The sequence below is a fragment of the Lepisma saccharinum genome, chromosome 21 (genome assembly GCF_977018435.1).
Source record: "Lepisma saccharinum chromosome 21, izLepSacc3.1, whole genome shotgun sequence".
Classification (NCBI taxonomy): Eukaryota; Metazoa; Arthropoda; class Insecta; order Zygentoma; family Lepismatidae; genus Lepisma; species Lepisma saccharinum.
Genome location: NC_139249.1, coordinates 52,206,285 through 52,350,463, shown reverse-complemented (window position 1 = coordinate 52,350,463; position 144,179 = coordinate 52,206,285). Strand labels below are relative to the sequence as shown.

Below are 144,179 nucleotides of genomic sequence, written 5' to 3'. Positions count from 1 at the left end.
TTTTTTACCAGAATTTCTATTTTTTTATTTTTTTTATTATGCTTACCTAACCTAACCCAACCTAACCTTGCTGGAAATGGTTAGTGGGGCTATCGTGAATGGTTTTTGGGGCTATTGTGAATGGTTTTTGGGGCTATCGTGAATGGTTTTTGGGGCTATTGTGAATGGTTTTTGGGGCTATCGTGAATGGTTTTTGGGGCTATCCGTCAATGGTTTGTGATGACAATGAACACGAAAGTATGTATTTTTCGGTTAAGAAGGCTGAAACACTGCATACCCACTCCAAATCGACAAAACACAAGCATGACGTGCGATGATCCACAGCTGTGCGCCATATTGTATGTTCCGCAACGGAAGAAAGGACCCAAAAGAATTACTCGTAATGTGAAAAATCTAAGTTATTTCCATGTAAAAAGCATAATGGCACCTTCAACTATGTTCCGCAATACACAATTGGTAAGTACGAACCATTTAAAACTGAAAATATCCGATAGAAATGCGTCTCCGATATAACAGACAATTACAGAGTTTTGTGCTTGAGATTGGATGTTTTGTTCACTTAGAGATATTGTTATAATGCTAAGAACCCTAAACCTGACTGACCCAACCTTACAACGAAAGTATTAGGAATGTTTTATTAATTCTAAGAGCCTTAAATCTAACCTGCTTAACCTGACAACGTAAGACACCAATCAGCTATTTGTATCAAACACAACCAAAACATTAGGTACCAGTTTGATAGATCGGAGACACATTAAAAAAAAAAAAAAAATTGTGTTTTGCATGGTTCGTAGCTACCAATTGTGTATTGCGGAACATAGTTCAAGGTGCCATTATGCTTTTTATGCACGTAATGGTGCGATATCGCTTACTTTGTGAATGATATCACTTCTTTTCTTTTCGAATATCAGTGTTTTCCAACCTTCTTCACCGAAAAATACCTACTATCGTGTTCGTCACGTGTGCAAATTGTACATTGCTGACAGATAGCCCCACGAACTATTCCGATAAGGTTAGGTTTGGTTAGGTTAGGCAAGCATAGTTAAAAAAAATGGGGGGTTGGAAACACTGATATGATTTCCCGGTCAAATAGATACCACAATGAAAGAAAATACTTTGACTAACGTTGGAAACCTTAGAGAAACTCATTTTCGTAAGTAGTTTCTTCTGTAAAAATGAAGAAATGTGTCTCCGATGTATGAAACTGTTACCATGCTTAACCTGACACCAATCAGCTATTTGTATCAAACACAAGCAAAACATTCATTTTAGGAATATGTATCTATACATTTTTGCCCTTAAAATTTCTGAAATATTATTTACCAAGAAAAACCTAACTTAACCTCCAATATGTTGCAATATATATATATATATATATATATATATATATATATATATATATATATATATATATATATATGGTATAATTTAACAATACAGGGAATTTCTCCAATTTGTTTGAATTTTCGGTTACTTACTCAAACAATCATGTAGGTATGTATGGAAGGGAATAATCGTTCTTCACACGAGATGCAGCAAGACATCACTAAAACTATGAAGCATGTGTTAATATAGATAAAAAATCGAGCCGTGTAAAAAATACCTTTACACCATTAATTTTGAATAAACAATCGGAACTTGGACAGAGAAGTTACCACATATTTGAAACACTTCTTTTCATAATAAATTTGAAAGAAACAACCCTCCTTCTCCCTGCTTTCTATGCAGTTCAGTTAAGAAAACTGCCATTACATCTTAAAAAAATATCGGGCTGGCCATTCATAACATTGTACAACTTTTTTTTTTTTTTAAGTATGGTAGCGTCGTCGCCTTGTAATCAAGGGGTCCCGGGTTCGACACCCGGTGGCGGCACAAGTGGTTCGGATCCCACTTTAAACTGTAGGTCCAGTCCCGATTAGCCTTACTGTGCATAAAGTGGACTTAAAACAACAAATCAATTAATCAATCTTTTTTTAAGTCTTGACGTTATTAGCTAATTTCGCAAATGCATAGGTTTGTTTTATTTTTCCTCCGAAAAATCCTCATGCAGTGCCACTCACATACATGAATATTATCTATTCGAATAAACTCACTACTTATTTTTCCGTTCAGTTTTACATTTAAGATCAATTTCGCCATTTGGGCAACTTCATAGACACTTCATAACACAGTAAACAAACCACAATCGATTTTTAGGAAGATCGATCGATTCTTCGCAACTCTCGATTTTAATTCTCGCAATCTGATTGGTTCTTTGGGTGTAGCCTCTACGACAAACTTGTTTTGAGTGCATCACAGACTATATTCTCAGTCGTTAGTGAGAACTCGTATGCCATCGAAGTCGGAACTAGTTTACGATTCATCCAATAAGTTTATTATATGAATAATATAGTACTCGTTACAACCAAGATTACATAATAGTTACTTCTAACATTAGTATCAGTAGCAGTGGCGTGCCCAGGGGTGGGGGTTGGTGGGGGTTAAACCCCCCCCATTGGTTTCGTCATTTAAAAAAATTCAAAGCAGAAATACATTTTATTTCATAAATTGCCAATATTGTAAAATGTTTACATTTGGCAATGAGAAATGTATTGCTTCTTCAATTACTTTTGATAATATTGGAGTTGAGTTACAGCAATGCACAAGCATTCATTCATTCCTTAGTCACTGAAAAGCAAGGAGAATTTCCTTCTCAGTATGGTCAAGAAAAGAGCCGCAACCCTTGGAATGCGAACTGAAGGAATCCCTCCTCCCCTTTCTTTCACCCAGGATGACCCTCTTAGGAGAATGAAGTTCTGTGAGATTTGAATCACTACAATTAGTAGGCAAAGTAAGTCAAAATCTTATTTCGCACCTGGATGCATATTTATTTCAAAATATCAATAATTATAATAATAATAATAATTGTTGCAGGCAGTAGCGAGGCATGGTTTTACGAAGGAGGCAAGCGATGTTTTGTACAATAGCATGCCGGGAGGAAGGGAGAGATGCGTTATATAGCGCAACTGGCCCAGTCAGTTTCATAAACAAAATAAAAGCAATTAATATGCCAAAATATTATACGTTTTACTCTTGTGCTCTTTACAAATTAGATATTTTTTTCGCAACCAATTTCCAGCCTTCAGTTTATTGAATTTCCTTGTAACATGTGTGAAAGATCTCGCTTGAATTTGTGCGTAAATAATTTAGCAGTTGCCAACACTACCGACACTGACACTACTTGTTGCTGTCAACACTGGTGACGTAATTTGAGCTGGACCAAGCTGGATGCATGGTTCAGACATTCGACCGCCCGGTATCTTTGTCCCAAGTCCTGGTGTTCACTGGGGTTGTAGCGAGTTGCAGTCTGCAAGGTAGCAAGTCGAAGTGGTCGTGTTGTGTGTTACGTTTCTGCGTGTGTAATAGATTTTTGACGTGGAACTAAAGATGGATAGAAAAAAGAGGAGAAATACATTATTAGATTATTTCAAAAAGAAACAAAAAATGGAAGTTGAAGCTTCACCTTCCACAAATAGAACGTCAGAAAAGGTCGATTTAAGTTCAGAGGAATTCCATCCGAATTGCGAGAGTGAAACGTGCGAACTTTCAGACTCTTGATATTCAACAAGAAGGCATAACAGAAGATATTGCAAACCTTGTTGCAAAATTATGTCAAGGAACTGTCGAGGTAAGTGACGTTCATTATTTGATAGCAGATATATCCATAGGCGGATTTAGAATTGTTTTTCTGGGAGGGCACAGCATGTGCTGTAAGCATACAATCGTGTGTGTGCAGGGGAGGGGTGTGCCCGCGTGTGTAGGGGAAAGTGGGGCACTTTGCAACATGGGCACGTTGCAACAGTGCTTTTTCTGTTATGTAGGATGGCTCTACTGCGTTGCGCTTACTGTCGTTCCAACACACGTTGGTAGGTGTCTCTGATGAACCGTTCGTTACACCAGTTTTTCAGATGTTGTCAGAGTGGAGGAAGAAAGAAGAATTTTGAGGACGGTGAGTAATTTTTAAGAATCTCTTACAATTTTTAATACGCAATTCCTATAAATGACCACAGCATGCGACATGTGGTCAAATGAAAGCATGTTTATTGAAGGTGTGGAAAGTGATATTGCTTTTTATGTTATGCAATTTTTGTGGAGCCAAGAATAGCTTTCTTAATCAAACATGTCGGTGAGGCAAGTTGCAACAGATGTTGCAACTAACCCCACAATGTTGCAAACTGCCCCATGACAGACCAGCGCTTTAATAAGATGTTGAATGTAATTGTTCACTGTCCCGAATGTGATAAATCGAAATACGGTTTATTGTTTACTAATTTTACAATCTTTTCAAGTAAAAGAAAAATGTGATCGCATATATTTAGTTATATATTCAGTAACCAACACACATTTTGAATTTTCACTTATTTATTGTTATACAAAATTACACGCACGTCAGTACGGCAAGAGAACACTATATTTCACTTAGTAGTGCTAGATATATACGTAAATTGTGAATAAATTTTTGTTTATAATCATGTGCATGTAATTTCTAGTAGCAGCATGGAACATTAATATTGTTATGCTTTCTGAAATGGTCTCTTTCGTCTTGCAGATTTATTTCTAAAAAATTGTTCCTTCTTATGTTTCCACCGAAACTATTGTTGTCGAATTGCTGTATAATTGTTGCCGTATTATTATTATTATTATTATTTCTATTGTTTCAGGTAGTCTGCAAAATGAGGAACTACAAGAGGAAGACCCAAAAGGGGACTACACCGCCTGATGTGATGGATAGAGCAGCAAATTTAGTCCTGGAACACGAAGATGACAAAAATGTCAGCTTAAGACAAGTGGCTGCAGAGTTCGACATTCATTATTCAACCCTCTCAAGATACATACAAAAGAAGAAATTACAAGAAAGTGGTCCTCATGAGGGACAGAACATAAGTTGTGGTTATGCGAAACCGTGAAAAGTGTTTTCAGAGGAAGAAGAGAATATCTTCAAAATGTACTTGCAGCGTTCCAGTGAGATTATGTTTGGATTAACACCACAGGAAGTGCGAAAATTGGCTCATCTCTATGCAGTTAAGTTTGATATAAGTGCTCCTTCATCGTGGTCTGTAAACGGAATGGCTGGTATTGAATGGTTCAGGGGATTCCTACAGAGAAACAAAGATATTTCGGTTCGCTTGCCTGAATCAACTTCTTTAGCACGAATGTCCAGTTTCAACAAAGAAAATGTGCGCATGTTTCTTGACAAAGTTTCCGAAGTTCTGTCCAGAAACAATTATTCATCCTCAAGAATTTGGAACATGGATGAAACTGGTGTCACAACTGTCATGAAACAAAATAAGGCATTTCTGAAAACAGTTACCCCTACCAACATAACATCAGGTTTTGTTCAAACAGGAATATTTCCCTTCAATTCTGAGGTATTCCAAGAAAGCGACTTTGCGTCGTGTTTCGTTTCAGATCGACGAAATCCAGCACAACAGATAGATAGTAGGCCTCCCGTATCTCATAGTGATGACATAGTCCTAACTGCCAGGTGCGATGCAGTCAGTGCCAACTAAATCATCTTCAGGTGATGTTCAAAATGAACATTCGCTTTCGCAAATTGAAATGCCGGGTCCAAGTGGCACACAAATGTCTTCAGTAGTGAGTAGACCTAAAGTTTCCTTCTCTCCTGAAAATGTTCGTCCATACCCAAAGGCTGAACCCAGGAAAACGACGAATCGTAAACGTAAACGAAGTGCCATTCTAACAGACACACCTGAAGGCTTTGGAAGATGCAAAGAAGAGTAGAGCAAAGGAAAAGGGCAAGAAGAAAATTACGTGCAAGGAAACATTATTCCAAAGTTCTTGCAAAGAATATCACTGTTTAGTGTGTGGAGAATCCTACAAAGAAGAAGAAGACTGGGTGCAGTGCAAACAATGCAAAATGTGGTCCCATTGGCTGTGCGCGGAGAGAAATCCTTATTATGTGTGCATTGATTGCAAATAGTGTCATTCAGACAACGCATAATCCCTGTTGCAACGTACCACAAACACTGTTGCAACTTACCCCATGCATGGGGCACATAGCAACACTCGGACCTGCTTTAAATTAACAGACTTTTCTCACTTGAGGTTCAAAATTAAAATTTCATATTTGTTTCTTAAGTAGCCAAAAGATGTATCATTTCATAGCATATTTGTAACTTGATCCAACTGTAACAGTTTTTGAATAAAAAAAATTAAACTGAAAAGTGTTGCAAAGTCCCCCACCTTCCCCTATGTCTGGAAGACGTGTGTAGGATGTCACCCTATATCACCAATAAACTTTCGCAGGGCGAGAGAACATTATGATGAACAAGTTTCCTCAATGATTTCAGGGGCCTCACCGATGGTGGTGTAATCAAAGAGGTCCTGGGTTTGATCCCCTGTGAAGGTGCATTGCACAGTGGTACGTATCCCGATTTAAACTTTAAGACCAGTCCCGATTAACGTATCTGAATATAAAATGGACTTTAAAATCATTTCCATTTTGTTTTGTTCACGAACCCTCGAAAAACGATATTACTTATCTTATAGATCCACCAAGGTATTTGAAACCCTGGCGTCGGAGCAGTGGCACTAATATCGCTAGTGTATATGTATGCAACCACATTATAAAATCACGGTTGGCATGGACAGTTTTATTATTTTGTAGGAAAGGGATAAAGTTTGTATTACGACACGGGATAGACTAGATAGGCATCCTATTAACTATAAATATTCCTTACAAATCTTCTGAATATTTCTCTTGTACAAACGCAACAAATACAATAAGTAATATACGTGTGCAGTAATAAATTCATTTTCTGAAAGCATCTTTTCTGGCATCAGTGGTCGAAGTAGGGGATGCTGCCTTCAGTTAAGAAAGTTTCACAAATCATACCCCCAATTAGAATAATTTTCATATTGAGCATCCCCCACCTACTGTATTGTCTCCATGTTGATCCATACAAGGATGTACCCCCTCGTATTTCCAAAATCGATCAAACATCCCCTCCCTTTTCGGCTACGAATTTGCATTTCGAGCACTGTCTGGCAAGATTTTGTCGGGCTCAGTGACAGATCCTGTGGTGCGGTACTGGGCTTCGGAGGGGAAGGGGGGAGTGGCCCCTTCAACAGTTGGTTTCGCAGTTCCATAACGTTAACATTATACAAAATTCCTCTCCATAGACCTAATATGAAAATGAATATGACACATTAATGACACTGTAGTAGAAAATGTTAATTACTGAAGCGGTTCGTATTTGTTTGTCGACTGTCAAACAAATGTTTTGACCAATAATATAATAATACAATGCCAAAAATGTACACAATATTTGGCAAAACCATCTCCACAACAAGTACAATGTTGATTGAATTGATGTTTTAAATCCACTTTATGCACAGTAAGGCTAATCGGGACTGGGCCTAAAGTTTAAAGTGAGATCCGAACCACTATTAGCCTCCACCGGGTATTGAACCCGGGACACCTTGATTACAAGGCGACGACGCTCACACTGAAATGAAACTGTGGTATCGTCATCTTGCAGCAATGCAAAGACGTCTAGTAAATGCTCTTGAAGCAATTGATATATGCAGTGAAGTAATATTTCCCTGGGTAAACACACGTTTGCTCATACTATGTACAATCCCGGTAACAACAACATCAAATGAGAAATCATTCTCAACTTTGAGGCACTTGAAGACCTATCTTCGAAATACCATTTGCGAAGAAAGATTAAATGGGTTAGCTGCTCTGAACATTCACCGGGATATAAAAGTTACTTGTGACGACATACTGTCAGAACTCGCACAGAAACCTCGATGCCTAAATTTCAGAATTTAAATTGTTGAACTGTGGTACCTTATTTATTACTGTCTTTAAGACATCAAGTAGTCTTAATCTCTTTAATGTTGTTACAATGTTGAGTGCAGAGGTGGTCACCCTCCGGAGGGCGACCCTCACGAGGGCAGACCTCACCCTCACCCTCACCCTCCGAAGACTTGTGAGGGTGAGGGTGTGTGAGGGTGAGGGCGAGATCGATCCGTGAGGGCGAGGGCGTGTGAGGGTGAGGGCGAAGCCGAGCCGTGAGGGTGAGGGCGTGTGAGGGTGAGGGCGACTGGTGAGTCGTGAGGGTGAGGGCGTGTGAGGGTGAGGGCGTGTGAGGGTGAGGGCGAAAGGCGAGTCGTGAGGGTGAGGGCGTGTGAGGGTGAGGGCCATGTCAATCCGTGAGGGTGAGGGTGCGTGAGGGTGAGGGCGAAAGGCTAGTCGTGAGGGTGAGGGCGTGTGAGGGTGAGGGCGAAGTCGAGTCGTGAGGATGAGGGCGTGTGAGGGCGACTGGTGAGTCGTGAGGGTGAGGGCGTGTGAAGGTGAGGGCGACTGGTGAGTCGTGAGGGTGAGGGCGTGTGAGGGTGAGGGCGACCTGTGAGCCGTGAGGGTGAGGGCGTGTGAGGGCGAAAGGCGAGTCGTGAGGGTGAGGGCGTGTGAGGGCGAAAGGCGAGTCGTGAGGGTGAGGGCTTGTGAGGGCGAAAGGCGAGTCGTGAGGGTGAGGGCGTGTGAGGGCGAAAGGCGAGTCGTGAGGGTGAGGGCGTGTGAGGGCGAAAGGCGAGTCGTGAGGGTGAGGGCGTGTGAGGATCAGGGCGAGGGCAAGGAAAATCCGTGAGGGTGAGGGCGAGCCGTGAGGGTGAGGGCGAGGCATGAAGGTGAGGGAGATTGAACGAAAACGACCATCTCTTGTTTAAAGTTGGATCCGAACTACAGTGTGCCTCCTCCACCGGGTCTAGTAAGAAATAGGCTTTAATATTTTTAATTCGTTTCATGGTGTTTCTAGTCCAAAAACGCATTTTTATATTGCCTATAAATGCCTATTAGGTGAGTGCCTATTTTGCTTAATTGTCCCTAAAATGCCTATTCTGCAATTTTTGCTTACTTTATCTTTGTTATGCGCCTTTGACTCTCCCTATGTTGAATGTAAGCCTTCGTTGACGTTGAACTGACTGAAAGCCTCAATCGGGGTAAGCAAACTGGACAACCTGTTAGTGACTTATCATATATGTGGACGTAACGACGCCAGCTCTCCCCTTCTTGGTCTAAGTTGGTGTTCTAAGTCCACCTAATCGGGACTGGACCTACAGTTTAAAGTGGGATCCGAACCACTGTGCCATGTGCCTCCACCTGGTATCGAACCCGAGACCCCTTGATTACAAGGCGACGACGCTACCAATGCGCCATCGGGCAGGCCCCTCTCCCCTTCTTTTTTCCCTCTGAAAGATTTGTGGGAATCAATCAGTACTCATTTGCTTTGTTGTGCCTGTGAAAAAATGTGGTTGTATGAGGAGGTATCATGTGTTTCAAAATGACAAGGGATATGGCAGCCAGAAATGTATTAATTAGTGGCGTGCCAAGAGGGGATCGATGGGGGTCATAACCCCTCCCCTTTGCTCCAGTATTATTTTTAAAAAGTGAAAGGCAGTAAATGATAGAAATTACTGCTAAAATCCTGGACACGCCACTGGTATTAATTAACAATTCATCTTCGCAGGGAATTGTGAATTAAAGTAATTCTGATATAAAGAACTTGCACTAACCATTTGGCCAATTTGAACAAATATCCCAATTTCGGATGGTATCCCATTTTGCCTAACCGCCTAAACCGGTCGGAAGGGGGAATGAGGGAAATTTTGATCCAAGAATTCCCAACATGTGCCCATGCCAAATAGTCAGGTGTTGCTCCGAAAAAGGAGCATTGTCACACAATCCAGCAGCCGGGGGTGTTTGTTATATTTTCTATAAGATAAGGGAAAATAGGACTCCATTTCTTGGTCTATCTTTTAGTAGGCAAAAACAATCCTCCACTCGTCCCCCTTCAGTCTCTGACTTCAGTCGGATTAGAAACTAAGCTGCTTCATTGACGCTTAATGTTCTGCTTGTTCTTGTTTTATCTAACGTAACAAGGTGTGCGATATCAAGGATAACTAAGAATGACTTTCATAACTTGCACCGGAGTTCGGGTATTTATTTTGGTTAGAATAGGCAGAAAAAAAACATTTATAATGTGGAAAATAGGCACCAAATTAAAAAAAATAGGCACAATAAACAAAAATAAAGTGGGAAAGTTCCAAATAATTTATCTCTATAATTTCATTTTAAAATCAACATGTAAATAACATAATTACTTTCATTTCTTGCCTTGATTACACACAACCACTATTTTTTTTTTTTGAACATTCATTGCTAGCCGTCTGTCAGAAAGAATGATTTTCATAACGAGAAAATGATCTCATTTGACCTCCCATGAAATAGGCTATTGTAAGAACTGGATTCATATCGTGAATGAAATATTTTTTCTCGTTTAAGAATATCACAAATAGTTTTTACTCATTACACCTTTGCACTTTTCTGAAACTGCTAACTTTTTCTCCTTACACTTCAATTAGTAGCTGCACCGATTCCTCCAAGACTTTAATGGATAAGAGTTTCACCACTTTTTCCTAGCTTTGTAATTGTTTCTGGCAACTGGCAACATCGTAATGTGCTAATAAATAATGTTTTTGAAAGAAAACTAAGTTACGTACATTTTTTAAAAAACACATTCTAAAAATGTCATTGAAAATTAAAAAAAAAACAGGCGCAAAAATTAAAGATATAGGCAGTAGGGTATAAAGTAGGTAAAACGAAAAAGTTTCTAAAACATTATCACCAACATAAAAAATGTACAGGGGATGGACAAAAATATGGAAACACCACGACATCGGAACGGGTGATATCGACACACTTTTTCCACTTGAAATCGGACACGTTGCGACATTATTTTGTCTTGCGCCGTGAGATAGGACCCTGTCGGACTGGTAGGAGTCGACATGTGCACTGTAGATAGCGTGCAGTGCAGTTGATACTGAATCATGTCGGAGCTGACAGTGTTTCAAAGAGAGCAAATTGTTGGTGCCTGCCTTGCAGGGGCCTCTGTTACCAAAGTAGCCATGTCATTTGGCGTAATCAATTTTGGTGCAGTGGCGGCGATTGGATTCTAAAACCGGCAGGGGCAAGGTGCCAAAACTGGGGGCAAAGGCAGTATATTTTCCTTTGTAGATAAGGTTTAGCAAAGTACGAGGGCAAAAGTGGCGAAAAGTTGGGGGGCTATTGCTCCCTCGCCCTCTAATCGCCGCCACTGCCTCGCTGTTGTATTTCCTTTTTCATGACATAGGAGCTCCAATAATTATTTTAAACTTTCCTTTCAGAAGTAACTCAAAGAAAAAAAATGGTTGCTGGAGGGTAATTTAAAGGGAAGTTTTCCCAAGTTCTTTAAATTTTCTTATTGTCAAGAAATTTCGGGGAGGGGTTGTAGCTTCTTATTCCCCCCTCCTCCGCGTACGCCAGTGGGGTAAGCAAATTGTGTCTGCTAGTAGTGGATTCCCGAGATCCTTGGATTTCAAAGCGACAGTGTGGGCTCTACATTATCTGGGAGTTACCAAAGGGAACCCCACGATACAATTAACCATGGAAAATAATTGTAGAAATTGACTGACATATTTAAAATTATAACACAGTACTATTGTACTTGTACTTTGATTGCTGTTCTGTGTCATTAATTTTCTCTTTTCAAAAACTTCCACCCAATACGTCATTATATTTCCATTTCCACTCTGTCTTCAAAACTCTTCATTCACCAAGCTATAGTAAATGCTCCTGTTCCTTCTGTGAGATTACCATCATGGTTTCCAAGAATGAATGTCTTTCTTCAAATCGAATCTGTCCCTCTTACAACAAAGGATGGGGTGGAGGTACGGGCTTTGAACACCTGCGGGGCAAGTCTTCCTTTTCCATGGAATTCCAATAATTGTCACGTAGTGAGATCAAGTTCAACATATTTGTGCAGAGGATGAAGTGATCCCACAACTTAGATGTTTACATATTATCAATAGCTTGCGGATTTTTTGCGGATTTGCCTTTTTCATTCTTTCGTAATAAAACATAGGCTTTAATATTTTTAATTCGTTTCATGGTGTTTCTAGTCCAAAAACGCATTTTTATATTGCCTATAAATGCCTATTAGCTGAGTGCCTATTTTGTTTAATCGTCCCTAAAATGCCTATTCTGCCATTTTTGCTTATTTCAGCTTTGTTATGCGCCTTTGGCTTTCCCTATGTTGAATGTAAGCCTTCGGTGACGTTGAACTGACTGAAAGCCTCAATCGGGGTAAGCAAACTGGAATTATGTGACTCATCAGTCATCACCGTGGACATAACGACACCTACCGCCTAACTACCCTTTCTTTTTTCCACCTGAAATCTTGTAGCAGTCAACCCATACTCATTTGCTTTGTTGTGCGTGTGTGTGAAAGGAAGTAGACAGTTATCTGTGTATCTCCACAGATGTTCATATGTTTAAAAATGCCAAAAGCACAAAACTGCCAGATGTGTATTGATTTAAAAATGGATTTCTGCAAAAGTTTGTTTAACCAGCGACGGAAAATTTGATTTTTGTTATTCAGCATCGCTTTTCTTCCACTTTTGGTTAATCGCGTGGATTCGGATGAGGGGCGACATGATGACATTTATGAAGGAACACTCGCAAAGAACATCCATGCCCAGGCCAGGATTCGAACCTGGAACCCCTGCTGTGCTATCCACTTCCTCACGGAGATCGGCCCCACTGACAGAAAAGTAATTTTCTGTCAAGCTTGTGTTAAATTACTATACAAATTAATATTCTATCCCACATACACGTACGTACCTATATAGTTTTACAAAATATCCTTGTTCAAAACTCAAGTTCTCTGTACGTGATTTTAGGCTCCTCTGAAAATGTTTTTCTACCTATCGCGTTATTAGGAAACAAGAATAAATGGTGAACAATGCACACCGAGATGAACCCTCTTACATTGCCTCAGTTCTGAATAAACAATGCTAAGTTATGTGAAAAACTTAGTGTAGTGCCTTTGTGTTGCATAAGTCAAACGATGCTATTTATTCTAAAATGTAATGCCATACAAATTAACAGCTCACGTATTAGTGTAATGTGCGTAATCAGCGCAATGAGTAACGCAAGTTCATTTCTTCAGATACATTTTATTGGGAACATCCACAATTTATTTTAAGGGTGTAATTTTTTTTCATAACTTCCAAACAATTGGGCATGAAACTGGTGGAATTTACGTAAAAATGGCAAAGGCAATAGTGGCAACGGAAAAAGTGGCAAATTGAAAATGGCAAGCGGATAAAATGGCAACGATACAAATGGTGAGAATAAAAGTGGCAAATACAATTATTATGATTTTACTTGAAAATTGAGAAATTTCTCGCATTTCACAGTTTGAAATTAAAATTTAATATAATGGTATCTTTTTGCAGATATATTTACAAGAAGTATAACTTGCACATGGAGCTCAATATCGGACACACTGGACGGAGCAGAATTAAGCCTGAAATCTTCTTCATTAAGTTTTAGCCTAATGTACGAATTTCCATTGATTGATTTTGTTCATTTTACTTAAATTTTCTTGGATGATCGCGAAGATGAGGATGTGTGATGATTAGGGTGCGGATTTATAGGCACTAAAAACCTCTGAAATACGCAGGCAATAGGCACCAAAATGATGCAAATAGGCACTTAAAAAGGGGCTCTAAAATAGGCAACCAAAATAAAAATACATTAAAATAGGCATTTTTTACTTCCAATGTACATGCATACTGTATTAGCATTCCAGTTTACATATAAAAGTGGGCTAACAATTCACAAATTTCAGAGAATCGTCAGTTCAAGTAATTCTCGCAGAAATAACTTGAACTAACGATTGTTACGTGAATAATTGTTCTGAAGTGATGAAAAAACGATTTGCACCATTTTAACAAAAAAATATTTTAAAGGATGTTCCGATTAAAATTTCTCCGGAGAAATGAATTTCTGTTACCCACTGTACTAATTGCGCACATATGTTTAACAAACTATTGACAATAGTTTGAATGAAATGATCATTTGCAGGGAAGCTAGGATAACACAACCTGGTTAATAAATTTATTTGAATGTATTTTACTTGCACTTTTTGCACGAGTAGATGAGCTGTTCATCTGTGTATGCGCATAACATTTTATAATAAATAATATCGTTTGATTTGGTGTCCGTGCTCGAAGTGAGTCGGCATACGAGCGGATGGCATCCTCGCAACTAGCGCCAAGACACGCTATTAGTGTAATTCTCCATATTCATCACAAAACCACTAAACGAAGTTTGTCACATAACATAGCATTGTTACATTTAGAACTGAGGTAATGTAAGCTGAAGGCTCGTCACAGTGTGCATTGTTCACCATTTATCCTTGTTCCCAAACAACACGAGAGGTAGAAAAACATTTTCTGAGGAGTGGAAATTTATACGTGAGCAGCTCAGTTTTGAACAAGTGCAATACATAAAACTATACATATGTAGTACCTAGGTACATGTGATATTTCCCATGTGAAATAAATTGTTTATTTGGAAGTAATTTAACAGTTGAAGATGTCTGCTTCATACAAGCTTGACAGAAAATTACTTTTCCGTGTGGGAACGACCTCCGTGGCGGAGGTGTTAGTACAACAAAGGCTACAACTCAAGGGTCCCGGGTTGGAATCCCGGCCTGTGCATGGGTGTTCCTTGTGAGCAGTGTCGTACCCAGGATTTTCGAAAGGGAGGAGTTATGTATATTTTTTCTTGGTAGTCAGCCATCATTTTGTCGTATTTTCCTACCTTTGACGTTCTTTTTTTAGGAATACTGGGCGAAAGGGGGGTTATAACCCCCCATCAAGCCCCCCCTTGTGCACGCCACTGCTTCTGAGTGTATCTTCATCAGTTTCATCATATCACTCATCCTCATCGATGCGATTAGCCAAACGTGGAGAAAAGCGGCGCTAAATAACAAAAATCAAGTTTAATACACTTCTGGCTGCCTTGTACTTAGGCATTTTAAACATATGAACACGATATCTCCACACGTAACTGCCTATCTCCTATCACACGCTCAACAAAGCAGATGAGTACTGGTTGACACCAGAGGCTTTCTGGTGGAAAAAAGGAAGTAGTGGGTTCAAATTTGGCGAATACCATATTTCAGTCAGTTCAATGTAACCAATGGCTTACCTTCTTCAATGTAGGGAAAGCCAAAGACGCATAAAACAAGCTGAAGTTATCAAAAAAGGCAGAATAGGCATGTTTAGGCACGATTAAGCAAAATAGACACTAACCCTCAAAATAGGCATTTATACGCACTAAATGCGTTTTCGGACTATAAACACCATGAAACGAACTTTAAACATTAAAGCCTATGTTTTCTGCAAAGGAATAAAGAAGGCAAATAAGCAAAAATCCGCACGCTAGTGATGATACTTTAAAACTGAAGAAGGGACACTCACAAAGAACACCTATCCAGGCCAGGATTCCAACCCGAGACCTGTGCCATCGTAGCGCGCAGTGCTAACTACTCCGCCGCGGAGTAGTTCTCTTAGAAGAAGAAGATGAGAAACGGTTGTAGCAAAAATACCGACCTAGTTTAACTTTAACGTGGTGAAATGATGACAGTGTGGCAGCGGGGGGATGATCTGTGAAAATGTTGCTAACTCGGGGAAACCATGCCCCCTCACTTCGAGCACTGCTTATCCTCTTTTTTTTTAAAAAAAGTGATAGGTAGAAAAACAAACCCTGTCCCGGATACGTTTTCGAGTAGCCGAAAATCACGTAACCAGCTGATAGTTTTAAACAAGGCCATTACATAAAATTACATATTTTTCCCATGTGGGAAATAAATATTAATCTGTCTTTTGATTTTAGGGTGTTTTTTGAAGTGCTTATTTTTCTTTATTTTTGTGCCCATATGTCTGCCTATTTGAGGGCTTTTTAGTGCTTTTAAATCCGCACCCTCATTGTTAAACATTATACACGTACACATTAATATCTACTGTTTTCCGGGCTCGGTTTAAAAACTGAAAAGTGGAGTTTGATCTTTCCAATTTCCCTTCAATTATGTCCATGGAATGATAACTACCAATTTTATTGTATTGTCTTCACACGTGCAAATTTCTCAACATTTATCCCTTAATAATCAAGTAATGTAATTTTATCATAAATCGATTGTGTTTTAAATAAAAATGAGAACTTAGCAATATTCCAGTGGTTTCGAGGCCAAATATGTGACGCATACATAAAACGTAAAAACATTCACTGTCAAACGGGAGTAAAGCAAAGTAACAAGAGGAGAAAAAATAACGGATCCTGGATCCTCCTCAATTAGAGTATCACTTACATTTCTTTGTGTGTGTGTGTGTGTGTGTGTGTGTGTGTGTGTGTGTGTGTGTGTGTGTGTGTGTGTGTGTGTGTGTGTGTGTATTTGCATACATTCTTTTACAACATATTGCCCTCTCACCCCACATCAGTCCTTTTTATTCCTCTTCTTATCTATGTTCCTAGTTTTTTAATTTACTTGTTGTTGCTATCCCCTGATACTACCCAGGTCTTGTGAAATATATGCCGTCAAATATTTCTCAGTGTTAACATTATGTATATATATGTAGACAGAGACAAAGGAATTGAGAATGGGAAAGAAATAATTTAATAATTCCAATTCAGTATCGATGCCTCATATGCAAACAGGTAGGAGCAAGCGAGTACTCGACTGTTTCCCCTATTGACAATGACGTTACTGTAACCACATTCGTAAAAGAACAGCATTCATATCATGACGATCAGATTTCCATTTACCTGGTAGAGGTTAAATCAACAAATTTTCTTGACAGAAAATAAACTAAAGTAAATGTTTGGTAATTGCAACGTTGTGTTCTCTTAAAATCGAGACGAATTACATGTGGTGTAGGCAGCAGTAGCATATGATATTCGTAGTATCTTTGCCATAACCCACTCTGTTAAACGCAGGAAGGAACCATGTGATTATTTATTAATCGAAACACTGACCGTGTATTATGACGGATTTCTTCCGAAAAAAAAATGAAGTGAAATATTTTTGTGGGGAGAGAAAATGAAATGAAAAGTTTCATGTGCCCAGATATGTTTTTTTCTTTGTGTTCCCTCGCCTATTCCTTATTCATGTATCTTTATCGTTGCTATTCTAGAGAAGTATAATTGGAACGTGAAGAAACCAAAATACGATTTGATTGATTGATTGATTTGCTTTATTGTACTCCGCTTTTGTGCCAAATTTGTGAATTGCGAAGATGGGGATGTGTGATGAGATGATATGATGAAATTAATGAATGGTGATTCACAAGCATCCATGCACAAGCCGACAGTCGAACCCGGGACCCCTTGCGTCGTAACGCGATGTGCTAACCACTCCGCATCAGGGGCCGGTTCAAAATAAGAAGAAAAAGAAGCAATGTACATTGCCCATCAACAAGGTAGTAATATTTTATATTCGTTATCAAGGGATGTAGTTTGTTAGACGTAAATTTTATGCTCAAATAAGCTAATATCTACTGCACCTACAATTACAATGGGAGAAGTACTAAATTGTACACCAGCTAGAAGTGGAATCCTTGGATTCCTAAACGCAGAGGGTGCAACAACGAATTTTTGTCGGGGTGGGGCAAGTACAGTGGGATCCACAAGTATTGCTCAGCAAATTGTCCATGACTATTTTCGTTGGTTTTTATCTTAATCTTACGTATTTTTAAGGACTGATTTTTTATGTATACTGGTTCAGAGATTGTAAGCAGATTGCTTGGTGTTTTTTTTGTCAGTTTGTGAAGCTCTCATTGCATAAAACAAAGGGAGTAAATGTTGTGATGGACAATTTGCTTGGTAATACTTATGGATCCCACTGTACCAGGGTAAAAGTACCAATAGTATTAGTAGTAGTAGTAGTAGTAAAAATGACATTATTATTATTATTATTATTTTTATTAGTAGTAGTAGTAGTAGTAGTAGTAGTAGTAGTAGTAGTAGTAGTAGTAGCAGCAGCAGCAGCATCAAAAACGTTATTATCCTCTTAAATTACGCAAAAAAAGGGGTAGAAGTCGGTGCTAAAGCATTTGTTTGGTCAAACGATTTGAAATATTTTTTCAACACTTTTAATTTCACATTAGCTAATAATGGAAAACAAGCACACAAACTGTATTTTTGAATAGCAGAAAATGCACGATAAATGCATTCCGATTATAATTCTTTTCGTACACATGACATGTATAACTTTCATGTACATCATATGTTGTACACATATGCAACATGGAGCGACATAAAATAAGAAAATACATATGCAACATGCTGCCACTAAATTGTGTACAAATTCAAAATTTATTCAATACATATATGTACAACAGATGTATATTGCCTAAATATATTACATTACAGAAAACAATTGTATTGCGAGCAAAGCGTATAAGAAAATATTTAGATCCAATTTTTTCCAAACTGAAAAGAATATTGATTTAATATGGCGCAAATAATTTCACGGGGCGCCATGGCATTCTCTCTTTTATAGCTTTTTTAATTTAGATCGCTCGGCGACCATGGCCGACTCCCGCCGCCCCCTAACTACGGCTCTGAACTTGACGAGATTGAGTAAAGCAAGCGGTCCGAGCGAAGCGAGCAAGAAAATTTTACGAAATGTATTTTATTTGCACAAAATTTGAAATCAAGGGGGGGGGGCAATTGCTCCTATGTACCCCTGGAAATGCCCTTGGCCGTCAACGTTTGCCCCCCTAGAATTTACTTCCGTCGAAGCTTTAGGTGGCAATGCCTCCCTGCTCCCCTGTAGTTACGCCACTGTCAAAATGACAGCGTGGGCACTAGTCTGTTTGACAAAGGAAAGTTTATTTAACCACGACACGATACAATCAGCGATTCACGAATCAATGAAAAATATTTTTTGAAATTGACTGACATATTCAAAATTGTAGCACAGTACTATTGTACTTTGATTGTTCTGTCTTCATAATCACGAAATTTATGCCTCGTCAATATATTTCCCCCTTTTAAAAGCTTGTACGTTCTATTTAGTGAACATATTTCCATTTCCAAGCTGACTTCAAGCTACTCTAAATACTCCTGTTCGCGGTTCAGATTTCCATCACGGATTCCAAGAAGATCAGTGAATGGAATGTTGTTTTCCAAATCCAAACTGTCCTTGCAGACAAGAGGGTGGGGGTAGGGACTTGGAACGCCTGCGGGGCAAGTCTTTCTCATCTATGGAATTCCGGTAATTGTGACGTAGTGAGATCAAGTCCAACATCTCTGGGCAGAGAATGAAGTGATACAACTCAGATGCTTGTATATTATCATTGTTATAGTGTGATAAACAACAAGAAATAAAGACAGAGCAGTTGCATCTTCCAATGATAAGGTGTTTATAAAGTGAACGCTACTGTCAGTGGCCCACCCAAGGGCCCACCCACAATACTGTATACTCGTATGACACGATTTTTGTGACAACGTATAACTCAAATAATCTTAGTCCAAAATGATACTCATTGTTAAACCTTCTTAAATTTATTATTATTATCATTATTATTAACTTCCTTCACATGAATGAGTTAACAATTTCGTGTCATTTCAATGTATGAAATGCACGTGGTAAAGGAACCAGTTATTTCTTCAAACATCGCTAATTCTCTACGGAGGGCAACCCTCATGAGGGCAGACCTCACCCTCACCCTCACCCTCCGAAGACTTGTGAGGGTGAGGGTGTGTGAGGGTGAGATCGATCCGTGAGGGTGAGGGCGTGTGAGGGTGAGGGCGAAAGCAGAGTTGTGAGGGTGAGGGCGTGTGAGGGTGAGGACGAAGCCGAGCCGTGAGGGTGAGGGCGTGTGAGGGCGAGGGCGAGAGGCAAGTCGTGAGGGTGAGGGCGTGTGAGGGTGAGGGCGAAAGGCATATCGTGAGGGTGAGGGCGTGTGAGGGTGAGGGCGACTGTTGAGTCGTGAGGGTGAGGGCGTGTGAGGGTGATGGCGAACTGTGAGTCGTGAGTGTGAGGGCGTGTGAGGGTGAGGGTGAAAGGCAAATCGTGAGGGTGAGGGCGTGTGAGGGTGAGGGCGAAGCCGAGCCGTGAGGGTGAGGGCGTGTGAGGGTGAGGGCGACTGTTGAGTCGTGAGGGTGAGGGCGTGTGAGGGTGAGGGCGAACTGTGAGTCGTGAGGGTGAGGGCGTGTGAGGGTGAGGGCGACTGGTGAGTCGTGAGGGTGAGGGCGTGTGAGGGTGAGGGCGAAGCCGAGCCGTGAGGGTGAGGGCGTGTGAGGGTGAGGGCGAAGCTGAGCCGTGAGGGTGAGGGTGAGGGAGGTTGAACGAAAATGACCACCTCTGGTTGAGTGTACATATTTTTTGTTTAAAAATTATATTTGAGCAATTAAATATAAAATATTATTAATTTGGAAATATTCAAGCAGGTGCTTTTATGATGCAATAAAAACATGAAGCATCCATAGCAAATACATTGATTGCGTTCATTGGGGTAAAATCCAAGTATATTAATTATCTAATTTATTACAAGAAATTTGACCTGTGAACTGGAAAATGTGTTAGATTCATAACCCCCCCCCCCCCTTACGAAAATCCTGGGCACGCGCCTGATCAATAGTAGCAACAGCAGAAAACGCAGTAGTTAAGAAGCTTCGGGACGTGTGAAAGTTACAAATTAACGGAGTTTCCGTGTAGCAAATTATGAAAGTTTCGTACTAAATTCAATATCTCGAGACCATTTTTAAACAATGACGCAAAATGAGGTGAAATAAAGTGCTTCGTTTATAAATTGCCATATATTGAAAAAAGTAGATGGAAATTTCCAGGGGGGTCGACCGACTGGTTCGACCCTCCTGTCGACGCCCATAAATATATATATATATATATATATATATATATATATATATATATATATATATATATATATATATATATATATATATTGTTGTAAGCCCGTTTTACCTGGGCTCTGAGGTCACAGGGAAGTTTCATTTAAACATTTAGGTAGAGCTTAATAATATCTGATGGCTGAACCTGCTCCGTAGGAGGGTAGGGATATGGAAAGTTGGTGTAAAAGGTTATTCACGCTTGTTCATACCTGGTAGATGTGTGTGTTGTCTTGTCCTAATGCTTCTCGCAGACCGAATCGTGACAGTTCCAAGGTTCTATCCAGCGATCCTCAGTTCACCAAGCCAAGCGATCCCTTGCGCCTTGTAGCATGCTAGGCAGCGGTAACTCCGTGTTCCATCGTCGTAGTTAGTAGTGTAAAGTGTTGTAAAGTAATCGGACTAACTATCCATGTAGCGTCGATGAGTGTCAGAATCCAAAAGAGAGCTAGCTCCGGGTAGGAGCTTGCTTTTATCATTCTAGGCCTCGAAAGGTTGTTAAACCTTTCAAACGCGGTAGATCCTGTTTAGATCCACGCGTTTGCCTTTCCTGTTCCTGGTTTTTACGGAAGTTACAAGCTAGCGCATTCTTGGGATCACTCGCTGGTCGGACAAGTTCAGGAAATAAACAAGTGTGAATATTAACATGACGAGGTTTTCTCGGTTTAATGGTCTCCATATCTCTACAATATATATATATATATATATATACTTGCGTGCAAAGAAATAGACCCACCTCACACTTTTGAGATAAAATGTTTTTGAGAAAAAAAATAAGAAGAAAATAAGATTATAAAAGAAGTATGAAGTATGTTGTTTGAAAGGTCATTTAATAACGCTTAAAGTGAACCTATATTTATTAACATTGCTTTATTCTGATAAGTAAAAATTTTCAAAATGTAATGCTTTGGGAGAAAAAAACACCATTTCAGAATGATAGAAAACTGAGCTTTCAAGAACTTCAACAATAACATATGGTAACAATTGTTAATTTCTAATAACGTGTACGGCCTCCCCTTGCTCTAATAGCAGCCCGCATACGATTAGGCATAGCTAGACTGAATCAAATTTAATATTCTTTCCTGTGGGATATTACGCCACTCGTCTTCTTGTGACAGTCAGATTTACCGTCATTATTATTATTATCATTATTATTCATGTATGTAGCGGTAAAAAGACGTGTCGATTCAAAGTGTTGAGTGTTTTAATTTGTAAGATTACATATTTGATTTTTGCCAAGCCGACGGGAGGAACGAGACATTCGCTTGTGTTAAGGGTGAGCACCTGAAGGGTCACGCTATGCGTCTAAAGCTTAGGAAATTCGACCGTAATGACAAACATTTAAATATCTCGGTTTCCAACGGTCAGATTCATGTGAAACTTATACCAGCGCAGCGGCATATCTGCAAGGACAGATGTGTGGAGTTTCGTCACGATCAAGCGACAATTACGGACGCCAGATCAAATCGGTTCTAATTGATCAGTTTGTGGACAGCGATTGCAATTGAGCTATGGGCGACAGCCAGGCGGAAGCTTAATCCGTCTGAGTAAACTTCGGACACGGTCCGTCCTAGTTTGGAGACAATAGAGCGTGGTGGAATAACCTCTGCGGAAGCGTCGCTCCAACGTGCGCCTAGCGTCCTTTTTCAAAATCCAAATAAAACGAAGGACATGGTTTTTCGATACACAGTCTTACCGCGATCCTTGTAGTGAGAGCAGCTCCGTGCTAACTCTCCATATACAGTTTTGCCGCGATTCTTGGAACGAGAGCACCTTCGCGCTGCCTTCGTGTACAGTGGACTTGGTTGTGTTGTGCGAACACCAGTGTGTGTGATAGGCAGTAAGTCTACACGAGTGCGCCTACCTCAACCGCTGGGGGAAGTTGAAGCGAAACCGTGTTTCCGTGATTACCTTACGCCATTTATATAATTTTTGAGAAACGAGGAACACCGGAAACAATGGCGGGCTAGAAGAAGAAAGGAGATGAGGGCGTTACGTCGATTCGCCCGACGTCAGAAGAAACTACGCCGATGATGCCTATCCGCCGCCATGGAGAGAGAGAGAACGTCGAACGCCGCCCTATTGATACGCCGACGACGCCTACCATCCGCCACGTTGACGCCCGACGACGCCTACCATCCGCCACGTTGACGCCCCGACGACGCCTACCATCCGCCACGTTGACGCCCCGACGACGCCGACGACGCCTACCAGCCGCGACAGAGAGACGTAGATAGAGATGTTGACGCCCCGACGATGCCGACGACGCCTACCAGCCGCGTCAGAGAGATGTAGAGAGAGATGTTGACGCCCCGACGACGCCGACGACGCCTACAACGACCGCTCAGATGCGACGTCCGAACCGCGCCATACCACGGAGATCCACCGATCCCGAGAGGAAGAGGAGCCGGAGAACTAGGTGTTTGAACCCTTTTTGCATCTCCATCGTCGCGACCAAGGAAACCTTTCGCGCGGATACTATGTGTTTTTCAATCACCCATAACGACGCCAGGATGCACCTCGGAAGCTGAGAGTTGGTAATGTATTCACCTGTGTGATTGTCAGCACGCGACGGCCCGATTGATTTAGAGAACGCCCTTGAAATTCGTCGACATTTTGAAAACGCCCACTCAACTCGAAATTTTATATCAAACTCCCGTCGCGCTTGTCATTTGTAACCTATTCGTCTCAGGTCAATTTTTCTTATTCCTTGTGATATTTTTTTATGATCTTAAATTCATTGTTGTTTGTGCTCCTTTGTATTTGTTTAAAGTGCGTACTATTAGAGTAAAGCGCCGCCCGCTTAATTGCATAATCTACTTGAGGTTTGTTCATTTTTATGTGTCAATGCTAGCTATGTCAGGCCGCATGTGTGATCATTTAGTAAAAGTATTTGCCTGGTAATGTGAATTGCTCGTCGCGGCGAAGTGTTTAAGTCCCGCCTGCTAGAGAGTATATGTTTGCGTCGCTCAACGGAGGTTATTTGTTATGTATGGAACCACGTGAGGTCTTGTAAAAGGAAAGCGTCCGCCCACGTGAATGTAATTGCCGTTGAGACGCCTTTGTTTATGCTGGTCAAGTAATGTATTGTCACCGCGCCGACTAGTTTCTTTTCTAAAAACAAAAGGTGAACTTAAGTAAGGGCTGGCTAGGATTTAAGTAGCACTGGAGCAAAATCACAAATGACCTGATTAGACAAAAAGTAAGATAAAATTAATTGAGAATGCAATAATTAGGGCTTGTCGTCATAAAACCTGTACATGTCATGTATAATTTCTTGTGTCGATGACCCCATGAGGATTGAATCTGAGAGAGAATGTGAGAGTGCAAGTGTGGGGACCTGTAATAATTCCATTTCTGTTGGTTATGAATAGAATATACTTTTTATTTTCATGTTAATTTTGGGCTATATCATTTTCGTATGCATGTCGCTACCCGTGATTTTCAGGTAGGCAGCTAGCCGCTTCCCGGCTACAGGTAAAGAGGTGGTAATCTGAAAGTACATATGTCTTTGTGTTTATTCGATATGGCTTATCACTATGCACTGTCGGTCACCGGTTCCTACACACGAACTTAACCTGGACCGTAACGCTATTTCGCTTGTCCGAGGGAGATTTTGCCGCCTCTATCTAGGTAGTGGTAGCATTTGTTTTCCCGGGCAAGGGAGGGCGTAGCATACATTTTTGGCGCCGCGAACACAGGGACCGGTATATTTTAAATCGAAAGCACCCTCAGTGCAGGTGCATATGTCATTTTTGTAAGGGCTACGTCAGGCGTATTTTGGTGTCATGTAACTGTGTTTCATTGTGAGATTTTATTGTTTTATTTTGACGTGAGGTGGTAATTGAGGCATTAGGCGTTTATTTTTGTCAAGGTAGTAGGGCAGCTATTTAAGGCGTTAGGCATTTTAAAATTTTTGTTTGGCATATGGCATTAGGCGTTAAGTTGAGTTCTGGCAAAAGGGGAATCGACCGCCCTTATCTTTTTTCGTTTGTGAATTGTTTAAATACATATATTGGTATATATTGTGAGCGCTCACGTTTACGCTTGTCAGCGAGCATTGAGAATCGACCGAGGGTTGAATATTTGATTTCATGAAATTGCGCAACCGCCGCATCGAGAACTTAAACATGAGTGACGTTAGGGTGACTTGCGATATCTGCAGCGAGGAGTTCCCAGAAAGTGAATACGTCGGCACAGCTAGACAGGTTTGTTCCCGGTGCGATCTCCCGTTAGGTCCACGTGAAGGAAGCAGTCTACCGAACAGCGGGGGGGAAGCCAATGAGATCAGCGCGCAATCGGTTTCTCCGGGAGGTGCAGAACGGGTCGACGAAGCAGCTAGCCTCAGTGGTACCAACTCCCAACAGATCATCGAGATGCTACTGCGGATGGGAGCCTCGCTCGAAGCCAAGATGGAGGCTACGCGAAGCGGAATCGAAGCTAAGATGGAAGCCACGCGAAGCGGGATGGAAGCCACCCAAAGAAAGATAGAGGCCATCAGCACCCAGATGCAAGTGACGGAAGACCGCCTCCAGGAGACCATCCGTACTTCCGGTGAGGTGATAACGCAAGAACTCGTCACTCGGGTACAGGAATGCGAATCCCGTGTCGAAGCCAAAATCGCCGACATCAACGTGCGGATCGACCGGCAAGAGAACCAGATGGCAACACTGTCTCAGAGCGTGCGCGACCAAGAGGAAGGTATGCAGCAGATGGCCCGACAATGCGTGCAGCTGGAAGCGACATGTGACCGTGGCATAGACACCCTGGGGCGACAAGTGAGAGAAATTTCAGGTCGAGCTGAAGGAAACTCCGAACGAATTGAGGACCTCGAGATGAAAGTGCGTCAACTGAGCGTGACTAGCAGCGGCACTTCACAATCGTCGCGGGAGCCCAGATTGACGTCACCACCGGCAGCCGACGTCGCCACTTGTTCGAACGGGGGAAGCGACCCGCGAGCTCCAGAAACGCCCCGCCCCCTTCGAAGAGAAGACGCTGCATCACCACGGTTGAGTCCACGCCGCGAGCAGGGGGAGGAAAATTTACACTTTGACCCATCGTCCGCAAGGAGAGCTCTGTTTCCGCCCGAATACCGGAAGCACTTCAAAAAATTTTCGGGTGCTGACAGAATTCTTCCTTCCACGTACCTCGAGGAATTTAATTCTACCGGCCGTGAGTTAGGTCTGACAGACGAGGATAGGCTTCTGATTCTGAAAGGTTTAATGCAGGACCGGGCCAAGAACTGGATGGACAGGAACGAGGGGAACTTCAATTCATATGAGGAGTTCAAGGAAGCGTTTCTCACTTATTTTCAACGTCCCCTGCAGGTCGAGAGGATGCTGATGCAGGTGCGAAACGAACGATACGACAGGGGCGGAGGACTCACGTATGCCCAGTACTTTTGGAAACGTTACAATGAGTTCAAGTCTCTGCAACCCCAAATGACCACGGCGGAGATAATAGCCGCTCTGGTGTACCATTTCCCACACGAGATCCGTCGTCATCTCAATGGAGCATGCGTGTTTGACGCCGACGCGATGTCCCTCACACTGGAAAATCTGTTTCAGTGCGAGGAGGAGAGGCAGAAAACCAGGGGTGAGAAGTTTAGCAAGCGGCGCCGACCGGAAGATGATTCGTCGCACCGGAATAAACACCCGCGCGTTCATCTAGTCCAGCAGGGATGGAGAGGACAGCACCACGCTCCAGGGGCTGAAAGGAACCACCAGCTACAAGATCCACCTTCACCGCGACGAAGACGCCCGTTCAGAGGCAGGAGACGGCGTGGAGGTCCGACTCGTGCGTCGCCAAGGAGGAACGACAGCTTCTTTCAGAACGGCCAAGTCCGGGATGGCTTTTATCAACGCCACGCGGATAGCAGGTCGGTCAGCCCGGAGTCAGATCGGGGAGATGCAGGACGCCGTGGAGCGAGAATGCCATGGAGCCCGGCGAGAGACACGAACAGGCCAAATTCGAGACACGGTTCGCCCAGATACGAAAGAGAGAGCGACGTAAGAATGCAAGCTGACACGTAAACGCTCGCATCTTGTTCTTGTTTTGTGTACATACTCTTCATGTTATGTTTATATTCAGGGTGTTATTATATATGTTATGTATCTGGAAGGTCACAGTGTCCGTGCCGTTCAGAGAGTAAATTTCTATATACAGGGTGTACATGTATTTGCTTGTCAATTTTTATATACAGGGTGTTAATGTATTTGTTGGTCTATTTTATATACAGAGTGTTCAAGGATTTGTAAACAAAAAAAATCTGTCCCTGTGTAGAGCGAATTTTTCACGCTTACGAAATCCTTGGAAGAAGGAGAAGGGCGAGGTTGTGACAGTCAGATTTACCGTCATTATTATTATTATCATTATTATTCATGTATGTAGCGGTAAAAAGACGTGTCGATTCAAAGTGTTGAGTGTTTTAATTTGTAAGATTACATATTTGATTTTTGCCAAGCCGACGGGAGGAACGAGACATTCGCTTGTGTTAAGGGTGAGCACCTGAAGGGTCACGCTATGCGTCTAAAGCTTAGGAAATTCGACCGTAATGACAAACATTTAAATATCTCGGTTTCCAACGGTCAGATTCATGTGAAACTTATACCAGCGCAGCGGCATATCTGCAAGGACAGATGTGTGGAGTTTCGTCACGATCAAGCGACAATTACGGACGCCAGATCAAATCGGTTCTAATTGATCAGTTTGTGGACAGCGATTGCAATTGAGCTATGGGCGACAGCCAGGCGGAAGCTTAATCCGTCTGAGTAAACTTCGGACACGGTCCGTCCTAGTTTGGAGACAATAGAGCGTGGTGGAATAACCTCTGCGGAAGCGTCGCTCCAACGTGCGCCTAGCGTCCTTTTTCAAAATCCAAATAAAACGAAGGACATGGTTTTTCGATACACAGTCTTACCGCGATCCTTGTAGTGAGAGCAGCTCCGTGCTAACTCTCCATATACAGTTTTGCCGCGATTCTTGGAACGAGAGCACCTTCGCGCTGCCTTCGTGTACAGTGGACTTGGTTGTGTTGTGCGAACACCAGTGTGTGTGATAGGCAGTAAGTCTACACGAGTGCGCCTACCTCAACCGCTGGGGGAAGTTGAAGCGAAACCGTGTTTCCGTGATTACCTTACGCCATTTATATAATTTTTGAGAAACGAGGAACACCGGAAACAATGGCGGGCTAGAAGAAGAAAGGAGATGAGGGCGTTACGTCGATTCGCCCGACGTCAGAAGAAACTACGCCGATGATGCCTATCCGCCGCCATGGAGAGAGAGAGAACGTCGAACGCCGCCCTATTGATACGCCGACGACGCCTACCATCCGCCACGTTGACGCCCGACGACGCCTACCATCCGCCACGTTGACGCCCCGACGACGCCTACCATCCGCCACGTTGACGCCCCGACGACGCCGACGACGCCTACCAGCCGCGACAGAGAGACGTAGATAGAGATGTTGACGCCCCGACGATGCCGACGACGCCTACCAGCCGCGTCAGAGAGATGTAGAGAGAGATGTTGACGCCCCGACGACGCCGACGACGCCTACAACGACCGCTCAGATGCGACGTCCGAACCGCGCCATACCACGGAGATCCACCGATCCCGAGAGGAAGAGGAGCCGGAGAACTAGGTGTTTGAACCCTTTTTGCATCTCCATCGTCGCGACCAAGGAAACCTTTCGCGCGGATACTATGTGTTTTTCAATCGCCCATAACGACGCCAGGATGCACCTCGGAAGCTGAGAGTTGGTAATGTATTCACCTGTGTGATTGTCAGCACGCGACGGCCCGATTGATTTAGAGAACGCCCTTGAAATTCGTCGACATTTTGAAAACGCCCACTCAACTCGAAATTTTATATCAAACTCCCGTCGCGCTTGTCATTTGTAACCTATTCGTCTCAGGTCAATTTTTCTTATTCCTTGTGATATTTTTTTATGATCTTAAATTCATTGTTGTTTGTGCTCCTTTGTATTTGTTTAAAGTGCGTACTATTAGAGTAAAGCGCCGCCCGCTTAATTGCATAATCTACTTGAGGTTTGTTCATTTTTATGTGTCAATGCTAGCTATGTCAGGCCGCATGTGTGATCATTTAGTAAAAGTATTTGCCTGGTAATGTGAATTGCTCGTCGCGGCGAAGTGTTTAAGTCCCGCCTGCTAGAGAGTATATGTTTGCGTCGCTCAACGGAGGTTATTTGTTATGTATGGAACCACGTGAGGTCTTGTAAAAGGAAAGCGTCCGCCCACGTGAATGTAATTGCCGTTGAGACGCCTTTGTTTATGCTGGTCAAGTAATGTATTGTCACCGCGCCGACTAGTTTCTTTTCTAAAAACAAAAGGTGAACTTAAGTAAGGGCTGGCTAGGATTTAAGTAGCACTGGAGCAAAATCACAAATGACCTGATTAGACAAAAAGTAAGATAAAATTAATTGAGAATGCAATAATTAGGGCTTGTCGTCATAAAACCTGTACATGTCATGTATAATTTCTTGTGTCGATGACCCCATGAGGATTGAATCTGAGAGAGAATGTGAGAGTGCAAGTGTGGGGACCTGTAATAATTCCATTTCTGTTGGTTATGAATAGAATATACTTTTTATTTTCATGTTAATTTTGGGCTATATCATTTTCGTATGCATGTCGCTACCCGTGATTTTCAGGTAGGCAGCTAGCCGCTTCCCGGCTACAGGTAAAGAGGTGGTAATCTGAAAGTACATATGTCTTTGTGTTTATTCGATATGGCTTATCACTATGCACTGTCGGTCACCGGTTCCTACACACGAACTTTACCTGGACCGTAACGCTATTTCGCTTGTCCGAGGGAGATTTTGCCGCCTCTATCTAGGTAGTGGTAGCATTTGTTTTCCCGGGCAAGGGAGGGCGTAGCATACATTCTACAGCAACACGAAGTTCTGGGATCTAAGTAGGGAATAACTCTAGCGAGAACTTTTCTTTTAGCTCGTCAAAACACGTCATACGTATTTATTACGGAACTAATGCAGAGTTCACTAGAGCCTCCAAACAGTTGGAAGAACAAGTAAACATTTTATGTCAAAAGTGTGTGGTAGAAGCAAAAAAGTCTCAGTAAACATGGGTCTGCAAACTAGCCGTTTTCGAGATAATCGCGAATGTGTGATTACAAGCCGCCACTGACTTCATTGTTTGTAAACGTCGTCCTAGTTGGTAAAATGCTAATAATGTTTGCGAATGTGTGGTTACAAGCCGTCATTGATTGCATTTTGTAAACACCGAGTGCTTTACTCCTTGCGCTTTCAGAATTTGCTCTTTGTTAACAAAACAGAACATTTCCGAGAGGTGGAGTTGCAATCAAACAGAACATTTCCGAGAGGTTGTACGGCTTGTACCCACACATTCGCACACATTATTAACATTTTACCAACTAGGACGACGTTAACAAACAATGAAGTCAGTGGCGGCTTGTAATCACACATTCGCGATTATCTCGAAAACGGCTCGTTTACAAACCCATGTTAACTGAGACTTTTTTGCTTCTATTATCGTGTACTTTCACCTGTGTTAGTTCGCGCTATTACTTTTGAGACACCCTGTATATATATATATATATATATATATATATATATATATATATTATATATATATATATATAAGTGTGTGTGTGTGTGTGTGTCTCACCTGTGACCCACCGCACAGGGCATCGTTTATTAATTCATTTCTTGAAAAATCTATCGTAGAAAACTTTGAAACATGTAATGGTGCATGGGCCCTCCGCTGGGTACGGGCCGTAAGTGACATTTTGGTTATTTCTGACCCTCACCTTGGAGAGAAAAGAGGTGTAAACAGCCCCTCGAGAATGGTCGAAACTCTATAATCTGACCATAAATACACGACACAACTGATACAATCTGACCATTTATACACGGGGGCTTTGGTCTCACCTCTCTTGCACACTTGTCCCAGCCCAACTCTTCATACGGCCAGCTCTTCAGTTTTTAAACATAAAAGCCTGCATTTTCTGCCCAAAGAAGAAAAAAGGCTTTTAGGCCAATTCTCTCAGCCTACTTATGACACAAATTATTGTGTAAAATTACAAATATGTCTCAGTTTTGAGAAAAATGTCACTGGCTGCAGAAGTGTCATGTGTTATTTTAAAATTTAATTTTATTTATGATGTTGAGAATGTTAAATAAAATGTAAACCGAAACTACAAACATGTCGGCTGAATAAACAAGAGAGCACATACGGATGGATAGATAGATCAGGGGTGCTCACAGGGAGGATTCATGACGCGCCTGCGTCATGGGAATTTTGGGGAGGACAAAATTTTATAGTCTATCTTCACACAAAATGGGGGATAGTTTTGTTTGATTGACTTGCTATCGATTTTTAGTTATGGTTATTGGTTTTTCTTCCTACCTGTGGGTGATTCTTATGCCTTTAGAATCGGTTTGAGAGGGGGAGCGTGCATTATTACAAGGTTAGTCAAGCAGACAAACTATTAAGAATAAGGTTGATTCAGTACACTAAGAATGGCAGAGAGCCTGATCAGTTTTACACGTTTTATGATAGGAAACATGAGCCGTGCTTTTAATTTTAGTCTTTTAATTTCAACTGCAATTAAAGGATTCGAATTTCATGAGCCTTTCGGTAGTTCCGAGTCGGCTCGGAACTTCCGACATGCGGACTTCAGTTTTAGTGTTGGATGATTTCAGGCACGTTTTGTTTCGCTTCTTTGTGTTTCTGTGCTACGACTGACTGGATAATTGTAAAATATATATAAAGTAATATATTGTAAAATACATATATATATATATATATAAAAATATAAAAATTGTAAAAGCTTTCGTTGTCTAAAACTTACGTATTTCGAAAATTTAATTTTAAAGAAAATGAAAGCAAATAATCGACAAACAAAAATCAATTACTGCATGTTTATCCTAACTATATTCGTGTGTGTGGGTGTATGTTACGCCCTCCCTTGCCCGGGAAAACAAATGCTACCACTACCTAGATAGAGGCGACATAATCTCCCTCGGACAAGCGAAATAGCGTTACGGTCCAGGTTAAGTTCGTGTGTAGGAACCGGTGACCGACAGTGCATAGTGATAAGCCATATCGAATAAACACAAAGACATATGTACTTTCAGATTACCACCTCTTTACCTGTAGCCGGGAAGCGGCTAGCTGCATACCTGAAAATCACGGGTAGCGACATGCATACGAAAATGATATAGCCCAAAATTAACATGAAAATAAAAAGTATATTCTATTCATAACCAACAAAAATGGAATTATTACAGGTCCCCACACTTGCACACATTGACACATAAAAAATGAACAAACCTCAAGTAGAATATGCAATTAAGCGGGCGGCGCTTTACTCTAATAGTACGCACTTTAAACAAATACAAAGGAGCACAAACAACAATGAATTTAAGATCATAAAAAAATATCACAAGGAATAAGAAAAATTGACCTGAGACGAATAGATTACAAATGACAAGCGCGACGGGAGTTTGGTATGAAGTTCGAGTTGAGTGGGCGATTTCAAAATGTCGACGAATTTCAAGGGCGTTCTCTAAATCAATCGGGCCGTCGCGTGCTGACAATCACACAGGTGAATACATTACCAACTCTCAGCTTCCGAGGTGCATCCTGGCGTCGTTATGGGCGATTGAAAAACACATAGTATCCGCGCGAAAGGTCTCCTTGGTCGCAACGATGGAGATGCAAAAAAGGGTTCAAACACCTAGTTCTCCGGCTCCTCTTCCTCTCGGGATCGGTGGATCTCCGTGGTATGGCGCGGTTCGGACGTCGCATCTGAGCGGTCGTTGTAGGCGTCGTCGGCGTCGTCGGGGCGTCAACATCTCTCTCTACGTCTCTCTGTCGCGGCTGGTAGGCGTCGTCGGCGTCGTCGGGGCGTCAACATCTCTCTCTACGTCTCTCTGTCGCGGCTGGTAGGCGTCGTCGGCGTCGTCGGGGCGTCAACGTGGCGGATGGTAGGCGTCGTCGGCGTCGTCGGGGCGTCAACGTGGCGGATGGTAGACATCATCGGCGTATCAATAGGGCGGCGTTCGACGTTCTCTCTCTCTCCATGGCGGCGGATAGGCATCATCGGCGTAGTTTCTTCTGACATCTGGCGAATCGACGTAACGCCCTCATCTCTCTTCTTCTAGCCCGCCATAGTTTCCGGTGTTCCTCGTTTCTCAAAAATTATAAATGGCGTAAGGTAATCACGGAAACACGGTTTCGCTTCAACTTCCCCCAGCGGTTGAGGTAGGCGCACTCGTGTAGACTTACTGCCTATTACACACACTGGTGTTCGCACAACACAACAAAGTCCACTGTACACGAAAGGTAGCGCGAAGGTGCTCTCACTACAAGGATCGCGGTAAGACTGTATATCGAAAAACCATGTCCTTCGTTTTATTTGGATTTTGAAAAAGGACGCTAGGCGCACGTTGGAGCGACGCTTCAGGAGAGGTTATTCCACCACGCTCTATTGTCTCCAAACTAGGACGGACCGTGTCCGAAGTTTACTCAGACGGATTAAGCTTCCGCCTGGCTGTCGCCCATAGCTCAATTGCAATCGCTGTCCACAAACTGATCAATTAGAACCGATTTGATCTGGCGTCCGTAATTGTCACTTGATCGTGACGAAACTCCACACATCTGTCCTTGCAGATATGCCGCTGCGCTGGTATAAGTTTCACACGAATCTGACCGTTGGAAACCGAGATATTTAAATGTTTGTCATTACGGTCGAATTTCCTAAGCTTTAGACGCATAGCGTGACCCTTCAGGTGCTCACCCTTAACACAAGCGAATGTCTCGTTCCTCCCGTCGGCTTGGCAAAAATCAAATATGTAATCTTACAAATTAAAACACTTAACACTTTGAATCAACACGTCTTTTTACCGCTACATACATGAATAATTATGATAATAATAATAATGACGGTAAATCTGACTGTCACATGGGGGGGGGGGGAGGTTATGATGAACAATTATTTTGGGGGGATTTTGATTAACAATTTTGGCGGGATGCGTCCTAGGCCTTGAAGGGGGGGATGGGCATCCCTGAGATAGACTACAAAATAGTTGAAATGTTTATTTAACCGTTACATTTTTTTTATTAATTCTTGCTTTCTGTTCATAATTATCAATAAGATTTCATATATATATATATATATATATATATATATATGTCAGTCATTCGTGTTTTACCTTTATTTTGTATATGTTTCTATCCAGGAGAGAGGCTTCCCGATGGCGCAGTGGTACCGTCGTCACCTTGTAATCAAGGGGTCCCGGGTTCGATACCCAGTAGAGGCACATATCGGTTCGGATCCCGCTTTAAACTGTAGGCCCAGTCCCGATTAGCCTTACTGTGCATAAAGTTGACTTAATACACCAACTCAATCAACCAACCGTACCCAGGATTTCTTTAAGGGGGAGGGGGTAAATCCGCATATGTGGAACAAAAAGAAGATCAGAAATGCTGTGAGGTTGGTTGAATTATAATATTTTAGGTTGCTTTTCTGCCAAGTTTGTCGAGGATGATGAATCAAATGAACTAAGTTACCCATGTAAATTAATAGACGGAGATGCTGCTATACGATGATATGAGGAAATTGATGAAGGAACGCATTCACAAAGAACACTTATGCCTAGACTGAGATTCGAACCAGGAACCACTTGTGTCATAGCGCGCTTTGCTAAGCCTTCCGCCACGGTGGTAGGAGAAATGCTATTGGAGTATTAGATGTGACCAACAATACTATGACAATGTTACAGCTAGCCCTTAACTTGTGAGGTGCTTATACTGGGACATACTGTGAGGTATGTCTGTCAGACCGCTCTGATTTTTTTCACCTCTGCCTCAACATAAATTACCAATTTAACTTTCTGATATTGAAGAATAATACATTATGGGTATTAGTGACTGATTTGACAGCAATTGGTGCCAGAACGTAAGTTATATAGCTACTATATTCATTAGTTTATCCTTTTGCCGCCCAAGCGTCTCAAACGAGATACCCAAATGTAACCCTCACTGTCCCAAGCGTCTCGATCGAGACGCTGTGTCAAGGTCGTAGTTTTTACGTTATAACTTTTCTATTTTTGGCTAGAATTTCGATTTTATTTTTTTATATTGTCCCTAACACATGTATTTAACAGAAATGTTTTTTTGCATTTCTTTTGTCTTCATGAAAATGGAGGGGAAAAGGCGGGAAAGGTACTTCTCTTTTGCGGCTCTTTTCAACGTCAAATTTTTGCCGACAAAGGAAGACCGGCTTTGTTGTTCTAAAGCAATGCTTTTCACTCCCTCCTGCTAAGTGCATTCGAAGGAAGCTTGTTTATCAGTATTCGATGTCAAAATGAAAGTTTTCCGTGAGGGCGCAAGCAGGGGGGGTGGGGGAGGGGGAGGGGGAAGACTGGTTGTTAAATCTGCGTTGTGAGAATGGAATTTCGAAGCTCGCTGAAGGAAACCTTTGTTTTTTTTAGGACAAGTGTCCACAAGTGGCAACAGGGGTTACCCAGCATTGTCTAAAAATAGAATTTCAAGCAGCTGCAAGAATTGGCGCTCATTTTTCACTACGTTCTAGCTTTTCGTCCTTGAATGTTGTGCGTAGGTGTCGTTTTGTGCCCAAGTGCAAGGACATTTTGGGTGAAGTGACAATTTTTTAAAATAATTTTTGGGGGTTTTCTCCCTACCCCCTCCATATATACGCCAAATTTGCATAAATTTTGCATTTTGACATTTTTCGGGGGGGCGGGGCGAAAAACACCATTTTTTTAAAGAAAAGTATTTTTGAGGGGATTTCCCCCTTTCCCCCTCCATATGTAGTCCGGAAGTGCATAAATTATATATCGTCTGAATCTCTGATTCATTCTGCGTACAATGGTATATCTTTCATATCTCTATGGCATTTAGTTTCTGAGCTATAGTCATTTCAATGTAACTCTGTATTTTGAAGCTTTAATCAGTGGCGTGGCGACCATTCCTTTTGGGGGTACAACTCAAGTTACATTGGTCATATGATAATAATGCAAATATTTTTGTGTTCCTTACATGTCAGCGATAATTTCTATGTGCATTTTGAACTTTTCATATCCTTTTTTTCGGGGGGCGGGGGGGGGGAGAAACCCCATTTTTAAAAAATAAAGTATTTTCAGGGGATTTACCCCCTTTCCCCCTCCATATATACGCCGAATGTGCATAAATTATATATCTTCTGAATCTGTGATTCATTCTTCGTACAACGGTATATCGTTCATATCTCCAGGGCAAATAGTCCCTGAGCTAAAGTCATTTCAAGGTACCGCTGCATTTTGAAGCTTGAATCAGTGGCGTGCCGACCATTCCTTTTGGAGGTACAACTCAATTTACATTGGTCATATGATAATAATGCAAATATTTTTGTGTTCCTTACATGTCAGCGATTATTTCTATGTGCATTTTGAACTTTTCATATCCTTTTTTTCGGGGGCAGGGGGGAGAAACCCCATTTAAAAAAATAATCAGGAGATTTCCCCCCTTTCCCCCTCCATATGTGCGCCGAATGTGCATAAATTATATATCGTCTGAATCTGTGATTCATTCTGCGTACAACGGTATATCGTTCATATCTCCATGGCAAATAGTCTCTGAGCTATAGTCATTTCAAAGTACCGCTGCATTTTGAAGCTTGAATCAGTGGCGTGCCGACAATTCCTTTTGGAGGTATAACTCAAGTTACATTGGTCATATGATAATAATGCAAATATTTTTGTGTTCCTTACATGTTAACGATCATTTCCATGTGCATGTCGACACTGTCATGTACTTTTTGCTTAAGGAGAAGGTGGGGGAACAAATTTTTTCCCCGAAATTTTGGAATTTTGAGAGTTAGCCCCCTCCCCCCCGCCACATATACACCAAATTTGCAAAAAAATCATATAGTCTGAATCTCTGGTTCATTCCGTGTACAACGGTATATCACTCATCTCTCTAGGGTAATTAGCCTCCGATCTACACTCATTTAATTGAAACTCTGCATTTTGCTCAAAATCGGTTCGGGACAGAGAGACTTACATGTGAAATAGGCCTTGGGCAGCAAAAGGTTATTCATCTACAAAAAATATTATAAATGTGAACATATTCATTTCACTTGTTGTACTGTCAAAAATATACACAAAAATAACCTTTTACGATATATTTGGCAACTAGTAAGTGCAATTTAACTGCAGAAAGCAAAAAGTGTTCAAAAATATTTTTAGTTATTCTATAATTCTAATAGAAAACTGCGCGTCACTCGTCATAACGCTCCTTGTGAGGTACGCCAGGCAGACCACACTTGGCAATAAACAAAGCTTCGCTCCTTACACGCGATAAGCTGGCGAGAAACTTATGCTGTGAGGAGGGCCAAGGACACTATTGCGTAAGGTAGACGGAAGGTGGCGACACTAGATTCAACGAAAGGCGGTAATCTGAAACTTCCAGAACCTCAAGCGGTCTGTGAGACACCACACCTCACAAGTTAAGGGCTAGAGATAAACGTACAATATAGTAGAGTTGCAACTTATGGTCCAAAGTAACAGAGTCAACTCAGCGATAACCCCCACCCCTCCTCATCCCAACAATCAGCCACACATTCGCTTACAGACAAATGTGTCACACAGCGTACAGCTTAGTGTTTATTTACATTAAATTCTCCGAAGTATTCAAATAGTTTTGTGTTCCGCAAATTAACAATACTTACAAATTTCCTTTAATGTTCTTTTTTTTCTTCTTCTCATTGAAAAGTCATGATAATTCTATGTTTAGAAAATAATATATTTATAAATTAAATGTTGCATATTAAATTATTATTACAGTAAAGAATATGTGTAAATGTGAGTTAACAAAAAGAGAGAGACATTTTCGCATCGTGACTGCAGTCCGAAAAAAATCGGGAGAGGGATTGAAAGTAATAGCACACTTGTCTGTGGTAGTAGACGTCCCGTCTAAATCGCTAAATCAGGCGTCTGATCGCGTTACATCAATGATTATGATTATAAAACTAAAACTACTCAATATTGCAGACTACAGAGTTCTGCACAACAAACACATTCATTATGCAAGAACAAAATTGAAATTTTCAGAAATTTGCAAAATCGTCGATGTTATTTTCGTAGGTTTTTATGGGATCAGATATAAATATTTCTTGGTTCGAGAGGGAGCATGGCCCCCATGGCCCCTTCCCTGGGTACGGGTCTGCTCCGTTTATCGAGTTTTCACATGGTTTCTGTGGCCTTCGTAAGGTGAATAGCAGCTCCAGTTAATACGATAGGAGTTATTGCGTTGTATATTACATTAAAACCTCGTTAATCCAGAGCCCGATAAACCGGACTTAGCTTAATATGGACAGGCAAAAGGAAAAAAAAGGGGGAAAAAGCAGAATTGAAGGTTTTAAATGTGGCTAGAAGTCAACAAGAGAACTTCCCCTAAGAAAAGACAGTCAACCACTGATGAAATTCTGTTTCCAGCAGACTTTGTATTGTACTGTATAGTGTAATTAGGCCTATGCCCTTTAAATAACCCATAATAAACGTGTTTTGTTGCTATAAACGGAGTTTTAATGCAATTTCTACTGTTCTTTTACGTCATTTAAGTTCATCCGGACTTTCATTAAACCGGTCAACTTATCCCCCCCCATTAGTCCGGATTAACGAGGTTTTGCTGTAATTTGTATCAATATTGCATTATGGTCAGGTTCACTGCTCTGTACACGTACTGACGTACGGTGTATAGCGGAAGGCGATTTTCTGTCGAACGTAGCCAACTGGCCATTGTCTAGTCGCTAAAAGTGGCGGCTTAAAAATAGACAGGCACAATTTTAAGCCTTGCTAAACACGGCAACGCAGGTATCATCCTTTTGACGTCTAAAAAATGGCATCAGTGGTCGAAGTGGATATTCCTAACTCATGACCGTAGGCAGGAAAGATTTGGGGGAGGGTCATTCATAATTGTTCCCATGGGTGTCGCCAGAAATTTGAATACTAGAAATAATAACGATAATTATACAATAATAATTATAATTTGATAATAAAAAAATTTTCAAAAATAATAATAATGATAAGTATTATTATTATTATTGCTGTTGTTATATCCTTGAGAGGGCTTACTCAATACAGCAGATGAGTGAATATCCAGCACAAGTTTTTTTTACTTACGTTTCATACAGAAATGCATAATTTTTATACTTTGTTATTAAATTTTAGATACCTTCAAGAAAAAGCTTTAAAAGTTAGATGGACATTTTAGTCATAAAGGGTTTTGTCGTTTGACCTTAAAACTTAATTTTTGGAATTTTGAAAACTAACCGTGGAACCAGTTATTATTTTTAAAAACAACCTGGTGCATGTATTGTAACCTCAATCGTGAACGTAAAGTGCTACGAAACTGGAGATCGTAGGTTTGAGCTTCTATCAAGGAGGACTTTAAACTTTATCGGAGAGGAAATTTAAAAGATGAAAAGGGAATATTAGGACAATAGTAAGGGAATTTTCAGTTTTACCGAGGAACAACACTGGAAAGATGACAGCAGAAGTGAAAACGGAGGAGTTGCGGGTGGGCTACGATGCCGGGAATAAATCATGTTTCACTCAAGTTTCAGAATTCCAAATGTATGAAAATTCTAGCTCGATTGTTTCAATATTGTCTGCTTGTACGTATTTTTGTGAAGCTTCGAAAAAAAATGTTTGGAAATGAATTACAGATTTTGGTTTCTGAACTTCCATTAATCCAACATGTCAGAAGTTTAGAGGGGGTTGAACCCCCTCTAAATATGGCCATGTCCTAGCTGGTGGGATGCCTGTATGGTTCAACATGGAAACAATGCAGCAGGTGAGGGAATGGCTGTGCAACTTAGCTGATGGGGAGGGGGGTTTAAAGTGCTTAATTTTCTTTCTCACTCCTTTTCAAAACCTATTCTTAACAGAAAAAAATTAAGCAAGTCACGAGTAGTTTCCTTGGCATATTTTCAAAGAACCCTTTAAAAGTTTATTAGTATTTGATGTATTTATGTAACATGTTTCATGTTCTCTGCATTTTCAACATCGCACACCATAAATTTCACTCTGCACCCCTTCAGCATCCCTGGATGATTAATCTTCGCGCCGCCGCTGCTGCTACAATGTTCTTAATATTCTATTTTCATAAACAAGATGTTTCATCTAATGTAATGCGTAAGCCGTAAATCCAGGGGTTTTGCATGATTTACACAAATAAATCCATCACAACCTTTATATATGAACGGGTTAAAGTTACAGTGGTGTAAGTCACTTTCTTTAAAAAAGCAAAGAGTCTGGCTCACAGCACTTTGCTAATCAACACAACAGCTGTTTCCTCTTTAACAAGAACTTCAACTGTCACATGGCGCTAGTTGAATGCATCTATAACTTACGTCACGTTTTCTGTTTACAGATTGACTTAACTAGATCTGGTTTCTGTGTCTAAGTATCTTTTTTCTACAAAGTGACTTACACCACTGTAACTTTAACCCCTCCATATACAGAATGAGAAGCCTGAGTATCAGTGCCGGATTTACAAATCTTGCCCCCCCTCCCCCGCAAAATATTACCAATGGCCCCCCTCTACCTACCTATCTACCTCTACACACACACATACGCATAATGTATATGCATGGGTGTGTAATTATTGACCTCATGTTGACAAAGTCACATATAAGGGCCTAGAGGATGATTCAAAAGTCCCTCAACATCTCTTATAAAAACTAAAGGAGTTAGGCTGGGTACAATTGGTCATGATAGAAACAGGTTAGGCTTGGGAGGAACCGCATTTGTGTGTTCCATGCGGAAGTCCGCCATATTGGTGGCCGCCATAATAAATTCAAGTCAATTTTTTTAAAAGGAAATGTATGATGTGATGTATATGTGACACTTTTTTCTCACACCTGGAAAGTGATACATTTGTTACAATCATGCAAACTTTTTCCTGCACTTCTCGTAAAATTCTAGCCTGACTTGATTCTAGTCTCACTGCCACGCGGGAAATCCGGGGTGGGTGATGAAAGGTCGAAATTTTTCCGACTTTGTCCTCGCATAAAGCGGCTCTAGGGCCCACCCAGCCTCAAATCAAATGGTATCCGGAGGGAGGGATAAAGAAGGCCGCAGCGTGGTGCTGATCACATCACCTCCAAGATGGTCGACATAGAAAATATGTGGGGCCATACCCTAAATGTGCCTCCATGGCAAAGTGCAATGCACAGGATACTTTAACTTTACTTGTATGCAGTGGCGTAGCCGCCGGCCCCGCAACGGGGGGGGGGGGGCAATGACTTCTCTACACTCCTGAAATTTTATATAATATCAGAAATTCAACACATAGTGTCTGTTATTTTTTTAAAAAATACGAAATAGACAAAATGTAGGTCAATACTGACAAAATTTCAACTGAAATTCACTAAATAGAAACTTCCGATCGGTGAACTTAGAATAGGTACGTATAAACAGAGTTACAGTAATTTACGAGTCAGTGGAGACCACAAATAACACGACTGCATCTTTTATATTTATTTATTTTCATGTGGAAGGTGGTCGAGTGGGTTCCCAGTAACATAGGCTATCATAAGACAATGTCTGAGATAATAAGCGGGGGCCTACTGGCTCAATCTAAGGAGGCCCTGGCAACTTAACCTGTGGGGCCTTAGAAATGCCGTAATAATTTATTTGCTAGTAGATCGCCTAAAATAGGAAGAAAAAATAAGTCCCTCATCTCACACCTTTATAGATATACTGTTTGTCGCAATATTTTAGAGTATAAATTGTCTGCAGTTATGAATCTAGTAAGAAAATTCAGTTGCTCGGACAGTGTGTTCTTTATTGAAACACAAACAAGAAAACTTGGTAATTCATGAACTTTTACCACTAATATTAGTTTTATGTGTGGTATTTAAAATGTAACTTTCCTCGAAATATTTTAAGGGGGCCCAAGACTTTTCATATTCACATAAGAACTGAGACAAATTTCCCACATAGTCCACACCTGTTAAGTGCTACAGATTATTTTCGATTTTTAGGTATAGTGTGACGCCATCGCGATATTTTTTTTTACTAAGGGGCCCCCCAATATTTTAGTTGCAGGGGGGCCCAGGGCACTGTGCTACGCTGTATTCGTTTCTGTAACCCTGAGTAACTACATTTATTTTTTACACACGCATATACGAACCCTCTGCTATGTCAATGGCCGAGGGCCCCCTAAAGGCTTACTTGTCTCCGGGGCACACCCGTACTGCGGGGTTTTGCGGGTTGTAGATACGGCACTGCTGAGCATATGTGTTCTTAGCAACGAGCTATATGCCTAAATTGGTTTACACGCGCACAAGCTGTGACCATTTGAAGACGCGGCAGCCACATCCTGAGCAGTGGCGAAGCGTGGTGTCGCTGGAAGCGTAGGTACAGGTGTGTTGTCGGGGATTAAAGGGGTGAGTTCATGTTGTTATGGCTGTGATTTTTTTAAAAGCAGCCCTAGGAGACCCTGAAAACTTTACCCCTGCAAATCCACTAGTAACCCCAGTACACATTCAGCCAGAGTGATACTTTCTATTTGCATATGCCATTCTACGATCAATTCCAAATAAACTTGGAGGAGTAGTAGCACTAGTATTATCTATTATAATTTTATTTATTATACCAATACATCATAAAAGAAATTTTCGTGGATTACAATTTTACCCTTTAAATCAAGTATTATTTTGATTAATATTTGCAACCTTTATTTTATTAACCTGAATTGGAGCCCGGCCAGTAGAGACTCCATATATTACTACTGGGCGGCCAGGGGCGTGGTGCTGATCTCATCACCCCCACTTACGACGGGATCAAGAAAGTGTGGGGCGTTACCCCCACACCCCTATATGCCTTCATGGAGTGGTGCTTAGCACAGGGGAACACTTTACTTTACTTTACTTTTACAGATGCCCTACATTATCATAAAACAAAAAAAATATATATATAATAATGAATAAATAATTAATTTATGTACATATTTCGTATTATTACACGAAGCAATAAGATGAACACCTTGAAGATTAAAATCAAGAATATATGGGATGCCGAGTTTCTAAATTAGTCTCCCTTATCATAATTCTCTTTTCCTTTCTTTTCGTTGAATTTTAAGGCTGAAGGGAATTTACATGGTTTCACATAAAATAATATTTAAACTCTATGAATTCACGAATAGTACATATTGTTTTTGATTGAAATGTTTGGGTCCGATTTTTATGTGGTACTTTGATTAGAATATGGTGTCAGTAATTTTGATATTTTAAAGAATGTAAGAACAAACATTACATTAACATTTATATATTAGCTTTTACATTGTCTGAATTGCAAATATTCCATTGCTTATAGATCGTTGGTTAGTCGGTTCTGTTCTGTATTAATTCTTCCGCGACAATTGTTAAGTTTGCACGCCACCGTGCGGGGAATACGGAACTTCGAGAGAAATCTGGCGGGGGCCGTCCTCCCACTTTACGAGTCGCGAGGGGTAAGAGGCGAGGGAACTGGGAGAATAACACGCGCGGGATCTGTGCATGGGAGGACGGTGGGTTTGTCGTCCGAAACCCACCCCCTAGGCGAAACTGGCTCTCTCTCCGGAGAACGGTAAACATTGAAGAGTTGCCAGAAGCAATGAAGTTAACATAAGAAAGAAAATTACCAAGTGTTGACAAGAAATCATTCTGTATTCCATAATCTTATTCACTTATGACATAAGAGTAGAGCAATAAATAACCCAATTTCCAATGAGGAAAGAAAATATTGGTAACTGAAAATGTACAGACTCTTGCTTATTTTTTGTTATTTACCGTCGCTTTCTGCTACTTTTCGGTAATCACGACGATGAGGATGAGTGATGATATAATGAAATTGATGGAGGGGCACTCACAAAGAACACACATACCCATGCCGGGATTCGAACCCAGGAGCCCTGGCTTTGTAATGCGGTATGCTAGCCACGGAAGTCGGCTACAGATTCTTGTTACACGCAAAATTATCGTATATGAGTTGTATTTTTTCTGAGTTTAGTGAAAAGTACATTTGGATTACAATGATGTGGAGTACATCATGTAGATTTAGTTACATGTTTTGATTAGCACGTTTGAAAAAAATCCTGATAATGTGACAAAGTTGTCCAATTTCTTCTCAAGGCGGATGTTAAATAAATTAGAAAGTCGTCATCTAAACTCACCAAGAGCCGCTACAGGAACCCCGAATCAATAAAACGACCGGATGGGAAGACGATAGTATTGACACTTGTTGTTTCTTCGTTTTCCATGGAAAAGTGAAGCTTTTTCGGTACTTGTGTGCTGTAGTTGTGCATTTGTCGCGATGAACAGTGTGGAGAAATTGTTGGTGCGAAGTTTTTCTACCAGAAGTCTGAAGTCTGGATGAAAAAATAAACATAAAAAACCTAGGCCGAATTTGAATCTAGAACAAGTGTCAAAGAAGGGAGGTCGTGAGTTCACTCGCAAATTTCGCGTTGAAGGACAGAAGGATGAATTTCAGTTACAAGCATGTCTGAAGATTTCTCGTAAATTTGAAGTTTTTACTTTAGAGTTTCTGGCAACGCAGATATCACCTTTCCAGTAAAATATTTATTTTGGTGCCCTATTTCACATATCAATTAGTCATGTTGGACAGGAAACTTTTTCTGTGTAACTTTTTACTAGAAATTTTCACGATCAATGCACGTAAATATTCGTCATTGTGCTTATCAAGTTGTGTAAAAATTAATATCCCTTCATCTGAATTTTCCCCTCTGTTAAACGACTAAATCTGTTAGAATTCTATTTCTTCTTCCATCTTCTTCGCATTACTGTTAAATAATTATTAATTTGTTATAATATTTGCAAACGTGTAAAACATGATATTCGGCTGTTATACGAAATGCATAATTTAAACTCGCATTACTAGTAGAGCAAATTTGTGCCGGCCCCTTGGCGGAGTGGTTAGCACATCGCGCTACGACGCCAAGGGTTCCGGGTTCGAATCCCGGCCTGGGCATGGATGTTTGTGAGTGTGCATTCATCAATTTCATCATATCGCTCATCCCCATCTTTGCACAAGAGGCGAAGTAAAATAAAGCAAATCAATAGAGCAAATTTGTGAGCTATCGCCCCCTCCACTTTGGTTCACCACGAGCCGCCACCGACTTACTAAGAGGAAGTAAACTGTCCTTGTGCCCTCCCCCCTTCCCCATCCCAGTTTTGGCACCCAATCGTCTGTACTGCCTGTGCAGTCCAAAGTGCAAGCTTCAGATCCGTGTTGTCTTGCTCACTTTCTCGTCACTTCGGTCCTTTTGTGGCATTCACGCCTTGCGAAGTAACGTTTCAACATTCATATTTTCACCACTGACTATGTTTCAGTTGAAAGATTAAAAGATAAAGATAAAATAAAACATCTGCTTGTACCTTTTTTTTATGTTTACCAAAATTCACGCATGATTTCCAGAGCCAGTAATTCTCGCATAATTCCCGGAATTCAAAGAATTCCAAGTGAGTTGCCACCCTGATATTGTGCAGTAAATTTTACAAACTAATTCATTTTTCAAGTCAACAAATAACTTTTGCTAACAGAACAAGTATAGTATCGCAATTATTTATGGTTAATTTCGAAAATGATGCATACAAATGAAAAATTGGTTAGAAAATTAATATTTGATTGTTACACATACCTACTAAAATTTCTTACGGTTCTTGAAATTTTTTTAACGATTGATCTAATCAGTACTTATCAGGAATTTTGCATCATTTAAGTTTTTTGGAATCTAGCTCAGATTTTTTCGAGTCTAATTTAACATTTTTAGATTGATTGATTGATTGATTGATTTAGTTTATTTTACTTCGCGTTTTGTGCGAAATGAGTGATCAAATGATGAAATTGATGAATGAACATTCACAAACAACCAAGTCCGAGCGGGATTCGAACTTGGGACCCTTGGCGTCGCAGCGCGATGTGCTAACCAAAACCAAAATGTAAGATTTTTTTCTATCAAAACATTAACAATTAACAAGCTATTAATATAATGTACCATTTTTCTACCTCTTGGGTTAAATGCGATGATGAGATTGAATGATGACACGATGAAATGGCGATGGGACAGACATGATGCAACCATAACTGTCCAAGGTCCGAACCTGAGACCTCTGGTTTCGTAGCGGTTTATGATCACGCAAGGGGTGCGGTTCGAATCCCGGCCTGGACATGGGTATTTGTAAGTGTCCCTTCATCAATTTAACCATTAAACACGGTGAAGCACAAGGACCCTTGCTCATCGACACGGAGACAGGTCAGGTCATAAACATTTTTGGGATCCAATGAACAGATGGTCACACTTTGAGGTATCTCCCTCTCCCCAGCACAAACCGCTCTGTCCGCCAATTGTTTCAGTTGAGCGGCAATAGTGACCGTGTTACGCAATTTTCTTTTAGATAAAATGTCCAGTGATATTGGCAGTGAAGATTAAGATTAGCTTGCCATTATAGTTTCGAATATTTGTGTAATTTCATGTGAATAAACTTTCAAGAAAAAATAAAATATGCAGAATGAAAGTCTTGAAACCCCTTTACTCCTTCTCCTCATTTGCATAAATTCCACACTGCTTCCCAAGATGCCTAAAACTAAAAGTAAATTATCAATTACGAAGCTTAGGAGTAAAATGTGATCGCCCGACTCCGCTCCCCCACCCATTTAAATATAAGCAGCCTCCTATTTCAGAGTCCTGTTATAATCCCACCTATCACATTGTAGAAAGTAAAATTGTTCACGTAAAAATACGTAGCACAATATATTGCATGTGGAACGAGCGAATCGAGTAATAATAGTGGTTGAATGATTTGGTTTATTTTACTTCGTTTTTCTGTCACCTTCGGCTAATCGCGAAGATAAGGACGATTGATGATACGAAATTGATGGAGGGACACTCACAAAAACATTCATGCCCGGATTCGAACCCGGGATCCCTGGCGTTGTGGTGCTCTGCGCTAACCACTCCGCCACGAAGGTTGAAACGAGACATAAAAATGTAACAAATGAAATAATTACTGTAAATAATTCTATTTGGATGGAATAACAATGGGTCTACAAATACATACAGTGTTGCTAATACGAGTAGTATTGGAATTATATTTATTATTAATATTTTTACTCTTAATTTAAATATTTCATGTGGTGTAAGGCTTGATGTGTAAATAAATAAAACTAGTATTCCATCTGAGAATACCACAAATTGATTTAAAAGTTACACATTCTTCTGTGACACATTTGGGTATTATACTAATAAAGCCATTATGGTGGTGATTACGAGAGTAATGTATATTTTCGTGGCGGAGTGGTTAGCACGCGCTACGATGCCACGAGTCCAAGTATTCTTTGTGAGTGCCCCTTCATCAATTACATCTAATCATCATTCAACCTCTTTGTCGCCATTAGCCAAAGTGACAGGAAAGGGACGTCGAATAACTAAAAATAGAGATACAGCTAAAATTAGGAATATTGTTGGGATATATCGGTCTCTATGAATCTTTCTATATATCCGTAAAAAAGGGCACTTAAACATTTTCTTTGCCGATCTATGGAGCAACGTGCTTCCAACACTTGCAAGATAGTATTTATTGCAATTTTCCGGCCCCCGTCGCGCTACGACGTCAGGGTTCCCGGATTCGAATCCCGACCTGGGCATGAATGTTCGTTGATTACGTTGATTTGTTGTTTTAAGTCCACTTTATGCACAGTAAGGCTAATTGGGACTGGACCTACAGTTTAAAGTGGGATCCGAACCACTTGTGCCTCCACCGGGTATCGAACCCGGGATCCCTTGATTACAAGGCGACGACACTGCCACTGCGCCATCGGGGAGGCTCCATGAATGTTCGTGAGTGTCCATTCATCAATTTCATGCTATCATCACTCATCCCTATCTTCGCAAATTAGCCAAAAGTAGCACAAAAAGCAAAGTAAAATAAAGCGAATCAATCAATCATTCAATCAAACTTTCATGCAATTTATTGCATATCGCAGGTTTATCTCTATTTACCGTGACGAATTGAGCTTTCGTTTCATTCATATTAAAACATTTTCAGTTCCTATTTATGTCAAAGTAGCACGTGAAAAGGACAGGAAAGGAGTTACTTCGCGGGAGGGGGAGTAACCTTGAGTGGGCCAATCACAGAGCTGCCACTTGGAAAAAGGGACCCAAGATCAAACCTTGTTTGTTCTTGGGAACCTCTCGCCAGGAGCGGGGCTCCAGTATGCTGTTCTCCATTTAACTCCATGGGTTTGAATTGCCTGAAACTTCTCCTCGCGAGTTTCTGGCAATGAGACTTGTTCTGTGCTTCACTGTATTTTTACCCTTAGGCTTCGCCGCGCTTGGCCTTGTTGAGGATGCCACCTATTTCGGAAAAGACTCGAAACTAAAAATTTGGCAATGCAGAGTACCACAAGAATTTCCCCATACCACGGCAAGTGGACAAAGCCGATTGGTTCAGCCGTTTGTTTGACCCTCCTTGGCTTTCGACGGAAAAGATAAAATTATAATTTCCAAGTCCATTCTTTGGCCGGAACCACTGTAGCAGTCAAACGGGAAAGAGGTATTGCTTGGGGGTTCGTGAAACTCAAATTGAAGAACAGTGTTTCAAACTGAAAGCAAAATTTATTAAAATCCTATTTTGCAATATTTGTCATCAAAGAAAAATTTTCAGCAAATGTAGAACAGTTTGCCGGGACCACATGAACGTTTCAGGGGGCCGGTGCCTCCGCGCCCCCTTAACGACGTCCCTGCTTGTTAACGCCTGCGCCACTATCTGCTCCCCGCTCAAATTGTTGCCAAGATGGCTGTCTTGTTTCCTCTCTAGTGTTTCTGTATATAGCTCGTTGGTTCTTGAACTTGGAACAAATCGATGCGATGCACATTCGGGAAAATCCCGACGGAACGAGACCAGCTGAGAAGACACGAAATGAGCCAGGGTTGGAAATTATGTGTCGATTATCATGGGGAACTTTGTTAATGCGCGTAGTAAGTAGACGTAACGGTCTCGTGTTTTACTATTCATTAACGGATGTACAAGAGGACACACGGGGTACGTGTCCCCCAAAAGAGATAAAAAATTATCGAAATAGAGATTAAAAGAAAAAAGGTCCCGATAGATACGTAAGAGAGCCTTTTCTTTTCCTTTTCTCCACCCTAGATTGCGAAATAAATTTACATCTCACTCCTCACAAATTTCCAGTAAGGGAACCTCAAATATACGCGTGATTTCGAATCTTAACGTATTTCAATAACAACTTTTAAGAAACAGAAAGTTTGGTACTGAAAAGTTTTTTACCATTTTCTCAGTTCACTGCACTGGCAACTTTCTTTTCCGTTGGCCTTTTCTGCCACAACCGAATACCTTATTGTAAGGATCAGCAGGCTAAGTAGTTATATATCGAGAAGAAAATCCACATTGTAGAAAAATAGGTAAGACTGCAGAATATGGGCTGCTTAGAAGGAATGTGGTTCCTAATTTTTTGGTAAGGTATTGAAGTAAGTAATCGAATAAAGTAAGTTTTAAAGTGCGGAAATTTTTTTTATTTAAAAAAAAATGAAAAATACATGTCCATGCTAGACGGTTTGCATAGCGGAGAAACAATCGAAAAAGCGACATTGTTTATCACGTTCCTGCATGAAAATAAAGAAAAGGGTAAGGAAATCCAAATCAATAATGTATTATAACAAAACATAACCGAAATTTTAATGAAGGGAAGGCTACCTGTGCAGTCCCAAACCATTTTTACGGAATCATCTCGAATGCTGCGAAATGACAGACGATAGTATGTCTATGCGAGAGGTCTAGCTTATCGCACAACACTTGAGCACACGTGAAAAAGCTTGTTAATTTAATGCCGGGTGCCTCCGTTGTCACATAAGACTATGTTGGTTTTGTATTTATGCTAATGAAACCTAACCTAACAGACCTAACCTAACCTTGTAGGCATTCCTCGTCAGTAGGCATTCCTCGTCAAAAGAAATGAAACTGTCTGTAAAGAATATGACTTCGGAACACAAAGTGGTCAAACTGTTGTGCGGATAGGAAGACCGCGAAACCGCACAACACTTGAGCACACGTGAAAAAGCTTGTTAATTTAATGCCGGGTGCCTCCGTTGTCACATAAGACTATGTTGGTTTTGTATTTATGCTAATGAAACCTAACCTAACCTTGTAGGCATTCCTCGTCAGTAGGCATTCCTCGTCAAAAGACATGAAAATGTATGTAAAGAATATGACGTCGGAACACAAGGTGGCCAAACTGTTGTGCGGATAGGAAGACTCCGAAACAAATGAGGGCAACAGTTGTTAAAGAATATGGACGCGAACGAATTGACAAATGCATTGCTTTTAGTACCAGGAAAAACATTTTTTTACGCTGAATAATATAATAGTAATCCGAAAAGGAACACCGGAAAATCGAAGCAGAAGGTACGTACTTTGTGTAAATATAAATTTTGTTCGTGTATTCAGAGGAAAACAGCAGCCCATGTTCTGCAGTGAGACCGAAAAATACACAAACAACGAATATTTGAAGCATTTTCCGATCCCATAGGCCACTTATTAGATACGGAGAATTGAAAGCTTGGGTAAGTACGAAATAGGAATAAGAATGAGTCTTTAACGTAAATATTAGTTGAAAGTTACCGTTACACATTTACTCGTGGCTACATATGTGACCTAATTTTTGATTTTGAGAATGAACCAAGGTATGCGTATAATTTATCGTCATAAAAATGAACTGTTGCATGAAAACCACGTAACTTGGTCAAAGGAACGCAAATAAATCAAATCAGTTTGAGATATTTGTGGAAAAAATATTCAGACATTGAACCAGGAGTTTATCCTGAATTTACCATCTGGGGAGGAAGTTCATATATTAATAGGGTGTTGGATAAATTTGGAGTCAAAATTATAAAGTTGGAGGTGAAAAAAAATGATTGGGTGTTCAGCAAAGTTTGGGTGTGTGTGCAGAGTGGTATTTAAAGGGGTGGATGAGAAGGAATTTCCCTTCCTTCGGTTGCGACTCCGGGGACGGAGAAAAAACACAAAACATATAGAGCTCATCATCAGAGTGCAAATTGAACTTTTGGTGGAGAAAGGAAGCTTATATCAGATAAATGCATGTTATTGTCAATATACTAAACTTAACAATGATTAGAGAAACATATTAAGGCAATTAATAACTTCATTATGAATCATTCATTTTCTTATGCTTATATTTCTTTTCAAGTATTTGCTGTTCCACTTTAGCCAATTACCAAATTTTACTGTTTATATGGAACTAATGTTACAATACCTTCAGTACTTATCCGATAAGGCGCGAACACCTCTCACTTGTTTATTTCCTTAATTTTAGCATTGATACGTACCTATTTTGCATTGCGGAAGATTCTTTAAGGTGAAGTTATGCCCTTTTCCATAAAATAGTGTCAACTTTTCATATTACAAGTCATTATTTGTCTTCCAAGTTATGCTTGGGTAACAGACAATATGGCGTGCACTCATCATGGATCATCGCGCGTCGTGCTTGTGTTTTGTCGATTTGGAGTGGGTAACCGAAAAATACCTACTTTCGTGTTTATTATGTCATCATAAACCCTGACGGATAGCCCTAAAAACCATTCACGAAAGCCCCAAAAACCATCCACGATAGCCCCATGAACCATCGATGGATAGCCCCAAAAACCATTGACGGATAGCCCCAACTTCAACCTTTACTCCAGCTCCATGTATGAACTTACAAAAACAGTTCAACTCATTCTTGTTGTGCAAGCTTTGTAATGTGTGATAATGTAACGAGAATCCTTTTCATTAAATTTATACACTTTATTCCTTTGTAACCAACAATAACAAACATATATGTGAATTGACAAACACAGTGTTAAGTACTTATTGATATTAAGGAGTTACTGCACATTCTGTCTGTTTCACATCTAGTCTAGTTCGATATGACAGTGATTGTCATTAGGACTTTTGAAAGCATAAAATGTACTCAACCTACTTCATGAACAAATATTTGGGAAATATTTGTTACAAAGGTGTCTATTATATTGCTGGTGAGGGGAGGAAATTGTCACCGCAGGCATGAAAATTTACCATTCATCAGGGGATACTTGTGCCAATTTGGGGGTATCCCCTGCCCCTCCCCGCAATTGATTCATGCTTTGCTCAGCATGTGTATTAAGTTGATTTTTTTATCTGATATATACTGTATATGAGAAATTAAGTTTTACTTTTTGAGTAAAGTAACCATATATCACCAGCACTTATTTTGTAATCATCGCCTCCCAGATAGTTCACTCTGTACATAAAAATATGCAACTACAACAAGAGGTCTGCAGGTATACAGAGGAAATAATTTTTATGGGCTTGAAAACTTTTTGATTCTATCCCCCAAAGTTAACCCTTCCTGGGTCATGCATGCCCATCTAAGTCTTCTTGATTTAATTATTCTAATAATATCTGGACATGAATACAAATTATGTACTTCTAAGTTATGTAACCTTCTCCACTCACCTGTCTCCTCATCCCTTTTAGGTCCAAATATTTTCCTAGGATCTTATTTTCAACTACTCTCAATTTATGTTCCTCTATCAATGTAAGGGACCAAGTTTCACACACATATAATACTACAGGCAAAATTACGGTTTTGTATATTTTAACTTTTAGTTTCTTAGATATTATACGAGAAGATAAAAGTTTATGAAGAGAGAAGTAACATGCATTTCCTGAATTAAGCCTACTTTTTATTTCCTCTTTAATATCATTTTCACTTGTTAATATTTCTCCTAAGTAAACATAAACTTACAAAACTATTTTTTCCAATGTTATGGTCGCACATGTAACATTGGAATTTTTGTTATGTGGAATATTACTTATTTTGTCCTATGTGCTTTCTTTTTTTCTAGACCCGAGTATGTATTCCTCAAGCCGAAGTCTTCGAGCTGAAGATAACACAAATTATGTAATCGAAGATGAAAGTGATGACACGCCTAGAACTGCAACTGTCTACAAAGTTGTAACTTCTTTTATGAATATTGATCTGCCTGTTGAAGCATTACAGCATTGGTCTTTAATGTTTCTCTTTGACGATTCTAGATACATCGTAGTAGATGGTAAGTACATCTGTTTACACACCATTACATTGTAACCAAAGTTATCAGGTTTCATAAAATATATTTTTTTTACGTGTTAGGAAACTGTAGATGAGAATGATATATGTACCAAATTTACACGGAGAGTGATCCGTTGAACTGTAGACCACCTTGTCAGTGTTGCACTATCGGCAAGCAAGGCACTCTCAGCCATTTGCGGCATTGTAGTGTTGATGAAGCAAGCACACAACAGTTTCCGCAATTATTTTAGAAAGTTGTTTAGTTACCAGATTTATAAAGGAGGTGTTCAAACTAGTCACCTTCGATGCACACACATTTTTGATACATCTTTATTAAGACATTCACTAATATAAGCTTGCGCCTGGGGGCTAGAAATAGGTTTTTACGGAGGTCCTGAAAGTAGACAGGAGTCTGAATTGATAAGGGCAATTCCATGAGAAAGTCAACCTGATGGGCAAAATTTAGAAGAATGTGTACGGGTAAGAGGAATGCACAAATTGAAGCTCCGATACCCATATTTCATGATATCAGCAATATCCAGGCTGTTGTCGGTATTTCTGCCCGTAGCCACATTGCAAAACAATATGGCTTCCAGTGCCCTATGCCTACTTACAGTGAACTGATTTTGCAGAAAGGAATTGCTAGTGGAAAAACAGGAGAACATCAGCTGTAGAAGTAAACATAGTCCTGTAAAGTACGTAGTACCTGTAGGCTGATTTTGTGAAGAAAAAAAATTACAAAAGTGGCAACAGTGAAACTGTTCTTAGGTAAATCTACGTTTTCATGACAAACAAAGCTAAGTAGCAACAAAAACTTCTCATTATTCATGTTGCTATAGTGGCATCACGGAATCATATGTATGTCACAAAATTACTTAAGATGGTACAGGTGTGGCAACGTTGACTACCCCATAGAGATTATTATTATTATTATTTTGTAATCTTGTATTATATTATGGACCACGTTGGTGTAGAATGAACCCCAGACAGTGGCGTACCCAAGGACAAGTTGGTGGGGGTCACGGCCAAGACTACTAGAAGGAAAGGCTGGGGTCAGGCATGCCTCTTCTTGTGACTGTCATGGGTGCTACGTCATTGGCGGACAAAACTCAGATGAGCGTAACTGTTGGGAAAGGCTGGTCTGTTTTGTTCTTTTCGGTTTCTTTTTCCATGTATTTGTGGATTGTTGGTTGTGAAGTGTTGCAGTTTATAAGGCCTTCAGAGTGAAGTGTTGCGACGAGTCGTGATCTGCGACGAAAAAATATAACAGGTAGTGATAATTATATAGAATAACTGAATGAACCAAACGCATATAACGAGACTTGCTAGTGAATTGTGATACCAGTAGTCTCATTACACAACATCAGGCTACCATACACTTCAATTGGGTTACAATTATTAGAATAAAAAATGAATATTGTAATTTATAATATAGATTCTCACGAGTATATATTGAGTTCAGTTTTGGTTGGGAGGGCGGTCCGCAAAAACTCAACATCTTAATAGGGTCCATGGTACAGAAAATACCGAATCAATATACCAATTTTATACCAAATTGTTAAATTTTTTTCCGCCAAAATTAATTTAATATTCAACCCTGCTACATTACAGAAACCAATTGACCATGTAAAATCAGAGTTGCATATCCCCCATCCCTATATTAATACCCAGTCCCCTATCAACATTTCCATGTCAATTTTAGGTTCACTGTTGGTATTGAAGAGTTGAATATCGACCTCCTCCAAATAATTTAATTCTCTATCGCCACACCAACATTCCCATAAGAATCTAAGCACAATAATGATACTCAAGACTTGAATATCTCCCAACCTAGCGCTCAATTCCTTACTAGAGTTGGGTCCCGGGTTCGATACCCAGTGGAGACATAGTGGTTCAGATCACACTTTAAACTGTAGGTCCAGTCCCGAATAGCATTTCTGTGCATAAAGTGGATTTAAAACAACAGTTCAATCAAACCTTACCGGAGTTTGAAACTTCCTTATACCAAGGGCAATCCCCAACTAGAATTCACATGGTAATTTAAAGTTTAATACTTAATAGCTGGACATTGTGCACCTCAAATAGTGGATAGTGTTGCCCAGAGATGATACTTGGCTCTGTCTCATCTAGTGAAAATTCCTCTCTTCTTGTGTCTAGTCATGTGAACAACACTAATAATACATAGTAACTGTTATAATTCCCATGAGAATACACAACTTGTTATTTATATAGCAGTGATGCTTAAATGACAATGTAGTCAACTTCCGACCTCCATTGCTCTATTGTTTATTGAGTCAAATTTTCATCACAACCCAAAAAGAGAAAAGAAAGTTAGGTGGATGCAACCAGCTCCCACAAACCTGCCTGTGGGCATCCCTATTTCACAATCTACTGATTATTTTTTTTTCAGATGTAAAGAAAGTGACCCCCACTTTATTCAGTATGTCCTTAAAAGTTTTCATTCAAAATCGAAAGTTGTTTAATGTGTTTGTGAACTTCCTCACATTTCTCCTAGTGTAGTTCAGATATTTATAGGACTCTGAACTGGAATCAATAAACAACATTAGTGAAGATATAAATATTACCAGTCAAAGCAAATTTACCAAATTGAAGAAGTTAAAATGAAAACAAACTCCTTCCTCACTCCTAAATGTGAGCAACAGATAAGTTTTCTTTTTTCACATTTTCTACATATCTATAACTTTTGCTTTCAATCGTTATTTGTATAACAAAATGCATGACCAGGCATATTAACTTCAATTTTACATGAAACTTTAGGTTTCACAGAAATGTGACGACCTAAAAACTACCGATGCAATACAAATGTTAATAGCTATGTAATCCAATTCTGAAGACATACATTATCTGGGATCCTAAATGAATCTGCATATTCAGTCCCAACTAGCTTCTGGGCATAATGAGGAATCCTTTTTGTTCATAATTACTGCTTTGATTCCTCTGCGAAACAGGGGCGCAGAGCAGTCTGTCCACCAGGTGATGTCACGCTTTCGTCAAGGACCATGTGATCAGGTATGGACCCAGCCTTCTCCTTCTAATAGCTTGGATCACGGCCCCCTTTGGCCCAGTATTCCGAACAACGAACATCAAATTCAGGAAAAGATGGTAAAATTAGGTCGACTACTAAAAAAGTATACGCATTCCATTTCGAGAACACTGGGCAAGCAATTACAGACATTGCTTACTATGGGAAAACAGACATTGCTTACTATGGGAAAACTGTACTGGACCATCTGCGTCCACATGGAGAGTGGCAGGGGGGGGAGGGCATTTTTTCCATGGAGGGACAAGCAGGTATTTTTTCCATAGGGCATATTACCCTGATAATAGTGTTGTCCCCTCAAAAACCACCACTTGAATTTGAAACTATCGCAATAATGTAAATTACTATGACTGAAATCAAATTATACGTATGAAACATGGCCGTATTAACGAGGAAGGGGGTGCAGTGGCACAACACAGTGGCTGCAAAAGGTCATTGCACTTCCCCAACCTAGGATGAAAATCAATTCTAGGGAGACAAGGGGGCAAACATTGAGGTAAAAGAAAGCAAGACTAGTAGAATCTAGAGTAGCAGGACAAAAGAATACTCAAGATAGAATTACTTTTCATGTGTTTCTTACATTATTTCTTCCAGACGGCCAAGAGCACTTGCAGGAGGGCACAGAGGAGCAATTGTCGTAGCTCGATATCAAATTTTATACAAATAAAAGTACATTTCGTAATTTTTTTCTAGCTCGCTTCACTCACAATATCTATTTTTCTTACAGTTTTGTCAAGTTCAGAGCTGTAGTTAGGGGCCAAACAATCTGAATGCAAAAATTGTAAAAGAGAATGCCATGGTGCCTCATGAAATTTTTTGTCAAATTAAATGAATATTGTTTTCAGTTTTTAAAAATTTTGATCTAAAAATGTTCTTGCTCGCTTCACTCACACTTTTCTTCTTTTCTGTAATGAATTGTAAATTACCAGAGAGTGAAGTTATAACTACTAAGTACTTCAGACTCTTCATGCTAAATAGTTTTGTCTTAAATGCATGATCACAATTGTTTGGAGGAAATGGAGCGTGGTAAATTTCAGAGACAAATTTATTTATTCATTATGGTGTTCCTTGCAATGAAACAGGAGGCTGTTACTAGGTGTCTTCATGTGCTGGAAAGTCAATTATCTGCATTTACAAATCACACATTCATTAAGAGCAAACAAAATGCAGCATTTCAATAGCAAAATAAAGCTGTGATGATACGACAAACATTTTGCAGATATACTAAAAAAAAAAAAAGCCATGATGATATACAACTTGCTGACTATGATAGTCGCCCACAGATGACACTCTTCACATCATGTTTCTGGACTACTACAGCCGACCTATGTAATGGAGTGGTTTGCACAGCGATCATTTCAGATGAAATGTCCCGTGACAAGTATTACTGATGCTATTTCTATGAATCAATATCGTGAAAACAGGAATGTAAGGATTTGTGTTAAATACCTGTATGATCTTGATGCCGATGGGATAATCTAAAGTAAGTTAATATTTCTGGCACAAGGAGTACACATTGTATTCTTGTACATAATCATTCCATCATCTTGCTGAAGGAATATCGTGATGCTGCAACATTTCAATTTGGGATACACCAGAAGCTGCATCACAATGATAACAATAAAAAAGTCTTTGTCTTCCTGGATTCAGAAGATATGTGTTGGATTGATGTGATGAGATGACATGAGCTTCTTTCTGAGCAGCCAGAGATACAAGTGACTAGGCACGTTCATTGTTTTCATCAGTTGTATTCCGTGACAGTAGATAATAGTTGCTTGCTTCATTGATTGTGTTTATATTCTTCACCGTTCTGCTACTTTTGACTAATCATGAAGATAGAATAAGTGATAGTGTAATGAAACTGATGAAGGGACACACAAAAAACACCAATGGCCAGGCCGGGATTTGAACCCACAACCCTGGCTTCGTAGCATGCTGTGAAAACCACTCCATTACATAGGTCAGCTGTAGATAATGAATAGCATTGGTAATCATGCATATAAGGTGATGACATACACGTATCTCTCATTTTTAATTTGAGTTATGCTTAATTAAAAAAACACTTTACATCCCAAGTAACCAAAAGTAGTTGGCCCAACGTTGGGCCAATCGTACTGAAAATGGTTGGCCAAATGTAAAAACATACCGTTGGGCAATGGTAATTTTGGCTGTAGGTCCAACGTTGGCTCAACACATGTTTTTTTTTTTTTTTTACGTTGGGCCAACACATGGTTTTATGTTGGGCCAATTTATGGTTTTACGTTGGCCCAACATACTGAAAACTAAAGAATGGATAGGTTTGTGTTCTGATATATACATAATTTATTGTGAGGCCAAATGTAAACTATAGTACAAATTATTTACTAAAATAAAAAAATACACAGCACTTTCTCAGTCCCATGGTATCATTGTTTTCAAGGCACTGTTCCTTCAAGTGGTAGCACAAAAACTTTCTTGAGTTACTTAGTTTTCCACGTTTCATGGAATTTAGTCTGCACATAACATCGTTTAACCACCTTCACAAAAATATCTGTAAAAATGTTCTTGTTCTACTACAGCTAAAGAAACAAATGCAATAAGCAATTCCCAACACATATTTCATCCATTGCATCTGACAAAGGACTGGTGAGTGACTGCTAGTTAAAAATAGCTTCTACTTTCATTTAAAATATATTATATTTCCAGTATGTGCTGTGACTGAAATATTCGAAAAGAAACACTGTTACATGTCACTTATTTTACACACTAGAATTTACATCATACTCCTGAAAGTTGTCACGGCATGAAAAAGTTGTTTTTAAAACTGATTTTGACTCACTTTTCTATGGTTGGACAAACGTTGGGAACTACAGTTGGCCCAACATAAAGCCAACGTTAATTTGCGAACCAACGTAAAGCCAACCTTTCCCATGTAAAAACTGACGTTGGACCAACGGTTGTGGTTACTTGGGAAGTTTTGTATGTGCATTAGTGATGTTGGACAAATTCTGATTCCTGGATGGTGATTCCGTGACATGACATCATTCAAGATATTATTTTAGAACTCTAAATATGTGAAGTTAGAAGATCTTGTATTTTATTTTCATTGTGTTCCTTGCATTATGTACTTGTTTCTGAATAACAGATATTTGTTTCTTCTTTATGCATCTCACAGAAATATGTTTCTGTTGCTAACTAACTAACTAACTCTCTAGCCTTCTTAAACCCGAAGGTTCGTGGCTGCAGCAACACAGGCCTTCCATCTTTCTCTAGCAAGATCTATATACTCTTTTCCATCCTTACCGATTTCCCTTAGGTCCATCTCAACGTTGTCCCTCCATCTTCGTCTTGGCCTTCCTACAGGTCTCTGTTGCTACATGTTAATATACTATGGTTGACCCGAAGATGATTCCCTGAGATTTTGATTATTAGTGTTTTTATTTATTGTCTACTGACTTGCACTTCAACATTCCATGTTTCCTTGATGTACATAGGTAACTGTACACCACAATATGCATGACCTCTATTTCTTATACTTTTACATACTTAGAAACAATCAGTCATTTGGTATATGCTGCCAGTCCCAAACTGATTCTGTGACATGTAATAGCCCATAACCATCTTGGTGATGTATTATGTGGCGGTGTAGTAGTTTTGTGACTGTGAAGTGATAGGAACAAAATCTATATTTCACTATGTCCACTGCTCCCATTGCTTTTAGCTGGAATTTTTACATCTGGAAAATTCTGTGTTCTACCAAATACATAATTTCTGGCAGTCAATGTAGGAGTTCCATGGCCTGTAGGTGATAGACATGTTAGTGTCGCCAGTTCATACTTACTGTGGAGTATCTTGTGCAAGATGTATTGTCCCTTCCCCTCCCCAAACATTGGGCCTATGGTTTTGTGCTTCTTTGTCAGACAAGTCACATTTTTGTACTGAGAGTAAATACTAATGTGTGCACCCACACAAAAGACACTAATCAGTCTTTCCTTTATTTTTCCAGCAAATGAAAGAGATGGAAAACTTACACCACGCTTTGAGCATATCTCTTGGTTAGCAGGAGAAGAAATGCGTTTACTACCCAGAACTAAAATAATTGATGAGTTAAAAATTTCAAAGTTGCAATTACAGAGATTCGTTGTGAGAAACAAGCTCAATTATACATCATATGACCCATTTTGGAATAACTGTCAGGATTTTCTAAAAAGGCTTAAGTTCTGGTGTCAATGTAACCCAGTCAGACACTCGTCATCTTCAGCAGCCCAATTGTTGGATGCACAATGTACGAATACCAGTAGCTGCAAGCCTCCAGAGGAACTGTCGTCATGTTTGACTGCAGGTGATATAGCAACTGCAGCAGTCGTTACTACTGCTATTGTCGGTGGCACTTTGCTCTTTGCTAAATTGTTTAGTAAAGATAAAACAAAAGAAAAATGAAAAAAGGTATTAGTAGTAGGGCTTAGCGGTGGTATCGGCTTTGGAAAATATCAGTTGATACCAGCCGATACTTTTCTGGCATATGGATCTTTCACGAGATCCTCAAAAATGCCACATCACATTTTCGCGGAGTCTTAATTATCCTGGAAATTATCCAAAATTCTAACTTTCTTTTTATTTTGCACACATTTTGCATGAGAACTGTATTTGGTGATTACGTGATATCTATTTTAATATTCTGATGTAATTATTGAATATTATAAAGCAAATTTCTTGGTAAATTGATACATATAATTCGAGAAGGTTATTGACACACCAATATTGATCAATATGTTAAACAAATTTTAATTATTGCAATTTTCAAGTATCAGTATAGGTGGGAATCAGTAAGAGTATTGGCATTGGTATTGGTTCAAAGTGGTATCGGCTCAGTCCTAGTTGGTTGTCACATTATACTGTCTTCCAATAATCAGTGAGAAAGCCAATTGTATTTCTTTCAGAATAACTAGGTGGCACTTTCATATTGTAATTTTCTTGGCGTAATATGAAAAGAAGTCTACGTATAAATAAGTCAAATACAGACTTGAAAAGTGTTTTCTATTACACTTGCATTTCTCCTTATTCCTCGCTGATGGTGATGCATTTATATCCTATCTCTTTTCCAGTGCAGCAACATAAAAATCTATGGTGTTATTGCATTACATGGTACTCTGTTTTCATTAAAATATGTTTTTAATACTTTATTGTAAGAGGCATGCGTATTTCGTTTTTGATGAAAACACGAAATGTGAAATAACATGTTCTAATGTTAATTTTTCATGTTTCTGAAAGGTATGAGGTGCATTTTCCTACTCTGTTTTGTCACGAAATGATGTGAAATGAACTGCAAAATGCGAAATAGATTCTTAAACATGAAATGTACCGTTTATATACATGGACGTCCGCAGGATTTTTTCCAGGGAGGGACAAGGAAGGTATTTTTTTCCAGAGGGGGGGCAAACGAAGGCAAATTTTCCCCAAAAATAGTGTTGTTCCCTAAAAACAATGCTTAAATTTGAATTTATGGTGTTCATGCAATAAATAACACATTGTGGCTAAAATGAAATTATAGGTATGAAATACATATTTTTTGGTTGACTTTCGTTTTCCAGGGGGGGCCACGGCCCCCCCTTGCCCCCCCTTCCGGACGCCCATGTTTATATACCGATACAACACTTTCTGAAGTCTGAAGTATCCTGTGAGTTATGCAATTCACGGAAAATTAATTAATTCTGCTGTAAATATTTGAGAAGCAAAAATGGCCTCCTTTATACAGGAATAAACTTAATATTCTGCTAATGATTTAATGTGCTATTAGAAGGGATATGTTTATTTTGTGTAATAGTGCAGTTTTTAAATGAAATTTGAGATTATATTCACATTTTTAAAACCAAAATGTCATTTTATATGCTGCTTTTCACCGCTATAACAGCGAAATTTCATTTCATTTACCACTTTTTGAACCCAAAATTGACACTGTTTTTGTACCGAAATTTTGCTTTTTTATTTACCAAAAATATGTGCCTCTATTTATTTTTAATATCATACATGTAAAGGGTTTTTCTAACTGATTTCTTACTAAAAAATAATGTTAAGAATTTTGGTATTTTGCAAAGTACAAGAAAATTGTAAATCATTGTAAAAGTTCTGTAACTATGAGGATGTACAAATAACTATAGTGTCATCATGAAAAAATGTAAACAAATTTTCTGGGTAAAAGGGAAAAGCTGTGTAAATTGACGGGACACTGGTTGCTGAAAGGCTGGTGATTTATGGAATCTCTGGGGAAATATTTTTGCTGTACTCTTTGGGGCAGTTTTGGTGTCCACGGCAAGTCTTTGTAAATCATATTCCGAAAAAATGTGCTTCTCAGCATCACCAAACACCAGGGTTTTAATCTGTGGTGTAACTAATTGGTTTTAGTCTGCAAGTTATATCGGTTGAATTGTCTCTTTAAAGGTTTATGTATATTGTCGGAAGCTTGAATAATGCTCTAAAGCAGAGATGATAATAATATTTTGTTCCGAATAACTCTAAGAAAAGCAAACAAATCCTACACCACAGATCACGCAGGGGCGGGTGCTACACACCTATTGATGTGCAGTCTTTCACCCTTTGAGAAGTCTGATAAGGGGTTGTATATGAACTAACCTAAAAAGCCCCAAAGGCAGAACTTGCATGTCACCAATATATATATACAGGGTGTCATTTTAATGGCGCCCACGGACCACGGAAACGTATAGAGGACATCAAAACAAACAACATTTCTCAGTAACATTTTTCTCCTTGGTGCGTCGATTCGACGCTACAGCCGTTCACAAAAGACCGTTTTGCCGCCTGAATGCTGGCAACCCAACACAACATTTGATCGTATCTGTGACGTCATTTCCTACGGTGAAACAGCACACGGCAGGATTGCAAGGAACACGCAAATTTTGTGAAAAATTACAAACTACCAACCACATTATTAGCTGTAAAACAAAGCGAGAAACGTGTCCAGTAGACCGAAAATCATAGCCTACCAGCCAGAAGATCCGCAGTCATCTCAGGGGAAGAGGAAATTAAACCAATGATATGAGAAATGGAACAAAACGTATTGAAAATGAAGTGTCAGTATCGAATTTTGTCTCAGCCTACATGTCAAATATCAACAACAATAAATGTTATTGGACTTACAGCTTACATGTGGCTGTTTACGCCCAGTTACATGTCAATTATATTTGCAAATCTCGTTGCAAGGTTGATATCTACAGGTTTGTGTCCAGATGCCTTGTGGTACTTTTGTGCTGATAACGAAAGAATCCGACGTTCACGTTGTTACATTACGGCTAAAACACGTACGTACAGTGGGGTCCATGAGTATTACCGTGAAAATTGTCCACGACTATTTTCATTAACTTTTTTCTCACATCCCATGTGTTTTTAAGCGATGGATTTTTATGTATGCTGGTGCAGAAGTTGTCAATAGCTTGTTTTGAGTTTTCTTTTAATTATTAAAGCTCTTATCGGGTCAAATAAAGTGCACGAACATGGTGATGGACAATTTGCACGGTAATACTCATGGATCCCACTGTACAACGACAGTAACAATCTAATGATGAATCAGTAGCAAATATACTGCCCTGTTCACAATTGCAAACTATTACATGTGTATCCGGTGCGTAGATAAACACAGTAGTCGGAGAGCTTATATTATTACAACCATTTTTGCCACTTGCCTCATTATGCCCTGAATATACATTATATTATGTGTTGCTTACCTTTGGAATTGAGCTCTTTCATTTATATTTTGTCATCTGTTCAGTGTGTCACAGACAACTAGTATCAGAAGGACAAAGTGGATAAGACTAAATTGTAGATGCCAACTTCGTAACTAGATTTGCAAATATTTGACATATAAGCTAAGACAAATTTCGATATGACTACTTCCACTTGAATGATATTTTCTTTCTACCATTTTTCGTATCGTTTGTTTACTTCGTGTAGTGCTGCTGCCATCTGAGACACAATAAATTGAGAATTACTGTTGTGTTGTTTATTTGGAGAATTCAGCTCAGGCCTTTAGCCAGGCAGGGGCCAGGGGGGGCTGGAACTGCTGTCAGCCCCCTTGACATTAGGTAAAACTATTGTGTGTATTTGTAATTTACAGCAGATATTATTTTGCTTACAACTTTGGTGAAGGATAAATTCAGAGACCATGAACAGCAGCTATTACATTCGTTCATCTTATTTATAAGAAGAAGTGTAAGTAGCGGCAAGTATTTATTAGATCTCTAGACTTCAGAAAGTTCCTTCACAGGGGAGCTTCTTTATCTGTACCTTCGTTGCCCCTGTTGTGACCTCCCATTTATACAGAAATCTGTGTCTTTGATGTCATTATGCTAATTCCCTCTGCGTCAAAGGTGAACAGCTCCCAAGTTTTGGGAATGAAGGGGAGTTTCATTGCTTCGGCCGGGGGTGAAATGTAAGCTAGGCACTATGATTGAATATTGTCCATCTTTTCTTCGGTGATATAAATATCTGTATCATCAAACGTAGTATGGAGTGTGTAGTCAGGGATGATTTCAGTAGCAGCCAATTAAGACTTCAAGCGATATTATGAAAGATATAGAAAAAATGTAGTATTTGTGTGATATTTCTAAACTTTATGTAACTTAATGACCCCCCCCCCCCCCAACAAACATAATTTACCTTCACTTAACACTGTTAAACGTTTGAAAAATGGACTGATTTACAAAGCCCTTCGCCTGATAGCCCGTGTGCCCCTCCTGGAGATCAATTCTGGCTACGGGCTTGATTCAGCTCAGTGGTCAAACATTGGCATGAAATGACAGAGAATGTTTGAAAACTTGGCGGAGCCATATTTTTTCATTGAAAGTTCCTATAATCAAAGACTCGCTGTTCCACTTGTTAGCAGATTCCAAAAAATAAATACATAAATAAAATAACAGAATGAGTTTAGTGAAAATTCATTGTTTCATATTTTAATATTCTTGTGCTTAAGTTTATACTTTGAACTGATAGGTGTGTGTGTGAGCATGTGGAAACAACAGTGACATACCCTTTTCTTTGACTAGAAATAAGCTCAGTTCCCAGAACCAAACACATTTAGAATTCCAGCTTCACATAAGCAACTGGGCCCCTAATTTTTCATTGTTTTTCTTTGTTGTGCAGGAGAATATTTGGCTTACATTGTTTATTTTGAATATTCCGAATTTAACTATGACAAGATAGCTATTATTTGCTTTATAAATGGAAGATTTAAGAAAAACAAAAAAACAAAACACTTTGCTTAACTAGAACTCGTTTTAATTTCTGATATTTGCACTTTGCGCACTATACAGTCACAAAACCTTCTGAGTTGTAACAATTAAACACCTTGTCTTTCAGTGGAATCATTGCAATCCAGAAGTGTACATGACTGCACCATAGGGCCTCCCCACTCCCCTTATAATCATGGAATCCCAGGTTCTGTCTCTGGGTTTGGATCACACTTCTAAACTAGGTCCTGTCCTGATTAGCTTATCTCAGCATAAACAGGAATTAAAATATTTTTTTGGCATAATATATGTCACTGGATTTAAGATTATTATTTTATTATTTGAAATAGGGCTAGCCTGTAGTGTACATATATTATAATTATTGCAGTAGCACAATTAGTGCTTTTCTTCAAGTATTACACATAAATAGTAGTAATTCCACTTCAAAGCTTACTGTGTGCATAATTCAAAACATACATAAAGGAAATAAAAGGAAAATGTAGGCAAACAATTTTCAAAGTAGTTAATCAGGCAAGAAAAAATAAGTTGAGAGGTATGGTAACAATATTAACATTAAACTTTACTTTTGAAATATATATGTGCAAATTATTTTATATTAAGTCACACGACATATTGTCAGCACAAGTATAAAGTCATGGAATAGAATGGTTCAGCAATTCTGTTTTAAGTAACTTTTATAACGAATCATGGAAATATTTTCAAAAAACATTTGTAACAATATCACGAATACAGTGTTTCTAACCATGTTATATACTGTTGTTGGTCTGTACCCTTACCAAAATGTTGTCATTCAGCAAGTGCTTATTTCTATATTTACATGATTTAAATAATGTGTGTGAATGCATGTCTGACCAAAGGATGTGTTGTGTATCAAAATCTAAGTTGCATTTCATATTGGTCCATGCAATTGCAAAATTCACATTGTCAAATCTGCATATCACTACTAAGTGCACATGCAAATATTAATATTTTATATATTTTTAGTAATAATGTTATTTGTAAAGGAATGATGCTTTATGGCAAGAAGAGACTGCAGTAATAGCATGAAGGTTTATACAGTGACATACCTTATTTTGTATAAAATTTAGTCAATTTATATAACATAACCAAACTTGTAAAGGTAATTCATGTTTGATTGACCTACCAAGAGTTATTGTGACAAAATTTTGTACTGGAATTATTATAGGTGATTACCTATTTTGAAAATAAATACCTTTTTCTGTAATTATATTTCATTTATATTTTCTACTCTATACTTCATGGAAAGTGATACATCATTACATTCAGAATAATAAAAAATAAGATGTGCATTCACGTTGTACAGTACCATCCTCCCTCCTCCAAATACCTATTGAATAAATCTTTAATGGCATGTGTTCTGATATTACTATTATTTTCTTTCTTTTTAAGGATGCTTTTCTTGTATCAAGGATTTGCATGCTCACAGGAAGTTAAATCTCTAATGGTAAGCCCTGCATATTCAATGAAAGATTTGCTTCAGAGTTGAGAAGTCGTTAATATTTTTCTCAATAGATGGGTCTTGAGAAGTCGTTAATATTTTTCTCAATAGATGGGTCTAGCTTTCCTGCCAAGATTTTTGCCCATCCCTGACAATAGTTGACAGTTGTAAAGTAGGAATTTTTGTCATTAGTAGCCACATTGTGGAGAGGTCTATAGCATGTATACTTTGATCTGTCCTCTGGTGTCAGTTTGAAGTACAGTTTGGCTCGGGGGGCCCAGATAGTGTGTGACCTCAGATGGCAAGGCATGGCATAGATGCATTTCGATCTGTAATGTCCTGCTTATTTATATGCACATATCTTTAGCATGCAGACAATTATATTTATATTGCATAACAAGTACTAACTTGTGTTGTAAGAATTGTTGAAAGTGGTGGCCAATTGCATTCACACATTCCCAGCATCTTTTGATTGTTGTTATTTTGTTGAACATGGCAATAATTGATTCAAATAACAACATGTAATTTATAGACAACAATATTATGCATAATAAAACATCACTACAATTTCACCATTCGAATTACATAAATCTCTGAACCCCCCTGCTGGTGCCTTTGCTCCTCTTTCAACTTCTTTGTCTCTCTGTCCAGACATAATGTGGAAGAGTTCCAAGATATCTTCTACGTATTTCTATTTTCATTGGTCTCTCCCAGTTTTCATTATCTTCCCAATGTTACATTTATTTTCATCTTACCTCTCTGGTTTGCTTTCATTGGAGGAGAATGTTGATTTCATTGATTTATTTGGTGCTTTATGCACAGCAAGGCTAATTGGGACTGGACCTACAGTTCAAAGTGGGATCCGAACCACTATGTGCCTCCACCGGGTATCGAACCTGGGACCCCTTGATTGCAAGGCAACAACGCTACCACCGTGCCATCGGGGATGCCACATGGAGGAGAATATGAAATTTAATTTCTTCCTTACTGCATAACGACACTACCATCCTCTTGTTTTGCCCATCCTTCTTTCCCATTCTCAGACTTTATCCATTATTAATACTAATGTTAAAGTTTTTCCCCACATTCTGCCAGAATTTTATTTTGTTAATGTCTTCCAGTCTGTCATGGTTCCTATCATCCTCACATCAATTCTCCCTTCTGTTCTTCCAAAGTCCACCCAAGCCCTACTCTATACAATTCCTTTGTTTTTCTTGCTACCCATTGCCTTTCCTTACACACACACACTTATCTGTGATGGTACAGCAAGTTTCTTTAAGTCTCCCCCCCCCTTCCCTTCTATAGTCATCATCTTTGCACAGTATCCAAAGCTCCTCATTTTAGCTTCCACTTCCTCTCTGAATTTCCCCAATCCCTAACCACCCTCCTCTTTGCCATACTCCTTCCTACACTGAGCATTTGTTTTAGTAATCTACATTACATGGAGTTTTATGGATTCCTCTTTCTCCCAGATCCAGAATTTGGTGCCATAGGATAGTGTTGCCCTAACTGTAGCCTCATATACTTCTCCAGTTTTAGATTAGATTTATTTCATCCATGAATCACATGTTTGCATTTACATGCTGTGATATCGGACATGGCAATTTGTGTTCACATTATAACATACAATAATATAGTGAGTTGAAAAATGAAATGATACCTTAGCACTCGTATTAGTGATACAGTCTATTATATAATACCAGTGGTCAGAAGTAGCGTGCTACTTGTAGTGTCGCTACAGTAGCTAGCTACAAAATTTGTAGCTGTAGCCGTAGCGACGCTACATTTTGAGAATTGTAGTTGTAGCGGTAGCGAAGCTACAAAATTCCTGTAGTTGCAGCGAAAATTTCGCTACAGCTACATTTTCTCTCAGCATTTTGAGGTGAATTTTGAATGTGGCAACAGCGTCAGAAAAAATCGACAATAACCTTTAATTTTGCAGGAGGTTCATAAAGACAAATCTGTTACATGGAAATACAGATTATCTAGATTGTAGATTATAGATATCTGCATGTTATTTAATTATTATCTGGATATCTAACTAACTGACGTATATGAATATATTTCAGCTAACAGCGACGTTTTTTTTGAGCTGCATCACTATTTTGGGGCGAAACATGCCTCGTTTGTTGCACCGCTGGAAAAAAGTGCCTCGTTTGCATCACCCCCGGAACAAATCCTGTGGATATCCATGGTGTAAGAGGCACCAAAATGTCATTAATTGCTGTGTAAAACACAACTTGCAGTGCAAAAACGAGCGATGGATTTTCCACTGCACTGACAAAGGAATAGTGCCAGCAATAAATGGTTCTGTACGTTAACAGCATTGATCATTGTCAGTATATAGGATCTCACCAGCAAGAAATTATTGTTTCAAGAATGATAGAGTTTCTGGAATTACAATTATTTTCGCGAAAATATTTGTTCACAAATTTTAAAATTACAATACGTTTAGAACACTCGGGTTTACACGACAGTTTCCTCAATATATTGTATCATATTGTAAAAAGTACGTACGAGTTATTGACTTTCCTGCAGAAACAACAATTTTCTTTAGTTAATATACATAGTTTTCAAATTTATGTATTTTTCCTACTTTTGCGTCACTTTTCTGTAACTTTTGCTAATCATGACATCATCATTATCCTTCGCCGTTTCCTGCCTCTGACTGGGTCGGCATAGAAGTGAAGCCTCTCCATTATTTCCTGGTCTTCCACCACTCCTCTCTTTTCACGGTGTTACAATCTTGTCCTCTTCTCCTAACACTCTCCACTATCTGCTCTTTCCACCCACATCTTGGTCTCCCCCTTGGCCTTATTCCCACTCCTTGTGCATTATAATCTCTTACTGGTAGTCTTTCTGCATCCATCTTCTTCATGTGTCCCAACCATCTCATCTGTGCCTGATCTATCCTGTCCTGAAGCTTCACCACACCCACTGTCTGTCGGATCTCCTCATTCCATATGCTATCCCTTCTAGTCTTCTCCCATAGACTCCTTAAAAATTTCATCTCCTCTGTCTGCATCTCTTTCTTGTCTCTCTATGTCATGTAATTATTGGCACATAGTATGTATTATATGTTACCTTTTTGCATTTCATAGGTAGTACATACTTGTTCCATATTAATCTTCGAACGCTTTGATATAGTCCACCACCCATTTGTCCTCTTCTGTTTACCTCCTCATCTATTCTTCAACTCTTCTCAATCATGACAATGAGGATGAATGGTTTATTTAATTATTCTCTTATCTATACTAGTGCTTTCCGAATCACACAGCCTTGACACCAGATCGCGAGGGAGAACTCAACTACTCATCCCCCTTCATAACTCAAATTTTTATTCAAAATCTTTCACCGTTTCTACTTCTCGTCTTTGGAACTCACTGCCCCTCGAAATCCGAAACTCATCTTCAGTATATGTCTTTAAGACGCAATTAAAACATTTTTTATTGGGCACAAATAGTTAGCACATTATATTTTAGTGATAAATTGCATACAGTTAAGCGCAGAACAACACTGAAAATCCTTATTCACCTTAATATTTCAAATCCCTGACTACTGTCATGAATATCTGATTGTGTGTGTGTGTGTATGTGTGTGTTTTGTTGTATGTTCGTGTGTATAGGTTAGGATTTTATTCCCATATGTATTTTTTTTTCGTATCATTTTTTTTCTGTAATTTTTTCTTTGTAATTTTATATTTCTCTTTTTATATTTTAAAATTTACCTTTCTATGTAATGGTTTAAATGTTGTTGTAAACATGGTTAAGTGGTAGAAAAGGCTACAAAGCCTTAACTTCGCCATGATAAACAAGACGCAATAAATAAATAAAATAAATAGTCACTTTCTGCCACTTTCGGCTAATTGTGAGCATGAGGAAGAATGATGAGCAGTGTGGGGAATGGAGGAGCAGGAGGATCCCATCCTCCCAACTTGGTGTCTTTCCTAGTTTTTGTTTTGAATCCATTTTATGCATAGATAAGCTGATCGAGACTGGATCCGAGCCACTATGTGCCTCCGCTGGGTATCGAACCTGGAGCCCTTTTGTAAACAAAGGTTCATTCAAAATGCTGCCATCATATCAGTCTATTAAAAAATGAAATATTTATTATCAAGAAAAATATGTTGATGTGAACATAAATACGTAATCCTACCAAATTTCATTTGTGTATAGTTGTAATCATTAATTTGGGTAACACCCTAATTGCAATATTCATATATCAAATTTGAATTGAAATGCCACTTGCATAGGTATGTTATTCTCAAAAACTATAGTAAAAATAAGTAACTCAAGTAAAACAGCTATCAAAATTATCGAATGATGGGAATCATGATAATAAATAACATAATCTATTTACCAGTAGTAGGGGATTTTTTAATATCCACATGGTTATTTTTAAGTTTTTTTATACAGAAGTAGCGCAAAAAGTAGCGAAGTAGCGAGTAGCGAACAGGAGTAGCGTAGCGAGCTACTTTTTGGTAAATGTAGCTGTAGCTGTAGTGAAGCTACATATTGGAAGAATAGCTGTAGCTGTAGCTGCAGCAAAGCTACTTTTAAAATGTACTACCATCAGTAAAACATGTTGACGTTACAATGAAAGGATAATATATGTATTCTGTCATGGATTAAAAGATTAAATTAAATATTGTGAGATAGTATAAACATATACGACTTATAACATCATAAAATGATACTAAACAATGCACTCAAATGACAACATATATGAGATATGAAATGGCATCCAGCCTACTGTGGGTCTATATTGGAAATTTGATTATATTTCCCATTGCATGATTCCATGAACCTTCAGTCCATCAACACACTTGTGGGATACACAATAACATTGATTTTTGCATTGTATGAAGATATGTATTTGCATGTAAATCTGTTACCTGGTCATATCCATTCCTAAATAGCTGAGGGATGCTTTACGTAAAATCTCCTAGCTGTGACAGTACCATATTCCAACTTAGAGCATTAGTAACTAACACACAAGCATTTACATACTTATGTGGGTGTTGCTGTGAACCACCGACGAACTTTCACAGCAAGCAGAGGACTTCTATTTGAATGATTTTTCTTGATGTTATTTTTGTTGAGGTCTCATTTCGACTTAATAAACCCTCAAGAAAAATTATTTTTATCCTGTAAAACAAACAGCACTGAAACAACACCTGAACTAGCAAAGAGTTGAAAAAATCTGTTTGTATTGATGTCCTCTACAGTCCACACCAGCGTTTCTCAGCCACTGGACTGTGACCATGGCATCAGTTATAGCAGGCTGAGGCTGGGAGAACTTCTGGGGTTTGTTATTTTAGTTTTCTAGGCATTTTTCATTAATAAATATTTACTGGAAATATTCAGGGGAGAATAGTATTAGTGATTGTGTTGAAAAGCTCAAACTCAGAATGCATAAATAACATTTGCATAACAACTGTTACTGACCAAGTCACATACTTTAAATGTTTGTTCTATTCATATTATATTATGGAAGCAGATGATGATCTCTCTGTTCGCAGATATTATCCAAATTCAAATGTTCTTTATTAAAGTGCGAGGCTTCTTCCACCTAATCCTAGCCCTACTGCAGCTCATTTCAAGATGGCGATGTTCTCGTCTGAAAAGCATTATCCTGAACATGAGGATCCTCAAAGGATGTGGATTGTGAATCCTTTCGTTACGTCCAGAGAGCAGCCCTTTCTCATAAAGAAACCCTTCAACTTATTGAATTATGGTTGGACAAAGGACTGGAAAGTACTTTTCATTCTATGTACAATTCGAAATTATCAATAAGAATGAAAACTGAATACCCAATTTTACATGAAATATTAATTAAATTTCTTGTTTGTTTTTCTACCACATATCTATATGAAACTGCAGTTTCTCCCACACCTGTGATTAAAACAGAACAGAGGAACCACCTGCAACTTTGCATCTGTCACCGTTTGGCTGTCACTTCAATTCGTCCCAGAATAAATAATGTAACGGACAGGAAACTGCCACAAAATTCTCACTAGCGTAACTTACCTTCAGTTGAAATAAAAGAAACTAAGTTTAACTTTTTCAATAACTTAAAGTGTGTTAAAGTGCTGCATATTTACAGGGTGGCTCAATAAGTCACTTAACACCCTCAGTACAAGGCCACTGCGGCATGGAATGTGAAAATGGCGATGACCAATCATTTCCTGGCCAAGGGCCAGGTATGTGTCTGATAATAAGTGTGGTGTTTTTAATTTCAAAATATTAGTTAGTGTTGCGACCTATTTATTGACTTACATATTTTGCACACATGATTATTTAGCATGTGTATCTGATTAAAAAGAAAATGTTTTGCTGGCAAGTTGATATACTTCTGCTGCTTCTCCTGCTCAGTTGACTTCCATGGGTGGGATACAATGCATAAATATTTTTCTCAGTACAGTTTTTTTTAAACCATCATCATTAAATAAATCAATATAATATTACACATGTTTTACACTGAATAATCTTACAAATTTTTTATCAGAAATTGATATGTCAATAAAAACCAGCATGTTGACCTGAGGAAGCTACAATATGCTACATTATTGGATTAGTCCAGTGATATAATTAATTTACATGTAACTTTATATTTGTCAGTTTTATGATTATGCTGTAATTAATTATTAATACTTATATTACTATGAACTTTTTAAAAAATGGAAAGGTATTTACGAATAAATTTGTTGGGATTGGGTCCTTATCTTAAAAAATGAATTTTCCAGGCTGCGATTTCACAAAGGTTGAGAACCACTCCTATACATGCTGCCAGAATTCATTGGCAGTTCACGGAAAATCCTTGTGTTGAAGGTCAGGAAGAATTGAGTTGAGTTTTAAGTCCATTTTATGCACAGATAGGGTAATTGGGACCGTACCTACAGCTTAAGTGGGACTGTAACCACAATTTGCCTGATCAGGTATTGAACCCAAGACTACTTAATTGCAAGTCAATGACATCACTACAGGAAGGAAGGAAATAATTATATTGGTTGAAGTGTAGAATTTCATGGGGAATTGAAGACATAAATATTTCTACTTTTTAAATTATAACAGCCTCATGGGTATAATTTGCGCAGGTCCTCGCATTTCCTAATGGCCATCCTGCTTGAAATTCTAAGAATTATGTGTGTACCATGTGCACTTTTTCTCATGGCCAATGATTTTCGTGTCTGCGGGAGTTCGTAAAGACCAAAGAGTGTGGACAGAATTTTCCACAGAATCCTTGAGCCAAAAACTGATCTCTCCCTGAATAGGCACAGGTGACCGTTACCCTACTGCAACTTATGAGAAAGAATGTTGAATGCCCTCTCATGCACTGTCTTGGTCCAAAGAAAATGCACATGGTCCTGCATATACAGAATTGCTTCAAAGTGAATCAGATGTTATCAACATAGACAAATCTCTAAGTAAGAAGTCATTTCCCAGATTTCTAATTCTTTGCGTTCACCTTTCTTAGTAGTGGCGAGTTTGCTTTGTAATCATTGCTCAGACACCTTCACTTTTGAATGTACAGGAGATCCGGATCTCCTGGAGGGAGTCAGATGGCAGGTCAGGGGAAGGGGGGTCCAGATCCCCTACGAGCACCTCCCGCCAGTTATGTCTTATGTGTTCAAGCAATGCATTTCGCTGATATGCTAGGTAAAAGCGAGCCAAGTAGAGTACCTTCAATGAATTATTTTATCTTAGATGTTTCGTATCTTACTGAAAAATTAAATCAGAAATAGAACTTTCATAATATATTTATTGTCCAAAAGTGCAAAAATTAATTTACCCTTGTATGAAAAATTTTGTAAATGGAAAGTTACAAATTAGATATAGCAATGCAAAAATTTGCCTTTAACATTTGCAATAGAATAATGCATACTATGTTAATACACTTGTTACACATAACACATTACTGAATTAATATAATGATATTACACATGTTTAATATAGACTATGCTGGTCAGCAGCTCCAATAGCAGAAGAAGATAGATGGCCATCTCAATGGCAAAGGAGGCGGAAGAACCAGGAAACAGGAGGAGTAACACCTCTTTTAAAACCTTGGTCCACCAACTGGCACCGGCTCCTTACCAGGGTTACGGTGAAGACTTCAATGGCAACTATGGCGAAGAAAGAGACCTTCAGAACGGCATAGCTGGTGGAAGAGGCACTCATTCTCATCGAATATAAATATGAGAAAACGCCACTGTCTTGTGAAGAGGAGGGATCCTCAAAGATTAGGGGAAAATACCCCATCAGAAAATTAGCCTACTTGGAGGCTTAGGTGGCAGACCAATCACCAAGATCGGGTGCTGTGGGCCAATAACCCACTCACTTTAAATCACACTATTACAGAAACATCAACACAAGGAAGCCGAACTGATTCTAAGACGACGACATTTAGCCTAAAAGGATTACGAGAATTGGAATATGGAATGTAAGAACCCTGCGGGAAAGTAGGAAGCTACAGCAGGCAGTGACCAGTAAGGAAAAATAAGAAGATATCTATGAAGACCAAACTTTGTATTGCTCAAAGTAATATTAAGTCTGTACTCTTATATGGGTCTGAGACATTGGAAGGTAACAAAAACGATCACCTCTAAACTACAGACCTTCTCAGGCAGCGGCCTGAGAAGAATTTTGAATATCTTTTGGCAAGAAGTGATTCAAAACCAAGAACTTTGGAGAAAATCTGGAGAAACCGAGGTGTCCATACAAATAAAGAGCCGAAAATGGAATTGGATAGGGCATGGAACCCACAGGGAAGAAGGAAAAGAGGGAGGCTAGACAGACGTTGCAAAGATCTTTCACGCTCAGGCATTGCAGGAAGGAGAGAGCTGGAATGCAGTGAAGAGATTGCCATCAATAGGACCAGGTGGAGATGCTTTGTTGGTGCTCTATGTTCCAACAGGAATTAAGGGAAGTAAGTGAATACACATTACTGAATTAATATAATGATATAACACATGCATGTATATAGTATTCATGAAAACTGCAGTTGCAATGAATGTCAACTGCATTTTAAACAAATACATTTGGTATTGATATTAGTATTAATATTAGTAGATTTAAATATTGTTCCCAATATTTGGAAATAATCTGCAAAGAAATTTCTACCTCAACAAGTACAAATAGATCCAAAGAATCAAAGATATGTACATGTATATGTCTAAAAGTCAATAAATCGTATTGTAAGAGAAATAAACTCACTTCATAATCAAGTAGACAGAGACAAGCATGTTCAGATATAAGCTTCATAAGTTCAAAAAACACACAACTAACCATCAGTGATAGGTAATTATTGTCTTTGTGCACTTATTTTTATTGGAAAATATGAATTATTAGTCTAAAATAGTGAAAAGAATGGGGTTATGTAGAATTGTGTGAAGCACAGATACATCAATTTTTATACTATAAAAGTTTGCCTTGGTCAGCATTTTAATGTTTTATTAACATGGAAACAAGACTTAACAGCATTTGATAATATTGCAAGGACGTATATATTCCATACATATAATGGCCATTAGTTGAATTCTCCTGTTAGAAAAAATAATGATCATGTATTGTAATACCTGTGTGGTGAATTTCTATTTCTTTATTTTTCTTTGTACATACCAATAATTCTCTGCTTCATTTTTACATAATGTGATTTTCTCGACTAAGCATATTCTAGCTTCGTATGTCCAATTCTGATAATGTAATCAACCTCTAACTTATCGCTATGTGTGTAACATGTATTTGTCGCTGTAACTTTTAAATCAGCTAAATAAATACCTGTTGGTCACCCAAACTTTAAATAAATAAATAAATAATACCAGTAATGTTTTCATTTAACACTTTTGTGCATTAAGTTTTTACTATGAAACATATCTCTGCAATAATGCAGATAATAGTATTGTTATTGAGCTATTTCTGGATACATACATATCTCCATAGCTCTGTTTAGATAATTAATAATAATAATAATATTAAACATATTAGCACTACTTTTGTATACACAGAACCTTGCAAAATGTCTCGAAGTTGCTGACCACAGAGGAAAGGTACCCACTCTATAGCTGTCTACAAGTAATATAACTCACTCTAAGGCACTAGAAAGTGTAAGAACATGAATTGAACTAAGGTCAATACTTCAAATATTTTCAACTTTTCTAGCAGAAAACAGGGATGGTAGTTATAAAATACTACCCTTGCATTTCCCCCACTCAATGACATATGTAAGAAAGGTTTCTAATATTGAAAGTTTTTATCTTCCTTAAAGGAGCCATAAATGTGCAAAGAAGTTTGAGGAAATACATGCAAGATGTTTGTAAGCTGCTGCAATTTCTAGGAACTGGAATCAAATTGCCACAAATTCACAGCAGCAGAAATCAATCCCTGCTAATTTCTATCAGCTTTTCTCAGTGACCCCTAGCCTCTACACCCACACACTTGCAGTGCAAGTTGCCTGCATCAGAGTATACACCACTACATGCACTGTACTTTGTTAAAAATGCATATTCTTAGGGAATAATTTGTGAAATGTCGAAAGTTTGTTTTTTCGTCCACTTTATGTTCTGGTAAACTAGTCGGATCTGTAACTCCACTGCAGTGTCTCTCAACTGGAAATCAAACCCAGGGCAAGGCAAAAACATTACCAGTATGCCATTGGGGAAACTGTCGTGAAAATGAAGTTAGCTATAACTATTGGAAAAGTGAATTTTATTAATACAGAGAACTGAAATTGTTGCGCCACTGGTTTTTAATATTTTTGTTGTGCAACAAGCAAACTCTTAAAGGTAATTCATGTTCGATTAACATACCAAGGGTGATTATGACAAAACTTTGCTACACAATTATAATATGTGATTTAACTTAAATGCCTATTTTGAAAATAAGTGCATTTTTCTACAACTGCTCATTCATTTATATTTTCTACTCTGTACTTCATAGAGAACAATACATCATTACAAACAGAATAATAAAAGCAATCAAAGGTGCATTGCCCCCAAAAATATATTTTGAATAATTCTTGAATGCCACATGCTTTGTTATTTTTTTAAGGATGCTCCATATCTAGCAAAGAGTTGCTTACTCACAGAAATATTATCTGTAATAGGGACATATCCATATGTAGCGAAAGGGTCGACTTCCTCCAAGGAATTTCCTCCAGAAATTAGAAAGTTGTTCATTTTTTTCTCAATATCTGGGTTTAGCTTCTTTGCCAAGGCCTTTGCCCAGCCTTGAGAATTGTTGACAGTTGTCCAATAAGGTTCTCCATTTTTCTCATTATTAAAGACATATTCTCTGATATGGTCTGGAGTGGTGAATAATATACCAAGGTTGTAGCATTTGTACTTCGATTTGTTCTCTGGTGCATGTTTTAAGAACTTGGGTACAATTTTATTGTCACCTCCACAAAAACCTGAAAAAAAATACCGTATATATATATATTATACAGGTGTGTGTGTGTATATATATATGTATATGTATATATATATATATATATATATATATATATATATATATATATATATATATATATAAACATGAAGTGATTGAGGCATTAGCAAAAAGTCATGACTTCCTGGCCCATGATGGTATTATAAGTCAAATTCTATAGGATTGGTACTGACAAGAGACAAGCTTTGGTTTCATTTACAGAAATTGAGATCTCTATTTAAAAACTGAGATATGAATGATGAGACCATCATACCCTTAGAGATGTGTCACCACGAGATCAAAACTCATCTTGTTCAAGATATAATTATATCAATAATTAGATTCAGTGATGAACATTCAAATTACACATACCCAGTGTGGCAGGGTGTAAAGTGAGCTGGAACTCAGTTTCTGCTTTGACACTGGACATCCATTTTATTTATTTAATGCACCATACAAAATACCATTCTTTGTTACATTAATTCTTGTAAATATAGATGAATAGAAAAATAGAAATTGATTTACTAAATTTGTCTCCTGTCAGTGGCAGACTGAAAATTATAAAAAAAATTTTTTTTTGGGTGTTTCTAGACCACCTAGAAACTGCGGATAATCGGGATGTTGAGCCTTGGATCTGGTTATTCGGGGGGAAGGAGCGGGGGAATTAATAGCGGAGGAGGGGGAATTTTTATGCACTTATTCACAAGAAATGATAGTGAGCGGAAGAGAGAATTTACAAGTGGGGGTTTTATAATACGAAGTGTATTATCGAAAAAGAAGAATTTCTAGGGTTGCTGCTGTGTGCGGCGGGGATTTTAAATTACGGGGTTTTGAGTGACGTAAAAAAAAATAGAATTTTATGCAATTCCACGGAGTGGAGCCAGCTATCTCCACCATGTAGCGTGACGTTGGGTAAGGTACGGGATCGAGTCATGCCGGGACGTAGCTCAGATAAATACAATAGGTCTTAAGTTTGACTTGGCTAACCACCTCTACCCTTAAGGAGGCTGATGAAGGATTGTTGGGAGCCTGTGTTGTTGAACGCTACTCACCCCTTGCTGTTGGTTTGGCCCTCGGCTTCTGGCGTCGGCAACGGTGACAGGTGTCCACTGGAGAGATCGAAGATGACGATAAGAGACGGCAGGCAATTCGGCGACTTGTTTTATTCTTGCAGATTCTTCGGTTGGCTTAATCCGGACTGCTTATGGACTTCTCGCTTGTTGCCGCCTCGTAATGTCGCGATCTCTCAGCAGGCCGTCGTCCTCTTCTCGTCGATCAGTTTGGTGGTGATATTGGAGCGAAGTGAGAGATCGATTTACCGTCGCCAGGGGTTTTATACATTGGATTTGAGTCATAGGTTGGTGGACTTTGCACCTCCACTGTGCACCTGGGGTATCCCTAGATGCAGATGGAAATTTACAGTGGAGGTGCACTCACCGCTGGCGAGGGCCGTTGCCTTGCTGACTGTGCAGAGCCAAGTGGAAAGTTCTTGTTGCTCAGCTCTGCATCCGGTGGAATGTGGGGTGAATGAGCATTCAACTTGCGAGCTTCAGAGCGATGTTTGAGGCAAATTAATGTTTCTAACTTTATGCTCCCAATTCCTTCATCATTCCCCTGGCCAAGATGTATCCACTGTGAGTGGTTACGAAGCCGAGTAGAGATGGTTATGGAGAGTATATTTTGAAAATAATATTTAAAGTTACATAGAGTAAAGAAAAATAAAAACCCTGTATATAATAATGTGTAAAAAAAGAAGTTGGAGCTGTCGGTATAGCTGGTACTGCACCGGTCTGGCTGCATGTTCAGTTGGAATGCTGACCGCTGGTGGTATGCTGAGCTGCAGGCTGCCTGTGGTCTGCTGGCTACATGTTTATGTGCTTGCTGCATGATGTCGGCATGGGGTCTGGCTGGCTGCATGATGTCTGCTGCAATAGGAGGTCTCCTGGCTGGCCGGCTGCATGATGTCTGCATCATGATGTCTGCTGCAATAGGAGGTCTCCTGGCTGGCTGGCTGCATGATGATGGATGCAAGAGAATATGTGCTGGCTGGCTGGCTGCATGATGTCTGCATCATGATGTCCGCAAGAGAATATGTGCTGGCTGGCTTGCTGCATGATGTCTGCTGCAATAGGAGGTCTCCTGGCTGGCTGGCTGCATGATGTCTGCAATGGGAGTTCTCCTGGCTGGTTGGCTGCATGAAGTCTGCAATAGATGGCTGCTGGTTGGCTGGCTGCATGGTGTCTGCAATAGATGGCTGCTGGTTGGCTGGCTGCATGTTGTCTGCATGAGGATGTCTGCAATAGAATGTCTGCTGGCTGGCTGGCTGCATGATGTCTGCAATAGGAGTTCTCCTGGCTGGTTGGCTACATGAAGTCTGCAATAGATGGCTGCTGGTTGGCTGGCTGCATGGTGTCTGCATGAGGATGACTGCTGCACCCTGGTGATTCCTCGCTGACCGACTGCTGGGTGACTGGCTGTATGCAGAACTGCCGAATAGATGCTTGAGAAGACGTGAGTGTGGCATGGCCAGATGGTGACGTTGTGCAAGGGGGAGCCGACAAGCGTAGGGAAGGGGAAGTTATAACAGAAGATGTTCGCCTAAGTACGGAAGAGTAAAGGTTGGTGTCGAAGGTGACAGAAGTGAAATGACAGGGGTGGGTAGACAGTAGCCATCATCGAAGGTGATATGTGTGGGAAGAGGAGGAGCTAAGCGAGTTGGAGTTGTAAGTTGACGAAGAGTGGGAGGGGGTGGTGGGGAATGTGCGGGACGTTGAGATATAGCAGCTAAGGAAATAGGAGGACTAATAATAGGGACGGGACATGTCTTAGGAGGAGATGGGGTTTGCCGGTGACAACATGAACAGCAAGAAGTGCGACGTTTTAGACGTAAGTACGTGTATGTAATGCAAATACAAAGAAGCAGGAGAGCTATGAAAATTAAGAAGAGATAGGAGGTTGTATGTGCAGGAGATTTTACAAGGTCATGAGGGGTAAGTGCACGAGCCTTAGAAGTAAAACATAAGAAAAGGAGAATGTGGAGAAGTTTAAATTGGTATATGACACCTAGAGTGAGACATGTGAGCCAGACAAAAATTATAATGATAGGAAAATCCGCATGTCTGTAAAGTGGAGTTATAGGAGGGATGTCAAGAACTTTATATTGGGAGAGGTTAAGGTGAGGATATGAAATGTCCATTGTTTATGATAAAGAGCCGTTGCATTCACAAGGGGGGAAATTTTATAATGGGTGTCGAGTAGAAAATTGGGATTGTTGGTCCAGGCAGCAGGAAGGATATGAATTGTTCGGTGGATTGTTGAATGATCGAAACCACAAGGAAAGATAGCATGAATTTTGATATCGGGGGTGACAAGTACATCTGTACGGCAAGCCACGTGTAACAATACTGCACCGGGTTCGTGAAAAGTGGTAAGATTATAATGTAAAGTGGAGCCATTAGCGTAAAAAAAGTTGATGGTAGGAGGAGGATTAATTATTGCATATACATTTAAATCTAATTTGACCACATCGGTGAGGTGGGATTCATGACATGTGTAGGTACACACATTCATCGTATCAGCCACAGTTGTTGCTTGAATTAATTTGGAAAAACAGAAATTGAGCCCATCGTGTCTTCCTGTGTGAGAAGGCAGATGGCACAATTTCTGTGTATGGACCTGACAATTTTCAAGGTCTGTACCACTAATAGTGACAACATTATGAGAATCATCGATGGCGATATACGATGGATTATGCGACACTACGCATGTTAAATTTTGATACGAAAAGGGGACAGGGATTGCTAAGTAAAGTTTATATTTCTTCTGAGTGGAAGTGATAGGCACTTTCAACTCAATATTGACAGCATCAGCAGAAATTCTGCATTGGGACAGTGGTATCTGATAATACATGTCAATAAGTGTGAGAGGAATCGCTATATCAAATCCAGTAGGAAGAATATTTTTTTGAATCTTTTTCAAGTCTCGGTGCAGTGTTGTTTTAGATATTACATGTTCAGAGAGAAAATGATGTTTACAATTGTTAATGGTATTCTCATATTCAAAAAGGGTGAAAATTTGGCTAAGCTGCAAGGTTAGGGTCATAAATTCGATGAGATATGCCTGTGCTTGACGTGCATCTTTGATTGTTAAATTTTTGAGTTTATTAATTAATGCTTCCTGATTTCTAGCCAAACTATCAGAGTGGTTAGCATATTCAGTAAAAACATCCTCAAACTGATGTTGGAAAGAGTGAATTTCACCAGTTAAATTTTGATAGAAAATATGATTAGCTTGCAGTTGTAATTTAATGTCAGATATCGTTTGTTTTACTTCATGAGCATTTTGGAATAAGGGTTCTAGTTGCTTAGTAGTGGCAAAGTCACAGCAATAGTTAGCAATGCTACTTATAAAGCCAAGGAGTGCACGTTTTTGTCTAACTACGGAAGTGTTGGGAGTGGGTCGTGTGAAGAGGGAAAGGTGTGAAAAAAGGTGTGAATGAAAATTTTGGAGTTGGACCGCAAGTTTACATTGGTTGGAATCTTCTACACCTTTGTTGCACGTGGCATTATGTAGTGTTGATGGAAAGTGCTGGGGTTTAGGCATTTCCAGTTTCACATTATAGTAGATGGGGATGGTATAATGATAAGGGATGGTTCCTGGTAGTTCTTTCAGATAAATTCCCGAGATGATTTTCACATGTTCAGTCGCCATGGTGACCGAAAAAATGAGGGAAAAAAGGGAAAGTAGTAACATTACTGCCATTGTCGGTAGTGAACCCTGAAAGGGACAAGGATACAATTTTAAAACTGAGTTTGCACAAAAAAAAATAACATGTATTAAGCATGAGATTTGTGATGAGAAAAAAAATGGTTTTCGAGTTAGTTACTCAAAGAAAAAGGTAAAAGAGCACGAATGATAAATTAGAAAAGAGAAGGAATAACAAGCTGTAATGCAAGAGATTCTCGAGACTGAATAGTTTATAATATAAACTTCTGCATTTTTATTTGTTTGTATTTTATTACCATTTGTTTACGTTTTGCGCTCCGCGATGTATTTGCTCGAGCCGAGGCGATTGCTACATCGTCAGCTGTGCGAGATTCGACTACGGGTAGGTCGCGCATGCGCAGATACTTGTGCGAGTTTTTTTTTTTTTTTTTTTTTACAGTCTGCTTGCTGCAGACAGAAAAAAATCGCGTTGTCTCTAGCGAGTGGAAAATTCACGTACTCAACCAGTAGTCAGTTGAGAGACTACGTTCCTGATTGGCCGTTTTTACTTTCTACTTCTTTATTATTATTACTTTGTGGAATATTAAAAGTTTATTTTAGTCTTCGAACTTGCTTTGCAAGTTAATTCCCGACTCATTTATGTGTATAGTGTTGAGGAGGAGGGAACAGGAAGAAGAGGGTACTACGTGAATCAAAATGGCGGAACTTCCGTTTTTACATGTGCTCGTTCCTGTGTGAGACTGAGTAGTGATGGGTTCAAGCCGTTCATTTGTGCGAGTCGTTCAAATGAGTCGTTCAAAAGAGTCGCCAAGCTTCTTTTTCTCGAAACACATGCCTGAAGAGGGGGAAGGGGGTAGGTGGTGTTGAAGCAGATGATTGTATTTAAGTAAACGAACACAACGTACGTCCTTCAAGATTAATAAATTGTATTGCATTTTTGTGTATGTGTGTGTGCGTGTAGCCGACTAGAAGGCCAAGATTCTGAAGTAATCGACATTTGATCTTGCCACAGAAGTTCCCGGGATCTAGTCCCGGTCTGGGCAAGGATATTCTTTACGAGTGTCCCTTCATCTATATCATCACGCATCATCCTCATCGTCGCGATTACTTAAAATTTGAAGAAAAGCGGCATAAAATAAGAAAAATGCAAATACGATTCTGTATGTGTGTGGATATACATATATGTGTAAACAGTAAACACACACACACACAAACAAAATTTATACTTTTTTTTATACACATACTTGTTTTCATTACTCTGCCTCATGAGTGAGATTTTCTATATTTGTATCTTGTTTCAGTTTACATTTCATGCTGCGGATAATGCAAATTATGCAGTACGATACCATACACAGAAATGATATATAATTATATCAACCTTTTATTAGTAATAACGTGCATTTACATATTCTTCCTTTTTTGCATTCGATCACTGGTTTTAATATCGCAACAAAATGCACTCCAGATCTGCGCTGCGACACATGCTTGCATTTCCACGAGCATCGCTCGTTCACGACTCTTGAAACAGCACGAAGAGTCACAGCACAGTCCCACGACTCTTTCCCCATCATTCGTTCACGACTCGCGAGTCGGCACGAAGAGTCATTAAGCACCTTAGCGACTCTTCTCCTCCCTCATCGTTCACGACTCGCGAGTCGGCACGAAGAGTCATTAAGCACCTTAACGACTCGCTCGCCTTAGCGACTCTTCTCCTCACTCATCGTTCGCTCGCGAGTCGCGAGCTCTCTTACACAAGGCGCGGCGGCGGCAGTCTCGCCAGCAGACTGGATCTACAGTTTAAAGTAGGATCCACCCGCTCGCTCTCCGCGGATGGCTAACAGCTGTGTTTAAGAAATATATATCGCTCTTGAACATTATCCATGTCCATCCCATATCCATGTTTTTGTTGTTCTACAGTCATTCAATATAAGTTTCTGCCAATATCATAATGTATGATCGAATTTCTATAAAGCGGGCCAAATTATACGTATGTATTTTTTTTAATGTTGCTTTCTACTAGTAAAACACCTTAACACGTAGGCTCACCGCAGATGGCCAACAGCTGTTTATATCACTCGTGAACATGACCCATGTCCATCTTACGTAGTTGTTCCTAATTCTGCAGTCATTCAATAAAAGCTTTTTTGCAGTATCATGTACGATGAGATTTATGATTAAACTTCTACATTCATTCTTTAATGCTGTTTTCATTAGTAAAATATTTACACGTTAATGTTAATGAAATATTTCACGTCATATGAAAACGATTTTGTCAGACAATGTTTAAAGTTCACTTTATGCTCGGGATTGAAGCTACATTTTAAACTGGGGGTCTAAATCACTGGGCAAGGTGCCTCCACAGAGGATCGAATCCGAGACAGGAAGCGATTTCCTTACCAGGATTTAACAAGGAATGAAAGGATGGCTGAATAACATAAATAAAACATACTCCATGGTGCATGTTCTTTGTTTCTTGGTTTCCATGTTGGCCAGCTTGAAATAATCTTGGAGTGACAGATAAGTGGTGTCGCCCTCCTCAAAGTAAGCCTATTGACACCGAAAGTTCCGGGTTCGAACCCCAGCCCAAAGATGAGTGGTAATCTGTATTTAACCTCTTGTCAATTACTCTAATCACCATCCATCCTCCGTCGTTGCCTTGTAACGATACCTGGTGGATCCCACTTTAAACTGTAGATCTAGTCCCGATTAGCTTATCTGTACGTAAAATTCATTCATCCTCGCTGTCAATACTAAGTAATTAGGTATAAAAGATGCATAAAATACAACAAAGCGTGTTAGGCAGTTAAAATATTAAAACTGAATTAATATATTATAAAATATAATTACTGCATGCTAATTTATAAGAAATTATAGCATTTTAAATTTTTTTTTTTCCTTAATGGGAAAATAACTAGTAGCTTATTTCTTCTGTCCATTCTCATGTTAACAGATTTGTTTTCTTGGATAAATAAAATTGAACGTGTAAATTAAAAGGTTTACATGTGCACGAAGCGGAAGAGCAACTCGATCGAGTATCGTGGTGAGACAAGATGACTTGGCACATCGTTTCAACTCGTGAATGAGAATGCATATCTTGTTCGTGATTTGATTTCAAGTTAAAAACACCTGTCAGGTCTTGTTCGCTTATCGATTTCAAAGCATAAATCGGTATCGTTACTCCAATGAGACGAGATTCTCGGACAGTACATTTTACACAGAGTGTCTCTCATCATCTCACCAACTTTGGAAGGGTTGGCCCTGTTTTCATTGCGATTTTGTAATGCCCTGCTACTTGTGAAACTGATTCACTTCCAACAATTTCAGTCGCCTCTGTGGAGGAGTGGTTAGAACAGTGCGCTAAGAGGAATCTCGGAATTGTGTGTCACTTCATCAATTTCATTATATCATCACTGATTTTCATGTTCGCGATTAGCCAAAGTGGCAGAAGAGCAAAGCCTGGGCAAAAGTGGTATCCCGAGCCGCTATGTGTTTCCACCGAATATCGGCCTCAGGATTCCCTGCCCTCGTGCCGCGATGTGCTAACCACTCCGCCACGGGGGCCGGCCCTCCCCATCACATCTCTGTTTTATACTAAAGGCTATGATTGAATATGAATTTAAATTTTTGTGTGCGTCACTTAGGCTATTTTGCACCCTTCACTTTATACGGGATCCAGCCCCTTACCAGAACTAAAATAACATAACTGTAATGTCCTGTAGTAACTAAAATATTAAAATAATCTGACCGGTTAAAAGCTGAGGCTGTAAAGGCACTCTGCACACATAAGGACAAAACACAGGACAACACACACACACATTCCTACGAAAATTATACTGGCCGTAGGTATAGACGCCAGAGCCTCGTTAGTCTGGAAAATGCAGTCCAGGGTGTACTATGTGGAAGTGAGGTTGACAATTGGGTGTACTACGTGGAAGGATCATCCCTTACATCCCTTAAACTATATTTCTCGAGACCCTTGATGTGCTAACCACGCCGGCATACATTATAGAATACTTGAGTTAGTTTTGTCAATATTAATTTTATTGATTGCATTTTTGTTTTGCAATGATTTTGCGCACTGAATTTTCATACTTATCTTTGCTTTCAATTTGTGTTTTACTTTTATTTTGTATATAATGCTGTGTTTCTATTGGTGTAAATTTGTGATTCGTCTCTAATAACGTTATCATTTCAATGTGATTTAAATTTTAATCTTCTAATCTCACGTGTATAATATATAAGTATATGTATGTACACATGCATACAGAGAGAAAGAGAGGGAAATTGCATGATATGATCGTTAGAGGGGAAATCCCCACCGTTCTCCGCATAATTTCAAATTTGTTCCTTGTATTACACAAAATATATTAAATTAATGTTATAACAAATTGAATATCTATTATAGATCGGATTATAAGAAATTATGTATAACTGCGTGTGTGAGCGTGTGTTTGTCTCTCAGGTTCTTTATTAAAAAATCAGAAAAACAGAACATAATGTAGTATTCAAATATAAGAAGACCTTCATTTCACGAGTCCACTTATAATTAATTCATTATCATGTGGTTTGTTCTATTAGGTAATTCTTAACTGAATATAAAAAATTGTAAGTTATAATTTTTGTTTTAATACATGTTTGTTATTTTCACTAAAGGTTTATCATTTGAACTTGTGCTTGCTGCTTGTATTACGTCATTTTTGGATTTGGAGTAACATAAAACAAAAGGTGTTTATTGTCTTTGATCTTGCTTTAGAAAATAATGATTGGTTGATTGATTTGGTTTATTTTACTTCGCCTTTCTGTCACTTTTTTTGGGTAATCGCGAAGATCAGGATGAGTAATGAGGTGTACTAACCACTCCACCATGGAGGCCGGCGCTTTAGAAAATAATTAAAAGTAACAATCGCTTTCCACACTAAGTATTTTGTGTTGCAAATTATAAATTACTGCCTCCCTTTTCTGATTCACTTTAATAGCATAGTGGTTAACGCTGTCATGTATTAAAATGGTTTGCTTGGCAAAAATTGTTATAAGTCCACTTTTATGCTCCAATAGGCTAATCGGGTCTCCCCGATGGCGTAGTTATAACGTCGCCGGTAATCAAGGGGTACCGTGTTCAATACAAAGTGGAGGTTCGGATCCCACTTTAAACTGTAGGTCCAGTCCCGACTATCCTATCTGCACATAAAGTGGACTTAAACAATAACAACTCAAAATAGGCTAATCGGAATATTGTAATCAAGAGGTCTGTGCCTAACACCTTCCCAAAATCTTTACAAGACTCCCCTAATATTTTTTACTAACATTTAATTTCTTGTAATTTTAGCGCTAATGGTTTGGCCGAACTTGAAACTACAGGACAAATTTGTTGGCTGTTCTTCGCTGCCCGTCATGGGCTGAGGTTGCGCGCTCTCTCTCTCTGCAAACAACACTCGCGACTCGCGAGCATGCTCCTTCCCCTCTCATCGTACACGGCACGTTTCAGCCAGCTTTACTCAACTAGGGGTAGGGAAAAGGAACAGAGAGGACCCCCCCTCCCTCTCCTCTCCAGTCCCCATTTGCTGCCCGCAGAATCGACTTGCTTTCTTTAAAAAATTCCGGCCGCCAGGCGAGTATACACTTGCGCATGCGCCTTCCTCGCAAAATTCGTGGAAAGGAGAGGGAATAACAGTTGCTTGGCGGGCGGAGGAGTCGTGGCACACATACGACTCTTTGAACGTGTCGTTCAATTCTGGTGAACGAGTCGTTCACCGCTCACAAGAGAGAGTCGTTACTTTTGAACGACTCGTTCACGAACGACCCATCACTAAGACTGAGTGAAAAAAAATGTCCGTTGTGAAAAAATCGCGTTGCGAAAAAAAATTGCGAAAATACAAGTATTATATTGACATGTGGGTGCGAAAATAATATTTATAAAGTGTGAATGGACTGTGCAACGGTGAAAAATGGAAAAATTGAATATTTAAGTGACAGACTCGTCCGAGTCAAGGTGCCTTGTTTTCAAACGGTGAATCGTGATAGCATCGGTTTTCTGTTTGCCGCGACCATCGGTGTATTCCACCAAATAGGAATTGGCGTCGTTTTGTGAAATTATTTTCCCTTGAAATTTGTAGGAGGAGGAAAAAGCCTTGGGTACGTGGGGATGAGGGGTAGTATCCAAAATATACACTAATTGTCCAGGGGAGTAGGTCGTTTGTTGTGTCTTTATGTCGGCACATTGTTTTTTTGGCTCAAATCGCTTTGCTAAATGTTTGTGTGCTAGTTCTCGAGCGGCCTGGAGTTGTTCTATTCTCTGTTCATTAGAGTAGATAGTGGTGTTGGGATTAGTAGGGAGAACAGCATCTGCAATTAATCTAGGGTGTTGTCCAAATAGCAAAAAATAGGGGGAGTTGTTCATACCAAGATGTGTACTTACATTGTGAGCATGGGTCGCGCTAGCCAAAAGTTCATGCCATTTACCTTGTTTTTGTACCACATAAGTTTTCATGATGGATTTCAAGTAGTGAAAAGATGATTCGACTACACCATTTCTGAAGTGGGCAGCAGTATCAATAAATTTTAATGTGACACCAGTAATTTGGGATAATTCCTGTATTAATTTGCTACAGTTCGGGGAGCTCCTGTCAAGCATAATCGTCTCTGGAAGACCAAAAATGAGAAAAACATGCGAGACAAGGGCGTTAGCTATTGAGTTGGCATCATGGTTGGGGAGGGTTTGCAGTTATGGCAAATCTAGTACAATTGTCAACAACGGATAGAAAATATTTGTGTCCTGTGTCAGAGGTTGAAGTCAGTGGTCAACACACGTCAATATGTATTTGGCTAAAGGGATGACTAGCGGGTGGGCTCGTTTGCAGTGTATGTTGTACGGCTCCGTGAGCTCTTTTTGCTACTTGACATTCAGTGCATTTGCGTACTGCAGCGTACACATATTTCTTTAGATTAGGCCAATAGTAGCGTAAAGAGAGATGGGAGTATGTTTTAGCAGCACCTTGATGTGCGGCCATCATTTTGTTACAGTGAATTAATTGAAACACTTCTTTTCTTAGTTTTTGGGGAATACATAACTGTCTTCTATAGCCTGGTGAAAATTTAGTGTTCCTATAAAGGATTCCATTGTCAAGAACGAATGAGTAGGCTGTTTTCTCTAATTTGTGATCGGCATCTGGGTGGTTTTCATGAATTTTGATTAATGCTTGTAAGTATGGGTCCTCTCTTTGTGCCGTACCTATGTCAAAGTCATCGGATTGTAACATGAAGACTTGATTTAGTATGTCCTCCTCGTCTGTGTCAAGGGAAGTGTCGTTGGGCAAGGAAGGGGCTGGGTCTACAGGATTCCTCGATAGTGCGTCAGCAATACCATTCTGTGATGATGGGATATGGTGGATTTGGAAGTCGAACTCTTGGAAGAAGAGTGATCTTCGAGCAAGGACCCCGGACAACTGTTTTGTTGTTCTAAGGTAAGACAATGCATGGTTATCTGTGAAAACTATAAAAGGTGTGTTGATTAAGAAGAATTTGAATGATTTTAGGACATAAAAGGCAGCTGCAATTTCAAGAGAAAAGACGTCTGCTTTTTTCTCAGTGTCTATAAGGTGTCTGCTGCAGAAGGCTATCGGATGTAGTATTCCATCAGTATCTTTCTGCATAAGACAACCGCCCATACCCTGGTATGACGCGTCGATGTATACGCATGAAGTCTGCTTTGGGTCATAAGGTCTAAGAATGGGTGCGGAAATAATTTTGTCTTTTAATGCCTCAAAGCTTTTCTGATGCTCTTCATGCCAATGAAAGTTTACTTTCTTTTTGAGTAATTTGAACAAACATTCTGCGGGTTCCGCAAACCCTTGTACGTAGCGTCTGATGAAATTGCATATGCCTAGGAAGGATTTTAAATTCTTCTTAGATTTAGGTGGAGGGAAATCTTTGATTGCACGCAGGATGTGATCAGAAATTTGAAATCCCTTTTGCGACACAAGATGGCCTAAGACTGGAATTTCTTCAAAGCAAAATTTACATTTATTTGGACCTAGTTTCAAATTGGCTTCACGTAATTTAGCAAAGACTTTATGTAAAACTTGTAGCATTGCGTCAACTGAGTTTGTGTAGCAAATTATGTCATCCGTATATGCAGATATCTCGGAACTATCTATGCCAGATAGAGCCATAGACATTACATTGTTCATGACCTGACTACTTGTCTTCAATCCCATTGGCAATACTTCATACTCGTAATTTCCACAATTACTAATTGCAAATGAGGTCATTTTCTTTGACCTTTCTGTTAATTTTACCTGAAAAAATGCCGACTTAAGGTCAAGGGTTGTGTAATATTTCTTGCCTGCCATGTCTGCTAAAATGTTATCAATGTTAGGTGTTGGGAGCGAAGAGGGCTGAATAATTTTATTCAGCGCCCGAAGGTCAGACACCACGCGGAACGAATTGTCTCGCTTGCGCACTCAGAGAACTGGGTGTCGGAATGGACTACCTTCTGACCTGCGAATGATGCCATCTTGTAAGAGCTTGTTAAGCTCAATTTTCATTTGCTCTCTAAGATTCAAAGGGATGGGGTATTGTCTCATATAGGGAGGTTGATTGTCGCCAATGTCAATGTCGTACTCATAAATTGGGGTTGTGGTGAGTTTATCGCCTTTCCAGGCTAAAACATCAGCATAATCAAATACTAACTGTATGATTTTTTGTTTGTCTGCCTCTGATAAGTCAGGGTTAATACTGATGCAAGATGGGTCAAATTTTTTCTGACTTTCCTTCAGTCTTGTGTTTTCTGTATTGTCTTCCGTGCATGCGTATGTGGTGGTAGTCATATCAGTGTTGGATGTGTCTGTCATGTCTACTAGAATGTCACATGGGGTTGCTTGGCCAAGTGGGGTGTTGGATTTGAGTGTGACTGGTTTCTCTGAGGGGTTATGAATTAGTAACAGAGGGGAAGAAATGTTAAGGAGAGCATGGGGTATGAGGATATTGTATGTAAGGAGTGTTTCCTGAGAGGGTGTGAGTAGGATATTGTGAGGGAGGGGGGGAGTGATGGAAACTGGAACATATGTTCGGGTTCTAGGTTTTAGGGTTACATTTTCTGGGATTGTTACTAAACTGTGTTGGTTGCTAGTAGGGTGTAGTTTAGAAAAAATTACATCAGGGATGGTGTAAGTGTGTGATTTTGTGGGAAGGTTATAGTTCGGAATATGGCCTAAGCGTCTAAGAGTTAACAGGTTAGTACTAAGTGAAATGTCACAGTTTTGTGTCTTCAAGAAGTCATTGCCAAGGAGAGGAGGTAATTCTTTGGATTGCACAACTCTAAAAGGGTGGGAGTACCTATATCTTCCTATGTGAAGGGGAGTATTACAATTTCTGAGATAGGAAGTCTGTTACCAGTGACGCTTTTAATAATGCTGTGCATTTGAATTTTCTTTGCATTGGGTGGAATTAAATGCTCAGGACAAATACTAATCTGGCATGCGTTGTCAATCATAATTTCTAGGGGGTTATTATTTACATGAGCTTGAATGAAGAATAGGTTGTTTTTTTCAAGGATAGGAACTGTGTCAAATTTTGTCTTGCGTGTGGATCCGTCCCATCGATTCACACGGTTTTTCAGTTTAAATCGCCCTTGTTTTCATTGTTTGGGTTATAAAAACAGTCCCTGGTAGAATGATTTGAACGGAAACAGATCTGGCATTGCGAAAACTGTGAATTTTGTCGCCCCCCGACTGAATTATTATTTCCACCCCGAGATCTGAAATTACGTCTCATGCCGCGAGTAGAACCTCTGCGATTGCCATTCCCCTGGCCGTAAAAAGTAGGCCGGGGCTGAAATTGATTACTGTTATTTGATTGTATTTGATCCGCCAGGTTCTGTACAGTGTGACACAACGCTTCAACTTTATTTTCTAATGTTAAGGTTTGCAATTGATTTGTGACTGAATCTAGTTGGTTCGCTGTTGAACCGCCAGATGGCAGAATTGCGTTACAAGACTGTGAAACGGCAGCGCTGGTAGAACTATTGTCGGGACGCGCTAGCAAGCGGCGTGGGACCACCCACTCTGGTAGCGACGCGCTGTTGCCGGATTGACCTACTTCAGGATTCTCGCGAGCCCACAGAAACATGAGGAAGGCTTAACTACTGCAGCTCCTTATGTTACACAAACCCCAGTTCCCCATATATCGAATAGACAAGCTTGCAGAAGAAGCGGGACATACGGTGGTCCGTCTCTCGCCTTATCATTGTATGTACAATGCAATCGAACTTATTTGGGCACAGGTCAAAGGGCTGGTAGCACAGAGGAACACTTTGCCACCTTTTACACCGTCTAAAATTTTGCAATTGACAGAACAGGCTATCGGGGATGTGACAGCAGATAGGTGGCGTTCGGCTATAGAACACGCAAGGAAGATTATTTCCGAAGCATGGGAAAAGGAGGGAGTTGAAGAGCAGCAAATGGAGGATTTTGTAATTTTACTTGGGCGGGAAGACAACAGTGACAGTAGTAGCTCAGATGAAGATGTTCCTTTACTAACAAACAATGAAGATGATCTTGGGATAGCGCCACTGCAATGGTAGCCGGTAAGCAAAAACAACTGATTCTTTAGCTACTACTTCTGTTCTTTCATTCATTTTTTATGTTTTTACATACAGGCAGCCTCAAAGCATTAATAACACATGTACCAAATGTATCATTAATGTTAAGGATATCGAGCAATTGCCAAGCGTTTCGTTGTAATTTATTGAACTCTGTATTGCCAGAACCTGTATTCTCATATAGCTCCCAAATTATCTCACTTCACACACCCATGTGTGCCTCACCGATGGCACAGTGGTAGGGTAAGTGTTGTCGCCTTGTAATCAAGTAGTCCTGGGTTTGATACCCTGTCGAGGCACATAGTGGTTCGGATCCCACTTCCAACTGTAGGTCCATTCCAGATTAGCCGTAGTGTGCATAAAGTGGACTTTAAAACACCAACTCAATCAATCAATTCACACACAATTGATTTGTTCTTGATAAATTCTTCTCCGTAATACAGTAACTCAGTTCTGTAAAATTCTGTTTTGGAGGTGAATTTTTGTAGGTTCCTCAAAATATAATTTAAAAACGTGTTAACGAAACGAAGTTGTAAGTAAATACGTAATTTGCCCTAATTTTCAAGAAATACATTTCATTTGTAAGTTCTGAAGCTTCAACAATCGCGGCGTGACAAAGAAGGCAAAGAGAGGCGGCATGAAATCAAAGGAGAACGATTTGCCACAGTGTTGTTCATAACACAAGACGCATTTTCTTTGTTGGTAATTGTGATACGATACAACATAAGTAAAAAGATGCCGGTAGCTGATGCTTGCAATGTACCATAATAAAAACACAACAAAGGTTCTTTCAGTGAAGGTTTTCGGTTGCTGTGTAGAGCAGGAAGATAAAATGTTTTATGCTTGCCAGAATGCCCGAGCTTGCCAACAGCTGACTAGCCTGTCCGTGTGTTTGTGCGAACGTGGCAACGTAGAAACCCCCCAGCCACATGGCAACCAACGAGGAAACAGAATTTGGTCACGTTCTGCGTTCTGATTGCACGCCGCTTCTTATCGCGTCCGTACTTTAGTGGACTGCGTGTGTGGAGCTTGACTGGAGGGGAGGGAAGGAGGGGCTGTGGGCGTGGTTTGGACCTGCCACGAGTTGGTCGGGAGAGCTGATGTTGCTTGATAAGATTGCTGCGGAAGAAAGTTGTATGGAGCTTGAGAGATCTGCGGGAGGGGGGTAGTGGGGGAATACGTCACAAATGACGAAGCAGGCTGAGGTGTGGGGAAAGGATGCGTGTTGCTGACCTGTGGTTGTGTACAGCTGGGAAACTGAGGGGAGGCTGTTGCGTAAATGGAGTGCATGTACTTAGCGGCATCTATCAGTTTCATCGCTTCACTTTGTTCCTCATTGCGTCTAGCCTGAATCAGCATGTCTTGCCTTTCTTGATTCTGCAGATGTGCAATAAGAGAACTTGTGTCGGTGAACTCTTTGTCTCCTATCGCAGCGATGTGTTTAGATCGAAGTCCCGACACAACATAGGAAAGGATTTGGGGATTCGTCGCTTGCGGGAAGAATTGAAGGACGAGATTTTTCTTACGAATTACATAATCATGAATGGGCTGGTTAATTTCCTACTTTGTCTCTAATAAAATTTGATGGGCATGCTGACTAAGTGACTGCCTTTAAATAATGAAATTAATTCTTTCTTGATTTGCGGAAAGGTGAGGGTGTTGAAGTTTGGCTGCTTCTTGAGATCGTTCAAAAATGTGAGCGCTATGTCTGCGAGGAACAATGGCAACATTTCGCGTTTTTTATTTTCCTCCCACGCCAAAGCGCCCGCAATACTATCGAACTTTTCAAAAAACTGCTCAACTTCTTGAGGGTTTTTTCCTGTGAAGAGGGCGGGGTATAATCCATGGGGTATATTTACTGACATTCTTGACGGGGATGGATTGATGGTGGTAGGGGTGTTAGTTTTAGGTGTACTGGTTTGGGGTTCTGGGTGTTTCTTTTTTCGTTTGGGTGTTTCTAGACCACCTAGAAACTGCGGATAATCGGGATGTTGAGCCTTGGATCTGGTTATTCGGGGGGAAGGAGCGGGGGAATTAATAGCGGAGGCTAAGGAGAGAATCTGGTCAAGAGAATGGTCTAGCTCTTCGTGAAGAATAATTTGGGATTCGTTCATGCGAATTTAGGGAGGGGGAATTTTTATGCACTTATTCACAAGAAATGATAGTGAGCGGAAGAGAGAATTTACAAGTGGGGGTTTTATAATACGAAGTGTATTATCGAAAAAGAAGAATTTCTAGGGTTGCTGCTGTGTGCGGCGGGGATTTTAAATTACGGGGTTTTGAGTGACGTAAAAAAAAAATAGAATTTTATGCAATTCCACGGAGTGGAGCCGGCTATCTCCACCATGTAGCGTGACGTCGGGTAAGGTACGGGATCGAGTCATGCCGGGACGTAGCTCAGATAAATACAATAGGTCTTAAGTTTGACTTGGCTAACCACCTCTACCCTTAAGGAGGCTGATGAAGGATTGTTGGGAGCCTGTGTTGTTGAACGCTACTCACCCCTTGCTGTTGGTCTGGCCCTCGGCTTCTGGCGTCGGCAACGGTGACAGGTGTCCGCTGGAGAGATCGAAGATGACGATAAGAGACGGCAGGCAATTCGGCGACTTGTTTTATTCTTGCAGATTCTTCGGTTGGCTTAATCCGGACTGCTTATGGACTTCTCGCTTGTTGCCGCCTCGTAATGTCGCGATCTCTCAGCAGGCCGTCGTCCTCTTCTCGTCGATCAGTTTGGTGGTGATATTGGAGCGAAGTGAGAGATCGATTTACCGTCGCCAGGGGTTTTATACATTGGATTTGAGTCATAGGTTGGTGGACTTTGCACCTCCACTGTGCACCTGGGGTATCCCTGGATGCAGATGGAAATTTACAGTGGAGGTGCACTCACCGCTGGCGAGGGCCGTTGCCTTGCTGACTGTGCAGAGCCAAGTGGAAAGTTCTTGTTGCTCGGCTCTGCATCCGGTTGAATGTGGGGTGAATGAGCGTTCAACTTGCGAGCTTCAGAGCGATGTTTGAGGCAAATTAATGCTTCTAACTTTATGCTCCCAATTCCTTCATCAATATATATATATATATATATATATATATATATATATATATATATACATATATATAAACATGAAGTGATTGAGGCATTAGCAAAAAGTCAAATTCTATAGGATTGGTACTGACAAGAGACAAGCTTTGGTTTCATTTACAGAAATTGAGATCTCTATTTAAAAACTGAGATATGAATGATGAGACCATCATACCCTTAGAGATGTGTCACCAGGAGATCAAAACTCATCTTGTTCAAGATATAATTATATCAATAATTAGATTCAGTGATGAACATTCAAATTACACATACCCAGTGTGGCAGGGTGTAAAGTGAGCTGGAACTCAGTTTCTGCTTTGACACTGGACATCCATTTTATTTATTTAATGCACCATACAAAATACCATTCTTTGTTACATTAATTCTTGTAAATATAGATGAATAGAAAAATAGAAATTGATTTACTAAATTTGTCTCCTGTCAGTGGCAAACTGAAAATTATAAAAATAAAATAATATATTTTGGTCAGTGCTATTCAACAAGCTCTATATACAAACACTAGAGGCCACTTTTGAAACCATTTGAGTGGGGAGCAGAGTACCCTATGAGTGGCCTAGCAGGCTGAACAGCTGGCAGCATCGCAGATGGAAACAAGCCATAACCTATGCAGTAGCTACATTCAAACAGAACAAAAAATGGTTACGTATTATGAAAGTATTACTCCATCATACAGAGGAGATGTTGACCTGGTCTAGCGAAAAATTAGAACTGTATAAACTGATAATTGGGGAACGGATTTCTAGGTCCATACCTATTTTTTATATTTGCTACATCCTAAATGTGTGCTATTTAGAGATCTTTGTGTTTTATGTACACACCTTTACAAAATTCTATTTCCTAAAAATGCCTAAATGAATTAAAATTCCTATAATTGCCTCAATGAACTATGAATTTCTATAAATGCCTAAAAGCCCAATTTGACTTGAAAAACGCCTATTAAACCATTCGCTTAACTTTAAAAATAAATCTTATTAAGAACGGCCCTTAATTTCCACCACAATGGTTTGAGACCCTTGAACTTTCAGACCTTGAACGAATCCAAGCGACAAGAGAAGTAATGCAACAGCAAGGGGTGTCAGTCAAGGTCTGTGCAGATTTCTGCCATCTTCTAGCTTGCATCACGAAATTGGAAAAATGTGGAGCGAACTGACTGGATGAGGCGTTTTCCGTTGTTAGAGGCTGTACTTCCCAGGTAATTGAAGTGTAGTATATGTAGTATGTGTAGTATACCAAACAAAAATGAGGGCTGCTTTGGGACGGAATCCTAGCTACAAAATAATTTATTTGTTAAAACAGGGCCAGCTATATTCCCGGCCTCCAACATTGTAAGAGCTTGGGAAGATTCCAAGAATACCTCCGTCTGATTGGCTTTTTCGAGTGCCTGCTGTGACGAGTAGGAAAGGGATCACCACAAGTGACCAATCACATTGCCTATTTCCCCCAATGACACAACAGTTAGGTGAAAGGGGAAGGTTTGCACCGGAAACTACAACTGCCCTAGTATAGAGGTTGTTCATCAAAGAGAGAAAGTGTCTGTGACTGTACAAGAGTCCATTCACGGATGACTGGAAGAACTTCACCAGGGAGCATTGAAAAGCATAAGTTGGTGCAGTGCTTCAAAATATAATAAAGTTTTTACACTGGACAAATTGTATATTTTTAATAATAAAATAATAGTATTCATTGCTCAAGAATAGTAACTCTTGCATACAAATTGCATCTAAAACCAGTTGTTATTTCATAAAATTAATATGAATTAATAATTATGGCTATTAATTTATAATAAGCACCTAAAAGTCCTAATATGGAGTTTATAATAAATATATTTACATTTAATATATATAATATGATATTATAATAATATATTTTTTAGACTTTCTTATTTACAGGAATTATAATCTTAAAAGGACGAAAATACGAGGGGAAAATGTCTGCTTCATACAAAGAAAACATATGTTAATATTAAGTTATCGGATAGGGCATAGTGTATAATAATAAATATTATGCGCTTATCCACTTAATACATTTTCTCTTTGTAATTTGGGTGGTTTCCCCGATTCCTACTCCCGCTGTTAAATTGCACATGCTCGCAAGTCGCAACAAGAGGAAACATAAAACCGTAGTGCAAAAATCTATTTTTTTTAATTATAGACCCATGGCAGCTAGGGACGACCAAAATAACGTCAAGTTTAATGCTCTTTGTGCATAAATATACTATATTTAGCCCGTCTGAGCTACCCTTTAATATATTAATTCTTAAATTCAGGACAACGTAATTTTCAGAAACTTATGACTTGCTACATAATCCTAAACCTTTGCTAAACAATTTTTGTTATCGATTTACACGAGAAATTCTTACCTTCGTTGAAAATAACGTTTGAATAGCCACCCTATCGCGCTCCAATGTAAAGCTTAGGGCAACCAGATGACGAACGAAATTATTTAGGGACACAACAGGGGTGGCGCCTCTAGTGGAAAAGTTTGACAGTGAACAGCCCCGTTGACCACTAACTTTTGTTGCGGCGTGTACTACAGCAGACGCTCGATGCGCGCTGGAGCTTTCTTGAACTGCGCACCATGCGGCAACGCTGTTGCCATAAGCCCCATACTGAACTCTTAAGTTGGGCTCACCAATAGTGGTGTTTGCAAACAAATGAAGAAAGCTTGAGTATGATGGCATAGGCTGGCTGAATGTATATATGTGTGTGTGACACTTCAAAAATGCAGCAAATTTTGACTTCATTTGTCTGTGTCATAGGCTGCAGATGCCAGTAACCTTTATTGGTGAAATGTGCAAATTATATGCATTCACAAACATCTAAACCTTAATGCAATTAAAAACATTAATAATTTTCATATTAATTCATTTTGTTATTTACATGAAGTAGGACCACTTTTCGTGGAAAGCGCCAATGATTTTGTACCCTGATTATAACTGCATCTACCTTCCGCTGTTATCCAGCTATCATCTTGAGAGTAGAACAATAGTGCCCACTGCTTCATAAAATTTGGATCACTTCCACGCGATTTCTCCATAGTAGATGGCATTTCGACTTCTCTAGTATATAGCGTAACATTCATCGTCCTTGCCACCGAATCGCACGCCTCGCGATCCGTTTCTGAGCTAGAAGCCATGTCGGGCTGTTCAACAAAATGCGCAACCTGAATCTGTAAAATAAAAAGATAATACAACCATTAAGTTTCGTCCAACGTGATCATCCTAAAAAAAATGTTAATACAACAATTAAGTTTTGGCAAACGTAAACATCCTTACAAAAAGACAATACAAGCATTACGTTTCGTTAAACGTAAACATCCTCAAGAAATTATTTAACGCGAGTTGTATCGTGACGGTGGGTAGTTTCGTTGTTAATTCGTTCTATTTGATCTAGTAAACGTACTGAATTGATAATTACATGAAGGTGACTACATGATTTCGTATTTATCGTTTTATTTTCATTTTGAAATTGCAGACCTTTGAGTTGCATATTCGCGATTTCTTTCTTGTACCCAGCGCACATAGACTGAACGCTTAGCAGTTGTTGTCACCTATACAACGTATTTGACATTTGATTAATAACTGAATTTTGTACCACAATTGGTTGTGCGTTGTAATCAAGGGATGCCGGGTTTGATACACGGTGGAGTCACAATGTGGTTTATATTCCACTTTAAACTGTAGGTTCAGTCCCGATTAGCCTATATGTGCATAAAGTGGACTTAAAAATGGATGTCAATCTAAAATTGTACATCTCAGTCTTTGTCATTTATGCTAATTATTATAAGAGCATTGCAGGAATATGATAACTTCAATCTGAAGGATTTTTTTTAGAGAGTAAGCAACACTATTAGGGGAAAAATATACCTCGACTTCTATCCGTGAAAAATACCTTGTTTGCCTTTCCACGGAAAAAATCTCCCAGTCGTCCATATATGTCATTTGCCTTCCTTGAACAAGCTGTTCTTTTCAAATTTCCAAACGTCGTTGTTGTGCCACAATCAGGCAAAAATGAAGGAAGTCGCTAGTATTCTTCAGTTTCATTAGCATATTATCATAGATGCCTACTAAAAGTTAATTGCTATTTGATTTAGGGACTAAAACATGTATGCATGTTTAATGGTTTTTTTTTTATTATTGTCAACGTCGCACCCTCTAAATTGCATTCCGCACCCCCTCAGCACCCCTAGATGATTAATCCTGGTGCCGCCGATGGGTAGCTGGGAGAGTGTTCATGGTGCCAATGAGAAGAGGGGAGGAGGGTGCTTGAGTAAATTTCCAAAACTATCGGGATACTATGGGCTCCCACCAGGGACGTATCTAGAAATATATTTCGGGGGAGGGGTCCAAACCAAATGTCTCATAATAATAATAATAATAATGTTAAATTAAAATAATTATAAATTATGAATTAATTGGTGTTGATTGATTGATTTGGTGTTTTAAGTACACTTTATGCACAGTAAGGCTAATCGGGACTGGACATACAGTTTAAATTGGGATCCGAACTACTATGCTTTTCAACTGGGTATCGAACCCGGGACCCCTTTGATTACAAGGCGACGACGCAACAACTGCGCCATCGGGGAGGACCTATTAAATTAATTTAATTAATTAATATTTTTATGACATGAATAGGTAAAAAGACGGTATAAGAATTGTGATATAACATTAAGTACTACAGTCTCACCACCCTTGCTGCCGGCGCGGGGACCGCCTTTATGACAGTGAGTGACCCTCTGTTGACACGTTTACCTCCGAAGGAACTCGCCGTTAAACAACCAATTAGGCCTACTGCTTGGGCAAGAAGTGGCAAAATTTATATTCCCCCTCCCCAAAGCAGCCAGCAGGGAAACAGGATTTTGTAAAAATAACTCTTCTGCGCTGTGATTGCACGCCGGTTGGTAAGGCGGCTCCATTACAATTATCTAGCTTGCGTGTAGTTATGGTCTGCAAAATTTATTTTAAAAAAATACATCGGCCCTGACAAGTAAGTTAATGTAAAATAGGTAAAAAATTGAATATTTATTAAATATAAGGAAAGGATGTTAGAAAAATGAAGTTCCTGGTAATATTTTATGTATACTATTATAAGTAGTGATAAATGTTACATAAATATTCTTTGGTACTGCCATTCATATACGTATGATCCGCCGGTCCCATGGCGGAGTGGTTAGCACATCGCGCTACGACGCCAGGGGTGCGGGGTTCGAATCCCGGCATGGCTGTTCGTGAGTGTCGATTCATCAATTTCATCATATCATCACTCATCCCCATTTTGGCAATTAGCCAAAAGCGAAACAAAATCAATCAATCAATCAATCGTATGATTCCAATTCAATCCTTAACCTTCGATAAGTTTGGCGGAATAAATAACCCTCGATGAAACAAGCATATTTTCATTATATTTTAGTTATTTTATTATTTCATTTTCATTATTTAATTTTCGTATTTAGTAAGTCTTTCGGGGGTGCAAGCTGTCAGGTCAGGGATTCTCGCGGTGGGAGCATAATATGTATATATATATATATATATATATATATATATATATATATATATATATATATTCTCTGCAAACTTACAAGAAGATTAATTTAAATTTAATTCGGCGTCAGTACTTTCAGAGAGCGCCCAAAAGGCAAAGGGTGCATCACTAAGAAATGGGGTGGAAAAGTCGTACAATCAATATCAAGTGAATGGTGAGACAATTAAAAACTCTTACTTTTTCATATAAAATATTGTTACAAAATATGAGCCATGAAAATGATCTACCGTTATCTTTAAGAAAAATAATAAAGGCTTTCAGGAGAGATCACTCCCAGTTTCCTGTTGTCCCATCCTTCGATCCGCCCCTGTACATTGCCAGCATGAAAAGTTTGAGGGCAGTTATTTCGAAACTGGCAATAATACTAATACTAGTCAATATTGTCACAAGGAGCTGCGACCTTCCCTTCTTTTCTTCCCTCCTTTGCCTCTGGGCTTGTGGTGCCCCTTTTCCTTCCCCCGTAGCATTTGCCTAATCATCACTCATCCTCATTGTCCTAAAGTGGCAGAAAAGCGACGTAAAATAACGAATAGTTATCCGCAGACTTCTTGTTTAGAAGTAGGTGCTATATTTCACTTCACTACTTTTTCAAGTCATTTATCCGATGTTTGATTTAGGAGTGAAGGAACAAATGCGGATGGTTATGATGACACCCACGCCTCCCCGCATAGCGAATAATTCATAGTAACATTTACTCGATACGGTTTACTCCATGCGACTTCCAAATAATGGCTGTAGAAAAATAATAATCATAATACGAATTTCATACCAAAGCTCTAAATATCCCTCACCGAAATTTAAAGTTCGACGCCCTCTAGAATTTCCGTGATAATCTAACATTTAGCATTGGCAGTTTTATAGCGTCCCCCGGGGGAAAAAAAAAACTTTCCTGAACTCCCCACAATAATTCGCTTGACAATTTTAAACTCAATAAGAAATGGGCACTTCCCTCGCCCCAAAATAATACTTGTTACCCGTCCCTTAGCAGTATACGAAGTGATTATTGCATGTTAACGAAGTTCAACTTCTGTCCAATGATGACATTTTTATTCTGTCAAATTTTGAACACAAGAAACGAAATGAAAATTCCCCCTCAAACCTGCTCGTGGGTACGCACCCCTGCAGCATACTCTTCAACAGAGGCGCAACCACGAATTTTTATTTCTGACATGATAGTGGCAAGTACCAGGATAAACGTGCCAATAATAATACTTTATTTATTTAAAGTACTGAGAACAGTTAAAAATAAAACCTTATACAGCACTATGTCACTATAATAATAATAATAACAAATTATTATTATTAGTAGTAGTAGTAGTAGTAGTATTTCCGTCCAAGGTTGAACCACTGCTCTTCAATATGAGAAAATAGTTTTTATAACTTAATCTGACACACTTCCACCATAAAACCAAACTTGACCACGTAAAAATTAAACTTGACCCAACGAAGCTTGTGATCATCTGAATACATTAGATATTACGTAATGTACTGTACTTACTCAGGCATGTAGCCATGAGGAGGGCTAAGTGGGCTGAAGCTCCACGCCCCCCGCAATTCTACAAATATCTAATTTAAATAGTGTATAGTGGTAATTAATTTTATTTCCTTAACAGGATTAAATATCTTGTATAGTAATTTGAAATATACTGAGAAAGTCATTTTCTGGGCTTCTATGCCCCCATACTACAGCTCATTGAATAGGGTTACCAGACGTCCGGATTTTCCCGGACATGTCCTACATTTTAGCCTTATGTCCGGCGTCCGGGAGAAATTTGAAAAATATCATAAATGTCCTAAATTTTGAGCGTCACATAATATTAATTAGGAAAATACGTGATTCAGTTAAAGTTAAATTATGCAAATTACAAGTCTATGGATTGCGCTTCCAAACTCAATAGGAAAATTTATTTTGATTCAGTCATTGCCCAAAAAGAAAAAAAAAGTTTATCCTGCTATTAAACAAACGGGAAAACGGAAGCGATAATGAACAAAGTTTTGGGGGACCACTTTCTGATAACGTCACTGTTCAATGCCTGAGCAGAATTTCTTGCCTTAGGGTTTATACTGATGGAACAAGGTGTTGCCCATTCTTACTCAATGTTCAATATAATTTGATTTCAAAGCAGGGGTTTAGAGAACAAAGTTATTCAGAGTGTCTGCCAGTCAAGAAAATCATGGAAGTCAAGAAAAAGTAAAGAAATCAACAAATAGGTGAAGAAGTCAATACAAAGGCAATAAATTATTCTTGTGGTCGAGAATTTTTGCTACCATAATGACTGATTGGTTGATTTAGTTTATTTTACTTCACTTTTTTCTGTCCCTTTGGCTAATCGCGAAGATGAGGATGAATGGTGGTAAGATAAGATGGATGAAGGAACAATCACAAACATATAGGGACAAGCGCCACAAGCCCCACATAAGATTATAGTGGCTGTAAGTCCAGATGCCAAAGCCTCGCTTGTCTGCCAAATACAGTTCAGGATGTATTAATACGAGAAAGCAGATCTAATTCTCTTCTTAAATTCAGCTTCAGTTTTCATCTTAACTGGCCCTTTGGTAGGGGTTTTCATTAAATAAATATTTATTTCCTTAATTACTAATTTCCAACTTTACCTAAGTAGGGGTCGAATAAATAAACGTTAAGAAAAACGGAAAATAGGTCTAGAAAAGTCCAGAAAAAGTCAAGAATTATGGATGTGTTATTTTCGTAGACACCCTGTTATTGAACTAAAAACTACCCAAAGTGAAACTTCTGGAACCATTTTAAATTACGGTAATTGCTGAATATTTGTTTGCCATTACAGGTCATAATTCAAATGTTGGGAGTTCTTTCATTACAATCAACACAACAGACTCACGAGAGAAATTATTTTTTCATAAAGTGTGTAAAATGTTTGGTACTGGTCCCTATAATTTCAGTTTGACTATCCACTCCAACATAAATATATTTTGACTAAACCTTGATAAAAATTGTCTCCTCTGAGAAGTATCACTTAAATCATGTAGTGAGAGGTGCGTTGATTAGTATGATTGCAAGTTTTGAACTTTAAAAATTCATTCAGAATTCATTTTTTTAAAACTGAAAAGTGTCATTTTTCAACTGCTTTCTAACGTGTTCTATAGAAATATATATTATTTATTGAGAATTGTTTTGTGTCCTACATTTTGACTTAATGTCCTACATTTTAGGACAGCATGTCCTACATTTCCCTTACAGCGATCTGGTAACCCTATCCTTGAATAACGTAGTGTGGAAAACGACCCAAGAAACTGGTTCCCGAGACGATGACAACATACACGTAGATGGCAGTGCGATCCGTACAGGTGCTAATTTTGTTATGAAAGTAATGCGGCTTAGTTAGTTACAATTATTGTGTAGATTTGTTTGTCTTGAAAGGCGGTAAGTGAATTGATGGAAACCGTTATATTTGTGTAGTGATTTGCAGTCACAAAATGGCATCAATTTACACAGAAAAGTAACATAAATACGTTTTATGTGCAACGCAACACGAGCAGCAACATCGCAATGTGAGGCTGGACGTCGAACGTTGGATTGTGTACACAAGTTTATTTTTGTATGCTAATAAAATTTATCTTTTTGTTTGGGAACACTAAATATACAAATACCCTTTTCTTTACTTGAACGATATCTATCCACTAGATCAACTAGGCACAAAACAGTGCAGATCATATCTTCGAGACATGGTGAAAATATAACTCAACCAACGCGTTGTTTACATTTTTCCAGTAAGCGGGAAACGAAAAGTGTCATATTTTACGCTTGCGAGTTTATGGGCGGTAAGTTACACAACACGCGAGTGGATATAAAGCAGATCTTTGAAAAATAAGCGAGTATTGTCTGTGTGAATTTCCATAAAAATAATGTTTGTGACAATGACAATATTAATGAACCTTTCAGGATAATGCATACGCAATATTAATTCTCGCGGCAATTGTCATATTACGAGTTACGAGTAACAATCCATACCTATGTTTTCTTACGTATTGTTAATAAAAAACTCAAGGACAGGTCATGATCGACGGTTCAGAATGTTCATTAATATTTTCGCGACTACTGTACCAAATATCATAACAATTTTCTGATACAAAGAAATGTTACAAGGAAAAGAATCAGACGTTGCAGCAGGGGCGGCGCCAGAAATTTTCGACCGGGTGGGCAAAAGTTCCATATTGATAGATTAGGGTGGGCAGTATAAATTTAAGACCACATAATATATGTGCACGTATGACGTATATATACACCCCCCTCTCTCTTACACTCCCGATTTTCCTCTTACTTCTTTTCCCTTTCCTTGTTTTCCTCTTTATTCTTTTCTAATCTATTTTCGCATCTTGTTCCATTTCCTTTCGCGTTGTCTCTGTTGGACACAATTAATTCAACGAAGTGTTTATCCATGCGCAGCCATTCATTCACTGTCATATTCTTTTATGCATTTTAATATAATGCAATAAATGTGAATTACGTTTAAGCTTGTGTTGCATGACATTTTGCCCTTCGAGAACAAAAAAAATAAAAATAGAAGACACATACTTGATTATATGTATTCGGCAACAGTGATAGAAAGTGCGAAGATAGACAATTGTGATGTTTCTCGTAATTTAAATGCATGCTCCTGAGCATAGTATTTTCATCGTATGAGTTTTTGACTGAAAGAGTTTTCTTACTCTTTGGGGTCATTTTTCTTAGCTTTCAAGGTTTGTAAAAGTGACAAATCTATCTGAATGTTTGCAGTAAAAGTGGCAAAGTGTGCCGGGGGGGACTGTATCCCCCACCTCCCGCTCCCCCTAATCGCCGCCACTGAATGTTTGGATTAAAATTAACGTCTTATTAGGAATGATTTAAAACACACACGGATAACCAATTCTTTGTTCATTATCCATGAAGTATTCCTAGGCTAATGAAAGGCCATTTTGACAAAATATCACCCATAAGAAATAAACAGGTAAGATTGAAAAATCTGTTCAGAATTGAAGAGATTAATACCTAAGATGATATTAGTTTTCTGAACTAAGTCATGTTACTCATGCGGGAGAAGCAATACACGTATGGTTACATGAACATCTTTTTTGAGGTAACAAAATGATTTCGGACGCAAGGATTTCATCGAAGTTGATCACCGTACCAGGAATAATCCATCTATTTTTCATAGATGACTTGGGTTGTATGGCATGAACATTTCGAACACACTAGAATGTCAACCTCTGTCCTGTACAGCATACCCTGCAAACTTTATTCTTGCAGGGCAACGAGTCCCTGGCGCCTGGAACCACAGTCGAAGTAATAATTTATGCACCTTCGTCATTTTCCTCTAATGACCATTGAACCTTATCGTCGTCATTATCAAAATTAGCAGAAAGATGACTTAAAATAAAACAAATCATCCACAACTTACTCTTTCAAAAATGGAGTTTCATTAGTACATACCACTTCGAAAGTTGAGGTGGTCTACTAATGAAACACATTGCACAGTGTTCATTATTAGATCAAGGCAGCTAATTCCGTGAACAATGAAGTTGTTTTCCGAAGTCTCAAATATTTGTCTCAGGCAATACACGCCCTTAAAATAGACGCATCTCCTGTGGTGGTAAAATGACGTTTGTGGCCTAACGTTGTCGCATTATAATGAAGAGGTCGTGTGTTCACCAACCCCCTCCTCTGGTGGAAGCACAATACACACTGGTCCGGACTACACGTTAAACTGTAGGATTAGTCCCGATTAGCCTATCTGAGCATAAAAGTGGGCTTAAAAACAAACTCACAAAAACGTCTTCTGGATATTTCGTGACATAACTTTTTTCTTTATTTCAGCTGCATCTACAGATTCTGTCGACATTTTCGGCTGATTCATGTGGCAAAATTCATGTGTCGAACGAGGATTTCTAAATATGATAAGCCACTCAATAGCAATTAAATAATTCTGCAGCTTTTTCCATACATAACTGGTTTATCAAAATTTTATCACTTCGGTATTGAAGTGATTATTGTGATTACTTCTTATTAATAGAACGAATATAAAGTTGATATTTCACATACCATATTACGTAGTATTTGAAGATGACAGGTATATAAAAATTGTAATGAAATAAAGAAAGGGACACTTCTGGAATTTCAATGCAGAGCTAATTTCATTTAGGTCCATCTCAACGTTATCCCTCCATCTTCATTTTGGCCTTCCTACTGGTCTCTTACCATCAGGTTTCCCAACAAGAATCCTGTAAACTCTTCTTTTCTCTCCCATTCGTGTCACATGACTTTCCCATCTAAGTCTTCTTGATTATTTTTTTCTAATAATAATTAAAAAGTCGAAATAATTTATTGTGTTGCTGGAGGAAGTAACGCTAAGATGATGTTTTTATTTGTTTATTTGAAGATTATTTTAATCATACTCAGGCCGCGATTTATGTACGTATGTGGAGGCCCGGAGCTTACAGCACCAAGACCTCACTCCAATCCCCTCTACATAGTTTCAGTTATAACTTCTCGCCAAGTTACATAGTGTGGTTTGTTATTATATTTTCTAACACATCCGAAGTACCTATTTTTTAAATTATGTGGTACTTTTCAAAGCAGTCTTTCCCAGTGAAGGCCTGGAGCTGCAGTCCTCAAGTTTACCCTAAATTCTGATCTAATCTTGATCATACCCTGCATAATTTTGAGCCTCCTAAACCTACTAGCTGCATTTAATTATAGAAGTATTAATTTGATTACAGTTATTTTTCAATAGCTCTTTTACTTTCTAATGGCAAAATTGGGCCATTTATGGGTTGATAATATATGAACATTTCTAGCATAGATCATATTCACAGGTAAACTATACATGTTATAAACACCAGAATACACTTATTTATTGAGTCATTCACATATCCCCAAGTGTACTTATTTAATTTGATTGGGTGGGCAATCTTGGGGGCACAGGAATTTTTGGGTGGGCGCTTGCCCACCCGTGCCCACCCCTGTCGCCGTCCCTGCGTTGCAGCAAAAACTCCATTTACTTCCATTATAAGCAGACGAATGCCATGCACTGTACCGACACCAGCGCCTCTAGCGGTATCATTTCTGAGCAGCGATGCCAACCCTAGCATAATGGTGCTAAACCTAGCATAATTTAACCGTCTTTGGCACCTAGCTCCCTGTGTTTGGCATAACAGCCAAATCTAGCATAATCTACAACCGTCGGTAGAAGTTGAACTCAAAGGAAATTGCTCTGAAGAAGTAAAAATAAAAACAACTGCACATCTCTATTTCAGGAGTGGACATGTTTCAAACAAAAGAGAGCAAACCGTCCCATACCAACATCTTTCATCTCTTCCGCATCTTCCTACCATAAAATCGAAGGGGTGGAGGCGGCCCACTCTCAAAAGTTTGTCCTTTCTCATTACCGACACAAGGGGTCAGCCATTTGCCGTGCCTGTATTTTCGCGAGGAATGTTTGACAGGAAATAGACAGTTGGATTGACAAAGAGGGACGTCGTTAGGGGGAGGCCCGCGGGGGCACTGGCCGCCGCAAACGTCCACGTGGCCCCGGCAAATGTTTCTGTATTTTACTGGAAATTTTAATTTGATGGCAAATATTACAAAATTGTTCTTCAGTAAGTTTTGTTTACAGTTTGAAACACTGCTCCCAAATTTCCCGCGCCATGCTTGCCTGTCGAAAACAAATGCAACGCAGGTGCTGCCGCTAATGATTTTATAGCCCGTCCTGTTAAGGGAATTCGGAGGTCTTTTGAAAATGTACTTTTCCTCCCTGACAGGTCAAAATTCGGGCGGATTGACTGGTAAGCGGTGACAGATGTCCCTCGGGATCGACGTTACTCCTTCCGGAGCTCTTTGGAAACAATTTTCATTCCTGTCTCAGATTACGGAGACAGTCATAGTGTGGTGAGTCTGATAGAAGGTTCAAGATAAAACTTCAGGGGGAGGGAGCTTTCCGCTAACACATAGCTATAATGAAGATTAAGCCACCCTTCTTTTATGGAAGATAACGAGGTATGTACTAAATTATTAACAATGATCTACACGCTTTAGATACATTAGCTTTTTCAAATTCTAAAGCGCTTTCTGTTATCATTTGTATAATTACTCAAGGAAGATGGCGGAGTGATTAGCACATCGCGCTACGACGCCAGGGGTCCTGCGTTCGAATCCTGGCCTGAGCATGGATGTTTGTGAGTGTCCATTCATCAATATCATCACTCATCATCATCTTCACAAATTAGCCAAAAGTGGCACAAAAAGCGAAGTAAAATAAATAAAGTCAATCAATTATTACTCTTAGAAGGGGAAATCTTCTTCCCATGGGGTAGTGTACTCAACTTGTGCAATTTCGAGAGAACGTTTCCTAGCTCCATTTCTAGGTTGGTTATTTTTCGTTGTTTTTTGTTAATCGCGGCGGTGAGGATGAATGATGAACTGAAGAAATGGTGATGGGACAAGCATGGTACACCCATGCCTGACCAGAGTTAGAGCTTGGGGCATCTGGTTTCATAGCGTATTATGCTTACACGTCGGAAGCGGAATTTTGTAATAAACTGTAAAAGTAGGCTGAAGGAAAGTAGCATCGCTGGGTGCATAAAAAGCCACGTTCGACTCACGCATAAAAATAAAATTAACCAATAACTGTGCGAAATCTGTTATATCCAGTGCCATCAAATATTTAGTTCTACAATTTGTTATCCAACGTCATCATTCTTGAAGTTCACAACCAGACAGGGACCTCCTCCAAGGTTAGTGGGTAACACGATCACCTCGAAATAAAAGGTGCTAAGTTCGATTGTGGATTAAACTATATACATGAGATGCCCAGCAGAGGATTTATTGGAGTTGAATTCACATATTACAGATCCATCTCCGCATTTGAAACCCTAGCATGTGGACTTACAGCCAGTGTAATCCTATGACGGGTTCTGTCTTGTTTTGTCAATGTTCCTTCGTGATTGTCCTTTCATCTTATCATCATTCGTCCTCAACGCCGCGATTACAGCCAGTTTTTGAGAACTACATATTATCGTAGGAATAAAAGGAGAGGATAACAATGAAGCAAAAGCAGAAAATGTATCCACAATTTCCAAGTTCTTCTCTGCAATATGCTGAATTTCACATTTCTTCTTCATAATATTATTATTTTCTTTGAATAAAGCATTTTCCATATCAGCAATTTCATCTAGCTACTATTCATCATATTCGTTGCGATTAACCGAATGTAAATAAAGTGACGCAAATATAAGAAAAATACAATAAAATACCAAAACAATCAAGTCAACACTTGTGCCATCAAGTGCATACATGTATTTTCATCATGTTGGGTGCCTATTTGCCAGCCGTTTCAAAAGTTTTTAGCGTCTATAAATCTACAGCCCTGCTCATTACTCTAAGAAACAGCAGTACTACATGCTTTGTAGTACTGAAGTATGAGATACTCGGATGGCAGTTTTATTTTGATGTCAGAAAACCCCTCCCGCGGTCGTAAACACAAAAGGGCGGAAAAGAGCCCAGTGGACCTTCTGGCTTCTGGCCCTGATTGTCGACGGCAGAGAGAATGGGATGTATCCCATTCTCTTTGGCCGACAGTGTGTCCGTTTCATTTCATCCTTCCTCAATTTGGTCACACCCTAAATGCAAGTGTGCGGGGTGGTACACCCTCAAATTTGTCTCTGTCAGCTTGAACACAATAGAATCACGAATGTACTTTTTCCAGAAATAGTTTATGACGGGAAATCGGTAGAAACTTTGTTTCACAAATAAAATAAATATGCCGCTGTTCAGTGTCGGTCTGTCAGAGAATTTGAACTTGTAACCTTAGAGAGAAAAAAGAAGTGGCAAATTCAAACCCCCATTAGCCGCCCCCGTGACGGAGCGGTTAGCACATCGCGCTACGACGCCAGGGGTCCCGAGTTCGAATTCTGGTCTGAGCATGGGTGTTTGTTGAGTGTCTATTCATCAATTTCATCATATCACCACTCATACTGATCTTCGCAATTAGCCAGAAGTAACAGAAAAGCGAAGTAAAATCAATCAATCTAGCAAAACCCCATTACTGGCCTCGACGATGGCGCAGTGGTAACGTCGCCGCTTGTAATCAAGGGTTTCCAACTCAATCAAGCAAGCCACGATCATTATTTTTTATACAATTTTAACCCCCTAGAGTGTATTATCCAGTTTTACAATTCTACCCTCCCCCCCCCCTCCTTCCCCCGCCGGAAGAAACATCCTGCGTACGATGGTGAATGGCGTGCATGTGTATATGAGAGTTGATTTTTAATTTAACGTGTGTCTGTCTCTCATTCTCTCTATCTCACTCTCATATATATATATATACACATACATACCCACATACATACATAATGTTGGTTGTTGTTAATTTTCTTAATGATTTGATCGATATTTTTCTGACATTTGGGCCCCCCCAAACCGATCAACCTAGCTACGTCCCTGTTGACAAATAAAGCTCATGTGCCGCCCTCCCTTGTCTGCAAATTTTGACCATCTTTGCTTTCAGCTTGTGTTCGGTCCGGTCGGCATCTTACCATATCGGAAGCCGTCTCCCGTGGCGAAAAAAGTGTTGTTCGTTTGTGTGATTTTAATTCTTCGTGCGCGCGTGTTTGTGTATTTTTTTGGCCGATATCTGTGAATGTTTTTTTTTCTGCCTTTTTGAAAAATTTGTTTGTAAAATATATTTGGAACAATTTCGAAAAATGAGTACTAATAGCAAAACAAGTAACTGTGAAACTCCCGAAAAAAAAAAAAGACCGTGGGGATTTAAACATGCTCAGAAATGTAGAAAGGAGTGGGAAAGAGGCTGTTCTTGTTTGTTCGTTTGGTAACTTTTTCCTTTCCTTTTTTTTTTTAAAAAAAAAATGTTAATTTACATAGAAATGCATTGTATGAGCATTTGAAAGTTGTTAAAAAAAATAACATAAAAGTGTGTGTGTGTGTATAGCGGGGTGTTGGAGGTGGAAATGCGTTAATATGTCTTTCCATATAATGCAAAAAAAAAAAAAAAAAAAAAAAAAATGCAGTACGCATAGAAAATATATTTGTGAATTATACACCCCCCGCCCTCCCGGCAGTAATTGAAAAGTAACGATCTTAGGGTGGGATACAATATAACATCTGAAAATAGTAATAAAATATATTGTTAATAATGAATAATAATAATAAAAACCTAGCATAATTCGGTGGCGTTCTAGCATAATTTCACAGTTGGAACAGCACTTTTCGTAGCTGAGGGGTTGGCAACGATGTTTCTGAGTGGAACCTGCCAGAGAAGCCAGAACCGTCCGTTATCCACACTACATTATTCAAGGCACTGTACCCATACTTCGCCATGGCGGCTAGATGAGCCCCTCCCGAAATAAAGTAAAATAAATAAACTACAGGCCTGTACTTACTTGCGACTAGAACCTTTTTGCGCAAAAAATGTGGAGTAGAAGAGTGGCTCAAACACGCAAGGATTCTATTTGTGCGAGAAAATAAATGAACACCTTATTCCTAGACAATTCCGAGACACTGTGCCACGACTCCGCTACTGCGCTCTCTCATTCGCTACGACTACGAGCGGTGCGAAAGCGTTCTCTGGTCGTCAGTGTTGCCAGAATCTTGTGTAGAGCACAATTTACCTTTACAAGAAGCTAAATTTTCCCTCTTAGCCAAAATTTCCCCTTCATCTAACGAAACAACTGTAATAATAACAACAACAATGATTGCAGCAGCAACCGTAGTAGTATTTTCGTTGGCCCATGTTCGTATACATGAAAAATGCTAACTTCATAATGTATTCTCATCGTCGCTATTAACTGAGGATGTAGAATCGCGACGTAAGATAAATACAAATGGAAATAGATATAATAGGCTTATACTCAAAGAAGTGGAATTAGAAAGTAACTGTTTCAATTAGGTTATTTTACGACGCTTTTATGACACTTTTGGAATCGTGGCGATAAGGATGAATAGTGCGATGGTTCATGAGACAGACATAAACAGTCATGGACGACGGAATCAATCTTACAGAGCAGGCCCGTACCCTGGATTTTTTTTAGGGAGAGGCCAGATCCGAGTTTATATATATATACGCCAGTAGCGAAGCGTGGACTGACGAAGAAGGCAAGCGATTAGAGACAAATGTTTATATATACCTATAATCTATAATTGTTGATTCAAATTTTGCTTCCCACCCCCAATTCATATTAAGGTGGCGCTTCTGACTCGGGGGACATAAACATTAAAATCCCCATCCAAGAGAGACACGTACATGGACGATATACTCACCACAATAAAAATCCAAACTCCTGTTAAGTGTCGCACAAAGCCTCCATGAAATAATTCTTTAAAGTCAGGTAAATCGGACGTTGCTCCCCTCGCTTCCACGATTTTCATTTCTGCACTTTTCTCCCTCGAGATAAACGAAGCAGATATAAATTGCTAAATAATACACTCACCTCTTTGGGTTCCCCGATGGCGTAGTTGTAATGTCGCCTTGTAGTCAAGGGGTACCGGGTTCAATACCCGGTTGAGGCACATTCAACCGTAGTTCGTATCCCACATTAAACTGTAGGCCCAGTCCTGATTAACCTATCTGTGCAAAAAGTGAACTTAATAACCCAACTCAAACAAACAGTAAAGCACCCGTATCAACCGCTCCCAAATTCATGTTCGTTTCGATTAATTCAGAACACAAACACCAGCAACACTCACTCACTTCCTCACAGATTCTTTCCCCAACTACAAAACTTCCAAACAAGATCACTTTCAAAAGCTCTGAAACAACAGAAAGTGACACCAACCTATTTTCTTAATTTTATCACTCACGGGAGGGAAGATATATTAGTTTGGAGATAGAAATTACGCTGTGGACTCAGAATCATTACAACAGAAAGAGTATGTATACAATGTTTATGTAATAAAGTGCCATAATAATACAAAATGTGTACAATGTATAGGATTTAGATTGTGATGTTTACAAATATCAGAAGGTAGTCCCTTTTTCAGATACTTTTTTCCACCCCAATTTCTATTCAAATCATCAATTTATTGAATGAACTTGTAAAATTTGTTAAACAGTTCACTTGAACTACCGTGTAAATAATTTGACAGTTACCAACACTGTAGCTGTCAACACTCGTGGCATAATTCGAGCTGGACGCAGGGTGAAGTTTGGGCAGGAAGCGGGTTCCTTGAAAATCGTCTGATGTGGAAACAGCAATGAAGTTTCAACGTAGTAACATCGCCGCGAAAATACAGCCATCCATATACTATCAGCAAACAGAACATATCGGGAAAGTATTCATCACGTCACATTAGTAGATAAACTTGTTTGTAAACTAGTAGCTTTATTTTAGATAATTAAATGTAATTGATATTTAGTAAATATTATAATTAGAACAAATGTAGTGTCCACAGCATTAACCAAGATAGTATGCACTAATAATAGTATTATTGTATTTGGTATTATAAAATATAAATGTAGTAACTGAATTGTTTGTGACATTTTCTAGTAAAGCGAGGGTGTTTTGTAGAATGTGAAACAGGGGCCAAAACGTCCCAATTTTCTTTACTCCACTTCGAAACGGTTTCTTGCGAACCATCAGAAATCACAAGCCCAACACAGGGAGCGGTAATAAACACAACAAGTGAAATACCACAGGCTAGTTTGGCGAGTGGTTCTCTCTGCTACCCCTCTCGCGTTTGGAATCGTCCTTTCCAGTTAGTTTCCTTGGCCGGACTATAGACAAACTACTAGGAGAGACTTGTTAACTCAATGTTATAATCTGTGGTCTTAATACGTCACGGGCGAAACTAGCGACACCTATTGGCAGTGCACCCAACTATGTTGCCGATTTGCTTCTCTGTGGGCACGCTAGATGGCAGGCTGTGTAGAGAAGAGGGGGTTGTATCGGTTGTACCAACAAATATATTTCAAATATTTTCTAAGTTTCTTCTTTTTACCTTTTAAATATCCTACTGTTAATATCATCTTCTCTTCAATGAAAGCATGAGCGAAATAACTAATTTTGCAGTTATAGATTGCAGAGTGCATTAAACTGCATCCACCCACTGCAGTTGCTAACGAGTCCAAAACAAAGCATCCTCCATACATCACGCTGCACCTTCGTCCCTTGTCTATCCACGTCTATTGTCCAACTGCCGGTGACGGCCGTTTCAAATTCAAAGCTGAGCTCGCGGGGCACCATTCTCTTTGTCGCGGGGGCTGGCGAACGTTGAATGAGTGTTGCTAACTCTACCCGCAGAAAATGAGCTGAGCACTGGATGACAGAAAAAAATGATTTGTGGAAATAAATATCAATGTGAAGCGCTGTGTAATATAAGCTTCATATTACAAGCAGCAAATACCAAGGATTAGATATAATTCATGATTAATACTAATTAATAAATAATTAGTTCTAAGATGTCTACAGTATTCTTTGGGAACTCAGGGCCAGATTTCGAGTTTCTTATTCAAGGAAAGAAGTTCAACACTGTATTACATAATGCACATGATGCATAAGACCATGTCGCATCCCGGATGGCGTAATGGTAACTTCGTTGCCATGTAATCATGGTGTGTCGGGTTCGATATCACACTGGTGGAGACTGGAGAGTGTGTTCGAAATGGAAGTTTTTAGATGAGGGAATGTTTGCTCGAGCCGTGAGTTCGGTTGTTGAATGCTCCTATGTTTTCAAATAATAAATTATAAAATATGACAGATGCGTAGATATTTCTACCTTGGAGATACCCCGCACATCGTTTGTCCATTTCAAGCATTGGATGGTGTGATCCCATTTTAACCTGCTGGGCCAGTCCCAACTAGCCTATCTGTGCATAAAACAAACTTAAAATTCAAGACTTCTTCTGGAGATATTCCTGCGAGAACTTTCAAGTAGATGTCCTAAAAACGTTCAATGTAACTAGGATCAGCAAATGTATATTGTGTTTGGTTTCACTGTTAGTTGGCGATGGAGTGACATCTACCCTAGAACTATGAAATACTTCGCGACTGAGAAGCGCATAACTTGGGTGCACTGCCAATAGATGTCTCTAACATCGCTGACGTCACGAATACCACAGCTCGCGGCATTAGAGTTTCACCCCCGTGGTATAAGATCTTTGACCCAACCCGACAAATATTTGACGCGTTTTAAAATTCGCGAAATACAAAATAATTTGTAATTTAAGTGACGTGCATGGAATTTATAGTCATGATAATGGTTTCTTTCAGTTATTTTATGATTATTAATTCCTTGTGATCTTCCTTATGTGCTTATGAAGACGCACAAATTGGTTATTGGTCTGCTGGCAATGTTTCCTTCTGCTTTTCGAGAAGCACTGCATTGAGAAGCTCAGCTTTTCTGTGACCTGTGAAGGTTGAGGTACAGCGCCCAACACGATTTCACGCTTCGCCATATGATCCTTTGGGTGCATTGATTCCCCGTGTCGGCAGCGCAAAGCAGAGGAGTCTCTTGCTTGCATCGGGCTGCTGAAGGAGTTTGAGTCCGTAAAATCTTGTGCAATCGATTGCGATTGAAACTAAATAAGGCTAAAACATTAAGTACGTACATTAAATAATATTTTAATAGTGCAAGCAGTGCTTGCATTGCTTGTACTATATCTTCACCACTGATATACACATATGTATACACACACAGATATATATTGCCACGTTTGCCCCCGTACTATGGCCTGCTTGTCTACCAAGAGAAAATAACTGTCCTTGCCCCCTTCCCTTCCCCAGTTTTAGCACCCAATCGCCGATACTGATCAGAAGTATTCGGATAGTTCTGAGTTTCGCAAATTAATAATGTTATCAAATTTCGTAAATTTTCTTATACCAGAACCATTGAACAGCCACGATAATTCTATGTTTAGAAAACAATATGTTTGTAAATTAAATTATACGCATTAGCAATAATTATTACAATAAAGAATTCTAAATATGAGTTAACCCATAGCCCGCTACAAAGGATCGTAGCGCGCTATGGTTAACCAAAGAAAAAGGGGAGAGAGACATTTTCACCTGGTAACCAGTAGCGGCGATTGGCTGCCAATACTGGTGGCAAGGACAATTTACTTTCTGTTACTAGACAAGTTTCAGTTTGAGTTTTTGTTTTAGGTCCAATTGTATGTACAGATAGACTAATTGGGACTGGACCTACAGTTTAAAGTGGTATCCTAACCACTACGTGCCTCCACCGAGTCTGGGTAGACAAGGCTTAACATTAAGAGGCCATAGTGCAGGAGCAAAAGTGGAAATAGTGGCGGGAGCAACTTTCCCCCATGCTCCTCCAATTGCCGCCACTGCTAGTAGCCTTGCATCAGTGGTAATAAAACTAAAAGTACCCAGTATCGGAAACTGCAGACTTCTGGAGACTGCCTCTCTACAGAAGAAACACATTCATTTATGCAATGCAAGGACAATATTGAAATTTTTACAAGTTTGAAAAATCGTCGATGTTATTTTCATACCTTTTTATAGGTTCACATTTAAAAATTTCATGGCTCGAAAGGGGGGGGGGGGTGCCCCCATGGCCTTTCCCTGGGTACGGGCCTGTTATAGCTCGACCACAAGGAAAAAAACCTTCCGTCCAAAGCGTTCGCGCAACTTCCCTGCCGTTATCGGTGTTCGGGGCAGTGTTGCCAGGTCAGATTGGAAAAATTCGGGAGATTGTTCCTTGGAAACCAGAAGTTCTGCTACAAAATCAGATGATCTAATAGTAGAGGATGAACGACATTCTTGGGGGGGAGGGGCGGCATAGTTGTGCGCACTTGGGGGGGGGGGTTGGCAAAGGGGAGTGTCGCGCATTGTTTACGGTGTAAACGTCACAGATACTTTTCTAACAATGGTGCTAAACCCAGCACCCTGTGTTTGGCGAAAATATACCGAAGATCTCCATTTCAGGAGCGGACATGTTTCAAACAAAAGAAAGTAAACCGCCCGAAGGAACCGACCAACGTCTTTCATGTCTTCCGCATTTTCCGGTTAGAGGGTGCGTGGAAAACACCCTCAAATTTGCCCTTTCTCAGCACCGACACAATGGGTTTGCGATGCCTCTATTGTCGCGAGGAATTTTTATGACAGGAAATGGTAGAAAGTTGTGTTCACAGATGAAGCTAACGTGCCGCCTTTCGTTGTCGGCGATTTTCCACAATCTTTGAAGTCGAATGCTAACAATAACAAATCAATTTGCCTTCTGCTGGTTTTCGGTGTACAGCTATCGATAGGGGTGGGCACGCGTCCTGCACCATAATGAAAAAATGCATTACGTATGTGAAATATATTTGGTGAATTAGACAGCATGTCTTCTTCAATAATTCAAGATAGCAACGCTTATGCTAGGGTGCCACCCATCCTCCCCATCTGGTACAAATACACACACACACACCCATAAACACATACATGTATAACATAATTTGCCCACGCTACGAAGTCAGTGTTTCTACCTAGTAAGGCAAGGACGTTTTTCACTGTGTCTGTGTCTTTTCATCCATTTCATCAGTTTTTCATTCATCCATATTGTCGTACTTGCCCGTAGAGGCACAAAAGCGAAGTAAAATAACTAAAATAGAAATAGAGTTTAGGGTGGGATAAAATACAGCCATCTAAAAATAGTAATGTAGTAAAATTTAGTAGCGTTTGACATTATTTCACAGTTCAAACAGCACTTTTCACGGCTGAGTGGAGTTCCATTCCACATCTCCCCTCCATGTTCAAGTAAAGATGAGCAGGAAACGTGTTTTTGAGCTGGCCGTTGGAGGTTCCATAGCAATAGTTTATTAAGGAATTCTCCCGAGAAATCAATAGGCCTGGCAACGCTGACGTGAGCCGGCTGAATGTTCCTTCCCCCCTGCCCTTTCCCGCACCCGCCGGCGCGATGTGCTTCTGCGCAGGTTTTTTTGCTTGTGGTTCCACTAGCTCGACCACAAGGAAAAAAACCTTCCGTCCAAAGCGTTCGCGCAACTTCCCTGCCGTTATCGGTGTTCGGGGCAGTGTTGCCAGGTCAGATTGGAAAAATTCGGGAGATTGTTCCTTGGAAACCAGAAGTTCTGCTACAAAATCAGATGATCTAATAGTAGAGGATGAACGACATTCTTGGGGGGGAGGGGCGGCATAGTTGTGCGCACTTGGGGGGGGGGGTTGGCAAAGGGGAGTGTCGCGCATTGTTTACGGTGTAAACGTCACAGATACTTTTCTAACAATGGTGCTAAACCCAGCACCCTGTGTTTGGCGAAAATATACCGAAGATCTCCATTTCAGGAGCGGACATGTTTCAAACAAAAGAAAGTAAACCGCCCGAAGGAACCGACCAACGTCTTTCATGTCTTCCGCATTTTCCGGTTAGAGGGTGCGTGGAAAACACCCTCAAATTTGCCCTTTCTCAGCACCGACACAATGGGTTTGCGATGCCTCTATTGTCGCGAGGAATTTTTATGACAGGAAATGGTAGAAAGTTGTGTTCACAGATGAAGCTAACGTGCCGCCTTTCGTTGTCGGCGATTTTCCACAATCTTTGAAGTCGAATGCTAACAATAACAAATCAATTTGCCTTCTGCTGGTTTTCGGTGTACAGCTATCGATAGGGGTGGGCACGCGTCCTGCACCATAATGAAAAAATGCATTACGTATGTGAAATATATTTGGTGAATTAGACAGCATGTCTTCTTCAATAATTCAAGATAGCAACGCTTATGCTAGGGTGCCACCCATCCTCCCCATCTGGTACAAATACACACACACACACCCATAAACACATACATGTATAACATAATTTGCCCACGCTACGAAGTCAGTGTTTCTACCTAGTAAGGCAAGGACGTTTTTCACTGTGTCTGTGTCTTTTCATCCATTTCATCAGTTTTTCATTCATCCATATTGTCGTACTTGCCCGTAGAGGCACAAAAGCGAAGTAAAATAACTAAAATAGAAATAGAGTTTAGGGTGGGATAAAATACAGCCATCTAAAAATAGTAATGTAGTAAAATTTAGTAGCGTTTGACATTATTTCACAGTTCAAACAGCACTTTTCACGGCTGAGTGGAGTTCCATTCCACATCTCCCCTCCATGTTCAAGTAAAGATGAGCAGGAAACGTGTTTTTGAGCTGGCCGTTGGAGGTTCCATAGCAATAGTTTATTAAGGAATTCTCCCGAGAAATCAATAGGCCTGGCAACGCTGACGTGAGCCGGCTGAATGTTCCTTCCCCCCTGCCCTTTCCCGCACCCGCCGGCGCGATGTGCTTCTGCGCAGGTTTTTTTGCTTGTGGTTCCACTATACAGAGGGCTATTCTTGTTGTAAATCCAGGAGCTAGAGCCGTTAGTCTGCAAAAAGCGGTCGAGCAATGAATTATGAATATGAAATTGGAACGCAATATTATATCTCATTTAACTTGTACAAATATTGAGAGTGGTGTCTTTAAAATTCCACTAAATTTTGTTTTTATAAAATTTCGGTTCAATTTCCCTGCAAAGAGGGAAATTTGCCTTCATGTGCAACACTGCTCGTCGTTTCACCAAAGTTATGCGTGGTTTATGTCTTTCTTGAGCAAGTAAGAACGGGACAGTCCCTACTTCACGTAAATAGTACATTTCCTTTCTTTGCAAGATTCCGAAGTACTTGACAAGCATCTTCTTCTAGGAAACTTGATTATGACAATTCCTTTACAGCCAGCGCGGGGTCCGCCTTTATGTCAGTGACCCTCTGTTGCCGCGTTTCACTACGAAGGAACTTGAGGCCATACAGCCAATTTACTACCGCTACCCCCTCTTTGGGCAACAATCGGCAAACTTTCAAACACTCCTCCCCGAAGCAGTCAGCAGGGAAACAGAATTTTGCGAAAATTGCCGTTCTGAGCTGTGATTGGTGAACGGATCGTACGGCGTGACTATTACGCTATGTCCAACGTGGATACGGGCAGCGTGGTGCGTGCGGTGTGATGCGAGCGCCGCACCGCAGATATGTGCGTGAACGCCGGGAGTGTCCAACGTTACTGCGTGCGATTGTGATGAGCAGTTGCGACGAACATGGCTTCCAGTTCGGTGCTTTTGGCCGTTGTTGATGCAAGGTACAGATTTTTAATGATCGATGTGGGTGCATATGGCAAAGAAAGTGATGCTGGTGTATATTCTAACTCAGCACTTTATCAAAATGTCGAAAATGGTTTCTTACCAAAAGATTTGCAGCTGTCCAACTTCCATCAAAAAGACCCATTTGTGTTTGTAGGAGACGAAGCATTTCCATTACGAACATATCTTATGAGACCATATTCTAAAAGAAGAGTTCAAATAATGCAGCCGCGTCATATTTCAATTATCGTTTATCGCGTGCTCGAATGACAGTGGAGTGTGCTTTCGGCAGTGGTTCTGCGAAATTTAGGATCCTATTGAAACCAATTGAAAGTAGTGTACAGCATGCTGTTCATATTGTTAAAGCAATTCGCATTCTGCATAATGTTATAATTGACATAGAAAAAGATTCTCTTGTAAACGTCTTGGACGAAAATGTGATGGACAGGAACCTACAGCTCTCGAAGGCAAACAACCGCGCTTCGAGAGCAGCAGAAAATGTATGAACCGTATTCTGTGATTCCTTCTCAGTGAATACAATTTGATGTTTTTGTTCATCCACTCACGACTTTCAAATACTTAAAACGTGAAAACTGTTACGGAATCCCACTCCTTATCAACAATTAAACGATCTTTGTAACGAGGGTTTGTTTTATCCCACAACACATTTCTTCTTTGCACTTCTGCAATAAGCCCTTCCATCTTTCTCGGCGACTCGCCACCGGACGGCAAATGCGATACAAAACAAACCTGTTTGAAAATCAAACGTTGCGTGCGTTGCGAGCGGACGAATCGCACGCGTAACGTGTCCACGTAGGACGGGCTCATTGCTAACTACAGGTTTGATCGGATACGACTGCCGCGTTGCTCGCATCGCACCGCACGCACCGCGCTGTCCGTATCCACGTTGGACATAGCGTAACGCTATGTTTTGTTGTGCCGCCGTACCAACCGGTGTGCCATCACAGCGCAGAACGGCAATTTTGACAAAATGCTTTTTTCCTACTGGCTGGTTCGGGGAGGAGGGATTGGAAACCGTAAGAATCGGTAGACCTAATTGGCTGTTAACAGCGGGTAACTGCCATAAAGACGGTCCGACGCCGGTTCCTGACCCGGTGCAACTGTTGGTTTCGCTGGAGCTTTGCGTATGACATTATAAAAATAAATGCTGTCGTGTGGTTGAGTACCGTCTACACTTGATTTTTATTATTATTGCATCCAAAGTAAATGTATAAACAAAAGATCTATGACGTCTGTCATTTCAGGAAATTAGGTTCTCATTTGCATCTCAAACGAATAGCACTCACCGCAATATATTATTGTTTCTACATTTCCTGTCCGCTCACAAACAGGAGATAAATTTAGTACAATTACTTTCTTTTATCCCTTTCATCTATTATTTACAAGAATTAATGTATTTAGTAACAATGAATGAACTTTTGTATGGTGTATTAAATAAAAATTATGTATTGGGTGGTTGAGTTGGTGTTTTAAGTCAACTTTATGCACAGTAAGGCTAATCGGGACTGGACCTACAGTTTGAAGTGGGATCCGAACCACTTGTGCCTCCACCGGGTATCGAACCCGGGACCCCTTGATTACAAGGCGGCGACGCAAAAAAAAATTTATGTATGTCCAATGTCGCAGCATGAACCGAGTTTTGCCAGAATGGAGTTCCGGTGCATTCCAGCTCACTTTAAGCACTGCCCCCTTCCGAAAAAGGAAAACGTTTAATTCGCATACTGCAACCACATACTTATTCGAGCAATAAATATCAATCTGGCCTGAAGATTGTTTTCCATGTGCAATTTAGGACATGTTTTGTACATTATAAGCCTATTTTTTTTCACGCTTGTAATGTAGTTCATCTCCTGCGCCACTTCATTCCACAGCGCATCAATTTTTATCCTTATTATGGTGCTCAGTCGATGAATAAATCGTACAGCGGGGGCTTCGCTTGCACAAGAACGATTAGCTGCTCTGGGTTAAGCTCTATTTTTAACCTTGACCGCACTGTCAAACTAACACGTACATATGTTGTTAAACAATACGTGATGAGTCAAATGCAGGTGGTGCTCTGAGAAGAAAGCATTCGCACATGCGCACAGCGTTTTGTCGGATCGTGCTCCTGCGAGACCAAATTCCCGACACCAAAAAGAATAACCCTATTCTCATTGCTCGGAACCGTGAAGGTTTTCTCGCAAACCGTCGCAACGTAACTCGAGGTGACTCGAGTGAAATGGGATAGACTACGGCCGCCATCTTGAAAATTCGTCCCATTCATTTACATGGTAAATTGCTACCGTGATTGTGTAGTTCTGAAATGGAATTTCGATATTCTGCTTGCAGGACATTGTTCTTCGTACTCGTCCGTGTGTGTACTCGTACCTATATTATAGATTGTATAATTACATTATGCGCAAAATAATAATAAATCGCAAAATACAGCTCTCACGTCTTTCCACTTAATTTTCTTATTTCACAAGAAGAATATTAAAAAACCGACTACGTAGATCACAAGAGGAAACATTTATGCTGCGATTGCTATACTTTTGTTACTGGCAAGATTGCGTATTATTTTGCAATTATATTAACATTCCAGGCCTGCAACGTATTTTTAACACGGCAAATTGTGCTGCCATCTGCGACATCGCCTGGAACTTCCAGCGGGCGGAGGGATATTCGAGTTGGACAGCTTCTGCTAGCTAAATGTTTTTCGAGTCTCGCGAGAGTTATGTTGTCAACATAAAATAAGAAATTACGTCACCGCCAAGAAAGAAGAGAGGATTGTTTCTATTAGCAAGAAAAAAGAGGAGAGCAATTAACTTGAAAATTTGGCGACAGAACAAAAGCAGTATAACTGTCTTTTATCACTTTCCTAATGCAGATAATATAAGAAAGTATAATTGTGACGCCAACAATTCCGGCCGCAAATTCATAGGTCCGCGAAATCTGTGTTCTCCATACCCTCGAAATAGCCGGAGGGGAATAGAATAGACTGTACCGTTCCTCGACCCTCTCTCTCAGAGAGCTGTGTTGTCACCGCCAAATGGTCAAGGTCGAATTTCAGAATCCTTCTTTGGAATGAATGGTCGATTACCAGATCCAGGCCAGGAAGGAACTTTCTTCTGTTGGGAGCAGGGCTATCTTTTTCATTGAAAAGGAAATATTACGTGTAAATGTACTGAACCCTTCTATTTTGTTTGTCCAAGCTTGTGTTACATATTTATGCTGGTTGATCACATGACATAATAATAATAATGATAATAATTGATCTCCATGGTGGAGGTATGAAAGAAATTGTCGTAGGTTCGAATCCCAAGCAAATATGCATGTGTATTTGTTCCATCGCTTCATCGTTCATCATCATCGTCGCAAATATCACAAAAGTTACAAAAGCGACGTAAGCAAAATAGAAATAGAAATAACAATAACGTTTCCCTTATTTTATTTACATCCGCATATCTGCTTATTTTTTCTTGTTTCCTTGAATATTTGAGAAATATTCGTTAACACATTATCACTAAATTCTATGAAACTATTGGCTGCGTAAGGTCCCTCACAAGAAAAATAGCGAGTAAATTATGATTTACTCAATGTGGGGTTTGAAAAATGAAAAATAATGAAAATTAAAAATAAAATATTATTTAGAAGCGGAAATGACTGAGTAAAAATAATGGAAAGTAGTTTACCTGCTGATAAAACTTTTTGGGGGCCACAGACAAATCAACTGGATTTTACTGGATAAAAAAATGCTATGGTCCTAATAGGTGGAACACTGACTATCATGGTCGTATGCAATGGAGGGGGCAAGGGGGGCCACGTCCTTCTGGAAAATGAAGGTCCACCGAAAACTTATATATTTCACATATAATGTCATTTCAGTTACAGTAATTCATGTTCATTATTATAAATTAGTTGAAGAAACATAATAATTTCAGACTGAAATACTGTTTTTCGAGGGGGCATCACTATTATGGGGAAAAAATGTGCCTCCTTTGTTCCCACCTGGAAAGCAAATTACCTTGTTTGCCCCTCCCTGGAGAGAATCCTGGGGACCCCCATGCTGACTAGTGATACGATTATACCTAAATGACAGTCTGGCCTAGCTCTAACATGTAACGTATCATCATCTTTTATGTGAACGACAGAATTAAATTTTATATAATCTCATAATCAGTAGTGGTTACAATGATAATAATAATAATAAATTTTCTTTATTCAGCGGGCGAGGTTCAGCCAAGGGCTGCTCTGCCACCTAACCCTTGTCAATATGAGAATACATATGAGATGATTATAAACTTATGGAGCAGTAAGCTAAACGTAAAATAATAATAATAATAATAAAAATAAAAAATGAAGAAAGAAAAAAATACATACGAATTAGTTGCATACAAAAAAAAGTGTAACTAGAAATACAAAAGACAATAGTAATAATAATACAATAATACAATTCCTTATAGTGAGTGACTTGATACCTTCAATATGTGCCACGACTCTGCCATTGTTCCATTAACAGCAGATCTTTTATTTTACCTTTAAAATATAATGGGTTGTTTACACTAGCGATATTTGCAGGCAATGCATTCCATGCTTTGGGAGCCGAAAAGGAGAAAGAGGATTTGTAGGCCGTGGTAGAGTGATGGGGTAAATCGAAGTTGTTCCGCTTACGTGTAACATACTGATGGATTTCCCTACGGGAATGCATCTTCTCAAACAGGTACTGCGGTTTACCAGTATGCGGCGTATAAAACAGAGATAGTGCAATGAAGATGCGAATGATTCTATTTCGATAAAAAGGGGCCAAAATGTGATTGGATTCAATGAATTAAATGTAAGAAATTGCTCCACGAAATTTGCAGAAAGAATCATTTATATTGTAAAAAATTCTAAACAAAAGCAATTTTTTACTTCAATGCTTCTTGTATTACAATATATTTAATTTACATTGTATACTGAATCTTATACGTTGTAATACAGTGTTCAATTCCCTTTCTCTCTCTTTGTGATATTTCAAACTTCATATCTTGTTCCACTATCCCCTTGTTGAAGATAGATGTAAGTTTTGACGCATTTAGTTTCATTGTATTTCTTAACCTTTTCACATTGGGCCGAATACAATTGTAATAGAATTAATTATTACTTTTCTAGTTTACAGTTAACTAAACACGCACTATATTGACTGATAATATAGCTATATGTTTTTCCCATTTCCCATTTCATTTTAAACAAACATTACTACCCAGAGTTACCTTGTATGTTTATTGTATATGTATGTGTTGATCAGTATGCGTCCATTTGCGTAATATTATGTTTTTAGTTTCACCTCATGTCCTCACTGTACCCCTTAGGACTGTAAAAGCAAACGATTCGCCAACAACCGGAAACGATCTATGCACCTGAAAGATCATAATCAGGTGAAAATGCACAAAATCAAATGATCCCTCAAGTGCCGGGTGAGGAACTCCCTTTAGTATGTAAGAAGGGGTGCTTCGAATAGTGGATAAGAACCCGTGACCCGGCTCCCCTGGCGGAGTAGTTAGCACATCGCGCTGGGAATGGATATTTGTGAGTGTCTATTCATCAATTTCATCATATCATCATCACTCATCCCCATCTTCGCAAATTAGCCAAAAGTGGCACAAAAAGCGAAGTAAAATATAGCAAATCAAACCAAGCAGCCAGTGCAGGGGGAGGGGGGGGTTATAACCAGGCTACCATTCTCCTCATAAGGGGATACAAATATTGGGAGGGCCAGTTGTCCCGAGGTAACGGGGCCCTCGCTTGGACTCGTAACACATGAAATATCATCTGCATAGAAGACACAACATGAGATTTGGAACATGGAAGATCGTCACTACTACTGGAAAGGATAGTGAAGTAGAAGCGATGCAAAAATATAAATTTAAATGACTGGGATTAGAGAAAAGGAAGAAGAAGAAATTGAGTAAAGCCCTCCGTGCATTGTGCAATATGCTCCTACGGGTCAATCCATATGAAATCATACCAGCTGGTTGCTTGACCATTTTTAAAAAAGTTTATTTTTTGAGTGGTGTGAGCCTCATATATTGACAGTTCAGAACCACTCTTATTTTATTTCTACTATCACCGATTTGAAGATGGCGGGCATTTTTTTATCATGGCGCGCGTCATTTTCTCCATTCGTAAGCATCAGCGGCAACTTTTTTTTCTCAGCTCTGGTAAGTCCTACGACAATGAGACAAAAATCTGTGATGTTAAGCACATTATAGGCTACAATTATATTTCTGTGTAATTTTCTAAATATTATTCCTTCATAATAAATTTTAAGGTTAAAATTGTGTATTTTAATCGCTCAAAATGACATTTTCGGACATTTTTTGGGGGGGGGAAGGCACTTTGTTTGATACTTGAATTTTTTTGCGCAAGTACCTGTGTACCAATAGAGTACGTCAAAATTATTTGAAGCTTGAGACTTTAATATTTGTTTTTCTACAGGGTCATAAACATGTACTTTTTATTAAAAAAATCCAAGTTCAGGGTTAAATATCTCTGGTGGGCAGTTGTTTAAAAATCTGAAATTTGTACACTATACAGTACTGCAGGATAAGTAACTTCAGTAAAAATTTTGAGTTTGAGATTTAATTGGTTTAGGAGATACAAAACTCGTGAAAAATTCAACATTTTGCATTAAATATGGCATGCCTAATTTCATTTCTTATTAACATTTTGTGTTGAAATTCTGCAAACTGTAATTTGGAATGTCAATGAACAACATTACAATCCTGAAATGGATCTACAATAAAGTATATATACGAGGGCGTGCTGAAAAGTAACGCTTCCTATGTTTTTATTTTCTTTGTTACCTTGTAAACGCATTTTGGATTTTGAGCAACCATACATTGCACTTATGAGACTTTCCAGCTTTTCCATTGCAGGTTTCAAACTTCTATCGCCAGGGGGTGCTGAACTATTGCGAGGAAAATGGCAGCATGTAACCATGCAATGTTGGTGAAGCGCCTGAAGTAGCGTGCAGTGATCGAGTTTCTAAACGCAGAAAATGTGCTACAAATTGACATTCATCTGAGACTGAGGGCACTTTATGGGGATGAATGTGTTAGACACCAGTACTGCGCGATCTTGAGTTTATCATGCTCTTAAAGAAAACCTCAGCTGAAAAAATCTCAGCTATGTGAGAGAATGGAGTGAAAGGCCAGGAACTAGAACTGATGGAGGTCATCGGATTCGTGTTCAGCTGAGGTTCACAAGGCGACAGCGTTATCCACTACTCTATCGAGGAGGCCTGAAATGCAGATTTTGGAATTTATTGGTAACAACACGGAATAACCATCATCAAAACAATCTCATAGAAAATTCCAACCCAACCTGAGTCGCTGGTCAACCTAGCCTCGGGGACAGACAGAAATCAAAACAAGCAGTCGAAGGATGTTGGTTGAATATTCTGCGAGGAAGGAATTTACAGTCCCGGAAGGATGGGCAGGGGAGCTTGAACGAGGGTCGGCGCGTGTTTCGTATTTTGTGGGTGAATGTTTTATTTTTGCATATACTATTTTTTGCTGTTTGTAAGTAAAATACAGAATGAGTAACTTATATTTTAGGAAAGGAATCAAATGGCAACATTGTACACAGATAACACTATAACACTTCCTTATAGTAGTTTGGGAACATCAACTATACCTTTCATTTTTTTCGCTAAATTAAATTGAAATATAAAACAACATTTCGTATCTTGTCTAGTCCAACGCATAACATACTGCCAAAGTACATCTATGTTTCGTGTGCTGCACTAAGGATGGGTAAATTGTAGAGGAAGAACTGCAGCGACGGTGGAAAATGCAAATGAAACGGGGAACTATATTCCATCGCGGAAAAGTCACACTCTTGCGTTGGGCCCGCTCGCGAAACTATCGTTGGTGGCTGCTAGTAATTCGGACGTTTCACCACCAGATGTCTCAGACGTAAGGGTGACAAACTCGTCTCCTTGATCCATCGCGATGTTAAACGTTCCTCGAGTCGGTTTGCAACAAAAATTACTTGTCGTGTCACGTCGTGTGCGGCTGGCACAGTGCCATATTACGTAATGTCGGCATATTGAGCTCCAAATTAAAGTGAGACCCCTGTTATTGTGTACAACAGGAAGCATTTGATCCTATACTGATACTACACTACTACATTCCAGTGGCGGTCCCTCCATGGAACAGAGGGAACAGGCTGTTCCCTCCTACTTATCGCCCATTGAAGCTATTTTAATTATCTATATTAACATAATAAGAACACTTCTTTCTCCCGAAATCAACACGCCGAAGAAAACTTTCACCGTGACTGGACGTTTGTTTACTTCACCTACCCTCGTAGTTCCACCCTCTAATGCCTGACGCCGAGTATTTCCGACCACGCGCGAAGGTAAACGATCCTCATTGTCCCACTTCCCACCTCCCCCACCACGGAAGCTGAACTCTATAGCCGTTCCCTACGAGAGACAGCGAATTCGTTTTCCTTCGAGTTTTTGCTACGTGCTAAAGTTTAATTGCGTCGTAGTGATAGTTTTGAGTGTAGTAAGTCTATAGTTTCCTAATCTCATTGCAAACTTTCGTCTGACAATCATAACGAACTTGAAATTTTTTTTACAGTTAATCGTCTGCTAAATGCCTTGGCTAAACGCTGAGAAATATCTTCCGAGGGAACAGCTCGCATCCACCTGTTCCAACAGCCCCAAGACCAGGCGCACGCAGAGGCAGGACAAGAAAGCGATTGCGAGCGTAGGGTTGAGAATGTTGTATATCATCGACAGGCTGAAGACGAAAGCGTTTAGTTCATTGAACTTTACAGAAAAGACAGCAAACCAACACCTACCCTAACCGAATTAAAAACAAAAATGAAATCGTACACAAGGCATTTTATAAAAAGTGTTGTCCTTGTTTGTTCCCGAGAAGGGAGTTTGGAACAGTTCGGGTTTTGTCACAATTTCTACAAATCTAGCGGACGTCATGAAAAAAACTCGGCCATCTGAATGCCATTATTGCATTGAGGACGTTTGAATTACAAGAATGCTCAACTCTACAAAAAAGTCAACTTAATCTACAAAGAGAGAGATGAAACAGGTTTCGACAAAACATTTTTTTCTCTCTGATCACTCATAAATTGCTTTTATTATTATTTTCTATGTTGCGTATCTACAATTTTGTTTTTAATGTTATTTTTACATTACAGTATCATATTTGCTTTAACATTGTTACTGTCCAAATTTTAACGTGCTTCATGTATGTTACTTCTGACAATTTGTAACATATGTATCGTATGTTTATTTGGTCAGGAGTGGTGCCAACAGGGGGGATTATGGCGCAGGTTGCGCTATCAAGATTTGGGGGAGGGGTTCCCTTCAAATAATATAAAATTCAACATTTATATCTTTTTCCAAAATATATGTAAAAATTTTACACCATAAATGCACCAAATTTAATCCATTAGATGAAGAAAAGAAATTGTTTAAGTGTATTATCGAAAGGGGGGGGGGGGAGAAATATCCAACTCTTACATATTAGGCCTTAATTGACACGGGGGTTCTGGGGGATTGTGAATTAAACTTTGGGGGGAACAGTATCCAACTCTAGGTCTTAGATTATTGCGGGTATTTTAGTTAGAGAGGATTGAGCCTTAAATTGAGGGCAATTATACAATTATTGTGTATTACTATTGTGTTAGACAGACTATTTCGGAAATTCTGATGTGGAGACTGAGAATTTTTTTTTTTTTGGAGGAGGCATAATCCACTCTTTAATATCAACAGTAAGTCTAAAATTGGATTGGAAACTTTGGTGAAATCTCAGATTGTCAAGAGATTTCTGTAGTGGAAAGAGAGTTCGAAAATTACATTTTGGAGACTGCATTTAGCGATATGATATCCACACGTTTTCGACCCCGAACGTGCCAAAGGGGAAGCTGGAAAAGACTAAATATCTCAGGATCTTAAGAAAGTATCGACATCCCATTTAATTAATATTCTTGAAAGCCTGCAAAGCAATGGATTTAAAGATTTTCTTACTCGCTTCGATCGCAATGATATGTTACTAGGATGCGTGTTTGGTGCTTGAATGAGGTGAATGTGAAGTTTATATACTATAGCTGCCTTACAAGACAAGATATATTCTCGATTATGATGAACGATCTAAGGGGTGGTCTTGAGTGGTGGGCACCCCTGGTTAGGAAGGAGGGGCAGATCAAGTATAGTGTTCAGTAAAGCTAAGAAAGAAGTTACTTTCAGTAGACACGCTGTTGTAATTAAATATGTTGAGGGTATTACGATATGGTTTAAGGGCACAAATTATATGATTTGGAGGGCATGCGCCATTGGCCTTGGGGGGGGGGGGGCACCCTTGTATTTAGTTCATTTCAATAAGGGTTGAATTTTACTTGGTAAAATTACGGGTATGGGAGGGGAGGGTGCAAGTGCAGGTCACCTGTTCCCCTGTCTGATTTAGCACCGCACGCCACTGCTACATTCATTTTCCTGTACTAGCGGCAGTCTCTATACAGACCAGCGGCCATTGTCTTTCTTTCGTCATCATTGTTCTTAAGAATTGTTTATTTTGTTTATTCAAGTGGTTTGTTTGTAGTTTGCAATAATTGCCTATAGCAGGGGTTCCCAAACTTTTTCGTTTCACGGCGCCCTCAGGGTTTCAACATTTTCCCGCACCGCCCAATATAGGCCTATCTAGCACTTGCAACGCTCAGTTAGTGATGTTAGGTTGCTTGCCTTCACTTAAGAAATAAACACATATTTCAAATTCAGAAACATTTTATGTGTAAAAAGTGCTAAATAAGCACATATTTGGAACAACCATAACATTTCAGTGAAAATATTGGAACATTTCGCGGCGCCCCAGGGCTCCGTGACGCACACTTTGGGAACCACTAGTAGTATCGGAACGCGCCAGTGGCTGTTTGTGCCCTCGGGCGTTTAATATTCGCAATTAATTTGCACGTACTTATAACTAATTTGCACGGGTTTTAATTAATTTGCATGTACTTAGAACTTATTTGCATGTACTTAGAGTACTTTACATTTATGTATTTGCATGTTTATAACTTTTTATGAATATATAATTATTTATTTTATGAAAAATATGTATATAGAAGGTAATTAGAGGTACTAAACGCTATGCATATGGTTTTATATTCATTACTTCAAAGTATGTAACGTATCAATCGATAATATTAATGTTTATAGTATTGAAAATAAGTTTTCTATGGTTTATGAACCGCTATGGAAGGTGTTAATGGTACGAAAGAAGACGGTCCCGGTACTCGAACCCGCGATATGTAATATTATTAATTAGTACTATGTTTTAATGTATGTTATTATGTTATGAAAGACGATGGTTTCTCACGCTAGACAGAATACTGTCTCCGAATCTCGACTCCGCTCTGATGCCAGACAGACAAGGGTGAACTCCGCGCAGGTAGAGGAGAAAGGAATTTTGGGGGAAGTGCGTTCAAGGTCAAATGACGTCACAACGTCAGAACAAACAAAGAACCCGATTGACCAATCAGAACCGGTTTTTTCAAGGTTAACCAGTACGCAAGAACAGGGGAAAGCTATGCAATACTGAAGGGCAGGGGAGGGATTCAACCAGACAACAAAGAATGTCTGAGAATGCGCAGCAAGGGTCAAATCTCTGAAGCTATGCGTCGCTTGTAGAACCGGTTTCCGCCGCCAATTAATATTCCGCTCAGGTTTGCCTTCAAGGCACAGGACGCTTTAGCGCAGGGTTTTTTTATCTGTACTATGAAGAAGGGAGAGCTATTAGGGACGGGGCCTACAGTTTTCACCATTTGCTTTTATCACGGGGTAACGAACCTAGGACCCTTTGATTATTGATTTAGGTAGTAAATGTATGTTACTGTGTGCTATTTAATTTAATTTTGAGTTTATTTTTTACCAAACTTTGACTTTATGTCAAATCTTTTACAAGTTTTTATGTATTTTTACAAAAATAACACTATTTATACTATTCAGGAAACATTTTTTATTAAATTTTCGACACACTAAGTGTGTGTTCTCAACTTTTAACTTATTATTTTACAACTTTATGTTAATTTTTAACCAAAATAACACTATTTGTACTATTCAGTCAACATTTTTTATTAAATTTTGGACTCACAAAGACAATTTTTCAACTTTTAACTTATTATTTTACAACTTGATATTAATTTTTTACAAAAATAACACTATTTGTACTATTCAGGAAAGACTTTTAGTTACATTTTCGACACACTAAGTGTGTGTTCTCAACTTCTATCTGTTTATTAGGCTTATTATTACTCAAATAACACAATTTCAGCTGTTCAGGCAACATTTTTTATTAAATTTTGGACTCACAAAAATACATTTTCTAAACTTTTAACTTATTATTTTACAACTTTATGTTAATTTTTTACCAAAATAACACTATTTGTACTATTCAAGCAACATTTTTTATTAAATTTTGCACTCACAAAAACATTTTTCAATTTTTAACTTATTATTTTACAACTTTATGTTAATTTTTACCAAAATAACACTATTTGTACTATTCAGGCAACATTTTTTATTAAATTTTGGACTCACAAAGACATTTTTACAACTTTTTAACTTATTATTTTACAATTTTATACCTATCTTTAACCTAAATAACACTATTTATACTATTCAGGCAACATTTTTTATTAAATTTTGGACTCAAAGATATTTTTACAACTTTTTAACTTATTATTTTAAAATTTTATACCTATTTTTACCTAAATAACACTATTTATACTATTCAGGCAACATTTTTTCATTAATTTTGGATTCACAAAGACATTTTTTCAACTTTTAACTTATTATTTTACAACTTTATGTTAATTTTTTACCAAAATAATACTATTTATACTATTCAGGCAACATTTTTTCATTAAATTTTGGATTCACAAAGACATTTTTTCAATTTTTAATTTATTATTTTACAACTTTATGTTAATTTTTTACCAAAATAACACTATTTATACTATTCAGGAAAGACTTTTAGTCGCATTTTCGACACACAAAGTGTGTGTTCTCAACTTCTATCTGTTTATTTCACAAGTTTAGGCTTATTATTACCAAAATAATACAATTCAATCTGTTCAGGAAAGACTTTTAGTCGCATTTTCGACACACAAAGTGTGTGTTCTCAATTTTTATTTGTTTATTTCACAAGTTTAGGCTTATTATTACTCAAATAACACAATTCTATCTGTTCATGAAAGATTTTTAGTTACATTTTCGACACACAAAGTGTGTGTTCTCAACTTTTATCTGTTTATTTCACAAGTTTATTCTAATATTTACTCAAATAACACGATTTGAACGTGTTTTTTATTACATTTTGGACACACACACACACACTTACACGCACACATACACACACACACACACACACACACTTACACATACACATACACACACACATACACATACACACACACACACACACACAGTTTTGTCAAGTTTTACCCTTTTATTTTCAAGTTTAGGCCTAATATTACTCAAATAACACAATTTAGATGTGGTTTGAATTATATTTTGGATGCAAAGTATGTTTTGACAAGTTCTACCCTTTTATTTTACAAGTTTAGGCTTATTATTACTCAAATAACACAATTTAATCCAGTCAGGAAGGATTTGTTATTATATTTTGGATGCACAAAGAGAGGTTTTCAACTTTTTTATTGATTTTTTGCAGGGTATGTATTAATTTTTATTTATTTTGTTTTGTATCATATATACATTTACAAATTTTTAACTTAGAGTTTAGTATTTATTTAATTTTTTCAAAAACACTAAAAAAAGTACTTTTAGCTAAAATGTAAGCCACAGAATATATTATTATTATTATTATTATTAGGGTTTACTGATTTCCACTATGCTATTTTTGGTTCTGTATTTCTATATGTATTTATTTAGGGCAGGTTACGCCTGCCACGTAGGAAAGTTTGTTTATTTTAGAGTTTGCTGAGTATTTTGTTACTGCTATACTAGGTAAAAGTTTTCTAAATATACCAGATAGAGCTCTATATACTTTTGTTTTTGCTATTTTGGAGATGATGCGATCAGCACCACTCTCCATCTGCTTTTTATTTTATGTACCCAATATTATTTTGAGGCTTAGTGAATTCTAGAGCCTATTTATGCAGGAGAGAGGAGAGAGGACTTGAAAATTTTGATCTCAGACAACCCACAACTATTTGTCAGAGTATTTTAAAGGATATTTTATACTTATTATGTGCCACTAGAATATCAAAGCTTGCTTAATTTTTATGTCTGTAACGCATTTATTGTATTTCTAGCTAAGGCTTACTGGATAAAGTACATGAAATGTTTAACATTTCAACTATTTGCTTTTATACGAGGGCATTTTTTTAGTGTAACGAAAATTATGATGTGTCTATGAGGTCTGAAACCCCTTTACCGAGGGTCCATATTTGGACGCTTACTAATATTGTTTTTCCCCTTACATATAACAATTTATCAATATATTGACAATTCACAGGACAAGACGAAGTTCACAGACGACTGTCTATATGGACCATAGGTCCACTTTCCAAACTTTTTTACTATTCTAGAAGAATTATTTAGCTTTATAGCCTTTTTCAAGGTATTTTTGAAGTATTACTGGCTTCTTTGGGTGCATCAACACTTGGGTTATTTCCATTTGGTTTATTATACGAGGTTTATTTTTTACTCTAAGATCAATATACGAGGGGCGATCAGGTTGCTCTGACCCTAACATAGAAAGAGCGGCAATAGGGTTTCAATTTTTTTATTATTTTTCAACATACTCCCCTGCACTTCCAAAGCACTTTTCCCATCGGTGCTCCAACACCTGGATACCTTGCAAAAAAAATTCTTCCGACTGGTCCTCCAACCATGAGTCCACAGCCCTTATCACCTCAGAATCATCAGAAAATTTTTGCCCACAAATGTCACTCTTCAAATGTTTGAAGAAATGGAAATCACTGGGGGCCAAATCTAGGGAATAGGGTGGGTGGGGCAACAATTGGAACGATGCATCTGCGATAGCGGCCCTCGCAATGCGTGAGGTGTGGACAGGTGCATTGTCCTGGTGAAGGAGCACACCACGGGTCAACATCCCACGCCTCTTTTTCTTGATGGAATCACGTAATTTCTTGATTAGGTCACTGTAGTATGTGCCAGTGATGGTTTGCCATCTTTGTAGGACACGCTTGCAGTCCCAGAAAATTGAGGCCATCACCTTTTTTGCTGACGTTTGCACCTTGAACTTCTTCTTGGTGGAGAATGTGGGTGTTTCCACTCCATGCTTTGTGATTTTGTTTCTGGGTCGAAGTGATAGACCCATGTTTCATCCATAGTTACAAATCGGGGAAGGAAATCGTCTATATCAGCACGAAAGTTGTCAAGAAGTTCTTGACTGATGAGCACTCGGGTGAGCTTCTGATGTGGGGTGAGGTTTCGAGGGACCCATCTTGCAATTTTTTTCATTTGCAATTTCTGGGTTATTATGTCTTGCACAGTGCCATATGACAGGCCACACATCTCAGCAACATGACGGATAGTGACTCGACGATCCTTCAGCACGATATCGTGGACTTTGTTAATGTTTTCTGTCGTCATGACAGTTTTTGGTGCTCCACCTGCATATTCATCCTCACACGACTCTCTCCCACAATTAAACTCACGACACCATCTCTTCACCATACTGTATGAAGGAGTACTGTCCCCTAGTGTATCCACCAAGTCCTCATGAATTTTGGATACCGTCCACTTCTTCTTCACAAAATATTTGATCACCGCTCTCACCTCAGTTTTCTCCATTCTGGCACATTGACACAACTTCACTCAGTTAAACCCCTGTAAAAAGAAAACTGTACGCTACTCAGACTTATAATTCAGAATGAAAGCATATAAAGGATCACTAAACAATAGCAAAATAAAAAAATCAATCATAACGTCATTCCTTCTATGTTAGGGTCGGAGCAACCTGATCGCCCCTCGTATGTCTCCGAGGACTAAAATACATTTATTGAAACTAAAAGCTTAGGCTGTAACTAGGGACTTAGCATGTATATCGAAAATTTATAGGACAACACGAATTTTACAAAGGATTATAGGTGACGTAGGACCATACGCCAGAGCTTTGTTAATCTGCAAGAAGCACTTACAACTAATGCTATGAGGAAATGAGGTTAATTTTTCACTGTTTCACAAGAATGCTATTTTTTATACACCCAATATTTGCTTTTTCAAGTAACTACTTGTACCAGAAGCACTTACAGGCCAACACTAACTAGACTTCGACTTATTCTATATCAGGTGCTAAATTTATAAAGAACTATGATTGTGTATTCTGAGGAAGTACGCAAAAGCAGATTACCCGATTAATGTATCTGAAAAACAGATTTTTCTATGCAAGTATATTTTTATTGACTGGATTATTTAACAGATCAAACAGGAAGACTGCAAAATTCATTAAATGTAGTTCTATAGTATAGGTGGTTTCAGAGATATAAAAAGAACAAATATAAGATTTCGCTTTTTTGCTTCTGAGGCTAATCGCGACGCAAAGGGTAAATGGCGAGGAAATGTAACGGAGGAGAAACAGTCCCAAAAGTTATGGGCTGCATGTAAGTTAATACTGTCACAGAGATATTACAGTGGGTGTAGGTTCTACCACCAGAACTTTTCTATTATAATAATACTGGTTATGCTGTACTGTTAGCTAAAGATGGTGATATTTGAGAAACTTAAAAGCTTACTTACGACTTACTGTTGCACAAGATCTGATGACAAAATTTAAAAATTGTAATCGCCCAGACAGGGACTCGAACCCTGGACAGATAGGTTAAAAGCCTAACGCTATACCAACTAAGCTATCTGGGCACAAGGTATTCTTTTCTTGAAAAGTTAGTTATGTTAAGAAATATATTGAAACACCTGAGAACACTCTTGGTCTGGTTCGACAGAGAAGGAGACAACATTTCCAAATTTTTACAGACTGGGTGTATTTTTCCACTATAGAGGCCTTCACTATATGTAATTCGAAACGCTAAAGTTCAGCTAGCTTCCAAAATTGAGGTAAAAATTGTGTTTGGCGAGATTAACAAGTTACAATTATATCCAGTTACGGACAAATAAAGCTAAAACTCTCAGATTTACTGTACTAGCCAAGTTTTAGTAACATTTTCTTCACTTTAGTACAAATACCAAAGGAATAGGTATATTTTATTTATAATTTGACAAAATGTACTACTATTTAATTCACAAAGTTAGGTAAAAAACAGTATTTTTAAAAAATATTGTTACTGCCTTCAAATTTTATGTTATTTAGCCACTAACAACTGGTTTACACTGTTAGGCATCCTTGAAATAGGAAAAGAAGGAATTATTTGTTTAGTATTTTTATATTTATTTAAGAAAACAATTCTACAGTTTAACTTAATTTTAACAAATTGTTACTAATTTATATATCAAAGTTATGTTATTTAGAGTGCATAAAGGCGTATAAAGTTAATATTTGTACTTATCAGTTCAACTAACAATTATATTTTACACACAAAAGATACAGTTAAATTACTTGAATCAGAGAATAATATTTTACAGTAATTGATTCATTCAGCTCTAGTCAGTACTTTTATGCATCAGAAAGTTTTCTTAATTTTCTATTACGCATGCTATTTTGGGCTATTTTTAAAATGTATTTCTAGGGCAAACTGGTTTAATTTTCTGCTTATAATGCAAAGTTGACAGTTTTCGCACAATGCATTGTACATTTGTTATATTCTCTACGTACAATCCAAATATTATGCTTATTTAATGTATAACTAACTAACTCTCTAGCCTTCTTAAACCCGAATGTTCATGGCTGCAGCAACACATGCCTTTCATCTGTCCCTGTCCTGAGCAAGATCTATATACTCCTTTCCTTCCCCACCAATTTCCTTTAGGTACATCTCTACATTATCCCTCCATCTTTGTTTTGGTCTTCCTATTGATCTTTTACCATCAGGTTTCCCAACAAGAATCCTGTATACTCTTCTTTCCTCTCCCATTCGTACCACATGATCTACACACCTAAGTCTTCTTGGTTTAATCATTCTAATAATATCTGGACATGAATACAAATTATGTACTTCTAAATTATGTAACCTTCTCCACTCATTTGTCTCCTCATCTGTTTTAGGGCCAAATATTTTCCTAAGGATCTTATTTTCAAATAGTCTCAATTTATGTTCCTTTTTAATCTAAGGGACCAGGTTTATTTACTGTATTTAACTTTTATTTTTTGTAATTAACAAAAATTAAAAGCTTATACTGTAGTTATTATATCTTTTTCTATCAGCTTATTTTGAAATTAATATTATTAGTTATAGTCTTTGATTTATAACTATATTCCTTTTTTATCAATTTATCTAAGAGTACACGCAGACAAACACATGTGTACACACTTTTATGTAAATAGATGTGCCTTTTTCAATATTTTAGTATGAAGATTGCACTTCAGCTATTTAAGCAAGGGTAGGAAAGGTAGGATTTCTGAGAATTTGTTGCAGGATTATGTTGTCCAAGTATAGATGAGAACTGAGCTGGGAGACTGTTTTGAACCTTTTCATGATAGTTTGCATGTGAACTGTATGCACATTGAGCACTATTGACTGTGCATGCTTCTAAGTTTTGCTGTTATTTTACATCAAGTCTGTGAGACTGTAGTCAGTTTTCCCTTTTCAAGTAGTTTTTATTGATTGTATTTGTATATGTTTTGGGGACTTAGCAGTTTTATGTTATGAGGCAGTTTGTTGTAGAATATTTTTACTGGATTGTTTTGAGATATTGAGTGTCTGCTGTTTTACTTGTAATTATTTTCCTTCTTGTGTTGTGTATTTGACTATATTTTGTCCAAGTTCGTAGTATTTAGAATAATTGTTATTGACTTGTATATGTAGGGAGTAATAATCCTTTGCAAGATGCTCTATACTTTAGTCTGAACATTATTCTTAGTGTTCACTTTTGAAGCCTTAGTATTCTGGTAGTATTATTAATGTAGAGGTAAATTAGGCTGAAATGTAGGCATTTTTCTGATAAATTTTACTAACTTAGTTGTTTCAGCAGGTAGAAGTTGCATGATGGTTTACTGCTGATGATGTTAATTTGCTCTTCTTATGTACTACGTATGATGTAGCTTACTTGAGTAATTGGAATTTTCTACTGAAAAAAGGATTGCTTGTCTATTTTATTCCTATGTTGTTGAGTTTGTCCATAAGCAAGCCATGTTTTTACTCTATCCTATCCCTTGGAAGAATCTAGATATATTGTGTTGGCAGTTTTATGTTTCTCTAAGGTTTCAGCTATGTAGTTTTTTAAACTGTGCTATGGGTGTGACTATTGATTTCTCTTTCTGGATGCCATGTTGGTTTCTGTGTATTCCTCTTGCTGCTTGAATTTGACTTAGGTTGTTTGCTTTTTTCTTAGATCTTTATGTGTTTATTTGTTCAGTATTTTTTATTTTTTTGAATTTTAATTATTTTAATTTTACATTAACTAACATATTTTACTTTAACAACAAAATAATTTACTCTAGTAAAAAAAACCTCTACTTACAAAAATGTACTATTATAACTTTTAATTTTAGAAAATTGTATTTTTAAAACTTTAACTTTGAAAAATTGATTATTAATTACTTTAATTTTACATTAACAACAAAATAATTTGCCCTAGTATAAAAACTTCTACTAACAAAAATGTACTATTATAACTTTTAATTTTAGAAAATTGTATTTTTAAAACTTTAACTTTGAAAAATTGATTATTAATTACTTTAATTTTACATTAACTAACAAATTTTACATTAACAACAAAATAATTTGCCCTAGTATAAAAACTTCTACTAACAAAAATATACTATTATAAGTTTTAATTTTTGAAAATTGTATTTTTAAAACTTTAACTTCGAAAAATTGAATTTTAACACACTTTGACTTTAACAATGTACTTTGAACTTTTTATGTAAAGAATAAACAAATAAAGATCTAAGAAAAAAGCAAACAACCTAAGTCAAATTCAAGCAGCAAGAGGAATACACAGAAACCAACATGGCATCCAGAAAGAGAAATCAATAGTCACACCCATAGCACAGTTTAAAAAACTACATAGCTGAAACCTTAGAGAAACATAAAACTGCCAACACAATATATCTAGATTCTTCCAAGGGATAGGATAGAGTAAAAACATGGCTTGCTTATGGACAAACTCAACAACATAGGAATAAAATAGACAAGCAATCCTTTTTTCAGTAGAAAATTCCAATTACTCAAGTAAGCTACATCATACGTAGTACATAAGAAGAGCAAATTAACATCATCAGCAGTAAACCATCATGCAACTTCTACCTGCTGAAACAACTAAGTTAGTAAAATTTATCAGAAAAATGCCTACATTTCAGCCTAATTTACCTCTACATTAATAATACTACCAGAATACTAAGGCTTCAAAAGTGAACACTAAGAATAATGTTCAGACTAAAGTATAGAGCATCTTGCAAAGGATTATTACTCCCTACATATACAAGTCAATAACAATTATTCTAAATACTACGAACTTGGACAAAATATAGTCAAATACACAACACAAGAAGGAAAATAATTACAAGTAAAACAGCAGACACTCAATATCTCAAAACAATCCAGTAAAAATATTCTACAACAAACTGCCTCATAACATAAAACTGCTAAGTCCCCAAAACATATACAAATACAATCAATAAAAACTACTTGAAAAGGGAAAACTGACTACAGTCTCACAGACTTGATGTAAAATAACAGCAAAACTTAGAAGCATGCACAGTCAATAGTGCTCAATGTGCATACAGTTCACATGCAAACTATCATGAAAAGGTTCAAAACAGTCTCCCAGCTCAGTTCTCATCTATACTTGGACAACATAATCCTGCAACAAATTCTCAGAAATCCTACCTTTCCTACCCTTGCTTAAATAGCTGAAGTGCAATCTTCATACTAAAATATTGAAAAAGGCACATCTATTTACATAAAAGTGTGTACACATGTGTTTGTCTGCGTGTACTCTTAGATAAATTGATAAAAAAGGAATATAGTTATAAATCAAAGACTATAACTAATAATATTAATTTCAAAATAAGCTGATAGAAAAAGATATAATAACTACAGTATAAGCTTTTAATTTTTGTTAATTACAAAAAATAAAAGTTAAATACAGTAAATAAACCTGGTCCCTTAGATTAAAAAGGAACATAAATTGAGACTATTTGAAAATAAGATCCTTAGGAAAATATTTGGCCCTAAAACAGATGAGGAGACAAATGAGTGGAGAAGGTTACATAATTTAGAAGTACATAATTTGTATTCATGTCCAGATATTATTAGAATGATTAAACCAAGAAGACTTAGGTGTGTAGATCATGTGGTACGAATGGGAGAGGAAAGAAGAGTATACAGGATTCTTGTTGGGAAACCTGATGGTAAAAGATCAATAGGAAGACCAAAACAAAGATGGAGGGATAATGTAGAGATGTACCTAAAGGAAATTGGTGGGGAAGGAAAGGAGTATATAGATCTTGCTCAGGACAGGGACAGATGAAAGGCATGTGTTGCTGCAGCCATGAACATTCGGGTTTAAGAAGGCTAGAGAGTTAGTTAGTTATACATTAAATAAGCATAATATTTGGATTGTACGTAGAGAATATAACAAATGTACAATGCATTGTGCGAAAACTGTCAACTTTGCATTATAAGCAGAAAATTAAACCAGTTTGCCCTAGAAATACATTTTAAAAATAGCCCAAAATAGCATGCGTAATAGAAAATTAAGAAAACTTTCTGATGCATAAAAGTACTGACTAGAGCTGAATGAATCAATTACTGTAAAATATTATTCTCTGATTCAAGTAATTTAACTGTATCTTTTGTGTGT

General features: G+C 38.9%; 1 protein-coding gene and 1 long non-coding RNA gene across 2 annotated transcripts; one reads left to right on the top strand and one right to left on the bottom strand.

Annotated features, from left to right (window-relative positions):
- The first annotated feature begins 50,375 nt into the window (after positions 1-50,375).
- Positions 50,376-61,394, top strand: LOC146004536 (uncharacterized). Its single transcript, XM_083143423.1, has 3 exons — positions 50,376-50,456; positions 52,780-52,986; positions 60,032-61,394. The coding sequence occupies exons 2-3, from the start codon at positions 52,788-52,790 to the stop codon at positions 60,463-60,465; spliced, it is 633 nt and encodes a 210-aa protein (XP_082999549.1). The 5' UTR covers positions 50,376-50,456; positions 52,780-52,787; the 3' UTR covers positions 60,466-61,394.
- A 13,091-nt stretch (positions 61,395-74,485) lies between these two features.
- LOC146004247 (uncharacterized) lies at positions 74,486-113,717 on the bottom strand. Its single transcript, XR_014443905.1, has 3 exons — positions 113,539-113,717; positions 99,532-99,754; positions 74,486-78,150 (listed from the first exon to the last, which is right to left on the bottom strand). It is a non-coding gene; the product is annotated as an uncharacterized LOC146004247 (long non-coding RNA).
- Positions 113,718-144,179: the final 30,462 nt, after the last annotated feature.

Excerpts from the sequence above, each read along its gene's own strand:
- LOC146004536 (XM_083143423.1), top strand. The coding sequence starts at position 52,788 with ATGTATTCCTCAAGCCGAAGTCTTCGAGCTGAAGATAACACAAATTAT. Across the intron at positions 52,987-60,031 it reads TAGATACATCGTAGTAGATG|CAAATGAAAGAGATGGAAAA; the intron begins GTAAGTACATCT and ends TTATTTTTCCAG.